Raw genomic sequence first — 144,179 nt, forward strand, 5'->3', positions numbered from 1 at the left:
ATGCCATTGCCACAGTAGGTTTGGTACTCAAATAAAATATCTTGAAATTTCTTATAATTTAAGAAGCATTTAAAATATTTATTTGGTCCTAGTTTTAATTATTTTAGAGCGCTTAAACACTTTATAATTTATTGGTTGCCGTCTATTAAATAGCTAGTGCATAATTGTAACCTTTTGAACATTGTTAATTCTTTGATTTACAAAAACTATAATTTGACTTGTTATTTGAATTTGTATTTGGACTAAGTTTGAAGCAAATGAGTTTAGCAAAATTTTAACTATGATGACCTGGCATCATTAACAGAGGTTTACGGTAACTTAACTATCAGGGTGTCACAAATCTCCTCTACGACAAGAAATCTCGCCCCGAAATTTAAGACGAAGAGTTAAGGGGAAGGAATTGGTTACAAAATTCTAATGAATCTTCTTGTTCTTGTTACTCTCATCTAAGAGATTGATCCATTACGTTGATGTTTTCAATTCTCTGCATCAGGGCATCATGATGAAGTCGTCATCCTTTTGTCGGGGTCTTCATCATACTTACGAAAGGATAAGAGGGGAAAACTCTATAAGGACGGATCTTAACAAGATTGAGCATCAGACGGTTAACTCAGGGGAAGAAGCATAAGTATCTCTCCAATTGAAACTTAAGAAGATATCAAGAGCAAAGTAAGAAGGTACCATGAGATGTTTCAAAAGGATAGGCAATCGTTTGATGTCTGAAACAAGGTGCAAAAGGGGTCGAGAGCAACGGGATTAAGTATTGCGTTTGTTACCAGAATAGATCACTAGGAAGGTGGCCCGTGATTAACACACGAGGCCACGTACAAGGAATAACTTTGGAAACCGGGTGTGCAAGGGAGAGTCTGGTTTCGATACTATGGAGTTGTGGGTTATGGTCCACCATGTGGGTTAAAAGTAGAAGGAGCGATGACAACTTGCACGGTCATGATAGCAAGGCAGGTCAGAGGGTAGCATGTTAGTTATGTCGGCAACAACGCCGGTACCAAGGGCGAGGGACGAAGAGAACCATTTTCCTGCTTGTTGAACGAGGTAGACCAATAGGAAAAGTTCTCGTCCATCGGTGGCTATCGGAATGTCATCAACAATAGTAACAGGGTCTTGCTGACAGAGTTGTACAACCGAGGTGTTTGCATATGTAGGGAACTATTTCTGCTTAGATCATATAGATCACAAGAAAGGTTAAACCAAACAATAAGAAAATATGATTATCAGATTTAAACAGAACAATGGAGAGGAAAATGTGTTAAAACACACATTCCAGGGGTATATCCTTCCCACGGACAAATAGGGCATGATATCCATGACATGATATAAAGTAGAAAACCATTTTGGTAAGGGGAGAGTAATTTTATGACATTACCCAAACAACGGTGTTAGGATAATTGATGAAGAAAATGCAGCATTGTGCTTCAAATGTTCCTTTTGAAGTTCGCAGTACCACATACATGCTTCGAGATAGCATTGACAAGGTCTTCAAGCAAAGGTCAGACCTTGGATACACAAAGGATCCATCATGAAAAATTTATAGAATAAGTCTTATAATTTACTCATGCGAAAATGGTTAATCTCACCAAAAGGGATACTATAACAATAGGCCTTCGGCCAGGTGTGCTCGGCACGGCATCACCTTACTAGGTCACATAAAGACCAATGTATAACTCTTGGAAATATGTCCCATCCATCATATCTAACCGAGATTCAGATCTGATTGGTGTCAGGATACCTCAGGCTCGAGATGTCTGAGAAGAAAAGGTGCAACAGAAATTGTTGAGATGATATCGTAAGATTCTCGGGTAATGAACTTTGAAAGCGAGTTCCGAATCAAGACGTCATCGTTAAACCAAGAAGAGGATGAGGGGGTGGATGATGGACTCAGCGACAATTCATCGAGATTCCCAAAAAGATGTTTTTCGACAATTATGAGAACAAGGAGATAACATTTGTCAGATCAAATGATATATTTGTGTATGCTCGAGGAAAACATACACAATTAAACATTGGTTGCAAGGTGCACGCGAGATATGGGCTTAGGTAGCATGATCAATGCTAGAATGGTGATTCAATAACTTATAGTCAAAGAATGAACTATCAATCATTAACTTCGAAGCAATAGGGTTGCTAGAAGTTTTGGATTCGCACATCATAGTTCAATTGTTGGTTTTCTGATTAGAAACAACACGAGGACCAAGGAATGCTCCAACTCGGAATGAAGCTTGTGTTCGAGGTGAAACGATATGACGAGGAAGAGCGACGTAAGCTTAGCTCATCATCAAAAATTGTGCTCCGAAAAGAAGGATCAGGTAGCATAGTTAAAATTAGCATGATAATGATATAGTTGATCAGGCTAGGAATGACTTGAAGGATTATTAAACTCATAAGCAACGAAGATTACTTAGAGTTATCAAATTGGAGTGTAATACTCGACAGTAGATCAAAGTAAAGGCTTGACAGGTGTATTGATCCACAGAAGACAAGTGCTTAAACTTGCCCGAGAAATGGGATCAAAGAAGAACATATGGTCAGAACCACGATTGCAAAGGATCAATTCACCGATACCAAAGGATATTATATCAAGGAAATAGTTATTATTACAAGAAGCTTCCATGATAGGATCTACATCGTGTCCATGGGCATGAACACAAAGGTTCAAGGTCGACTCCCACTTCCTCAATGCATAACCTTCCATTCACCTCTCTTATTTCATAAATGACATTAGTTGTTGAAAGTTTTTACCTGGTGCAATACCAGATAAGTATGACCCGTGAAATCTTTCGGGTTCACACGGATTAGGGAAGGCGTACGTAGGTTCAACCCATCAGGGCATCTTAGGAACATATACCACAAACTTCGGAGTAAATAACACAAGCTCAATAGTAGAGCATGTTTGAGAAAGTAGAGGATACAATTTACCAAAGGCATTATGTATCCAAGGAAAGGCTCACAAGCTTATTGAATATGAAGGACGTTGATGGATAAAATCCGACAAAGGGTTTGGTGGTCCATAAGGGATCCAATGTGAGCATCGGTACTCAACCAGAGGAAGAAAGAATGCAAGGAGATTAGATTATAGAAACAACTGACAAACTCAAAGCTCAAATGCAAAAGGAATTATGAATTCCAAGATAAGGGATCAGAAGCAATGCTCTGATTAGGGATGGATAAGTTGAATAGCCTTATGGGTACAATCGATGGCAATTTGATTGGTCGAGATCCAGCTCATGTTTAAAATGACGTCTGAGCCGGAAGGACGAAATGAAGGATCTGATTAAGGATTGCGAGCATTCGCAACATATTGATTCAACAGACTCCAACTGATAATGACTAAGGATGCCAATAAGATTATCAGACTTATGAGGTTAATCATAATGCAAGCAAGCAAGAATTTCAAAAGCAATAGTTTGTTGAGGATTTTTGAAGATCGAATGGTATTTTGAATACATGAATCAACTGGGGATGAGCGGATACTCGATAAGTGCGAGAAATTATCCGTAGGGGTATTGAGGCGGCAAAGAACTGCAACGCAGTAGGCACAAAGTATTCTCAAAACAATAGACAGAATTTCCAAGATATCTTGTAATAAGAGGATCAATGGGATTGAAAATGGCAAGTGTAGGTAGTTATCCATAATGATATACTAGTGGTAGGGAAGCAAAGGCGGTGGGCACAAGTGTCTCAAGAGAACATCGAAGATTATCTTCGGAATCTTCTGGTGCAGCAGGCGATCAACTGTAATAAGGGGAACTCCAGGTGGATGTGATCATGAGATCCTAATGTTAGAGTTAGTAAAACCATTTAAACCCGAATAGAAGAGAGTGTCGGGGGTTGGGTGCGACATATGCCAAAGGATGGCTTATCATGGTGGGGGCGAGTAGAACGTCGCCGGTGCCTGGAAACGGGATGAGGCGAAGACATGCACGCCGGCAAATCTTACCCAGCTTCAGGGCTCTCCGGGGAGATAATACCCCTACTGCTGCTCTGTGGGGTCTCCGCATGATCACTATGGCCAAGTGTTTACACAATTGCTCCTTGAGCTGTTTTCTGGAGGTAGGAGAGGGCAGGGCTAGCTCTCTCCCTCCTATATGATCTGGTCTAGAGCTAATGGATTCCAACCCTTTGCATGGGTGCCCTGGGGAGTTTATATAGGCCTACCCCCCAGGGGTACAATGGCAATCCGGCTGGACGCGGGCCCAGCCGTCAGTGCCTCTGGCCTCCGTCTTCTCTGCCGATTGCTGGGGCCCGCCGATTGGTGGGCCCCGCCGACTGGTCTGGTACGGGGCCGACATGCCGCGTCCGCCGCGGGCGGGTCTTGCCGGCTGCTGATTACTGTAGCGGTGCTTCTAATGACGCGGGCTTGATCATGGAGTCATGGCAATAGCCCCGCCGCCTGGCGGGCGATCACTATTGCCACTCTCCATCACATCTGATTAATGGCGCGTGGGCCCCCGGGGGAGTGCTCGGCCGACTCTGGGGGCCGACTGGCGGCACACATGCTGTCTCCTGGGGTCTCACTGACTGGTGGGACCCGCTGCCTCCGGGCCGTATAGACAAGCCGTCGTGGGCGCTGGATTCGGTCCGGCGGTGCTGATGCCTGGGCCGGCACGATAACAGTGTCACGCCGCACGAAGATCTCCCTGGGTACGGCGTACTGTGCCCATGCCTGCCCTTGGTAAGGGACGGGAGCGGGTTTTACTGTAGCCACTCCCCGGTCCTGTCCCTCCCGATGAGGACATGGGGTTTGTTGGAGTCGCAGGCCGACTCCCCAAAGCCGGCTTCTCTAGAAGTCGCCAGTCAGGAGTTGGCTTACCCTGAAGTCGTCCCTCGGACTCGGCCTTGAGTGGGCAATCGACCGTCTTGCCGTCGACTCCTTAGAAGGCGGCTCTTCGCCCTGGGGTCTTGAGGGGCGCAGCCTGCCCCGATGTCTTGAAAGGTTCTGGGGCTCGGGTTGGCCTACCCATGGCCCATTACTCTGACAGTAGTCCCCGAAACAGGTGAGGCTCCGCGGACGATCGGCCGAGAAGCCTCAGCAGTTTCTCTTTCCAGGTGCTCAACACATGGTTCTTGGTTGACTTCTAGTGGGCCGGCTAGAAGGGGTCGGACTCGCCCAACTCTGACTCGCACAATATTTCGAACGTCGTGGCGAGATCCATGTAGCGTGCTAGCTAAGCCTCCAGGCCGCCGCCTGTTCTAGGCCTGTCATGCGATGACACGTGGCTGGGCCATTCTGGCAGCCTACGCGCGCGACGGGACAGGCCCATAGGTGGGGCCCGCCACTACCGCGCCTCGGCGCCCGAGCGGATCCGTTGCGGCCCCGGCGGATGGTTGGGATTCCCGTGGAGTTACTGCGCGCAGTAACTTTGTCGTGGAACATGGGGGTCGTGGGGCCGTGGGCGTAGTAAATCCCACGACCGCCCCCTCGGCTTCGCAGCCCACGAGGCTGTACGTAGGGGAAAGAGGGGGGCACGTGCGCCCCTCCTTCCCACTACTCCTCGCTCTCCTCCTTCTCACTGCTCCTCACTCTCCTCCTTCTTCTTCTTTGCTCCGCCACGCGCCCAAGCTTCGACGAACGCCGCAGCGATCAGCTCGCGATGAGTTCTTCCTTTGCCGCCGCGCCTCCCCCGGTGCGCTCCGGTACTTGGGACGGCTCCGAAGTTCACGATGACCACATTGAGTTCCTCCGCAAGACTCGTCGGCTCCCCGGCGAGGATCATGTGCGGGTGCGTCTTGCACCGAAGGGGGCGATTTCCCCCGTGCCACAGGAGGGCGAGCGAGTCATCTTCCGCTCGCACTGCTTGCGCGGGTTGGGGCTGCCGGCGAGCAGTTTCTTCCACTCCTTCCTGGAGTTCTACGGCCTCCAGCCGCACCACCTCACCCCCAACACGGTGGTGCTGCTGTCCGTCTTCGTGGCCTTGTGCGAAGGCTTCCTCGGAGTCCTCCCCACCCTCGAGCTCTGGGGGGAGTTCTTCTTCTCCAAGCTCGGCACCCAGGCTGCAGGCGTGCCGGCTCAATGTGGCGCTTTCATAGCTGTGTGAAGGTTGGGGGCGACAACCCCTTCCCCACCATCTTGCTGATTAAGTCGGTGAAGATGTGGTAGAGATCGTACTTCTACGTCAGGAGCGTCTCCGCGAGGGGCGACTGGGTCAACCTGCCGGCTTCCGAAGCCGGCCCGCCGGCTGGGAGGCTACCCAACTGGTCGTACCGGGCCAAGTCGCTGACTCCTGCGGGAGCCGGCGCCGTCGCGCGACTCTGAGTGCTGACGCAGTCGGAGGGCTTGACTGGTCTAGACCTGCTGGCCGCCTTCGTGGCGCGCCGAGTTCTCCCGCTCCAAGGTCGCCCCCACATGATATGCCAAATGAGTGGGCGCCACGACCCAAGTTGGATGTGCACCAAGGACATGCCTCACGAGGAGGTGGCCTACATGGTGAACTACCTCTCGGACAGCAAGCTCCTGGAGGATTGGCGGTTCGGCAAGGAGCCGTACTCCCACGCCAACCCCCCGCCCATGGTGAGTTGCCTTTTCTTTCTTTCTTTGGATTGTCTTCTTTCTTGCCGAGTTTGTTTTGACCAGTCGGCTTTGGTCAGAATCCCCTCCTCCATCCACCAGCCGGCACCTCGGGGCCGGCCCGCGAGTTCCTTGCCGACCGGGCGGAGAGCGACGTCGACGACCCCGATCTGGGGGCGGCGGCTCTGGAGGACGACGCCAGGGGAGGAGGAGGAGCAGCAGGCGGCTCCAGGCCTTCGGCCACTTTCGCCAACTGGCCTGACAACGATGCCGAGGGAGAAGTCGCCCCCCGCCATCGGCCAGGAGCCAGCCAGCCTGGCGCGGGCTCTTCTGCCGCGCCGGGCGCTCCGAGCGGTGGGAAGAAGCGTAGGGCCGTGCCGACTTTGTTCGGCAGTCGGCCGAAGAAACCCAAGGCTTCGGCCACGGCGACCTGGCGGGACGAGGCGGCTGCGAAGGCCATCCGCTTCCGTAAGGAAGTGAAGAAGCCGCCGTTGGTCTCTGTGTGAGTATTCTGTCTCAACGCTTTATTCTTTCTTTGTGGCTTTGTCTGAGTCTTTTGCTTGCTTCCCTTGCTTCAGGGCTCCCCTCACTCTTGAAAGGGTCACCGCCGCCTCCGTCATGGGGTCAGCGGAGATGTCCGCCACCACACGGCGGATTGACCCTGCTGCTGACCTTTGGGAGGCAACAGAGCGAAATGTGCAGAAGAAGCGCAACGAAGAAGAGGCCGCTCGCCTGGAGAAGGCGGAGAACGATAGGGAGGAGGCCTCCACCAAGAAGAAACTAGCGGAGGCCGAAGCCGTCGCCGTGACGAAGCGGCAGGCTGAGGAGGCCGCGCGCCGCCAATCGGCGGTGTTCGTCACCCCGCTGAACTCTGCGCTGCTGCCTCCGGAGTTCACGGGGCAGACTGGGGAAGCCGGCGGCGAGAACCCCGTCATGGAGAGGGAAGGCGACGACTCCTCTACGCCAGACGTGATCGTTCCGCCGCCGCCTCCGCCGCCGTCTGGGAGCCCGCAAGGCAAACAGCCAGCGGACCCTCTGGTGCCGTCGACCGAAGACGAGGCCGTGGCGAGGCTACTCCTCCAAGTCGGCTCACCAACGTGCCACCATCTGGAGAAGGCGACTTCGGCACCCCGCCCCCTGGAGGCCGGCACCGCTCGCTCGGCGATCCCAGACGCCGAAGCGACGAGCGCCGCACCCATTGGGTGGGTGCGAGGAGGCAGCATAGGGCCGCTGAACCAGGCGCTTCTGGACGTCCCGGCGAAGCTTCATGCTGAGGGCAACACTCTCCAGAATTGCACCAAGGCGTACCTGGTATCGCGAGCAGCCGTCCGGGTATGTTTTTCCTTTGGTCCTAGTTTCTTGTTCCTCTCTGTGGGGGCGCCAGCGCACCCACTGGGTGTAGTCCCTGAGTTTTGGGCTGGCTGCTGGGCAGGCGGCCCGGAACTCCAATTGATGAACTCTGGGTATTAACTTTTTGTCTAAAACGCTTGTCGCAGGATTACCACAACCTCCGCGTCACTGCCTTCAACCGTAACGTTGAAGAGCTAGGCAAGCGGACCGCCGATTTGTCAGAGAGTCGGAGTAAGTCCTTTTTCTTCTTTGCGGGGGCGCGCTGGCACACCCGCGGGCTGTAGTCCCCGAGATTCGGGCCGACTGCTGAGCAGTCAGGACGGATCTCCCCGGCGACCTTCTTTATTGATGACTTAACGCCTTCTTTCTTCCTTATTTTCAGGAGCCAACACTGCTCTTCAACAGCAGCTGAGCGAAGCCAACTCCGCATTGTGCGCCAAAGGGGAGGAGTGCAGCAAGCTCGCCACAGTGTGTGATCTGCTGGCCACTCAATTGGCAGAGCAGAGTGGGCTGCTTGCGAAGACGTAGAGGGAGGCGGAAGAGACAGAAACCGCCCTCCTGGCCGAGTTTGCGAGTGAGCGCTCCTCCTGGTCTGACAAGGAGGCGATGCTGGCCTCTGGCTTCCATGAGATTGAAGACATCGTTGATGGTGAGTTTCTTTACTTTCTTTCTTCGAGCTGCCGATTATAAGTTGTGCCGACTCCTGGTTTTTGACTTGCTTCTTCGTTTCTTCCGTCTTGGTAGACTTCTTTCCTGGGCACTCGCAGGACGCCATCCAAGCCATCGAGGCTGACCATGAAGGTCGGAGGGCGGAGGGCGCAGAGATCGCTACCGACTCCCCCCGAACCCTTGACGAGCACATCCTGAGCATCGAGGCTCACCTTCGGACGACTCACCGGATGCTGCGCCGGCTTCAGCGTGTCGGTGCCCAGGTGATTGCCGCCCTGTGGCCGGACATGCAGGCTCCATGCACCCCCAGCCTGACGGCCGACTGGCTAGAGGTCGCGACTGGTCGTCTTGAGGCTTGGAAGGGCTCTTCGGCCCGAGCTGGAGCGCGCCGGGCCTTGGAGATCGTCAAGGCGTGGTATCCGGGGCTGGATCTAGACCGGCTGGCCACACTTCGGTCGGAGGCCCAGCCGGAGCTGTCGTGGTACTAACTCTGACAGTGATGTAGGGGGGTAAGTATGGAGAGGCTAGATCTCAGCTATTGGGAAGTTGTAAACACACCAAGATGTACGAGTTCAGGCCCTTCACGGAGGAAGTAACAGCCCTACGTCTCGGTGCCCGGAGGCGGTCGATTGGATTACTGGCGTGTGAATAACAGGGTGTGCGGACCCTTCATACTGAGGAGGGGGTGGCTTATATAGAGTTTGCCGGCTCCCTCCTGCCCTCAGTAACGCAGGGTTTAAGGTACATTTAAGGTTGGGCGTTACTGGTAACGCCCCTAATAAAGTGCTATGATGACCATGAAGACTACTTAACAGCTGACCTTTTCCTGCGAAGTGATTGTAGGTCTCCTGGCGGTTGAGTGATAGCTTTCTGGTCGAGTGTCTTGAGTCCGTCGAGTGGGATACCTCTAAGTCGATTGAAAGGTGACTTCTCCTAGGGATGTCCTAGGGTAGGACTCTTTGTTCAGGTCCGTGTCCCTACCACAGGTACATGTATTCATCATTAGCCCCCGAATGGATCGAGGTTAGAGTGGGGAAAGAGTTGGAGATATTTCCGACTGGTTCTTCGGGCTACGTGAGCGCCTCGTTTTGGGTCAATCGTCATGGATGACGTTGCCAACCTTTTTCAGTCGCCTTGATCCATTCCAGGCCTTTCGTCGAGTGAATTTCTTTGTTTGTGACATACCGAGCGCTGGCGCGATCGGGGTCTTCTATTTTGACAAGTTGTTTTGTGGCCCGTGGATGTCGCGGGATTCGGATTTTGGGAAGCGCGCAGGACGGGAGCGGCCACAGTAATCGGAAGTGATAAAGCGGAAGTTCCTCGATCTCCGCGTCGCCTTTTTCGCCACGTACTGCGTGCGTGTCTGCTGCGGGATTTGACTGGATAGCCTGGGCCTACCAGTCAGCCACTCGGAAGTGGTCCCTTATAAATTGCCGGCTCGGGGTTTCCAAGCAGTGCGCTCTCTTCTCCTCCTTTCTTCCGCCTCTCCCCCTTCGCAAGTCCTTCCGCCACCTCTGTTCCCGCCCTAGCGCAGCAGGCCCATGCGAGACTTCACCGGCGATGATGGCGAAGAGCAAGACCTCCGTCCTGGAGCGTGCGAAGAAGGCGGCAGCGGCGGGGAAAGGGAAGAGGTCAGCCCAGGGCGGATCTTCCTCTAGGACCGCTCTGCCCAAAGGTTGGATCCAGGGCGACTGGATGCCGTCGGTGCTCCGGCAAGAGGATCTCGACGACATGGTCGAGGGGGGAGTCATTCCTCACCAAGCTGCGTGTCTTCCGGGGGGAGAGATCGAGCCACAGCCCCGCGATGGTGAGTGCGTGCTCCTAGCCACCCACATCGACCGAGTGTTTTCTCTGCCGCCCCATCCTTTTTTTCGGAGCTTCTTGAACTTCTTCGGAGCGCAGCTCCACCACTTCACCCCCAACTCCATTGTCTACCTTGCCGCTTTCATTTCCATGTGTGAGGCTTTCTTGGGTTGCCGCCCCCATTGGGGACTTTTCAAACACATATTTACTTGCCGTTCTCAATCGGTCAAGAAGGCTAAGTCGAGTGATGAGAGGACGCAGGTGATCCAGTTGTGCGGGGGCTTGGCGATCCAGGCGAGGGGGAAGAACTGTTTTCCATCCATTACTTTCCCGGAGTCGGTCCGTGGTTGGCAGTCGACCTGGTTCTACTGTCAGGACCAGGCGACCCCAGGACAGTGGACTGGTCTTCCTCCTTTCTCCCTCGACCGAGCTGAAAACCCCGCTTCTCTGAAAGTGACGCCGGAAGAAAGGGCCCAAGTCAAAGTGCTAGCCGGTCGAGTGGTCGAGCTTGTCCATGAGGGTGTGACTAGGGTGGACCTACTGGAGGTCTTCCTCCAGAGGCGCATCCAACCGCTCCAGGCCCGTGACCACCTGATGTGGTTGTATTCTGGTCTTGATGACACCACTCGGATCCACCCGGAGGAGGTCACCGACGAGATGCTGGAGGGGTGGCTGTCAAGCATCACGGGGAACAAAGACAACCCCCGAGGAGCCAGGAGGGTTACTCCACTCGACAACTCGTATGAAGTGGACCAGGTACGTCTTGTTCTTTGCATTCTGACTGAAAATGCTCCCGACTGAAATCTTGTTTTCTGCATTGGTCTTCTTTGAGTTAGTCGATTGACTTTCGTCTTGTCTATTGTTTTCCAGGCGACCACCGAGATGTACTCGACGCCCAACGGGGCTCAGGGGCCAACTGAGGAAGGGGAGGCGAGCGGAGGTGAGAGCGGGGACGACCAAGGCGAGTGGGAGTCCGACGGTGAAGGAGAGGGAGACGACAATGTCGACTCCAGCGAAGAGGAGGAGGAGGAGGAGGCCGAACCCCCTCGCCCAGAGGGGCGGTCCAAGCACACACACGACCCAACGCGAGAACGTGGCAAGGCGACTGCTTCTGTTGGGCAGTCATCGAAACGCCCTCGGACCTCTTCTCCTACGCCGACTAGGAAAGTCCCCAAGCTCCCACGCATGACGCTGTCCAAGCCGCCCAAGGCTCTACCCAAGATGAAGATAGCTGTCCCTACCATTTCTAGGTAATAATAAGACTTGTTTTCCTTCGTCGACCATGGACAGATCCTTGGTCGATTCATTGAGCCAACCAACTGACTTTCGAGTTTTGCAGTGCTGCTACTTCTGAGGTCTCCGCCAAGGGTGACGACCAGGAGATGGAGGATGCTGCTACCTCCAACCCTAGTACGATTACTGACGTTCTGTATTGAGTCGACTAATCATTTACTGCAACTCTGGTCGATTGAACTTTTCCTTTGCAGCCCCTCCTCATGTTATCGACCTCCCGGATGACGACGACAACGGTCCGTTGAGAGTGAGGAGGCACAAGAGGGCATCGGCTGACAAGACCTCCCAATCCGCTCCGGCGTCCGAGGCCGTGGCTCGGGATGGTGGTGACACCGCTCGGGCTTCTGTGACCTTCGCTGTTCCCCTGGCGAGTGCGCGGCCCTCGTCGTCGACTGCGGACCCGTCTTCACTTTTTGCCGCATACTCCGTCCCTGAGGACCAAGCGGCTACTGCAAAGGAGGCTATACGCCAGGCGGGGATCATGATGGAGCAAGTGAAGATGGCTCGGGAGGCTAGCCAAGCAGCCTATGACGCGAGTTCGGCTCTTCAGAGCAACGTCCAGGTCAGTCGACTCAACACTTGGTCTGTTATGATATGCTGTTTGAAGAGTCTCTTTTCCGAAGATCTTTTGTACCTGTACACCCACTGGGTGTGTCTGCCAATCCTTGGACGAGTGGGGGCACGCTAAGTGCACCCACTGGGTGTAGTCCCCGAGACTATGGTGGACTGCTGGCAGTCGACTGTAGTCTTTTCATTGCGTTTGCTGTAGCTGTATTTCTTCACTTGGTCTGGTCGGGCCAGGTCGAGTGGAACTGTATCCGGTCGACTGCGGGCAGTCAACTTTTTCTCTCTTTTTTTGGTCGAACCAGTGGGGGCACGCTGAGTGCACCCACTGGGTGTAGTCCCCGAGACTACTATCGAATGTTTTTGATTCGGCTGTGGTCTTAGAAACGTCGTCATTGTCTCTTAGTTACTCGGAAGCAACTTATCTTGGACGTCTATCGACTGATTTGCTTTTACAGAAATCCTGCGAACTCGTAGCTCGCTATACTGAGTTGGAGAAGCAGAAGATTCAACTGAACCTTGATCTGGAGCTGGCCAGAACAGAGCTGCAGAAGGTCAGAGACGGCGCCGCAGGTAAGACGGCTTTTTCGATTGGTTAGTCTTTGGGCTTGAGTACCCTTTTGTTATTTCCGATTCAATCATCATTTCTTCGCAGAAAAACTGAACAAAGCTCTGGCGAAGAAGGATCAGGACTTGGCTGTTGCCCGTAAGGAGGCTAATGACAAGACCGCTCTGGCCGCACAGAAGCTGGCTTTGGTCGACCACTTAGAAGAAGAGAATACCAAGCTGAAGACTGCTCTGAATGAAGCCAACAGGGAGTGTTCACGTTGGAAGAAGGAGAACCTCACCCTGAGCGAGAAGCTGGAAGGCATCGCTCGCAGGAGGGACGACCTGGAGAGCTACTTGGGGAGCCTCGCCAAGAAGTTGCACCTTAAGGTTGAAGGTGCACATTCAGTTCTGACTGGTTTTTGTGTCGACTCAGTCTATGAAAATTGACTTATCCTTGGATAGTGTATGCAGAACTTTGCCAGAATTTTGAAGAGGAGACTAGTCGAGTGGAGCCAAGCTTGGACCCTGTTAACTCTCTTGTGAAGGACGAGGCTGCAATGAACGTGCTCCGTCTGGAGTCTTGTACTGCCAGCGTCGTTGACTATCTGGCTCGGCTGAAAGTGGCGATGTCGCGGATCGACACATCACTCTGGCCTGGGACGACGCTTCAGAACGACCTCGAGTCTCTAATGGCTCGACTTAACGAAGTCCCAGGTCGAGTGGCGGAATGGAAGAAATCTTCTGCTAGATGTGGTGCTGACATCGCTCTGTCTTTGGTCCGCGTCCATTGCAAGGAGGCGCGAGAAGAAAAGCTGGCGGCCATCCAAGTTGCCAATACTAGGAAGCTCAACTTTCAAGAATTCATGGAGACTTTCATCGCCGCTGCGACCCGTATTGCCGACGGGATCGACTTGGATGAGTTCGTCGCCCCTTCCAATCCTCCTCCTGAGGAGTAAAAAACTTTGAATTTACCTCGGAATGCCGAGCGAATTTGTAACCGTTTAAACTCTGCCGAGCCGAGGGCTCGAGTACTTTGAGGTCTGGGACCTTTTAGGCTTTTTCTGAACTAGATTTCTCGTTGGATATCTTCATAGTTTGATTCGTCGAGTGGAACTGGATCTTCACTCGGAATAATCTTGTATTTGCGATGCAGCTCCGAGGGAGAAGGTAGCGGTCGATTCGCGAATTGGGCTGTGTCCTGTACTTAGGCGAGCGTCGTGCTGCAGCTAAGCCCCCGAGTGGGAGGTTTGCTCTCCACTCGGTAGGATTTTTAAACACTTAGGCGAGCACTGACTACAGCTAAGTCTCTTAGTGGGAGAACTTAGGCGAGTCCTGGACTGCAGCTAAGCCCCCGAGTGGGAGGTTTGCTCCCCACTCGGTAGGATTTTTAAACACTTAGGCGAGCACTGACTGCAGCTAAGTCTCTTAGTGGGAGAACTTAAGAGAGTCCTGGGCTGCAGCTAAACCCCCGAGTGGGAGGTTTGCTCCCCACTCGGTAGGATTTTTAAACACTTAGGCGAGCACTGACTGCAGCTAAGTCTCTTAGTGGGAGAACTTAGGCGAGTCCTGGGCTGCAGCTAAGCCCCCGAGTGGGAGGTTTTCTCTCCACTCGGAGGGATTTTTTGAACAATTAGGCGAGCGCTGGGCTACAGCTAAGTCCCCAAGTGAGAAGTTTACTCTCCACTCGGTGGGATTTTTAAACACTTAGGCGAGCGCTGGGCTGCAGCTAAGTCCCCGAGTGAGAAGTTTGCACTCCACTCGGTGGGATGTTTAAACACTTAGGCGAGCGCTGGGCTGCAGCTAAGTCCCCGAGTGAGAAGTTTGCTCTCCACTCGGTGGGATTTTTAAACACTTAGGCGAGCACTGACTGCAGCTAAGTCTCTTAGTGGGAGAACTTAGGCGAGTCCTGGACTGCAGCTAAGCCCCCGAGTGGGAGGTTTGCTCTCCACTCGGTAGGATTTTTTTAAATACTTAGGCGAGCACTGACTACAGCTAAGTCTCTTAGTGGGAGAACTTAGGCGAGTCCTGGACTGCAGCTAAGCCCCCGAGTGGGAGGTTTGCTCTCCACTCGGTAGGATTTTTTTTTCAAACTTAGGCGAAATGGATTCGCAGCTAAGTCACCCACTGGGGGATTTCGTATGTAAAAAGTGACAACAATTATTGGAACACTCTTGCCTTTGATAAAAATGATCTGCAGAAATTTTTCTTATTACATCTCTGCCAAGGGAGAACTCAAGTGTAAAAGGGGCAGAGTAGTTCCGCATTCCAAGCTCGTGGCTCGTGGGTCATGTAAATCCCATATACAAGCTTCTGGTAGTGAGGGTATCTTTGTTTTGAAGGGGTCAAAACTTCAGACAGATAATAGAATGGGCACTGAACTCTGAAGGCCTTTCCTTCTTCTTCTCGCTCGACTGTGAGTACTGTACTGACAACTTGTCCCGTGGCCGCAATGTACAACAGCAGAGGCTCTTTGCTGATTGGGGCAGCAAGCACCGGCTGGGTGGAGAGCAGAGCTTTGAGCTCTGCAAACGCTGCGTCAGCTTCTGGAGTCCGCTCGAACTTGTCAGACTTCTTCATCAGTCGGTAAAGAGGCAACACTTTCTCACCGAGTCGAGAAATGAATCGACTTAGAGCGGCCAAGCAACCTGTAAGCTTCTGGACATCGTGTATACGCACGGGGCGCTTCATCCGGAGTATGGTGCCAACTTTCTCGGGGTTAGCATCGATTCCTCGTTCGGAAACGAGAAAACCGAGTAACTTTCCACCTGGAACTCCGAATGTGCACTTTGATGGATTGAGCTTGATATCATATCTCCTAAGGTTAGTAAAGGTTTCAGCAAGGTCAGTCAGTAGGTCGGAACCTTTCCGTGACTTAACCACAATATCATCCATGTATGCTTCTATGTTCCGACTGATCTGAGTGAGCAAACACTTCTGAATCATCCTCATGAACATGGCTCCAGCATTCTTGAGGCCGAAGGGCATGGTGACATAACAGAAGCACCCAAATGGGGTGATGAAAGCCGTTTTGATCTCGTCAGGTCCATATAGACGGATCTGATGGTACCCTAAATAAGCATCTAGAAAAGACAAACGCTCTCATCCCGCGGTCGAGTCCACTATCTGGTCGATGCGGGGGAGAGGGAAATGATCTTTCGGGCAGGCCCGATTGATATGTTTGAAATCAATGCACATGCGAAGTGTCTTGTCCTTCTTGGGGACCATGACGACATTGGCGAGCCACTCGGAGTGGTAAATCTCTCGGATGAACTCCGCTGCTAAGAGCCGAGCCACCTCCTCGCCAATGGCTTTCCTCTTCTGGACGGCGGACCGTCGAAGATGTTCTTTCACAGGCTTGAACTTCGGGTCGACTCGCAGACGGTGCTCAGCCAGCGCCCTGGGAACTCCAGGCATGTTAGAAGGCTTCCATGCGAAGACGTCCCAGTTCTCACGGAGGAACTGGATGAGCGCTTCTCCCTATTTGGAGTCGAGCGTCGTCAAGATGTGAGTCGGAGCAGCGTCGGGGTCGGTCGGGTGAATGTGAGCTGTCTTTGTTTCACCGGACGACTGAAAAGCTGACTCTGAAGCAGGCTTCTTGGCCCGTAGCAATTCACTTGGATCGGCAGTCTTTTGGTACTCTTGCAGCTCGACCACTGCCATCTGAGCATCTGCAATCTTTGAGCCTTTCTGAAAGCACTCTTCTGCCTTCTTCCGATTGCCTGTAACAGTGATTACCCCTTTAGGGCCAGGCATCTTCAGCTTGAGGTATACGTAACATGGTCGAGCCATGAAGCGTGCGTAAGCTGGCCTACCCAAAATGGCATGATAAGCACTTTGGAAGTCCACAACATCGAATGTCAACTTTTCCTTGCGGTAATTCTTTGAATCACCGAAAACCACATCAAGAGCAATCTGGCCGAGTGATTCGGCTTTCTTGCCAGGAATGACTCCATGGAAGCTCATGTTACTGGTACTCAGTCTGGACATCGGAATGCCCATTCCTTTCAAAGTTTCAGCATACAGTATGTTCAGGCCACTGCCACCATCCATCAAGACTTTGGTCAGTCAAGTGCCTTCGACAATTGGATCGACCACCAACGCTTGCCTCCCAGGGGTGGCAATGTGCGTAGGGTGATCAGACTAGTCGAACGTGATGGCAGTCTGAGACCAGTTTAGATAACTGGGTGTTGCCGGAGCAACCATATTCACCTCACGGTTGATGACTTTCAGTTGACTTTTGCTTTCGACATCAGCAAAAATCATCAGGGTGGAATTGATTTGGGGGTATCCGTCATCGCTATCTTCCTTGTCCTCGACTCTGTCTGACTCTTTTTCCTTATCCTTGGACTGTTTGCCTTGAAACTGCTGGATTAGGAGCCGACACTGTCGAGTGGTATGCTTTGGGTAAATAAAATTACCCTCTTCATCTTTCTTGGTGTGGATGTGACACGGCAGGTCCAAAACATCGTTTCCATCCTGATCCTTGACTTTCTTGGGCTTCCAGGTGCCCTTGGGTTTTCCCTTGAAGTTTCCCTGGGCTACAGCCAGGGCCTCCCCAGGAGCGGCTGGCTCGGCCTTCCGCTTTTGTTTTCGACTGGAATTTCCTCCGGTTTCTTGGGCGACTACCTTGTGCTTGCCACTCCGGAGTCGGTCCTCGTCTTCACCATTAGCGTACTTGGTGGCAATCTCCATCATCTGATTCAGAGACATCTCTCCAGTTCGACCGAACTTTAGATTCAACTCTCTGTATTTAACGCCTTCCTTGAAGGCACAGACTGCTTGATGGTCTGGCACATTCTCAACCGAGTGATGCAGTGTGATCCACCTCTGGATGTATTCCCTCAGGGTTTAATTCGGCTTCTACACGCAAGACCGCAACTCTGTAAGGCCTGCAGGTCACTTGCATGTTCCTTCAAAAGTTGTGATAAACACTCGGGAGAGATCCTCCCAAGTGTAAATGCTGCTGGGTGCCAACTGATTTAGCCACGCTCTGGCTGAGCCCTCTAACATGAGAGGTAAATGCTTCATGGCCACCTCATCATTGCCACCGCCAATCGGTACAGCCACTCGGTAATCTTCGAGCCAAGTGTCAGGCTTAGATTCACCAGTGAACTTGATGATTCCAGTCGCCAGCCTGAAATTGGGAGGAATCGCTGCGGCTCTGATGGCTCGACTGAAACACTCTGGCCCTGAAGCATGTACTCTGCTGCTGGCGGGCGCATCTCTGTTCGGGACTTCCCGATGAGCCCTGTTCCTGTCAACCAAGCCTTGAACGAGGACAGATCTCGCGTCAAAGCCTGGGTCCCTGGGGTCGACGAACCCTCTGCCCAATGCTATGAGGGCGCCTGTCATCTCGAGGTCGAGGCGCATATGACCCGCTCCTCGGTGGAGGGGTTGGCACTCGACATCGATCATCACGATCGTATCGGTGATCATACTGCTCGTTCCTTCTGTACTAATCATGTCGGTCGCCACATCCTTCACGCCTCGGGGGCGACCGCGGGCTATGAGCCGACTGGATTGTATCGGATGCAACGGATCGACTGTGGATCCTGTTCCGCGACTGAGAAACAGCGGAATTCTGGTTTCCCGCCGCCCGGAGCAACGCTCTGATCTGTAACAAGCCCCTGCCAGCCTCCGACTGGGAGGGCTGAATTGATTCTGCTATACAGGCCGCAACGCCAAATTCTGAACTGGGTTTCGATATACCTGCGTCGGCGGGAAGAGCTGGCTTCGACTAGACTCGGGAGCCCGCTGACGCGCTCGCTCGTCGAGTGCTCGCTGGAGATTCTCCAGTCGAGTGTGCTCGGCCAAATTAGCCAAACGCGCGTCCTCTAAGGCCCGGGCCTCGGGGGACTCTCCGACGATAGGGGTGCGGAGGGCGTCCGTGTTCCGGCGGCGAAGCTCCTCTCGCTGTGATGACGTGAGAGGTTCGGGGAGATACTCATCGTGGGGATGCGACGGGACGCCCCCACCCGCACCTCCATCAGCGCGAGGGAAACTGGGAGGACTGTGCGTTCCATCGACCGCCAGGATCTCAGCCGCTGGGTCGCTGCTGTCGCACTCGGATGCGGTCTTCGTGGAGCCAGTTGACAGGTCGAACAGGCCGCAGAGGGATTCGTCGGGCTCGATTGCCGCGACTTGCGGGGTGGCCGACTGGCGAGCCACGGCATGCCTCACCGATCTCTGAAGTCTCAACCGACCGGAGCGCTTGCGCCGGTGGGAGACAGAGCGGGGAGACAATATGAGGGCCGACCGATACTGGGTCGACGGCTGCCGCAGGAGGACGCCACGAACGAACGTGTGGAAATGCGTCGCACCGCGGACGGGGAGCACGTCGACATCGAGTGGCGCCTCTTGAAGCCAGGCGGAGTCATCGGCGATGAACGTGAGCGCGCCGAGACGGATCTCGCGGCCCTCCGCCAAAACTCTGCACGAAACCATGATCAAAGGGATAGGAAAAACCGCAACTTCCCCAATCAGGCGCTAAGATTCCTGCCCCACGGTGGGCGCCAACTGTCGTGGTACTAACTCTGACAGTGATGTAGGGGGGTAAGTATGGAGAGGATAGATCTCAGCTATTGGGAAGTTGTAAGCACACCAAGATGTACGAGTTCAGGCCCTTCGCGGAGGGAGTAACAGCCATACGTCTCGATGCCCAGAGGCGGTCGATTGGATTACTGGCGTGTGAATAACAGGGGGTGCGGACCCTTCATATTGAGGAGGGGGGTGGCTTATATAGAGTTCGCCGGCCCCCTCCTGCCCTCAGTAACGCAGGGTTTAAGGTACATTTAAGGTTGGGCGTTACTGGTAACGCCCCTAATAAAGTGCTATGATGACCATGAAGACTACTTAACAGCTGACCGTTTGCCTGCGAAGTGATTGTAGGTCTCCTGGCGGTCGAGTGGTTGGCTTCATGGTCGAGTGATAGCTTTCTGGTCAAGTGTCTTGAGTCCGTCGAGTGGGATACCTCTAAGTCGATTGACAGGTCACTTCTCCTAGGGATGTCCTAGGGTAGGACTCTTTGGTCAGGTCCGTGTCCCTACCCCAGGTACATGTCTTCATCAGGAGCTGGCAGCTACGGAAGACGCCCTAGTCAAGCATGTTGCGGCGATCACCGAGTACACCGAGACCAGCATCTTCGTCCCCGAGCGGTCTGAAGACGGCGATGAGGTACCGCCGGACTGGTTTGGGATGAACCCAGACTACGGCGAGGACTCGGCGGAGGTGATTGGCTCCAGCGTCGAGGAGGAAGGCGAGGCGGAGGACGAAGGAGAGACAGAGGCACCAGAAGACGGAGCAGACGGCCAGCCTCAGCTCGACCGCGCCTCCAGCAACGAGCCGCGTGCGACCGAGCCGACTGCCGCCGGAGGCGATCAAGCCGAGACTACCCAGTCGGCCGCCCCGACGCCTGATGCCGCCGCCTCCTCCGATCCTCCGAATCCGTCTGCTGCTTCCTAAGCTGCCGCCTTATCTTTATTTTATGTGCTTTAGTAGTCTTTGAAGAACTTGTTAATTCGCACAATTCGACCTGCAGGGTGTATTTTGAACTTCTGCTCGAAGATTCGACCAAGGACCTACGTTATGTCAATATATTTATCTGAGTTCTATCTTTTCTTGCTCATTGCTCTTTTGGCTTTTTTCCTTTGCTGCTTTTTCTTAGTTGCCTGCCTTGCCAATCGGACAGCCGCTCTGCGGACTGCCGCTGGATTAAATGCTTGGCTACTTTGGGAAGGCAAGTACTTAGCCGTTTTTAAGAGTTTTGAGCAAGTTGAATAGAAGGCGGCAATCTGACTATTCGAGGGTCGGTTTGCGAAAAAAGGCTGGAAGCCGTCTTGAGCTATGTTTTATGCTTTGAGTCCTTAGCCATTTTTCATGTGAACGCCCATTCTACCTTACTTCTGCCCACTGTACAGTCGCTCTGCGAGCTGCGGCTTCTGACAGGAGATGGTTTAGGTGTTACACACTACTTGTCCGGCTGTAGGAAGCATTTCACAGTGCAAGGCGGCAAGTCCCCGGGCCGACTTGTCGAGCCCAGTGCCAAGCGGCATAACAAAGAGTAACATACTTGTAGGCATAATTTTTATCATACAGACAAAAGAGGGCAGTCCCCGAGCTCATCTTGGGGGCCCGAAGTCTTGGTATTTTAATACAAAAGGTAGCATGGTACATACTGCATCAACTGTAAAATCTTCGGAGGAGATTTGCATTCCATGGCCGCTCTGTCTCCTTGCCGGAGTCATCCCTCTTGCATGCTCGGGGCTTCTGAGCGTCAATCAGGTAGTAGGAGTCATTGCCCAGTACTTTGCTGATGATGAAAGGGCCTTCCCAAGGCGCCGATAGCTTGTGTTGGCCGGCTGTTCACTGGATCAGCCGGAGCACAAGGTCGCCTTCTTGGAAAGATCTTGGCTTGACCTTCCTGTTGTGGTATCGGCACAGGCTCTGCTGGTAGATGCTGGACCGGCTGTTTGCCAACAGCCGGCCCTCTTCCAGCAGATCGACGCCGTCTTGTCGTGCTTCTTCTGCTTCCTCCTTGGTGTACATGGTGACTCGTGGGTAGTCGAACTCTATGTCCGTTGGGATGACGGCTTCGGAACCATAGACGAGGAAGAAAGGCATGAAGCCGGTTGACTTGTTTGGAGTCGTGCGCAGACTCCAGAGGATGGCTGGTAGCTCGTCGAGCCAGCAGCTAGCCGAGCGCTCCAGAGGCTCGATCAGCCGGGGTTTGATGCCGGATAGGATGAGGCCGTTTGAATGTGGGTGGGCGACGGACGCTAGGTCCAGTCGGATGCCCTGTGTTGCGCAGAAACGGGCCAAGGCGCCTTTGGCAAAATTTGTGCCGTTGTCGGTGATGATGGTGTGTGGTATGCCGTACCGAATTGTGATATCGGAGATGAAAGTTATGGCAGTCGGACCATTCAGCATCTTGATTGGCTTTGCTTCTATCCACTTGGTGAACTTGTCCACTGCGACGAGTAAGTGAGTAAACCACCTCGTGCTGTCTTGAATGGTCCCACCATGTCTAGACCCCAAACTGCGAAAGGCCAGGCAATGGGGATGGTCTTGAGTGCAGAAGCCGGCTGGTGCGTCTTGGAGCTGAACTTCTGGCACCCTTTGCATTTTTGGACCAATTCCTTGGCCTCTTCTCAGGCAGTCGGCCAAAAGAAACCGTGTCGAAAGGCTTTTGCGACGAGTGCTCTTAAAGCCGCATGGTGACCGCACTCGCCTTGATGGATGTCTTTGAGAATTGCTTGGCCTTGCTCTGGCTCTACGCAGCGCTGGTAGACACCAGTGACGCTGCGCCTGAACAGCTCTCTGTTGACTATGGTGTAGGCTGCCGCCCGGTGTTGTACTTGTCGAGCTGAGGTCTCATCAGTCGGCAGCTCTTTGCTCACCAGGAATTTGAGGATGGGCTGGGCCCATGAGGGTGCTGCTATTTCTTCGACTGCCAGAACTGCGACTTGGACGAAGGCGGTTGGGCTGGGAGGCGGCGGGTTGGAGTCAACAACCGCTTGCTGGGCTAATGAAGTCCCCAGGTCGACTGGCGCGGCCCTTGGTTCGAGTTCTGGAGTCTTCGAGTCCGCCGCCGCAGTCCCCGGGCCGGGTTCGACTGTGGCGGCTTTGGAGCCATCTGCCAAAATCCCCGTATGGTCTGCCGGGGCTCGGGAGTCGGATCTGACGTCTTCGGGAGGAGCCGGCACAAAGATGGAGTCTGACTCTGGTGAAGGCTTGACAGACGGCTTGAGGAGGCGTTGAAGGGCGACGCCGGATGGTATTGCTTGGCGGGTAGAGCCAATTCGTGCCAAGGCATCTGCTTGGTCGTTGTCATTTCTTGGCACATGGAGGAACTCGCACCCTTTGAAATACCAGCTGAATTGCTGTACGAGGAAACGGTAAATCGCCATGTTTGCATCTTTCGCGTCCCAGACGCCAGATGACTGCTGGACCACTAAGTCCGAGTCGCCATAACACAAGATCCGGTGGATGCCAAGTTCTTTGGCAAGCCGGAGCCCGTGAATGAGCGCCTCGTACTCGGCAACGTTGTTGGAGGCGGCAAAATGGATTTGCAGTGCATATTTGAGCTTGTCGCCTTTAGGAGAGGTGAGGACGACGCCGGCTCCCAAGCCGGTGCGCATCTTGGAGCCGTCGAAATGCATCCGCCAATGGGTGGAGTCAGGCGCTGGAGGTAGGTACTGGGTCTTGGCCCAGTCGATGAGGAAGTCGGCCAGTGCTTGTGACTTGATAGCGGTGCGGGGCTGGTAGTGGATGGTGTAGGGAGCCAGCTCTATGGCCCACTTGGCCAATCGGCCAGAAGCATCTCGGCTTCCGATGATCTCGGCAAGTGGGGCCGTGCAGACCACAGTGATAGGATGCTCTTGAAAGTAAGGCTTCAATTTCTTGGTAGTAAAGTGTACGCCATAGCACATCTTCTGGTAGTGGGGGTAGTTCTGCTTGGAGCTCGACAGTACTTCGCTCAAGTAATATACCGGTCTCTGGACAGGTAGTGCCTTGCCTTCCTCCTTGCGTTCCACTACAATGACCGTGCTGACTACCCGGCTGGTGGCGGCGATGTACATGAGCATGGGTTCCTTGGGAGTCGGAGCCGCCAGGACGGGTGGAGTAGTCAGCATCTTCTTCAACTAGAGAAAAGCTTCTTCCGCCTTATGGTTCCACTCGAAAAAAGTGGTCTTCTTCATGAGTTGGTATAAGGGGAGAGCTTTCTCGCCCAGCCGACTGATGAATCGGCTGATGGACGCCAAGCAGCCGGTGAACTTTTGCACATCTAGCAGTCGGCTGGGTACCTTCATTCTCTCAATGGCCTTGATATTTACAGGGTTGCACTCTATGTCGCGTTCAGAGACCAGGAAGCCAAGGAGCTGGCCGGCTGGTACCCCGAAGACACACTTCTCGGGATTGAGCTTGATCTGGAATCGGTGCAGGTTCTCAAAGGTCTCCTTGAGGTCTTCCAGCAGTGTTCCACATTTTTCCGTCTTCACCACCACGTCGTCCACGTAGACGTGGGTGTTCCTGCCGAGCTGCTTGAGGAGGCACTTCTGCATGCAACGCTGAAAGGTGGCGCCGGCATTCCTTAAGCCGAATGTCATGGTGAGGTAGCAGAAGGCTCCAAACGGCGTGATGAAGGCGGTCTTTAGTCTGTCAGCCGGGTTCAGCTTGATCTGGTGATATCCTGGGTATGCATCCAAAAAACTCAACAGCTCGCATCTGGCTGTGGAGTCTATCACCTGATCAATTCTTGGTATAGCAAACAGGTCCTTAGGGCAGGCCTTGTTGAGGCTCGTGTAGTCAATACACATTCGCCACTACTTGTTCTTCTTCAGTACCAGGACCGGATTTGCTTGCCATTCTGGAAAGAATACTTCCATAATGAACCCGGCTGCTAGGAGTCGGGCTACCTCTTCTCCAACAACTCTTCTCTTCTCTTCTGATAGGCGGCGCAGGGGCTGCCTGACCGGCTTTGCATCAGATCGGACATGTAACTTGTGCTGGGCGAATTCCGTCGGTACACCTGGCATGTCTTTGGGGGACCATGCGAAGATGTCCCGATTCTCACGGAGGAAATCGACGAGCTCGCCTTCCTATTTGCTGTCGAGGTTTGCGCCTACGACAACGTACCTCTCTGGGTGCTCCGGATCCAAGGGTATCTTCTTTGTCTCTTTGGCCGGCTTGAACAAACCCTCAGCCTCCGACTCCTTTGGGTTGGGCGATACCTCTGGCTGCTTGCCGGCCATTGCCACAACTCGCTCAAGGAGCCACTTCTCGGCCGCGATCACCAGGGACTCGACTAGCTGATTGCTCTCAGCCGCGCAGGCAGATGACTTCCGGTAGTCGCCGCTTACAGTCAGAATTCCCCTGGAACTGGGCATCTTCATTTTGAGGTAGGCGTAGTGGGGGACCGCCATGAACTTGGCCAAGGCGGGTCGGCCGAGTAGCGCATGGTATGGGCTCTCAAGGTCCACCACCTCAAACCAAACCGACTCTCGGCGGAAGTGATCTTTGTCTCCGAAGAGGACGTCCATCAAAATCTTGCCGATTGGTGAGCAGGAAAGCCCGGGAACAATGTTGTGGAACACAGTCCGGCTGTTCTGAAGCTGTCTTTGCATGATTCCTAACTTCTCCATGGTGTCCTTGTACAGGATATTGATGCTGCTGCCTCCATCTACCAGAACTCGCGAAAAACGCGTGGCTCGTCTATCCGTAGCAAAGGTGGCATCCAAGACCAAGGCATAGGAGCCCGGACTTGGCATCACCTCTGGGTGGTCAGCCCTGCTCCAGCTGATGGGCTTCTCGAACCAGTGCATGAACTCTGGCGTCTCTGATGCTACTGCATTCACCTCTTGTCGCTGCAGCCGCCTACTGCGTGGATCATCGGCCATACTAGTAAACACCACGTAGGCTCTGTGTTCTTCAGGGTATTCCTCTTGTACTGCGCCGACTGGCCTAACAGCCGGCTGCTGGGGCGGAGGCGGAGGTGGCTGCCCAGCAGGCGGGGAAGGCAGGAGGCCATCTCCCTTGGCGATCCTGGTGAGCCAGTGGCACTTCCGGGTGGTGTGATTCGACGGCTTTGCGCCGCTATGGAACTTGCAAGGTCCATCCAGAGTCTGCTTGTAGGAGAAGGCCGGCAACCAGTTGGGCTTGCCGCCTTTCTGTCGCTTGGGCGGAGGCTGCCCATCTGGCTGTTGGGCTTCAACGGTCGCGACCTGCCGGCTGCTGGAAGCCGGCAGCGGGGCCTTGCGCTTGTGGTCGCCCTGCTGTTGTCACTGATTGGTGTCTCCCACCGGAGTTCTTGGAGCTTGAGGGGCCACTTTGCCAGTTGTGTTGACTTGAATCTCCGCCTTCATGGAGGAGTCGGCCGTGGCGTACTTGTCCGCTATGATCAGCAGCTCGTCGAGGGTTTCTGGCTCGTCGTAGAGGAGCTTGTGCTTGAGGAGGGTGCCTTCTCTTCACTCGGCCGTGAAGTACTCGATGGTCTGCACCTCGTGCACGCCCTCGCAGGAGTTCCGAAGCTCGGCCCAACACGTGAGGTAGTCGCGAGTCGACTCGTCGGGACCTTGCACACACAAGGAGAGCTGACGAGGCTTGGCAGGACGCTTGTACGTGCTGGTGAAGTTGCGGACGAACGCTTCGGTGAAGTCGACCCAGCTGTTGATGCTGCGGGGCTTCAGGCTGTTCAGCCATGTCCGTGTCGTGCCCTGGAGCATGAGCGGAACGTATTTTACGGCGACACGCTTGTTGCCGTTTGTTATGTTGACAACCGTGGAGTAGTCGACCAGCCAGTCTTCCGGCTTAACGGAGCCGGTATACTTGGGCGTGTCCCTTGGGAGCGTGAACCCTCTAGGAAAGGGCTCGTCTCGAATGCCGGGTCTGAAACAAGGCGGACCCAACTCACCTTCTTCTTCCAGCGCTAGGGATCGGTGAAGTCGGTCGATCCGGTGGCGGGTGTCATTTTCTCCGACTCCCTCTCGGCGGCCAAGGTGATCGCCGAGAGTCGGATGGTCAACAGGCGGCAGGGAGACTCGCCTCTCCTTGCGAGGAGGAGGAGGCGGGCAGTCGTCCCGTCGTTCCACTGCTCTCAGGCAGCTGTCTCGGTCGCGCTCTATGGTAATGTGAGTCTGACTGTGGCTGACAGCCAGATCCTTGTCACTTCTTCCTCGGGCCCCGCTAGTCGGTGTTCAAGACATCGCGCCTTGATCTCGGCGAAGGTCGTCATTTTGCCGCTGCGGCGCCTCCGTGCGGCAGCCGGCCTCGTTCTGCGCGGCAGCCGCGTCGAGGAGCCGCTGGACTCGCTCCATCATCAGGCGGCGTTCTTTGCCCTCGAAATTGTCTAGCTCGTCTGCTGCTGCCTAGGCGGCTCGGATGTTCTCTGCTGGTGTAGCGTACACAGGGCGGCTGGCCCCAAACAGGTTGGCGATGGCTACGCCGCGCTGCTGGACCGCGCCAAGGCGGCTGGGCCCTGCCGGGGCCGGCGAGCCGCCAACGGCGTGATCCATCTCCCGCTGGTAGGCTTCTGACAAGCGTCTCATGCTGGCCAGCTTCTTCGCGCCTTCGACGAGCTGAAGGTGGCGCGCCTCCAACGTCTCTGCGTCAGCATCCTCCGGAATGGGCGCAGTTAGGTCTTGTAGCACCGCGCCAAGTGAGTCGTGCGCTCCTCCGCCAGGGAGCTCGTCATGACTGATGACGAGCGCCTCGGTGACGGTGCTTCTGTCGCTCTCCGCGCGAGGGAGAGGTTCGTCGTAGACCACCACATTAGTGGGGAATGCGTCGAGCGACGCGGTGTCGGAGTTGACCAGCATCGGGTCATTGGAGCCTACAGACTCCAAGTCTACGGCAGGCTCCCCGGAAACGTGGAGTTGATCGAGGAGGCCCGCGAGGAGGCTCTTGGAGCTGCCCGTGCCTGCGTTGGATGCAGGTTCGTCGGAGAGGCGAACCTCTTCGACAAGTTCGGCGAGGCAACTGGCTGCGCAGGCGATCTCAACGCCGCGCAGCGCGTCGGCGCAAACTCCGTCTGGCATGCCTGGCTGGCTGCGCTCGCCAGGGAGGAAAAGGGTTCCTGTCCAGAACAGGTCTCCGGACGGCGGTGCACCAAGCCCCACGGTGGGCGCCAAATGTCGGGGGTTGGGTGCGACATATGCCAAAGGATGGCTTATCATGGTGGGGGCGAGTAGAACGTTGCCGGTGCCTGGAAACGGGATGAGGCAAAGACATGCACGCCGACGAATCTTACCCAGCTTCAGGGCTCTTCGGGGAGATAATACCCCTACTGCTGCTCTGCGGGGTCTCTGCATGATCACTATGGCCAAGTGTTTACACGATTGCTCCTTGAGCTGTTTTCTGGAGGTAGGAGAGGGCAGGGCTAGCTCTCTCCCTCCTATATGATCTGGTCTAGAGCTAATGGATTCCAACCCTTTGCATGGGTGCCCTGGGGAGTTTATATAGGCCTACCCCCCAGGGGTACAATGGTAATCTGGCTGGACGCAGGCCCAGCCATCAGTGCCTCTGGCCTCCTCTTCTCCGCCGATTGCTGGGGCCCGCCGACTGGTCTGGTACGGAGCCGACAGGCCGCGTCCGCCGCGGGTGGGTCTTGCCGGCTGCTGATTACTGTAGCCGTGCTTCTAATGACGTGGGCTTGATCATGGAGTCGTGGCAATAGCCCCGCCGCCTGGCGGGCGATCACTATTGCCACTCTCCATCACATCTAATTAATGGCGCGTGGGCCCCCGGGGGAGTGCCTGGCCGACTCCGGGGGCTGACTGGCGGCACACTTGCCGTCTCCTGGGGTCTCACTGACTGGTGGGACCCGCTGCCTCCGGGCCGTACAGACAAGCCGTCGTGCGCGCTGGATTCAGTCCTGTGGTGCTGATGCCAGGGCCGGCACGGCAACAGTGTCACGCCGCACGGAGATCTCCCTGGGTACGGCGTACTGTGCCCATGCCTGCCCTTGGTAAGGGGCGGGAGCGGGTTTTACTGTAGCCACTCCCCGGTCGTGTCCCTCCCGATGAGGACATGGGGTTTGTTGGAGTCGTAGGCCGACTCCCCAAAGCTGGCTTCTCTGGAAGTCACCAGTCAGGAGTCGGCTTACCCTGAAGTCGTCCCTGGGACTCGGCCGTGAGTGGGCAGTCGGCCGTCTTGCCGTCGACTCCTTAGAAGGCGTCTCTTCGCCCTGGGGTCTTGAGGGGCGCAGCCTGCCCTGATGTCTTGAAAGGTTCTGGGGCTCGGGTTGGCTTACCCGTGGCCCATTACTCCGACAGAGAGATCAGAGTCCCAGAGTATAGACGAGGAATAAAAGATCCTAATACCACCCAAATGGCAACGTGGGCCCATAAGGCACACATCCATGTTAGTAAAAGTTTTTCAGTGACTAGACTCGACTTCTGCCAAGGAGTGTGGAAGGGGGATTCCTACAGGCAGTCATCTCTGATACCAACTTGTGACACCCCCGATTTGACCATACACTAATCATGCATGCAAATGTGTACGACCAAGAGCAGGAACTCACGGGAAGATATCACAACACAACTCTAGACACAAAATAAAATAATACAAGCTTTATATTACAAGCCAGGGGCCTCGAAGGCTCGAATAAAAATGCTCAAAGGCACAAGAGTCGGTGAAAGCAACAATATTAGAGTACAGACATAAGTTAAACAAGGTTGCCTTAAGAAGGCTAGCACAAATGTAGCAACGATCAAAAAGGAAAGGCCTCCTGCCTGGGACCTCCTAACTACTCCTCGAAGTCGAACTCCACGTAGAATCATCCTCGAGATCCACTGGCTCCTGGACTCCATTATATGATTGCAATAACCGGGAAAAGAGGAAAAAGAAGTAGGAAAGCAACCGTGAGTACTCATCCAAAGTACTCGCAAGCAAGGATCTACACTACATATGCATTGGTATCAATGAAATGGGGCCATATCGGTGCACTGAATTGTAGAATGCCAGAATAAGAGGGGGATAGCTAGTCCTATCGAAGACTACGCTTCTGGCAGCCTCCACCTTGCAACATGTAGAAGGGAGTAGATGGTAAGTTCACCAAGTAGCATTGTGTACCATAATCCTACCCGGTGATCCTCCCCTCGTCGCCCTATGAGAGAGCGATCACCGGGTTGTATCTGGCACTTGGAAGGTGTATTTTATTAAGTATCTGGTTCTAGTTGTCATAAGGTCAAGGTACAACTCCGGGTCATCCTTTTACCAAGGGACACGGCTATTCGAATAGATAAACTTCCCAACAGGGGTGCACCACATTTCCCAACACGCTCGATCCCCTTTGGCCGGACACACTTTCCTGGGTCATGCCCGTCCTCAAAAGATCAACACGTCGCAGCCCCACCTAGGCGCAACAGAGAGGTCAGCACGCTGGTCTAAATCCTATGCGCGCAGGGGTCTGGGCCCATCGCCCATTGCACACCTGCATGTTGCGTACACGACCGGTGAGCAGACCTAGCAACCTCCATCACAAAGGAAGTTGTGTTACGCAGTCCAACCTGGCACGCACCGCTCAGTCGCTGACGTCACGAAGGATTCGGCTGATACCACGACGTCGAATGCCCATAACTGTTCCCGCGTAGTTGGTTAGTGCGTATAGGCCAGTGGCTAGACTCAGATCAAATACCAAGATCTCGTTAAGCATGTTATCTTGAAGTAACCATGAACGCCGACCATGACTAGGCCCACCTCTCTCCTAGGTGGTCTCAACCTGGACTGTCGCTCCGCCACAAAGATCCACCCAGAGGGCCGTCGAGACAAAGGTCCTTTCAACCCCCAATCTGTGAACTTACGGGTACTCTACGAGCCGACCCGTGTTGGGTGCGACATATGCCAACGGATGGCTTATCATGGTGGGGGCGAGTAGAACGTCGCCGGTGCCTGGAAATGGGATGAGGCGAAGACATGCACGCCGGCGAATCTTACCCAGCTTCGGGGCTCTCCGGGGAGATAGCACCCCTACTGCTGCTCTGCGGGGTCTCTGCATGATCACTATGGTCAAATGTTTACACGGTTGCCCCTTGAGCTGGGTCTGGTGGTGGGAGAGGGCAAGGCTAGCTCTCTCCCTCTATCTGGTGTGGTATAGAACTACTGGGATCGAACCCTTTGCATGGGTGCCCTGGGGGTTTATATAGGCCTACCCCTAGGGGTACAATGGTAATTCAACTAGGCGCGGCCCCAGCCGTCAGTGCCTCCGACCTACGGCTTCTCCGCCGACTGCTGGGGCCCGCCGACTAGTGGGCCCCACCGACTGGTCTGGTATGGAGCCGACAGGCCGCGTCCGCCACGGGCGGGTCTTGCCGGCTGCTAGTTACTGTAGCCGTGCTCCTGATGATGCAAGCTCGGTCATGGGGTCGTGGCAACAGCCCCGCCGCCTGGTGGGCGATCACTGTGGCCACTCCCCATCTCTTCTTGATTAATGGCACGGGGGCCCCGGGGGAGGGCTCGGCCGACTCCCCCGGGCCGACTCCCGATGGGTCCGACTGGCGGTGCTCCCACCGTCTCCCGAGGTCTCACAGACTGGTGGGCCCCGCTACCTCCAGGCCGTATAGACAAGCCGTCGTGGGTGCAGGACCAGGTATAGTGATGTTGATGTCAGGACCGGCTCGGCAACAATGCCACGCCAAAAGGAGATCTTCCCTAGTACGGCACGATGTAGCCATGCCTGCTCTTGGTAAGCGGCGGGTAGTGGGCTTCATTGTAGCTACGCCCCTGCCCCGTCCCCCTCGATGAGGTCACGGTTTGTTGGAGTCGCCGGCCGACTCCCCAAAGCCGGCTTCTCTGGAAGTCGCCCCTGGGACTCGGCCGTGAGCGGGCAGTCGGCCGTCTTGCCGTAGACTCCCCAGGAGGCGGCTCTTCGCCCTGTGGCCTTAAGGGGCACAGCCTGCCCCGATGTCTTGAAAGGTCATGGGCTTCGGGTTGGCCTACCCGTGGCCCATTACTCCGACAGTAGTCCCCGAAGCTGGTGAGGTGCCATGGACGATCGGCCGAGAAGCCTCAGCAGTTTCTCTTTCTGGGTGCTCAACACACGGTCTTGATTGACTTCTGCCAGGCTGACTAGAAGGAGTCGGACTCGCCCAACTCAGACTCACTCAATTCCGACTTGCTCAGTAGTTTGAACGTCTCGGCGGGATTTCAAGTGGCATGCTAGCTAAGCTTCCAGGCCGCCGCCCGTTCTGGGCCTGTCACGCGAGGGCACGTGGCCAGGCCATCCTGTCAGCCCACGCGCGTGACGGGACAGGCCCATAGGCGGGGCCCACCACTACCGCACCTCATCGCCCGAGCGGATCCGCTGCGGCCCGGTGGACGGTTGGGATTCCCGTGAAGTTACTGCGCGTAGTAACTTTACATGGATCATGGGGGGCGTGGGGTTGCGGGCACAGTAAATCCCCATGTCCGCCCCCTCGGCTTCGTAGCCCATGGGGCTATAATAGGGGGAAGAGGGGGGCACGCGCGCCCCTCCTTCCCACTACCCCTTGCTTTCTTCCTCCTTGCAGCTCCTCGCTCTCCTGCTTCCTCTCCTCTTCTTCGCCCTACCGCACGCCCAAGCTCTGGCGATCACCGCAGCGACAGCCCGCGATGAGCTCTTCCTCTGTGGCCGCGCCTCCCTCGGTGCGCTCCGGCACCTGGGACGGTTCCGAAGTCCATGAAGACCACATTGAGTTCCTCCGCCGGACCCGTCGGCTTCCCGGCGAGGACCGCGTGCAGGTGCATCTCGCGCCGGAGGGGGAGATTTCCCCCGCCCCGCAGGAGGGCGAGCGGGTCATCTTCCGCTCACACTGCCTGCGCGGGCTGGGGCTACCTGCGAGCAGCTTCTTCTGGTCGTTCATGGAGTTCTACGGCCTCCAACCGCACCACCTCACCCCCAACACAGTGGTGCTGCTATCCGCCTTCGTGGCTCTGTGTGAAGGCTTCCTTGGAGTCCTCCCCACCCTCGAGCTCTGGGGGGAGTTCTTCTTCTCCAAGCTCGGCACCCAGGCCGTGGGCGTGCCGGCTCAGTGCAGCGCCTTCATCGCCATGCGAAGGACAGGAGCCGACAACCACTTCCCCTCCATCGCGCTGCTGAAGTCGGTGAAGATGTGGCAGCGGTCCTACTTCTACGTCAGGAACGTCGCCGCGAGGGGCGACTGGGTTAATCTGCCGGCTTTCGAAGCCGGCCCGCCGGCTGGCAGACTGTACAACTAGTCGTACCGGGCCAGGTCGCTGACGCCTGCGGGAGCCGGCGCCATCACGCGACTCCGGCTGCTGACGCAGTCAAAGGTTCTGACTGGTCCGGACCTGCTGGCCGCCTTCGTCTCGCGCCGAGTTGTCCCACTCCAAGGCCGCCCTCACCTGATATGCCAGATGAGCGGGGGCCGCGACCCGAGTCGGATGTGCACCAAGGACATGCCTCATGGAAAGGTGGCCCTTATGGTGAACTACCTCTCGGACAGCAGGCTCCCGGGGGACTGGCGATTCGGCAAGGAGCCATACTCCCGCGCCAACCCCCCGCCCGTGGTGAGTCGCCTTTCTTTTCTTTCTTTGGATTGTCTTCTTCTCACCGAGTTTTGTTCTGATCAGTCTACTTTTGATTAGAATCCCCTTCTTCACCCACCAGCCGGCACCTCGGGGCCGGCCCGTGACTTCGTCGCCGATCGGGCGGAGAGCGACGTCGACGACCCCGATCTGGGGGCGGCGGCTCTGGAAGACGACGCTGAGGGAGGAGGCGACCTCAGGCCCTCGGCTACCTTCGCCGACTGGCCTGAAGATGACGCCGAGGGAGGAGTCGCCTCTCGCCATTGGCCAGGAGCCAGCGAGCCGGGCACGGGCTCTTCTGCCACGTCGGTCGCTCCAGGTGGCGGGAAGAAGCGCCAGGCTGCGCCGACTTTGTTCGGCAGCCGGCCAAAGATGCCCAAGGGCTCGACTGCGGCGACCTGGCGGGACGTGGCAGCCGCGAAGGCCATCCGCTTCCGTAAGGAAGTGAAGAAGCCGTCGTTGGTCTCTGCGTAAGTATTCTGACTTCAAAGTTTATTCTTTCTTCGTGTTTTGTCTGAGTCTCTGCTCGCCCCTCTTTCTTCAGGGCTCCCCTCTCTCTTGAGCGGGTCGCCGCCGCCTCCGTCATGGGGTCAGCGGAGACGCCCGCCACCACTCGGCGGATAGACACCGCAGCCGACCTCCGGGAGGCGACGAAGCGGAATGCATTGGAGAAGTGCAACGAAGACGAAGCCCTCCGCCTGGAGAAAGCGGAGGCCGACAGGGCGGAGGCCTCGGGTAAGAAAAAACTGGCGGAGGCCGAGGCCGCTGCCGCGGCGAAGCAGCGGGCTGAGGAAGCCGCACGCCACCAGTAGGCCTTGCTTGTGACCCCGCTGAACTCTGCGCTGCCGCCCCCGGATTTCACGGGGCAGACTGGAGAAGCCGGCAGGGAGAACCTCGTCGAGGAGAGGGAAGGCGGTGAGCCCTCTACTCCTGGCGCGAACGTTCTGCCGTCGCCTCTGCCGTCGTCTGAAGGCGTGCAAGGCGAGCAGCCAGCGGACCCTCCGGTGCCGCCGACCAAAGACGAGGCTGTGGCGAGGCTACTCCTCCAGGTCAGCTCACCAGCGCGCCGTTATCTAGAGAAGGCGACTTCGGCACCCCGCCCCCTGGAAGCCGGCACCGCCAGCTCGGCGGCTCCAGACGCCGAAGCGACGAGCACCACACCTGTTGGGTGGGTGCGGGGAGGCGGCACAGGGCCACTGAACCGGGCGCTCCTGGACGTCCAGGCGAAGCTCCGCGCTGAGGGCGACGCCCTCCAGAGCTAGAACAAGGCGTTCCTAGCGTCGCGGGCAGCCGTCCGAGTATGTCTTTTCTTTGGGCCTTTGTTTTTCTTGTTCCTCTCTGTGGGGGCGTGCCAGCGCACCCACTGGGTGTAGTCCCCAAGTTTCGAGCAGGCTGCTGAGCAGGCGGCCCGAAACTCCAATTGATGAACTTTTGGGTACTAACTTTGTCTGAAATGCTTGTTGCAGGATTACCACAACCTCCGCGTCACTGCCTTCAACCGTAATGTTGAAGAGCTGGGCAAGCAGACCGCCGACTTGGCGGAGGGCCGGAGTAAGTCCTTCCCTCTTTTTCTTCTCTATGGGGGCGCGCTAGCGCACCCGCGGGCTGTAGTCCCCGAGATTCGGGCCGACTGCTGAGCAGTCGGGCCGGATCTCCCCGGCGACCTTCTTTATTGACGACTATTGTCTTTCTTTCTTTCCTTCAGGAGCCAATGCTGCTCTTCAACAATAGTTGAGCGAAGCCAACTCCGCCCTGCTCGCCAAAGGGGAGGAGTGCAGCAGGCTTGCCAGAGAGCGCGATCTGCTGGCCACTCAATTGGCGGAGCAGAAGGAGCTGCTTGCGAAGTCGCAGCGGGAGACGGAGGAGACGGAAACCGCCCTCTTGGCTGAGTTCGTGAGCGAGCGCTCCTCCTGGTTTGACAAGGAGGCGCTGCTGTCCTTTGGCTTCCACGAGATTGAAGACATCGTTGATGGTGAGTCTCTTTATTTTCTTTCTTCGAGCTGCCGACTTAGATCGTGCCGATTCCTGGTTTTTGAGTTGCTTTGTTCGTTTCTTCATGTCTTTTGCAGACTTCTTCCCTAGGCAGTCGCAGGCCGCTATCCAGGCCATCGAGTCCGATCGCGAAAGTCGGAGGGTGGAGGGCGCGGAGATCGCCGCCGATGCCCCCCGGACTCTTGATGAGCACATCTTGAGCATCGAGGCTCGCCTTCGGCCGGCTCACCGGATGCTGCGCCAGCTTCAGTGCGTCGGTGCCTAGGCGATTTCCGCCCTTTGGCCGGATATGCAGCCCCAGCCTGACGGCCAACTGGTTGGAAGTCGCGGCTGGTTGCCTCGAGGCCTGGAAGGGCTCTTCGACCCGGGCTGGAGCGCGCCGGGCCTTGGAGTTCGTCAAGGCATGGTACCCGGGGCTGGATCTAGACCGGTTGGCCATGCTTCGGTCGGAGGCCCAGCCGGAGCTGGCGGCTATGGAAGACGCCCTCGTCAAGCATGCTGCGGCGATCGCCAAGCACACCGACACGAGCATCTTCGTCCCCGAGCGGTCTGAAGACGGCGAGGAGGTACCGCCGGAGTGGTTTGGGATGAACCCAGACTACGGCAAAGACTCGGCGGAGGTGATTGGCTCCAGCGTTGAGGAGGAGGACGAGGCGGAGGATGATGGCAAGGCGGAGGCACCAGAAGACGGAGCAGACGGCCCGCCTCAGCCCGACCGCGCTTCCAGCAACGAGCCGCGTGCTACCGACCCAACTGCTGCCAGAGGCGATCAAGCCGAGACTAGCCGGCCGACCGCCCCGACGCCTGACGCTGGCGCCTCCTCCGATCCCCCGAATCCATCTGTCGCCTCCTAAGATGCCGCTGTGTCTTTTGTTTTATCTGCTTCAGTAGTCTTTTGAAGAACTTGTTAATTCGCACAATTCCACCCGCGGGGTGTATTTTGAACCTCTACTCGACAATTCGGCCAAGGGCCTATGTTATATATATATATATATATATATATATATATATATATATATATCTTTTCTTACTCATTGTTCTTTTGGCTGTTTTCCTTTGCCGCTTTCTCTTAGTTGCCTGTCTTGCCAATCGGACAGCTGCTTCTGCGGACTGTTGCTGGGTCAAGTGCTAGGCTACTTTGGGAAAGCAAGTACTTGCCGATTTCAAGATTGTTTGAGCAAATTGGATAGAAAACGACAATCCGACTGTCCGAGAGTCAGTTTGCGAGAAAGGCTGGAAGCCGTCTTGAGCTATGTTTTATGCTTTGAGTCCTTAGCCATTTTTCATGCGAGCACCCATTCTACCTTACCTCTGCCCACCGTACAGTCGCTCTGCGAGCTGTGGCTTCTAACAGAAGACGGCTTAGGTGTTACACACTACTTGTCCGGCTGCAGGAAGCATTTCATAGTGCAAGGCGGCAAGTCCCCGGGCCGACTTGTCGAGCCCGGTGCCAAGTGGCATGACAAAGATTAACATACTTGTAGGCATAATTTTTATCATACAGACAAAAGAGGGCAGTCCCCGAGCTCGTCTCGGGGGGCCCGAAGTCTTGGTACTTTAATACAAAAGGTAGCGTGGTACATACTGCATCAACTGTAAAATCTTCGGAGAAGATTTGCATTCCATGCCCACTCTGTCTCCTTGCCGGAGTCGTCCCTCTTGCGTGCTCGGGGCTTCTGAGTGTCGATCAGGTAGTAGGAGTCGTTGCCTAGTACTTTGCTGATGATGAAAGGGCCTTCCCAAGGTGGCGACAGCTTGTGCTGGCCGGCTGTTCACTGGATCAGCCAGAGTACAAGGTCGCCTTCTTGGAAAGATCTTGGCCTGACCTTCCTGTTGTGGTATCGGCGCAGGCTCTGCTGGTAGATGCTGGACCGGCTGAGTGGCAACAGCCGGCCCTCTTCCAGCAAATCGACGCCGTCTTGTCGTGCTTCTTCTACTTCCTCCTCGGTGTACATGGTGACTCGTGGGGAGTCGAACTCTATGTCCGTTGGGATGACGGCTTCAGCACCGTAGACGAGGAAGAAGGGCGTGAAGCCGGTTGACTTGTTTGGAGTCGTGCGCAGACTCCAGAGGACGGCTGGCAGCTCGTCGAGCCAGCAGCCAGCCGAGCGCTCCAGAGGCTCGATCAACCGAGGCTTGATGCCAGACAGGATGAGGCCGTTTGCTTGCTCCACTTGGCCGTTTGACTGCGGGTGGGCGATGGACGCTAGGTCCAGTCAGATGCCCTGTGTTGCGGAGAAACAGGCCAAGGCGCCTTTGGCAAAATTTGTGCCGTTGTCGGTGATGATGCTGTGTGGTATGCCGTACAGAATTATGATATCGGTGATGAAGGTCACGGCAGTCGGACCGTTCAGTTTCTTAATTGGCTTCACTTCCACCCACTTGGTGAACTTGTCCACTGCGACAAGTAGGTGAGTTAGACCACGTCGTGCTGTTTTGAATGGTCCCACCATGTCTAGACCCCAAACGGCGAAAGGCCAAGCAATGGGGATGGTCTTGAGCACGGAATCCGACTGGTGCGGCTTGGAGCTAAACTTCTGGCACCCTTTGCATTTTTGGACCAACTCCTTGGCCTCTTCCAAGGCAGTCAGCCAAAAGAAACCGTGCCGAAAAGCTTTGGCGACGAGTGCTCTTGAAGCCGCATGGTGGCCACATTCGCCTTGATGGATGTCTTTGAGGATCGCCTGGCCTAGCTCTGGCTCTACGCAGCGCTGGTAGACACCAGTGATGCTGCGCCTGACCAGCTCTCTATTGATTATGGTATAGGCTGCTGCCCGGTGTTGTACATGCCGAGCTGAGGTCTCATCAGTTGGTAGCTCTTTGTTCACTAGGAATTTGAGGATCGGCTGGGCCCATGAGGGTGCTGCTATTTCTTCGACTACCAGAACTGCGACTTGGATGAGGGCGGCTGGGCTGGGAGGCGGCGGGCTGGAGTCAACAGCCGCTTGCTGGGCTGATGAAGTCCCCAGGACGACTGGCTGGGTCCTTGGGCCGAGTTCTAGAATCTTCGAGTCCGTCACCGCAGTCCCCGGGCCGGGCTCGACTGTGGCAGCTTTGGAGTCGGATCCGCCGTCTTCGGGAGGAGCTGGCACAAAAATGGAGTCTGATTCTGGTGAAGCCTTGACAGACGGCTTGAGGAGGCATTGAAGGGCGACGCCAGATGGTATTGCTTGGCAGGTAGAGCCAATTCGTGCCAAGGCGTCTGCTTGGTCATTGTCGTTTCTTAGCACATGGAGGAACTCGCACCCTTCGAAATATCCGCTGAGTTGCTGTACGAGGAAACGGTAGCTCGCCATGTTTGCGTCTTTCGCGTCCCAGTCGCGAGATGACTGCTGGACCACTAAGTCTGAGTAGCCATAACACAAGATCCGGCGGATGCCAAGTTCTTTGGCAAGCCGGAGCCCGTGAATGAGTGCCTCGTACTCGGCCACGTTGTTGGAGGCGGCAAAATGGATTTGCAGTGCATATTTGAGCTTGTCTCCTTTGGGAGAGGTGAGGACGACGCCGGCTCCCAAGCCAGTGCGCATCTTGGAGCCGTCGAAGTGCATCCGCCAATGGGTGGAGTCAGGCGCTGGAGGCAGGTACTGGGTCTCGGCCCAGTCGACGAGGAAGTCGGCCAATGCTTGTGATTTGATGGCGGTGCGGGGCTGGTAGTAGATGGTGTAAGGAGCCAGCTCTATGGCCCACTTGGCCACTCGACTAGAGGCATCTCGGCTACCGATGATCTCGGCAAGTGGAGCCGTGCAGACCACCGTGATTGGATGCTCTTGAAAGTAAGGCTTCAATTTCTTGGCGTCAAAGTGCACGCCATAGCACATCTTATGGTAGTGGGGGTAGTTCTGCTTGGAGGTCGACAGTACCTCGCTCAGGTAATATACTGGTCTTTGGACAGGTAGCGCCTTGCCTTCCTCCTTGCGCTCTACTACAATGACTGTGCTGACCACTCGGCTGGTGGCGGCGATGTACAGGAGCATAGGTTCCTTGGGAGTCAGAGTCGCCAGGACGGGCAGGGTAGTCAGCATCTTCTTCAACTGGTGGAAAGCTTCGTCCGCCTTATGGTTCCACTCGAAAAAAGTGGTCTTCTTCATGAGTTGGTATAAGGGGAGAGCTTTCTCGCCCAGCCGACTGATGAATCGGCTGATGGACGCCAAGCAGCCGGTGAACTTCTGCATATCCAGCAGTCGGCTAGGTACCTCCATTCCCTCGATGGCCTTGATTTTTACTGGGTTGCATTCTATGCCGCGTTCAGAGACCAGGAAACCTAGCAGCTGGCCGGCTGGTACTCCGAAGACACACTTCTTGGGGTTGAGCATGATCTAGAACCGCCGCAGGTTCTCAAAGGTCTCCTTGAGGTCTTCCAGCAATGTTCCTCGCTTTTCCATCTTCACCACCACGTCATCCACGTAAATGTGGGCGTTCCTGCCGAGCTGCTTGAGGAGGCACTTCTGCATGCAATGCTGAAAGGTGGCGCCGGCATTCCTCAAGCCGAACGTCATGGTGAGGTAGCAGAATGCTCCAAACGGTGTGACGAAGGCGGTCTTCAATCTGTCAGCCGGGTTCAGCTTGATCTGGTGATATCCCGAGTACGCATCCAAGAAACTCAACAGCTTGCATCCGGCTATGGAGTCTATCACCTGATCAATTCTCGGCAGAGCAAACGGGTCCTTGGGGCAGGCCTTGTTGAGGCTCGTGTAGTCAATACACATTCGCCATTGCTTGTTCTTCTTTAGCACCATGACCGGATTTGCTAGCCACTCCGGGAAGAAAACTTCCATAATGAAGCCGGCTGCTAGGAGTCGGGCTATCTCTTCTCTGACAACTCTTCTCTTCTCTTCTGATAAGCGGCGCAGGGGCTGCCTGACCGACTTTGCATCAGATCAGACGTGTAACTTGTGCTCGGCGAAATCCGTCGGCACACCTGGCATGTCCTTGGGAGACCATGCGAAGATGTCCCGATTCTCACGGAGGAAATCGACGAGCTCGCCTTCCTATTTGCTGTTGAGGTTTGCACCTACGACGGCATACCTCTCTGGGTGCTCCGGATCCAAGGGTATCTTCTTTGTCTCTTTGGCCGGCTTGAACGAACCTTCGGCTTCCGACTCCTTTGGGTCGGGCGATATCTCCGGCTGCTTGCCGGCCATCGCCACAACTCGCTCAAGGAGTCGCTTCTCGACTGCAATCACCAGGGACTCGGCCAAGCGACTACTCTCGGCCGTGCAAGCGGACGACTTCCGGTAGTCGCCGGCCATAGTTAGAATTCCCCTGGAACTGGGCATCTTCATCTTGAGGTAGGCGTAGTGGGGGAACGCCATGAACTTGGCCAAGGCGGGCCGGCCAAGTAGCGCATGGTATGGGCTCTCAAGGTCCACTACCTCAAACCAAACAGACTCTCTTCGGAAGTGATCTTTGTCCCCAAAAAGGATGTCAATCAGGATCTTGCCGATTGGTGAGCAGGAAAGCCCAGGAACAATGCCGTGGAACACAGTCCGGCTATTCTGAAGCTGTCTCTGCTTGATTCCTAACTTCTCCATGGTGTCCTTGTACAGGATGTTGATGCTGCTGCCCCCATCTATCAGAACTCGTGAGAAACATGCGGCCCGTTTGTCCGTGGCAAAGGTAGCGTCCAGGACCAAGGCGTAGGAGCCCGGACTCAGCATCACTTCTAGGTGGTCAGCCCTGCTCCAGCTGATGGGCCTCTCAGACCAGTGCATGAACTCTGGCATCTCTGAGGCTACTGCGTTCACCTCTTGTCGCTGCAGCCGCCTACTGCATTGATCATTAGCCACACTAGTGAACACCACGTAGGCTCCGTGCTCTTCAGGGTATTCTTCTTGTACTGCACCGACTGGCCTGACTGCCGGCTGCTGGGGCGGAGGCGGGGGCGGCTGCCCAGCAGGCGGGGGTGGCAGAAGGCCGTCTCCCTTGGCGATCCTGGTGAGCCAGTGGCACTTCCAGGTGGTGTGATTCGATGGCTTCGTGCCGCTGTGGAACTTGCAAGGTCCATCCAAGATCTGCTTGTAGGAGAAGGCCGGCAACCAGTTCGGCTTGCCGCCTTTCTGTCGCTTGGGCGGAGGCTGCTCTTCTGGCTGCTGGGCTTCAACGGTCGCGACCTGCCGGCTGCTGGAAGCCGGCTGCGGGGCCTTGCGCTTGTTGTCGCCCTGCTGTTGTCGCCGTCCGGTGTCCGCCGCCGGAGTTCTTGGAGCCGGAGGAGCTACTTTGCCAGTCGTGCTGATTTGAATTTCCGTCTTCATGGAGGAGTCGGTCGTAGCGTACTTGTCCGCTATGATCAGCAGCTCTTCGAGGGTCTCTGGCTCGTCGCAGAGGAGCTTGTGCTTGAGGAGGGTGCCTTCTCGGCATCCGGCTGTGAAGCACTCCATGGCCTGCACCTCGTGCACGCCCTCACAGGAGTTCCGGAGCTCAGCCCAACGCGTGAGGTAGTCGCGAGTCGACTCGTCAGGAACTTGCACGCACAAGGAGAGCTGACGAGGCTTGGGAGGACGCTTGTACGTGCTGGTTAAGTTGCGGACGAATGCTTCAGCGAAGTCGACCCAGCTATTGATGCTGCGGGGATTTAGGCTGTTCAGCCATGTCCGGGCTGTGCCCTGGAGCATGAGCGGAACGTACTTTATGGCGACACACTTTGTTGCCGTTTGCTATGCTGACGGCCGTGGAGTAGTCGACTAGCCAGTCTTCCGGCTTCACGGAGCCGGTATACTTAGGCGTGTCTCTTGGGAGCGTGAACCCTCTGGGAAAGGGCTCGTCCCGAATGCGGGGACTGAAACAAGGCGTACCCAGCTCATCTTCTTCTTCCAGCGCCAGGGACCGGTGAAGTCGGTCGATCCGGTGGCGGGCGTCGTTCTCTCCAACTCCCTCTCGGCGGCCAAGGCGGTCACCAAGAGTCGGATGGTCAACAGGCAGCGGGGAGAATCGCCTCTCCTTGCGGGGAGGAGGAGGCAGACAGTCGTCCCGTCGTTCCACTACTCTCGGGCGGCCGTCTCGGTCGCGCTCTATGGTAATCTGAGTTCGACTGTGGCTGACAGCCGGCTCCTTGTCCTTTCTTCCTCGGGCACCGCCAGTCGGTGTCCGAGACGTCACACCTTGATCTCGGTGCGGGTCGTTGTTTGGCCACTGCGGCGCCTCCGTGCGGTAGCCGGCCTCGTTCTGCGCGGCGGCCACGTCGAGGAGCCGCTGGACTCGCTCCATCTTGAGGCGGTGCTCTCCGCCCTTGTAATTGTCCAGCTCATCCGCCGCTGCCTGGGCGGCTCGGATGTTCTCCGCTGGCATGGCATGCACGGGGCGGCTAGCCCCAAACAGGCTGGCGATGGCTACACCGCGCTGCTGAACCGTGCCAAGGCGACTGGGCCCTGCCGGGGCTGGCGAGCCGCCAACAGCGCGATCCATCTCCCACTGGTAAGCTTCTGACAAGCGTCTCATGTTGGCCAGCTTCTTCGCGCCTTCAACAAGCTGAAGGCGGCGCGCTTCCAACGTCTCTGCGTCAGCATCTTCCGGATTGGGCGCAGCTAGGTCTTGCAGTGCCGCGCCGAGCGAGTCGAGCGCCCCTCCGCCAGGGAACTCGTCATGACTAATGACCAGCACCTCAGTGACAGTGCTTCCGTCGCTCTCCGCGTGGGGGAGGGGTTCGTCGTAGACCACCACATTGGTGGCAAACGTGTCGACCGACGCGGCGTCGGAGTCGACTAGCATCGGGTCGGTGGAGCCTACGGACTCCAAGTCTACGGCAGGCTCGCCGGAAACGTGGAGTTGATCGAGGAGGCCCGCGAGGAGGTTTTCGGGGCCGCCCGCGCCTGCGTCGGTCGCAGGTTCGTCGGAGAGGCGGACCTCGCCGACAAGTTCGGCCAAGGAGCTGGCAGCGCAGGCGATCTCAACGCCGCGTAGCGCATCGTGGCAAACTTCGTCTGGCGTGCCTGGCTGGCTGCGCTCGCCAGGGAGGAAAAGGGTTCCCATCCAGAACAGATCTCCGGACGGTGGTGCACCTAGCCCCACGGTGGGCGCCAAATGTCGGGGGTTGGGTGCGACATATGCCAACAGATGGCTTATCATGGTGGGGGCAAGTAGAACATCGTCGGTGCCTGGAAACGGGATGAGGCGAAGACATGCACGCCGACGAATCTTACCCAGCTTCGGGGCTCTCCGGGGAGATAACACCGCTACTGCTGCTCTGTGGGGTCTCCGCATGATCACTATGGTTAAATGTTTACACGGTTGCCCCTTGAGCTGGGTCTGGTGCTGGGAGAGGGCAAGGCTAGCTCTCTCCCTCTATCTGGTGTGGTATAGAACTACTGGGATCCAACCCTTTGCATGGGTGCCCTAGGGGGTTTATATAGGCCTACCCCCTAGGGGTACAATGGTAATTCGACTAGGCGCGGCCCCAGCCGTCAGTGCCTTCGACCTCCGGATTTTCTGCCGACTGCTGGGGCCCGCCGACTGGTGGGCCCCGCCGACTGGTCTGGTACGGAGCCGACAGGCCGCATCCGCCATGGGCGGGTCTTGCCGGCTGCTAGTTACTGTAGCCGTGCTCCTGATGACGCAAGCTCGGTCATGGGGTCGTGGCAACAGCCCCGCCGCCTGGCGGGTGATCACTGTGGCCACTCCCCATCTCTTCTTGATTAATGGCGTGGGGGCCCGGGGGGAGGGCTCGGCCGACTCCCCCGGGCCGACTCCCGACGGGTCCGACTGGCGGTGCTCCCGCTGTCTCCCGAGGTCTCACTGACTGGTGGGCCCCGCTACCTCCAGGCCGTACAGACAAGCCGTCGTGGGCGCAGGACCAGGTACAGTGATGCTGATGTCAGGGCCGGCTGGGCAACAGTGCCACGCCGCAGGGACATCTTCCCTAGTACGGCGCGATGTAGCCATGCCTGCCCTTGGTAAGGGGCGGGGAGTGGGCTTCATTGTAGCTACGCCCCTGCCCTGTCCCCCTCGATGAGGTCACGGTTTGTTGGAGTCGCCGGCCGACTCCCCAAAGCCGGCTTCTCTGGAAGTCGCCCCTGGGACTCGGCCGTGAGCGGGCAGTCGGCCGTCTTGCCGTAGACTCCCCAAGAGGCGGCTCTTCGCCCTGTGGCCTTGAGGGGCGCAGCCTGCCTCGATGTCTTGGAAGGTCATGGGCTTCGGGTTGGCCTACCCGTGGCCTATTACTCCAACAATGTATATAAGTATATACCCGTGATCATCTCCCTAGTGATCAAGGCCCGATAGTATAGCATGGCAGACAAACAAGAATGTAGGGCCACTGATGATAAACTAGCATCCTATACTAAGCATTTAGGATTGCACGTAAGGTATCAATCAATATTAGCAAGGACATTTTGGAGAACGTAGCAGAAATTCAAAAAATTTCCTACGTGTCACCAAGACCAATCTATGGAGAGACTAGAAACGAGAGAGAGGAGTGCATCTTCATACCCTTGAAGATCGCAATGTGTAAGTGTTACAAGAATGCGGTTGGTGGAGTCATACACGCAGCGATTCAGATCTCGGTCGATTCCGATCTAAGCACCGAACAACGTCGCCTCCGCGTTCAACACATGTACAGCCCAGTGACGTCTCCCACGTCTTGATCCAGCAAGGAGAGAGGGAGAGGTTGGGAAGACTCCGTCCAGCAGCAGCACAACGGCGTGGTGATGGTGGAGGAGCGCGGTACTCCAGCAGGTCTTCGCCAAGCACTACGAGAGACGAGGAGGGAGAGGGGTAGGGCTGCTCCAAGAGAGAGAGAGCAAATCACATGTGTTGGGCAACCCCATACCTCAAGTATATATAGGGGAAGGGGAGGGGCTGCGCCCCCTCTAGGGTTCCCTCCCCAAGTGGGGGCGGCAGCCCTAGATCCCATTTAGGGTGGCGGCCAGAGGGGAGAGGGAGAGAGGGGGGCGCCCTAGGGTGGGCTTTAAGGCCCATCTAGACCTAGGGTTTGCCCCATCCCACTCTCCCTGCGCCTTGGGCCTTGGTGGGGTGGCGCACCAGCCTACCTGGGGCTGGTCCCCTCCCACACTTGGCCCATGCAGCCTTCTGCGGCTGGTGGCCCCACCTGGTGGACCCCCGGGACCCTCCCGGTGGTCCCAGTACGTTACCGATAGCACCCGAAACTTTTCCGGTGACCAAAACGGGACTTCCCATATATAAATCTTTACCTCCGGACCATTCCGGAATTCCTTGTGACGTCCGGGATCTCATCCGGGACTCCGGACAACATTCGGTAATCACATACATACTTTCCCTATAACCCTAGCGTCATCGAACCTTAAGTGTGTAGACCCTACGGGTTCGGGAACCATGTAGACATGACCGAGAAAACTCTCCGGCCAATAACCAACAGCGGGATCTGGATACCCATGTTGGCTCCCACATGTCCCATGATGATCTCATCGGATGAACCACGATGTCAAGGATTCAATCGATCCCGTATACAATTCCCTTTGTCTATCGGTATGATACTTGCCCGAGATTCGATCGTTGGTATCCCGAAACCTCGTTCAATCTCGTTATCGGCAAGTCTCTTTACTCGTTCCGTAATACATCATCCCATGATCAACTCCTTGGTCACATTGTGCACATTATGATGATGTCCTACCGAGTGGGCCCAGAGATACCTCTCCGTTACACGGAGTGACAAATCCCAGTCTTGATTCGTGCCAACCCAACAGACACTTTCGGAGATACCCGCAGTGCACCTTTATAGCCACCCAGTTACGTTGTGACGTTTGGTACATCCAAAGCATTCCTATGGTATCCGGGAGTTGCACAATCTCATGGTCTAAGGAAATGATACTTGACATTAGAAAAGCTTTAGCATAGGAACTATACGATCTTGTGCTAGGCTTAGGATTGGGTCTTGTCCATCACATCATTCTCCTAATGATGTGATCCTGTTATCAATGACATCCAATGTCCATGATCAGGAAACCATGACCATCTATTGATCATCGAGCTAGTCAACTAGAGGCTTACTAGGGACATGTTGTGGTCTATGTATTCACACATGTATTACGGTTTCCGGTTAATACAATTATATCATGAACAATAGACAATTATCATGAACAAGGAAATATAATAATAACTATTTTATTATTGCCTCTAGGGAATATTTCCAACAGTCTCCCACTTGCACTAGAGTCAATAATCTAGTTCACATCACTATGTGATTGTAATGAATCCAACACCCATGGGGTATGTTCATATCTTGCTTGTGAGAGAGGTTTATCAGTCAATGGGTCTGAACCTTTCAGATCCATGTGTGCTTTACAAATCTCTATGTCATCTTGTAGATGCAGCTACCACGCGCTACTTGGAGCTATTCCAAATAACTGCTCTACTATACGAATCCGGTTTACTCCTCAGAGTCATCCAGATTAGTGTCAAAGTTTGCATCGACGTAACTCTTTATGACGAACTCTTTTACCACCTCCATAATCGAGAAAATTCCTTAGTCCACTAATTACTAAGGATAAATTCGACCGCTGTCATGTGATCCATTCCTGGATCACTCTTGTACCCCTTGACTGACTCATGGCAAGGCACACTTCAGGTGCGGTACACAGCATAGCATACTGCAGAGCCTACATCTAAAGCATAGGGGAATACCTTCGTCCTTTCTCTCTCTTCTGCCGTGGTCAGGTCTTGAGTCTTACTCAATGCTCACACCTTGTAACACAGTCAAGAACTCCTTCTTTGCTGATCTATTTTGAACTCCTTCAAAATCTTGTCACGGTATGTATTCATTTGAAAGTACTATTAAGCGTTTTGATCTATCCTTATAGATCTTGATGCTCAATGTTCAAGTAGCTTAATCTAGGTTTTCCATTGAAAAACACTTTTCAAATAACCCTGTATGCTTTCTAGAAATTCTACATCATTTTTGATCAACAATATGTTAACAACATATACTCATCAAAAATTCTATAGTGCTCCCACTCACTTCTTTGGAAATACAAGTTTCTTATAAACTTTGTATATACCCAAAATCTTTGATCATCTCATCAAAGCGTACATTCCAACTCCGAGATGCTTACTCCAGTCCTTAGAAGGATTGATGGAGCTTTGCATACTTGTTAGCATCTTTCAGGATTGACAAAACCTTATGGTTGTATCACATACAACCTTTCCTCAATAAAAACGTCGAGGAGACAATGTTTTGACATCCTTTCTGCAAGATTTCATAAATAATGCAGTAACTGCTAACATCATTCCAACAGACTCTTAGCATCGCTACGAGTGAGAAAGTCTCATCATAGTCAACTCCTTGAACTTGTCGGGAAACATTTTAACGACACGTCGAGCTTTCTTAATGGTGACACTTACCATCATTGTCTGTCTTCCTTTAAAAATCCATCTTCACCTAACAGCCTTACGACCATCAAGTAGTTCTTTCAAAGTATATACTTTGTTTTATACATGGATCCTCTCTCGGATTTCATGGCCTCGAGCCATTCGTCAGAATCCAGGCCCACCACCGCTTCTCCATATCTCGTAGGTTCATTGTTGTCTAGCAACATGACTTCCAAGACAGGATTACGTACCACTCTGAAGTAGTATGCATCCTTGTTGACCTATGAGGTTTGGTAGTGACTTGATCCGAAGTTTCATGATCACTATCATAAGCTTCCACTTCAATTGGTGTAGGTGCCACATGAACAACTTCATGTGCCCTGCTACACACTAGTTGAAGTGACGGTTCAATAACCTCATCAAGTCTCCACCATCCTCCCACTCAATTCTTTCGAGAGAAACTTTTCCTCGAGAAAGGACCCGTTTCTAGAAACAATCACTTTTGCTTCCAGATCTGAAATAGGAGGTATACTATGAAGATCCGCATTGGGTTCGAGCTTATCAGCCTGAAACGTTTTCATATAAGCATCGCTGCCCCAAACTTTTAAGAAACGACAGCTTAGGTTTCTCTAAACCATAGTTCATACGGTGTCGTCTCAACGGAATTGTGTGGTGCCCTATTTAAAGTGAGTGCGGTTGTCTCTAATGCCTAACCCATAAACGATAGTGGTAATTCGATAAGAGACATCATGGTATGCACCATATCCAATAGGGTGCAGTTGTGATGTTCGAACACACCATCACACTATGGTGGTCCAGGCGGTATTAGTTGTGAAACAATTTCCACAATGTCTTAATTGTGTGCGAAACTCCTAACTCTGATATTCATCTATATGATCATATCATAGACCTTTTGTCATCTTGTCACGACGATCTTCAACTTCACTCTGAAATTACTTAAACCTTTCAATAATTCAGACTTGTGTTTCATCAAGTAAATATACTCAGTATCTACTCAAATCATCTGTGAAGTAAGAACATAACGATATCCACTACGTGCCTCAGCACTTATTGGACTGCACACATCAAAATGTATTACTTCCAACAAGTTGCTTTATTGTTCCATCTTACTGAAAATGAGGCCTTTCAGTCATCTTGCCCATGTGGTATGATTTGCATGTCTCATGTGATTCAAAATCAAGTGAGTCCAAATGATCCATCTGCATGGAGTTTCTTCATGCATATCTACCAATGGACATGGTTCGCATGTCTCAATCTTTTCAAAAACGAGTGAGTCCAAAGATCCATCAACATGGAGCTTCTTCATGCGTTTTATACCAACATGACTCAAACGGCAGTGCCACAAGTATGTGGTACTATCGTTACTATCTTATATCTTTTGGCATGAACATGTGTATTACTACGATCGAGATTCAATAAACCATTCATTTTAGGTGCAAGACCATTGAAGGTATTATTCAAATAAACAGAGTAACCATTATTCTCCTTAAATGAATAACCGTATTGCGATAAACATAATCCAATCATGTCTATGCTCAACGCAAACACCAAATAACAATTATTTAGGTTGAACACCAATCTCGATGGTAGAGGGAGCATGCGATGCTTGATCACATCGACCTTGGAAACACTTCCAACACATATCGTCATCTCACCTTCAGCTAGCCTCCGTTTATTCCGTAGCCTTTTATTTCGAGTTACTAACACTTAGCAACTGAACCAGTATTTCAATACCCTGGTGCTACTAGGAGTACTAGTAAAGTACACATTATAATGTATATCCAATATACTTTTGTCGACCTTGCCAGCCTTCTCATCTATCGGGTATCTAGGGTAGTTCTGCTTCATTGACCGTTCCCCTCATTACAGAAGCACTTAGTCTCGGGTTTGTGTTCAACCTTGGGTTTCTTCACTAGAGCAGCAACTGATTTGCCGTTTCATGAAGTATCCCTTCTTTCCCTCGCCCTTCTTGAAACTAGTGGTTTTACTAACCATCAACAATTGATGCTCCTACTTGATTTCTACTTCCACGGTGTCAAACATCGCGAATTGCTCAAGGATCATCATGTCTATCCCTGATATGTTATAGTTCATCACTAAGCTCTAATAGCTTGGTGGTAGTGACTATGGAGAACTATAACTATCTCATCTGGAGGATTAACTCCCACTCGATTCAAGTGGTTGTAGTACTCAGACAATCTGAGCACATGCTCAACGATTGAGCTTTTCTCCCTTAGTTTGCAGGCTTAAGAAACTTGTCAGAGGTCTCATACCTCTTGACGTGGGCACTAGTCTAAAATTCCAATTTCAGTCTTTAGAACATCTCATATGCTCTGCGACGTTTCAAAAACGTATTTGGTGCCTCCATTCTAAACCGTTAGTATTACGTACTAAACTATCACGTAGTCATCAAAACGTGTATGTCAGATGTTTCCCAACATCTACAGACGACGCTCGAGGTTCAACATACTGAGCGGTGCATTAAGGACATAGCCCTTCTGTGCAGCAATGAGGACAATCCTCAGTTCACGGACTCAGTCCGCATAATTGCTACTGTCAACTCTCAACTAAATTTTCTCTAGGAACATATCTAAAACAGTAGAACCAAAGCATGAGCTACGACATAAATTGCAAAGACCTTTTGACTATGTTCATGATAATTAAGTTCATCTAATCAAATTATTCAATGAACTCCCACTTAGATAGACATCCCTCTAGTCATCTAAGTGATACATGATCTGAGTCAACTAGGCCGTGTCTGATCATCACGTGAGACGGACTAGTCATCATCGGTGAACATCTTCATGTTGATCGTATCCACTATATGACTCATGTTCGACCTTTCGGTCTTCCGTGTTCCGAGGCCATGTCTGTACATGCTAGGCTCGTCAAGTCAACCTAAGTGTTTCGCATGAGTAAATCTGGCTTACACATATTGTATGCGAACGTTAGAATCTACCACACCCGATCATCACGTGGTGCTTCGAAACAATGAGCCTTCGCAACGGTGCACAGTTAGGGGGAACACTTTTCTTGAAATTTCAGCGAGGGATCATCTTATTTATGCTACCGTCGTTCTAAGCAAATAGATGTAAACATGACAAACATCACATGCAAATCATAAAGTGACATGATATGGCCAATATCATCTTGCGCCTTTTGATCTCCATCTTCAAGGCGCGACATGATCACCTTCGTCACCGGCATGACACCATGATCTCCATCATCGTGTCTTCATGAAGTTGCCTCGCCAACTATTACTTCTACTACTATGGCTAACGGTTAGCAATAAAGTAAAGTAATTACATGGCGTTTTAATTGACACGAAGGTCATAAATAAATTAAGACAACTCCTATGGCTCCTGCCGGTTGTCATACTCATCGACATGCAAGTCGTGATTCCTATTACAAGAACATGATCAATCTCATACATCACATATATCATTCATCACATCCTTTTGGCCATATCACATCACATAGCATACCCTGCAAAAACAAGTTAGACGTCCTCTAATTGTTGTTGCATGTTTTACGTGGCTGCTATGGGTTTCTAGCAAGAACGTTTCTTACCTACGCAAAACCACAACGGTGATATGCCAATTGCTATTTACCCTTCATAAGGACCCTTTTCATCGAATCCGATCCGACTAAAGTGGGAGAGACAGACACCCGCCAGCCACCTTATGCATCAAGTGCATGTCAGTCGGTGGAACCAGTCTCACATAAGTGTATGTGTAAGGTCGGTCCGGGCTGCTTCATCCCACGATGCCGCCAAATCAAGATAAGACTAGTAACGGTAAGCAAATTGAACAAATCATCGCTCACAACTACTTTGTGTTCTACTCGTGCACAGAATCTACGCATAGACCTAGCTCATGATGCCACTGTTGGAGAACGTAGCAGAAATTCAAAAAATTTCCTGCGTGTCACCAAGATCAATCTATGGAGAGACTAGTAACGAGAGAGAGGAGTGCATCTTCGTACCCTTGAAGATCGCAAACAACGGCGCCTCCGCGTTCAACACAGGTACAGCCCGGTGACGTCTCCTACGCCTTGATCCAGCAAGGAGAGAGGGAGAGGTTGGGGAAGACTCCGTCCAGCAGCAGCACAACGGCGTGGTGATGGTGGAGGAGCGCGATACTCCAGCAGGGCAGCACTACGAGAGACGAGGAGGGAGAGGGGTAGGGCTGCACCAAGAGAGAGAGAGAGCAATTCACATGTGTTGGGCAGCCCCATACCTCAAGTATATATAGGGGAAGGGGAAGGGTTGCGCCCCCTCTAGGGTTCCCTCCCCAAGGGGGGGGGCAGCAGCCCTAGATCCCATCCAGGGTGGCGGCCAGAGGGGAGAGGGAGAGAGGGGGCGCCCTAGGGTGGGCCTTAAGGCCCATCTGGACCTAGGGTTTGCCCCCTCCCACTCTCCCTGCACCTTGGGCCTTGGTGGGGGGGGTGCACCAGCCTACTTGGGGCTGGTCCCCTCCCACACTTGGCCCACGCAGCCTTCTGGGGCTGGCGGCCCCACCTGGTGGACCCCCGAGACCCTCCCGGTGGTCCCGGTACGTTATCGATAGCACCCGAAACTTTTCCGATGACCAAAATGGGACTTCCCATATATAAATCTTTACCTTGGGACCATTCCGGAATTCCTCGTGACGTCCGGGATCTCATCTGGGACTCCGAACAACATTCGGTAACCACGTACATACTTTCACTATAACCCTAGCGTCATCAAACCTTAAGTGTGTAGACCCTACGGGTTCAGGAACCATGTAGACACGACCGAGACAACTCTCCGGCCAATAACCAACAGTGGGATTTGGATACCCATGTTGGCTCCCACATGTTCCACGATGATCTCATCGGATGAACCACGATGTCAAGGATTCAATCAATCCCGTATACAATTCCCTTTGTCTATCGGTATGATACTTGCTCGAGATTCGATCGTTGGTATCCCGATACCTCGTTCAATCTCGTTACCGGCAAGTCTCTTTACTCGTTCTGTAATACATCATCCCGTGATCAACTCCTTGGTCACATAGTGCACATTATGATGATGTCCTACCGAGTGGGCCTAGAGATACCTCTCCGTTACACGGAGTGACAAATCCCAGTCTTGATTCGTGCCAACCCAACAGACACTTTCGGAGATACCCGCAGTGCACCTTTATAGCCACCCAGTTACGTTGTGACGTTCGGTACACCCAAAGCATTCCTACGGTATCCGGGAGTTGCATAATCTCATGGTCTAAGGAAATGATACTTGACATTAGAAAAGCTTTAGCATACAAACTATACGATCTTGTGCTAGGCTTAGGATTGGGTCTTGTCCATCACATCATTCTCCTAATGATGTGATCCCGTTATCAATGACATCCAATGTCCATGGTCAGGAAACCATGACCATCTATTGATCAACGAGCTAGTCAACTAGAGGCATACTAGGGACATGTTGTGGTCTATGTATTCACACATGTATTACGGTTTCCGGTTAATACAATTATAGCATGAACAATAGACAATTGTGATGAACAAGGAAATATAATAATAACTATTTTATTATTGCCTCTAGGGCATATTTCCAACAGGACAGGCTATGCACCAGAATAGGATTAACGAAAAGCAGTAACATGGTACACTACTCTAATGCAAGCAGTAGAGAGGAGAATAGGCGATATCTGGTGATCAAGGGGGGGCTTGCCTGGTTGCCCTGGCAAGAAGGAGGGGTCTTAGGTGATCACAGGGGTATCAGCGTTGGTCTCAGGGTCTACCGGAAAAAAGTAACGGAGGGGGAACACAATAAATAACAAAGCAATCAAAGTATCACAAAGCATAACATGGCAATACGCGGTGCTAGAGGTGACCTAACGCAGTACTAGGTGACACCGGCAAAGGGGGGAAACATCCGGGAAAGTGTTCCCGGTGTTTCGCGTTTTTGGACAAATGGACCAGAGAGGGAAAATTGCGTGTTTTCTATGCTAGGGATGTGTGGCGAACGAACGGGCTGCATATCCAGAATCGTCTTCTCGTTCTGAGCAACTTTCATGTACAAAGTTTTTTCATCCGAGTTACGGTTTATTTTATATGATTTTTCAAAGTTTTACTCAGTTTTTAAATTTCGAAAATTAAATGTTAAATTGCTATGGGTACCCAATGGTGTACCTAGCAAAGAAGCTTACAGGTGGGTCTAGTGGACCCAGTCAATTTCTGAGTCAGCTTTGACTATTGACCTAGTCAAAATGTGAATAGTGCATGTGGGTCCCGTATGTCAGTGGGACATAATTTTTAACAATGGATTTACTTGTTTAGTTTAGACTAATTAGTAAGTGGGACCTACTGTCAGCCAACCATTAGTGGAGGGGGTTATTTACTAAACTAATTAGGGGGGTTAGTGCCTAAACTAATACGGGGGTTATCCCCCACTAACGCAACAGGGGCTGGCTGGGCTCGCACGGCGGTGGTAGCGAGCGGCGGCGAGGGCAACAACGGGGCGGGGCAGGGGCGGTAGGCAAGCAGGGGGAGGCGCTTGGCGGCCGGCTCGGTGTAGCAGCGGCAACGGCGGCCGGAGACGGGTGCAGCCGGGCGCGGAGGGCCAAGCAGCAGCGGCACGGGTGAGCCGCGCGCAGGGAGGACGGCCGGCCGACCGGAGCAGCAAGCGCGCGGCCGGGCCGGAAGCCGAGGGCGGGCGCAGGGAGCGGTGGGCTCGCCGGCCGGCCATGTCCGGCATCGAGGGGGCGCGCGGGAGGCACCATTGGGTCGGGCTCGACGGGGCGCATCCAGGGGACATCGGGATAGTCGGAGAGGGGCCGTAGCGGCGGTGGCGTGGAGCGGGGCAGCGGTGGCGCTCGGCCCTGAAGCGGGCGAGGCGGGGCGCGTGGGTACTGGAGGCTGCGGGGGAAGGCGGCCATGCGGGCGAGCGGCGGATAGGTCCGCGGCTGTCGCAAGCGGATGCGGACGGGCGAAGGCGGGCCGCAGGCGTGGCTGCAGACAAAGCGGGCGAGGGAGGAGGCGTGCGGGGCGGCACGGTCGCAGTAGTAGCAGCACCAGGGGGTGGCCGGGCTCGAGCAGAAGGCAGCGAGCGAGCAACGGCAACGCACGCGTGGGTAGTGCGGGAGGCGGGCGGCAGCAATGGGTCAAGGCCGCGGGAATGAGTGGCGTGGCGCGAGGCGGCGAGGGTGCAACAACGCGAGGACGAGCGCGGGGCGGGCGCGGCCACGGGGAACGACGAACTACGGCACGACAGCAAGGGAAAACAATGGGGAGAGAGGGTTTTGGTAGAGGAGCTCACAACGGTGTCGCCGGTGAGCTCGGGGAGGCCGAAGACTGGACAGAGCTAGGCGAATCGACGGCGAGATGGTGACGTCCGTGACGGAGAAGAGCTCGATGGTGAGGCTTGGAGCGGTCCTAGCTCGAACGGGTGCACGGGATGGACGAAGACGATAGATGCGGATCTCCTGAACGTCCTCCCACGCGAAGACGACGACGGTGAGCGCGGGGACGGGGAGGTTCGTGGCGGCGGCGGCTCTGTTGCACGCGGGAGAGAGGAGGGGGAGCAAGGGGAGAGGAGAGGGGCAGCTAGGGTTCACAGGGGGGGGGGGGGGGGGGGTTTGAGGGCACCATGTAGATGCAGGGGACGAGGGGGGCACAGGAGGAACAACAGGCGCCATGGCACGGCCATGGCCGGTTGGATGCCCTCCACGATCCCTTGTCTCTTGTAGGAGGAAGGAGAGGTGGAGGTGGGTTGGGCCTGGTGCTGTGCACTTGGGCCTCAAGTGCATAGTGCTAGGTTTTGCCTCTTTTTTTATATTACTCTTGTTTCTTTTTATTTATTTAGTTATGTTTTCTAATTCTTTTCAAATGATTTTAGCTTTATGAAATACAAAACTTGCACCACAATTTGTCATATATATTAGGCCACTGCCATAGTAGGTTTGGTACTCAAATAAAATATCTTGAAATTTCTTATAATTTAAAAAGCATTTAAAATATTGATTTGGTCCTAGTTTCAATTATTTTTGAGCGCTTAAACACTTTATAAATTTTTTGGTTGCCGTCTGTTAAATAGTTAGTGCATAATTGTAACCTTTTGAACATTTTTAATTCTTTGATTTACGAAAACTATAATTTGACTTGTTATTTGAATTTGTATTTGGACTAAGTTTGAAGCAAATGAGTTTAGCAAAATTTTAACTATGATGACTTGGCATCATTAACATAGGTTTACTGTAACTTAACTATCGGGTGTCACACCTGTTGTTTCTGTTAAAATAGGAGATCATTCTATCATGGCTTATGTGACATGGGTGCTAGTGTGTGTGCAATACCTCATTCCTTATACAAAGAAATTATGCATGATATTGTACCTACTTAGATAGAAGGTATTGATGTTATAATTAAATTTGCCAATAGAGATACTATTTCACCAGTTGGGATTGTTAGAGATATTGAAGTATTGTGTGGGAAAGTTAAATATCCTACTGATTTTCTTGTTCTTGGTTCCCCACAAGATGACGTTTGTCCCATTATATTTGGTAGACCCTTCTTGAATACTGTTAATGCTAAGATAGACTGCAAAAGGATATTGTTACTTTTGGTTTAGGGGATATGTCTCATGATTTTAATTTTGCTAAATTTCATAGACAACCCCATGATAAAGAATTGCCTAGTAAAGATGAAATTATTGGTCTTGCTTCTATTGTCGCGCCTCCTAATGATCCTTTAGAACAATATTTGCTAGACCATGAAAATGATATGTTTATGAATGAAAGAAGGGAAATAGATGAAGTATTCTTTAACCAGGGGCCTATTTTGAAACACAACATGCCTGCTGAAATTCTAGGGGATCCTCCTCCACCCAAGGGTGATCCCATGTTTGAGCTTAAACCATTACCTGATACTCTTAAATATGCTTATCTTGATGAAAAGAAGATATATCCTGTTATTATTAGTGCTAACCTTTCAGAGCAGGAAGAAGATAAATTATTGAAAACTCTGAAGAAGCACAGTGCTGCTATTGGATATACTCTTGATGATCTTAAGGGCATTAGTCCCACTCTATGCTAGCACAAAATAAAATTGGAGAAAGACGCTAAACCGGATGTTGATCACCAACGATGGTTAAATCCTAAGGTGAAAGAAGTGGTAAGAAATGAAATACTAAAGCTTCTAGAGGCAGGTATAATTTATCCTATTGCTGATAGTCAGTGGGTAAGTCATGTCCATTGGGTCCCTAAGAAGGGAGGTATTACTATTGTTCCTAATGATAAAGACAAATTGATCCCACATAGAATTGTTACAGGTTATAGAATGGTAATTGATTTCTGCAAATTAAATAAAGCTACAAGAAAGGATCATTACCCTTTAACTTTTATTGATCAAATGCTAGAAATATTATCCAAACCTACACATTTTTGCTTTCTAGGCGGTTATTCTGGTTTCTCTCAAATACCTGTGTCGAAAGAGGATCAGGAAAAGACCACTTTTACTTGCCCTTTCGGTACCTTTGCTTATAGACGTATGCCTTTTGGTTTATGTAATGCACCTGCCACCTTTCAAAGATGTATGACTACTATATTCTCCGACTTTTGTGAAAAGATTGTTGAGGTTTTCATGGATGATTTCTCCGTGTATGGAACTTCTTTTGATGATTGCTTAAGCAACCTTGATCGAGTTTTGCAGAGATGTGAAGAAACTAATCTTGTCTTGAATGGGGAGAAGTGCACTTTATGGTTAATGAAGGTATTGTATTGGGGCATAAAATTTCTGAAAGAGGTATTGAAGTTGATAAAGCTAAAGTTGATGCTATTGAAAAGATGCCATGTCCTAAGGAAATTAAAGGTATAAGAAGTTTCCTTGGTCATGCTGGTTTTTATAGGAGGTTCATTAAAGACTTCTCAAAAATTTCTAGGCCTCTGACTAATCTCTTACAAAAAGATGTTCATTTTGTCTTTGATGATGATTGTGTAGAAGCATTTGAAATACTTAAGAAAGCCTTGATTTCTGCACCTATTGTTTAGCTACCTGACTGGAATTTACCCTTTTAAATTATGTGTGATGCTAGTGATTATGCTGTGTTCTAGGACAAAGAGTTGATGAGAAATTAAATTCTATCCAATATGCTAGTAAAACTCTAGATAGTGCCCAGAGAAATTATGCTACTACTGAAAAATATTTTTTAGCGGTTGTATTTTCTTGTGATAAGTTCAGACCTTATATTGTTGATTCTAAAGTAACTGTTCACACTGATCATGCTGCTATTAAATACCTTATGGAAAATAAAGATGTTAAACCTAGACTTATTATATGGGTTCTCTTTCTACAAGAATTTGATTTGCATATTATTGATAGAAAGGGAGCTGAGAACCCCATTGCAGACAACTTGTCTAGGTTAGAAAATGTTCTTGATGACCCACTCCCTATTGATGATAGTTTTCCTAATGAACAATTAGCTGTCATAAATGCTTCTCGTACTGCTCCATGGTATGCTGATTATGATAATTACATTGTTGCTAAATTTATACCACCTAGTTTCACATACGAGCAAAAGAAAAAGTTTTTCTATGATTTAAGACATTACTTCTGGGATGACCCACACCTTTATAAAAAAGGAGTAGATGGTGTTATTAGACGTTGTGTACCTGAGCATGAACAGGAACATATCCTATGCAAGTGTCACTCTGAGGCTTATGGAGGACACCACGCTGGAGATAGAACTGCACATAAGTTACTGCAACCCGGTTTTTATTGGCCTACTCTTTTCAAAGATGCCCGTAAGTTTGTCTTGTCTTGTGATGAATGTCAAAGAATTGGTAATATTAGTAGACGTCAAGAAATGCCTATGAACTATTCACTTGTTATTGAACCATTTGATGTTTGGGGCTTTGGCTATATGGGACAGTTTCCTTCCTCTAATGGGTATACACATATTTTAGTTGCTGTTGATTACATTACTAAGTGGGTAGAAGCTATTCAAACTTGTAGTGCTGATCATAACACCTCTATTAACATGCTTAAAGAAGTTATTTTCCGAGGTTTGGAGTCCCTAGATACTTAATGACTGATGGTGGTTCACATTTTATTCATGGTGCTTTTTGTAAAATGCTTGCTAAGTATGATGTTAATCATAGAATTGCATCTCCATACAACCCACGGTCTATTGGTCAAGTAGAACTGAGTAATAGAGAGATTAAATTAATTTTGCCAAAGACTGTTAATATATCTAGAAAGAATTGGTCCAAGAAACTTGATGATGCATTACGGGCCTATATAACTGCATATAAAAATCCTATGGGCATGTCTTCGTATAAAATGGTTTATGGAAAAGCATGTCACTTACCTCTCGAACTAGAACATAAGGCATATTGGGCCATTAAAGAGCTCAATTATGATTTCAAACTTGTCGGTGAGAAGAGACTATTTGACATTAGCTCACTTGATGAGTGGAGAACCCAGGCCTATGAAAATGCCAAACTGTTTAAAGAAAAAGTTAAAAGATGGCATGACAAAGGGATACCAAAGCGTGAGTTTAATGTAGGTGATTATGTTTTGTTATACAACTCTCATTTAAGATTTTTTGCGGGAAAACTCCTCTCTAAATGGGAAGGTCCTTATGTTATCGAGGAGGTCTATCATTTCGGTGCCAAAAAAATCAACAACTTCGAAGGCACAAATCCGAAGGTGGTGAACGGTCAAAGAATCAAACATTATATCTCAGGTAATCCCATAAATGTTGAAACCAATGTTATTGATACTGTAACCCCGAAGGAGTACATAAGGGACACTTTCCAGAATGTTTCAGACTCCAAAAAGGAATAGGTATGTGGTGCGGTAAGTAAACCGACTCCAAAACAGTTATAATAACAATTTTCTCCGTTTTGGAATATTTAAGAAAATAGGAAAAAAAGAAGTAGTCCGAAAGGGACACGAGGCATCCATGAGGGTCGAGGGCGCGCCCTACCCCCTGGGCACGCCCCCTACCTCGTGGGCACCTCGTGTGCCCTCTGGACTCCGTTTCTTGCACGATACTTCTTTTGGTTGGCAAAAATTCATTATATAATCTCTCGAAGGTTTTGACCACCGTACCATGCAAATATCTCCTGCTTTTGTTTTGAGCTATTTTTCTGACAGATCTAGATCACCATGACGTCTTCAAGCGCCCCCAAGGACAAGTTTTTTGAGAAGGTCATCAACCCCTACCTCGCGGAGGTGCTACAACACCCTCAAACCATTGCGATGTGTGAGGGGGTGCTGCACATCCGCGATGTTGAGGGACCAAGGAGGACCGGAAGCGTGGAGACAAGACTCGAAGCAATGGAGCAACAAGTTTTCAAGTGCAAGGGGATGGTGGAACGCGGACTCAACGCCAACCACATGGTGATCGCGGAGTTCACCAACAACCACAAGCTGGATTCCAAGAACATTGGGGAGACCATCTGTAACACCCATGATGCGGCTATATCTCCCACGTGTCAGAGCACGACTTAGAGGCATAACCGCATAGTAGGCATGTTGCAAGAGGGGTAATCTTTACACATCCCATGTACTGAATAAGAAAGGGATAAAGAGTTGGCTTACAATCGCCACTTCACACAATACATAAATAAAGCATTACATCATCCAGAATACAATCAAGGTCCGACTACGGAACCAAAATAAAGAAAGACAACCCCTAATGCATAGATCCCCGATCGGCCCGACTGGGCTCCACTACTGATCAACTGGAAACGAAAACAACACAACGACCACGATCTTCATCGAGCTCCCACTTGAGCTCAGCTGCGTCACCTGCACTGGAATCATCGGCACCTGCAACTGTTTGGAAGTATCTGTGAGCCATGAGGACTCTGCAATCTCACACCCGCGAGATCAAGACTATTTAAGCTTATGGGTAGGAAAGGGTAGTGAGGTGGAGCTGCAGCAAGCACTAAGCATATAAGGTGGCTAACTTACGCAAATAAGAGCAAGAAGAGAAGCAATGCACGGTCGTGAACTAGAAGTGATCAAGAAGTAATCCTGAAACTACTTACGTTCAAGCATAACACAAGAACCGTGTTCACTTCCTGGACTCCGCCGGAAAGAGACCATCACGGCTACACACGCGGTTGATGCATTTTAATTAAGTTAAGTGTCAAGTTATCTACAACTGGACATTAACAAATTCCCATCTGCACATAAGCGCGGTCACGACTTTCGAAAGTTCAAAACCCTGCAGGGGTGTCCCAACTTAGCCCATCACAAGCTCTCACGTTCAACGAAGGATATTCCTTCTCCCAGGAAGACCTAATCAGGCTCGGAATCCCGGTTACAAGACATTTCGACAATGGTAAAACAAGACCAGCAAAGCCACCCGATGTGCCGACAATCCCAATAGGAGTCACACGTATCTCGTTCTCAGGGCAACACCAGATGAGACAGGCTATGAGTAAAACCACCCCTCGAGTTTCCTCGAGGTGGCCCCGCAGGCGGCTTGGTTCAGACCAACACTTAGACAAGCACTGGCCCGGGGTGGGGGCTAAAATAAAGATGACCCTCGGGCTGGCCGACCCGAGGGAAGGGTAGGTGGTGGTCAGGCAAATGGTAAAACCAAGGTTGGGCCTTCCTCGAGGAGTTTTATTCAAAGCAAACTGTCAAGGGGTCCCCATAACACCCAACCGTGTAAGGAATGCAAAATCAAGGAACATAACACCGGTATGACGGAAACTAGGGAGGCAAGAGTGGAACAAAACACCAGGCATAAGGCCGAGCCTTCCACCCTTTACCAAGTATATAGGTGCATTAAAGTAAACAAGATATAATAATGATATCCCAACAATAATCATGTTCCAACAAGGAACAAACTCCATCTTCACCTCCAACTAGGAACGCTATAAGAGGGGCTGAGCAAAGCGGTAACATAGCCAAACAACGGTTTGCTAGGAAAGGTGGGTTAGAGGCTTGACATGGAAATATGGGAGGCATGATAAAGCAAGTGATAGGTATCGCGGCATAGCAATAGAGCGAGCAACTAGCAATCAAAGATAGAAGTGATTTCGAGGGTATGATCATCTTGCCTGAGATCCTGCAAGGAAGAAGAATGAGTCCATGAAGAAGACAAATGGACGTAGTCGAACGGATCCTCACAAACGCGGCGTTATCAGAGAGAGAGTTTAGAGAGGGAGGCTGAATGAGGAGGAGAAGTAAAGAGGCGGGGCGGCGGGGCTAGCCTGATGCAGGGGTGGCGGTCGCCGGCACAGCTCCCGGTGGCCATCGGGGTTCGGTGAGGTGGCGGCAGGTCGGCGTAGAGGGAGCTCAGGCTCCTGACCGCGAGGAGTAAGACAGGGCACCGGGGGCTGAGGCAGACGGGCCCAGATCCGGCTCGGGCAGGCCGGTTGCGGGCTCGGGCGGGCCACGGCGAAGTGGGGCGCGGGGAGGGGGGACGCGTGGCGCCTTCCCGTTGGCTGCGGGCATCCTGCGTGGTGGCCGCTGGCCACTAGGACGGCGCCAAGTGGCAGGGACGAGGTGGCCAGCGGCGGAATTTGAGGAGAGGAGGTGGGAGGCGGCTGGTTGATGATTGGGGGTTGGATTTCGAGGAGGAGGAAGGAGAAGGCCAAAAATGGCATGTGGGTGTGCTTAAATAGGGTAGGGGCTAGGGTTTGGTGGGTTTGAGGCCGTTTCGAGCCGTTTGATCTCGATCGGACGGCTCCGGCGAGAGGGGAGCTAGATGGTCTGTGTAGAGGGGCTTGGGCTGAGAGGAGAGGAAAGAAGGCAACCCGGCAACCGTTTCCGGAGACCGAAAACGTCCGACGTTTGACCAACTATAATGCCGCTATAGTTATCCGTTGGGGCGTCAAACGGACTCCGAATGCGATGAAACTTGGCAGGTGGTCTACCGACAACATAACAACACCGCATGCCAACTTTCAACCCATTCCGAGAACCTTTTCTAGCCACTTATAAAATACTATTTCAGACGTGCCACGGGCGTGTGCATGTGTGTCTGGGCTCAGAACGGAAAACAGACGGAACTGGGGGAACCCGGACGGATGCATGTTTTGAAAACATGATGATGCAATGCACATGATGACATGACAAGATGCAACACGCAAGCGAAAGACACGGCAACACAGCGAATAACTGGGAGACAGCTGGCGCAACGGTCTCGGGGCGTCACAACACTCCACCACTACGAGAGGATCTCGTCCCGAGATCTAGGATGGCACCGGAGAGAAGGAAGAGGAAGAGAAGAGGTAAAACTAAGTTGCTCCTTTAACCAAATGAGTGAAACCAAAGAACCTTGCGAGGTTGAAACAAATTGAAAGAAAGAATGTAACGAAGGTGAACAAAGTTGAAAACAGTTCGTTAGAAAAGAGAAACACGGAACATTACTAGAACCTTTGTAGGTAGAAAGACATAAGAAAAGGGTTGCAATGGACAAAAGTACATGCAAGCACTCTGGTTGAAACGAGATGTACAAGGAATGATAAGGATCAATTACGACAACATGCCAGTTGGAAAAGGAAGGCATAGCAATATGAACTTGGCAAAATGAAGGAACTTGGATGAGAGTTCGGTTAGAAGAGGAATGATAGACATAACACTCCTGTTAAAACAAGATAAAGAAGGAATAAGAATGACAACACTCCGACTGTAAATGGAAGGAATTGAACATGATCTTGACAAGATGAGAGGATACTTGATGAAATCAACAACACACGGCCTCTGGAACTATTGAAAGAATGGCACAAGGGGTAAGAAAGATTTCAGACAGCACTCCGGTTGAGAAGGGAGGCAAAAACTTGACAAAATGGGAAGAACTTGAAAAGAGAGCACGACACTCCGGTTAAATGGATAAGCAAAAAGAAAGAACATGATCTTGGCACAACAAGATGATTGGACGAAAAGAGCAACGTCACCATGCCTCCGGAACAAAAGTAAGAATGGAATCAAAAGAACGGAGGAGAAAACAACATCTTCTACCTCAAATGAGCTTGAAAAGCATCTTTAGGAGAAGGGTCGAACGGAGTTGTTGGAAAACCAACAACGGAAAAAAACAAGGTTGTAGTGGGCTTATGGAGAACATCTCAAAACTATGAGGTGAAATTCTGCCAGTAATGGAAACAATAGATTGGATTGATATCAACGAGACGAGAAGCTTATTTCACCGGGATAGGAAGGATAAGATTGGATCATTGGTAAGCATCACAATAGCAACATTCCCAATGGAAGGCTTTCGGTGAAATCTAAACCAAGATACTCCAACAAAGAGATTGATGGATTGAGAAGAGCTCATGCTCGAAGAAATTGATGGGTTTAACTATCTCATTCTTGACAAATTGAGAATCATGAAACACGAAAGAAATTGTCAAGAATGACATAACACCACCGCAAGCGACAAGATATAAAGAATTGCGCTTTGGAATGCAAGATGAAGAATGCTTGAACTCCTCAAAACAAGACATGTGTTGAACACCATGTTTAGTTTTGAGTATAGCTTGGCAGATCTTCACTCCAAGAGAAATCTTGAAAAACAATTGAAGAATGAAATGAATCCTTGATGAACCACCACGTAGAAGCTCCATGAAGAACTCCGGTAACAAAATGATGATAAAAAGAAAGAGAAGTTGAAAACACAAGGTGAAGCCTTGTAATGATTTAGATGGATCTTCGCGACGATATAATTGAGAGAGCTTGGAACTCCGGAAAAAGAAAAGATGAAACAATTGAAACTGAGAATTGACTCATCGTGAACAAACTCCGGAAGAATGAATCAATCACTTGGATGAAGCAAGAATAAGAATTATGTTATGCGTATCCTTCACCAATTAAATTGATGACGAACAATGGATTTGGCATACTACTTATTCTCGTTGAAAGGAAATAAGATAGATATAGCGCAAAAATGGGAAGGTCTTCGACGAACCACCGGAAGGATTGAAACAACGAATGAATTGATATGATAACGAAGGAAGATAAATCTTGAACGAACCACCGTAAGAATTAAAAATGAACATAGCAAAGGCACAATTCACTGGGAAGGATTGGAGAACGAATGAAGACACTTGAGGGAATATAAATATATGAGAACAAAGAGATCACGAGCTGATTAGAGAATACTTGAATGATGCACCGGTATGATTTCGAGAATGAGAGCTGAAAGCTGGAATGAATAATTTTGAGAAGATGGGCTCCAGAGAATCAAACTGAAAATACTCTTAAATTGCTCCGGAAGGGTGAAAAGCATTCTCACAATCGAAAACAATTATGTGAGGATGGCATCAAGCTTGAACTACGCATCTCTGAGAGAACGGATAAGATTTGGAGGAAAAACTTCTTTGGTCTTCAAATGTTGAGAATGACGAGAAGAAAACAGCACCAAATTGTTGAGACACTCCAAAACAATGAAGAATAGAAAGGTTGAACCAACGATGAAAAGAATTTGAAAGATCTTGAAGAAATACATTTGACTGATGACCAATCATTCTTACATCAAACTTTGAAATGAATTTGAGAATAACTCCGAATTAGAAGAGTTAGGTAAGATCCTGGAAAAGACCTGTGGGTTAGGGCCCACTCAATAGAAACACCATTGAAAAGGTTTTGAAGAGAGATTGCACCGGTTGAATTAAATGGCTTGAATGAGATAACAACCTCAAAATAACTTGAACAGATCGGGAATGGAAACGTGAATCTTCTGAGATATCCTCAGCACTCTGGAACAATTGAATAGCGAGAGGTGAATTATTAAGAGGTGCATCGGCATGAGAAAACATTTGAACCGAGGAAAAGGATGTGATCAACACCAAAGCTTGAATTGAATCCATCGGAGAAGAAAAGAGAACGAAGAATGATGAACTTGTGGAGCATCTTCATGAGAACCACTAGGTAAGAACATTGACTAAAAATAACGAAGAGACTTCACATGAATAAAATGGATATTTGATGAAGAAATCTGAGTTCTTGAAGAAAAAGGGTGGGTGGGTGGGTAAAACAAAAGGCAACTTGGGACGGATGAAACAAACAATGCTGAGAAGACTTTGAGTTGATCTTGCGGATGTTGAAAATGATCGGATCCACTTGAAGAGAAACACGCCGGTTGAAAAGGATTGACATGACAATCTTGATTATCATGAAGGATTAGTATTCACATAGAAATATGAGAACACCGCTTAGGCAAGGTATGGAATCAACATTTGACTTCGAAGCAACTCGAATACCACAACTGAAAAAAACAAAGGACTGGCTTGCAAAATAAGCTGGAACAAACATATGATAGAGATTTCGTCCGAAGCTTTCGTGCTGGGGCCCACACGGCTCGACCGTACAACACCATCATGTACAAGGCAGTGCACATGACATACGAAGCGTCCCTGAGTTAGCATAGCCAAGGACTCTTTAAGACACAACGAGACCACTGTAAAACCAACCGTGGATAGGCGGACCACTAGACGTCGAACCCCAATTTCATATCATGCATCTGTCGGAAAGATATCCTAAGAGCTACTTGAATTCCCACTTATAAACTCCCGAAACTTTCTGGTTATGCAATCAGGTGTTGCGGATACAGGGGAAGCATAATATCTCACCCAAAACTAACAAATCCTACATCCAGTTGTATCCATCCTTCAACACATAACCAAGAAACCTTCGGAAATCATTTACCTCACCTTCGAAAAGCATCCGTTATACGAGTTATGGCAATACTCCTGAACTCCCGCCCCAGTACTGGGTGGCGTCGAGGTTATCTCACCAACAATTGCACAAAAGAGATTTTCGATATCGGCGAAACTCAGGTATTCTAGAACTGCAAAGATAAAATTGTGACGACAACACCTCGGAGCTCAACTCCCTGGGACACTGCCACAACCCCTAAATGCGAGGAGGCACCAAGAACAATGTTCTCGTCACAAAACCATCGGAACGATACCAAGATACCCGCGTGATCCTAATTTTTTTTTCATGAAATTTGAGGAGAGAAGAGTCAAAAATTCTACGCCAGGAGGCCTCACCAGAGCGACGAAGGGACTGAGGAGTAAAAAGAATCCTACTCTCCGATATATATAATCCTAAGACTCAAAACATTTTGTTCTAGACTCAACAACGTCAGCGATTCGATCAAGCAGGGGGCTCCTAAGTCGGGGAAGCCTCTGATTACCAACTTGTAACACCCACGATGCGGCTATATCTCCCACGTGTCAGAGCATGACTTAGAGGCATAACCGCATAGTAGGCATGTCGCAAGAGGGGTAATCTTTACACATCCCATGTACTGAATAAGAAAGGGATAAAGAGTTGGCTTACAATCGCCACTTCACACAATACATAAATAAAGCATTACATCATCCAGAATACAATCAAGGTCCGACTATGGAACCAAAATAAAGAAAGACAACCCCTAATGCATAGATCCCCGATCGGCCCGACTGGGCTCCACTACTGATCAACTGGAAACGAAAACAACACAACGACCATGATCTTCATCGAGCTCCCACTTGAGCTCAGCTGCTTCACCTGCACTGGAATCATCGACACCTGCAACTGTTTGGAAGTATCTATGAGCCACGAGGACTCTGCAATCTCACACCCGCAAGATCAAGACTATTTAAGCTTATGGGTAGGAAAGGGTAGTGAGGTGGAGCTGCAGCAACCACTAAGCATATAAGGTGGCTAACTTACGCAAATAAGAGCGAGAAGAGAAGCAATGCACGGTCGTGAACTAGAAGTGATCAAGAAGTGATCCTGAAACTACTTACGTTCAAGCATAACACAAGAACCGTGTTCACTTCCCGGACTCCGCCGGAAAGAGACCATCACGGCTACACACGTGGTTGATGCATTTTAATTAAGTTAAGTGTCAAGTTATCTACAACTGGACATTAACAAATTCCCATCTGCACATAAGCGCGGGCACGGCTTTCGAAAGTTCAAAACCCTGCAGGGGTGTCCCAACTTAGCCCATCACAAGCTCTCACGTTCAACAAAGGATATTCCTTCTCCCAGGAAGACCCGATCAGGCTCGGAATCCCGGTTACAAGACATTTCGACAATGGTAAAACAAGACCAGCAAAGCCACCCGATGTGCCGACAATCCCAATAGGAGTCACACGTATCTCATTCTTAGGGAAACACCAGATGAGACAGGCTATGAGTAAAACCACCCCTCGAGTTTCCCCGAGGTGGCCCCGCAGGCGGCTCGGTTCAGACCAACACTTAGACAAGCACTGGCCCGGGGGGGCTAAAATAAAGATGACCCTCGGGCTGGCCGACCCGAGGGAAGGGTAGGTGGTGGTCAGGCAAATGGTAAAACCAAGGTTGTGCCTTCCTAGAGGAGTTTTATTCAAAGCGAACTGTCAAGGGGTCCCCATAACACCCAACCGTGTAAGGAACGCAAAATCAAGGAACATAACACCGGTATGACGGAAACTAGGGAGGCAAGAGTGGAACAAAACACCAGGCATAAGGCCGAGCCTTCCACCCTTTACCAAGTACTAGCAAATATGCCCGTGCGTTGCAACGGAAGAAAAGAATCCTCACATGTCCTTTAACCACTGAGCTTGGCGAAAAACATCACCCTCATGCCCATAACATAATAAACATGACTAATACCTCATTCTCGGGTCTACATCCCCATTTCAATATAACACCAGACACATGTTTCCGCTTGTCGTCTTTGTCGTCCTCGTCGCCGGTGGTCTCAGTACTAGTTGTCACTAACCAAGGTTGGCCGGTCCAATAGTTGGATTGTTGAGCCGCCTTCGTGTTCGTCGAAGATCAAGAGCGTTGAACAAAGTTTTTTATCATTGGGCTAATATAATAGGGAAAAGCACTGCACATTATATATGTCCGTGTCATCATGTAAATTGAGTAGTTTGCGTCAGATAGACCATGAAATCTTAGTTGGACTCCTCATGCATTTCGACGGGAGTCACTGGGCCGAGTGAGACTGGTCGTACGTGAAGGCGTGACAGAGAAAAAGATTCCTTCCATATCCCTAGTTTAATAAATTGAACTAAGACAATGCATCAGGTGGGCATATTTCAAAAATTCGCCAAGTTTTATTAATAGATATAGATTAGAACAATTTAGCTACAGTACCTCCTAGTTTTTATATATAAAAATCATGTTTTGAAAAATGTTTGCCTTTTCAAATTTAAAGTTAAAAATATATTTGTGTTTTTCAAATGTTTACAAATTCGAAAAATATTCACAACTGTACTTCCTGGTTTTAAAAAAATTGTTTGTGTTTAAAAAAATACTCAGGGAAAAAATAAAAAGAGAAATATTGTTATTTTGAAAATGTTCCAGTTTAAATTTTTAATTAAAAAATTTCCAAAAAATTTGCGTTGTAAAATATATTCACTTAAAAAAACAAATGTTTTCCTCTCGGTATCTCGCACGACTGTGATCTTAATTTAAAACTTTGCGCTGCCAAGTAAACACCAACAATTGTTAGTCTAATGGCTGGCATTCCTAGAACTCCAGCGTGAGCAACTGGGTTCGAACCCTGACAGTGCAGTATTTTTTTCTTGGTATTATTTTATTGGCGCAGCATGTTGGTATATGCTAATGGGCCGGCGCATTATGGCTCTGTTCGTCCTGTGATTTTTTTCGACAGAAAAGATCAAGAGAACGATAAAACTACCGCACGAAGAAACACCTGGGACGTACAAAAATTATCTAGATCCCACCATAAACCAAAAAATCTAGAGAAACAATCCTCCCTTTAATATTAGGGAAAGATATAGGTGCATTAAAATAAACAAGATATAATAATGATATCCCAACAATAATCATGTTCCAACAAGGAACAAATTCCATCTTCATCTGCAACTAGCAACGCTATAAGAGGAGCTGAGCAAAGTGGTAACATAGCCAAACAACGGTTTGCTAGGAAAGGTGGGTTAGAGGCTTGACATGGCAATATGGGAGGCATGATAAAGCAAGTGATAGGTATCGCGGCATAGCAATAGAGCGAGCCACTAGCAAGCAAAGATAGAAGTGATTTCGAGGGTATGGTCATCTTGCCTGAAATCCCGCAAGAAAGAAGAATGAGTCCATGAAGAAGACAAACAGACGTAGTCGAACGGATCCTCACAAACGCGACATTATCGGAACTAACCCGAAGAAGCAACACCGGAAAGAAGCAAACAATATAGTAAAACTACCATCACATGAACATGGCATGACGCACAAGCAAGTATGATGCATGTCCGGTTTAATGAAGCATGGCATGGCAAAGTGCAATAAACAATACTACAAATTAAGTGGAGCTCAATATGCAACTCCGTTGCATATTGACGAAACACCATGGCAATTATTTAGTTCCTCTCGTTTATGTACCCAACAATATTAAATGTTTATTAACAAGTCAATAGGTGAAGCATAATAAAACTACTTAACTAGGCAAGTTTAAATGAGGCCGGAAACAACAAGCAACAAGTCCGGAAAACTCCTCATGTGCATATTCTTAGGTTTGGTACTGTTCTGCCCTAAACCATATTTTGGAGTTGTTAAGCATGCAAAGTAATGCCACCATGTTAAACTAGGCATTTTTCTACACCATTTACATATAAAGTTTGTTAGGTTTGGAGCTACAGTTATTTAGTTATGAATTAAATCATTTTAACATGGCATAAAGCAAACCAAGTGCAAACAACAATTTAACCATCTCAAACATGCATGAAAGTTGGATATTATGAAAATGGACAAAATTCTAATCATATTACATGTATAGCTTATTTAGATCCGATGCACGGTTGTGGAGTTATTATATGCATGAAGCTCAAGGGGTTTTCTGAAAAACTGCAGTCTCTGGATAAATCTAAAACGGAGATCTGGAAAAAAACAAGGCACGGGCCGAAACTGCAGGGCGCTGGGGCGCTCACCATGGGCCTGGCCCGGTTAGTGCAGTAGCTGGCTTGGGCTGGCGGAGGCTTGGTGCGCTGGGCCTCGGTCAACAGGCGAAGGGGAAGGCCGCCCGGGCACGCACGGTCGATGAGGGCGCGGTCAACGGAGAACCACGGCGGCAGCGGCCGAACTCCGACGAGAGCGGAGCACGGGGAAACAACGACGGGCGCGGTCGGCAAGGTCGAGAACAAGCAGATCCTGGCGAGGGGGTCCAGGATCTGACGATGTTTCAGGGCGAGGAGGCGGCAACGCCCTCGACGACGGTGGAATGGGCGACTCCGGCGACGGTGATCTCCCCTGCGCGCGTGAGAGAGAGAGAGTTTAGAGAGGAAGGCTGAAGGAGGAGGAGAAGGAAACAGAGAGGCGGGGCGGCGGGGCTAGTCTAATGCAGGGGTGGCGGTCGCCGGCACAGCTCCCGGTGGCCATCAGGGTTCGGCGAGGTGGCGGCAGGTCGGTGCAGAGGGAGCTCGGGCTCCTGACCATGAGGAGGAAGACAGGGCACCGTGGGCTGAGGCAGATGGGCCCAGATCCGGCTCGGGCGGGCCGGTTGCGGGCTCGGGCGGGCCACAACGAAGTGGGGCGCGGGGGGGGGGGGCGGCGTGGCGCCTTCCCGTTGGCTGCGGGCGCCCTGCGTGGTGGCGGCTGGCCACTAGGACAGCGCCAAGTGGCAGGGACGAGGTGGCCGGCGGCGGAATTTGAGGAGAGGAGGTGGGAGGCGGCTGGTTGATGATTGGGGCGCGGATTTCGAGGAGGAGGAAGGAGAAGGCCAAAAATGGCATGTGGGTGTGCTTAAATAGGGTAGGGGCTAGGGTTTGGTGGGTTTGAGGCCGTTTCGAGCCGTTTGATCTCGATCGGACGGCTCCAACGAAAGGGGAGCTAGATGGTCTGTGTAGAGGGGCTTGGGTTGAGAGGAGAGGAAAGAAGGCAGCCCGGCAACCGTTTCCGGAGACCGAAAACGGCCGACGTTTGACCGACTATAATGCCACTATAGTTATCCATTGGGGTGTCAAACGGACTCCGAATGCGATGAAACTTGGCAGGTGGTCTACCGACAACATAACAACACCGCATGCCAACTTTCAACCCATTCCGAGAACATTTTCCAGCCACTTATAAAATACTATTTCGGACATGCCGCGGGCGCGTGCAGGTGTGTCTGGGCTCAGCACGGAAAATGGACGGAATTGGGGGAACCCGGACGGATGCAAGTTTTGAAAACATGATGATGCAATGCACATGATGACATGACAAGATGCAACACGCAAGCGAAAGACATGGCAACGCAGCGAATAACTGGGAGACAGCTGGCGCAATGGTCTTGGGGCGTCACACCATCTTCAAGCTTCACGAGAAAATCGAGCACCTCCAAGCCCAAATCTATGACCTGCAAAACCAAAACTGTGAGTATGACTATAGATTCAAGAGGATGAGTTTGGCTAGAGATTTGAGGATCCCGGAGACTCGATCATCCTTCTATGATGGTGAGCCTATGCCTTGGAAGATGGACGACAAGCCTAGAGCATCAACAACTCCATCATCACCACCTCCGAAGAAAGAGACATAAATACATGTGTATGGGCACTCCCCTTGGCAACTGCCAAGCTTGGGGAAGGTGCCCCGGTATTGTATCACCATCACACTTCTATCTTTACTGTCTTTCTGAGTTTGATCCTTTTGGTTTTATCTTGATCTAGTAGAATAAAGTTTAGTATGATCTAGCTCTGAGTTTTTGTGTTGATCCTTATCTATGTAATCGAGTCCGTGAGCTATATATAATAAAGATTAGTCTTCAGTCGAGGGCTTGGTTATCTTGCTATGATCTTGAGGGAAAAAGAAAAAAAGAAAGAAAAAAAGAAAAAAAAGAGATCATATTGATCTTAGGGAGAGTAATGACTTCACATATAAAGAGTGTGATGAATAAAAGTTGTTGAGAGCTGACCAACATAGTTTTGGTCATTGTTGCAATTAATAGGAAGTAATAAAGAAAGAGAGGTTTTCACATATAAATATACTCCCTCCGTTTGGAATTACTTGTCACCAAAATGGATGTATCTAGAATTAAAATACATCTAGATACATCCATTTCAATGACGAGTATTTCCGAACAGAGGGAGTACTATCTTGGACATCTTTTATGATTGTGAGCACTCATTAAAATATGACATGCTAAAAAGTTGATGTTGGACAAGGAAGACAACGTAATGGTTATGTTTTCTTATATCCGAAATAAATTATATTGGCATGGATCATCCAACATGTTGAGCTTGCCTTTCCCCCTCATGCTAGCCAAATTATTTGCACCAAGTAGAGATACTACTTGTGCTTCCAAATATCCTTAAACCCAGTTTTTCCATGAGAGACCACCATATCTACCTATGGATTGAATAAGATCCTTCAAGTAAGTCGTCATTGTTGCAAGCAATAAAAAATGATCTTTAAATATGTATGATCTATTAGTGTGGAGAAAATAAGCTTAATACGAGCTTGTGATATGGAAGAAATAAAAGTGACGGACTGCATAATAAAGGTCCCTATTACAAGTGGCAATATAAAGTGACGTTCTTTTGCATTAAGATTTTGTGCAACCAACCATAAAAGCACATGACAACCTCTCCTTCCCTCTGCGAAGGGCCTATCTTTTTTTTGTGTCTTATACCTTATACAAAAGTCATGGTGATATTCACCTTTCCTTTTTTACACTTTATCCTTTGGCAAGCACTATGTGTTGGAAAGATCCTGATATATATATCTAATTGGATGTGGGTTTTCATAAAGCATTATTTATGACATTACCCTTGAGGTAAAAGGTTGGGAGGCAAAACTATAAGCCCCTATCTTTCTCTGTGTCCGATTAAAACTTCATACCCATAAGTATTACGTGAGTGTTAGAAATTGTGAAAGACTAAATGATAGTTGAGTATGTGGACTTGCTGAAAAGCTCTTATATTGACTCTTTCCGATGTTATGATAAATTGCAATTGCTTCAATGACTGAGATTATAGTTTGCTAGTCTTTCAATGATGTTTATGATTCATACTTTACATTGTGAATAGATTGTTACTTCATCATAATAAATCGTATGAAAAAAAATATATATATATATATATGTATGTTGCTATTCTAAGAATTATCATGATGTCCTCATGTCCGTATTTTATTTTATTGACACCTCTATCTCTAAACATGTGGACATATTTTTCGATATCGACTTCTGCTTGAGGACAAGCGAGGTCTATGCTTGGGGGAGTTGATACGTCCATTTTGCATCATGCTTTTATATCGATTTTCATTGCATTATGGGCTATTATTACACATTATGTCACAATACTTATGCATTTTCTCTCTTATTTTACAAGGTTTACATGAAGAGGGAGAATGCCGGCAGCTGGAATTCTGGGCTGGAAAAGGAGCAAATATTAGAGACCTATTCTGCACAACTCCAAAAGTCCTGAAACTCCAGAAAGTCAGTTTTGGAATATATATAAAATATTGGGTGGAGGAAGCACCAGAGGGGGGCCACCCACCATCCACGATGGTGGAGGGCGTGCCCTACCCCCTGGGCGCCCCCTGCCTCATGGGCCACCTGGAAGCCCCCCAATGCCCATCTTCTGGTATAAGGTGTATTTTGCCCTAAAAAATTAGAAGGAACCTTTTGGGACGAAGTGCCGCCGTCTTGAGGCAAAACCTTGGCGGAACCAATGTAGGGCTCCGGCGGAGCTGTTCTGCCGGGGAAACATCCCTCCGGGAGGGGGAAATCGTCATCACCACCGATCCTCTCATCGGGAGGGGGTCAATCTCCATCAACATCTTCACCGGCACCATCTCCTCTCAAACCCTAGTTCATATCTTGTATCCGATCATTGACTCGAAACCTCAGATTGGTACCTGTGGGTTGCTAGTAGTGTTGATTACTCCTTGTAGTTGATGCTAGTTGGTTTAATCGGTGGAAGATTATATGTTCAGATCCTTTATGCATATTAATACCCCTCTGATTATGAACATGAATATGATTTGTGAGTAGTTAAGTTTGTTCCCGAGGACATGGGAGAAGTCTGGTTATAAGTAATCATGTGAATTTGGTATTCGTTCAATATTTTGATGAGATGTATGTTGTCTTTCCTCTAGTTGTGTTATGTGAACGTCGACTACATGAAACTTCACCATTGTTTGGGCCTAGGGGAAGGCATTGGGAAGTAATAAGTAGATGATGGGTTGCTAGAGTGACAGAAGCTTAAACCCTAGTTTATACGTTGCTTCGTAAGGGGATGATTTGGATCCATATGTTTCATGCTATGGTTAGGTTTACCTTAATTCTTCTTTCGTAGTTGCGGATGCTTGCGAGGGAGGTTAATCATAAGTGGGATGCTTCTCCAAGGAAGGGCAGAACCCAAGGACCGGTCCACCCACATATCAAATTATCAAAGTAAAGAACGCAAATCATATGAGCATGATGAAAACTAGCTTGACGATAATTCCCATGTGTCCTCGGGAGGGCTTTCCTTTATATAAGAGTTTGTCCAGGCGTGTCCTTTGCTACAAAAAGGATTGGGCCACCTTGCTGCACCTTGTTTACTTTTGTTACTTGTTACCTGTTACGAATTACCTTATCACAAAACTATCTGTTACCGATAATTTTTGTGCTTGTAGAGAATAGCTTACTAAAAACCGCTTGTCATTTCCTTCTGCTCCTTGTTGGGTTCGACACTCTTACTTATCAAAAGGACTACGATAGATCCCCTATACTTGTGGGTCATCAGTCGTCTAGGTCATCCTGCCGACCGAGCTTAGCTTCTCGCTCTTTGTACATGCGCACTCGAGGTGAGTCCTGAATAATGTCGCAGGGTAGCTAGGACAGCTTCTGCGTTGTACACCGTAAAGAAAGGTGTGTGTCCGATTGTTCGGTTAGGTGTAGTCCGCAGCCCCCAGAGCACAAAATCGATTTCCTCAACCCAGTGCTTATCTGACTCCCATAGGGAGCACACTAGTCGGGGTTTAATGCCGCTCATTATCAGGCCATTGGCCTGTTCAACCTGGCCGTTTGTTTGAGGGTGGTAGACGGATGCATAGTCGAGTTTAATACCCAATTTAGCACACCATTTTTCACCTCATCGGCCGTATAATTGGAGCCATTATCAGTGATGATGCTATGCGGGACACTGCAGCGGTGTACCATGCCGGATATAAAGTCAATCACTGGTCCTGCTTCAGCCATTTTTACTTGTTTGGCCTCTATCCACTTAGTGAATTTATCCACCATAACCAGTAAATATTTCTTTTTGTGGCTTCCCCCTTTAAGGGGCCCGACCATATTTAGCCCCCAGACCGCGAAGGGCCAAGTGATGGGGATTGTTCTTAAGGTAGTGGGAGGCATATGACCTTGATTGGCGAAAGGCTGACATCCCACACAACGTTGGACAAGGGCTAGTGCATGTGCTAGGGCCGTTGGCCAAAAAAAACATGTCCAGAAGGCTTTGCTTATGAGGGCCCGAGCTGCGGTGTGGTGGCCGCCTAGACCAGAATGTATTTCAGCCAAGAGTTGTCGTCCCTCCTCTTCGAAGATGCACCTTTGGAGGACTCCGATAGTGCTTTTCTTGTACAGCTCACCGTCATGAACTTTGTAGGCTTTAGAACGCCAAACTACATGACATGCCTCATTTGATCATCGGGAAGCTCTTGCCTATTAAGATAGGCCAGGAAGGGTTTGGTCCAAGGAGAAATAACGGCCATGATCTCATGAGCAGAGGGTGTTATTTCAGTATCCGAACCCCCGATGATATCTGTATTGTATTCGGCTGCTGGGGGCGTGGTCAGGTCCGAACTGGCTTCTCTACTCTCATCCTGCCATACCACCAATGGCTTAAAGAGCCTTTCCACAAAGGTGTTAGGCGGTACGGGGTCGCCCTTGGTGCCCATGCGAGCGAGTATGTCCGCTTCCTAGTTACTGTCTCGAGCGATGTGATGAAATTCAAGCCCCTCAAGTCAAGCCGATATTTTTAATACGGCGTTTTGATATGCCGCCATTTCTGGATATTTTGCATCGAACTCTTTGTTTATCTGAGGTATTGTGAGGTTTGAGTCTCCACGCACCTCTAGGCATTGTATGTCCATGGAGACAGCCATGCGGAGACCATGTAGTAGTGCCTCATATTCGGCCACATTGTTGGAGTCCGTATACATGATTTGCAGCATGTTGCAGACTGTGTATCCCTTGTAGGGGATGTCAAGATGATGCTAGCCCCCAGTCCAGCTAGCATCTTAGAGTCGTCAAAGTACATGATCCAGTTGGAGTATGATTGTACTCTTTAGGGAGCTTGACTTCCGTCCACTCCGCAACGAAGTCGGCCAGCACCTGTGATTTAATAGCTCGACGTGGCTTGTATATTATTTCGAACGGTAAAATCTCAATGGCCCATTTAGCTATGCGGCCCGTGGCATCCCTGTTGCTTATAATGTCATTAAGTGGTACTTTGGATGCCACAGTGATAGAACACTCTTGAAAATAGTGTCGAAGTTTTTGGGATGCCATAAAGACCATGTAAGCTATCTTTTGGTAGTGAGGGTATTAGGATTTGCATGGTGTAAGGACCTCTGATACGTAATACACTGGCTTTTGGATGGGGAATTTATGTCCCCCTCCCTCTCGTTTGACGATGAGTACAACGCTCACTACCTGGTGCGTTGCTAAGATGTAAAGCAACATAGGCTCGCCAACACTTGGGGCAGCTAGAATTGGGCTGCCTTCTAATAAGGTTTTTATTTCTTCCAATCTGGTTGTGTCCGCTTTCGTCTATATTCGATGGCGGTCGAGGGCATTCAGAATTCCCTCATCGGTACAATTGCGATGAAATACCGGAATTGCATCGTCGTCGCAACAATCTTTAATCTTGTTTTTGACAAGTAGGAACCTGGCCCAAAAGTGATGGACCGTTTCCTGAGGTTGCTGCCGTACATACATAAGGTCATATATGTCTGGAGGGCCTGAATTACTAGGAGAGTATTGATTGTGGTGGGTGGGTGGGCTAAAACTCGAATCCCGACCCAAGATTGTATCCGGAGTTTGCTAAATCTCCGAATTCACTAGTTCATGTCCGGAAAGATCCAAGTGCTCCCCGGACTCAATGTCCGACCCTGAGTTTGGGGGGTGTGGAGTCCCACCCAAAGGAAGGGTATCCGGCTCAAGGGATTCAGAGGTCCGAACATAGCTGGTCTTTAGTTTAGGAGAAGAAGTGTTTTCGGCTCATTCCTCGACTACCGTTACCAGGTGAGTGATCGGCGGGAGATTGATTTCCCTCTGGTCAGGTTTAAGCCTGATCTGATCATTGGCCGTTGAAAGCCCCATGGCGGCAATGCGATCTAGCAGCTCGTTTAAGGATGAGGTGTCCGCCAGATCCATCTTTTCAGAGTATTCGAGACTGATGCAGGGGTGGTGCTTGGCGATTGCGGGGAACACTGTCGGCTTGATGGCCGTGCAGGCACCCACGGTGAAACCGCTGAGCTGGGGGACCTATCCAGAATTTCGGCTCCTTCCATAAGTGATATCATCATTGATGACTAGGTGAGCCATAGATCACTTTTCGTGACTACACAGCGGAGCTCTTAATGAAAGCACCATTGTCGGTGTCAAAACCGACAGATCTCGGGTAGGGGGACCTGAGCTGCGAGTCCAGGGATCGGTGGTAACGAGGGACAACAGGGACACGGTGTTTACCTAGGTTCGGGCCCTTTGAAAGGAGGTAAAACCCTACATCCCGCTTGATTGTATTCTATGAGTATAAGGGTTACAAGAGTTGATGTACCTCGAGATCATAATGGCTAAACCCTAGCCGTCTAGCCTATGATTATTCTGATGCCTCTACGGTCTAAACCCTCCAGTTTATATACACACCGGAGGGGCCTAGGGTTTTACAGAGTCGGTTCATAGAGGAAGGAAGTATTACACCCAGACACTAAACTTGTTTATGTCTGCTAGAGCTACGTCGGTATTTCCCCAAAGAGGAAGGGATGATGCAACAAAGCAATGGTAGGTATTTCCCTCAGTGATGAGACCAAGGTTATCGAACCAGTAGGAGAACCAAGCAACACTACGTAAACAACACCTGCACACAAATAACAAATACTCGCAATCCGACATGTAAAAGGGGTTGTCAATCCCTTTCGAGTATGTCGGGGGACTGATCCACGAACACCTATGGGACCAGCAGGCCGAGTCCCTTTTGGTTCGGCGGGGGCGGAGGTTGCACAAAGAGCGGATCGAGGCGAAGCACACGAGCAGTTTACCCAGGTTCGGGCCGCACGGATGCGTAAAACCCTACTCCTGCTTTGTGGTTTGTATTGAGTTCTTGCTCGGGAGCGTGGAGTGCTACAGTACACACCAGCATCTAACGAGACCGAGCGTGAGTGTTCTGTTTTTCCGAACCCCCCCTCTACGTTGCGCACGGGCCTCCTTTTATATGCTCAAGGGGTCACCGACAGGTGGCAACGGAGACAAAGGGTAAAAATGGAAAGGTGCTGCGGTAGGTACAGCTACCTGCTACAGTGTATCATACCTAACCCTGACGGCAGGGGACAAGGGCATTAAATGCCCGTCTGCGTCGCCTAAAAAGTGCAAAAGGGACCGTCAGGGGCGCCACCATTCGCCATGATGGCAATCTTGTCAGCGCCGCTTGCCACCGCGCACCGCAGGCTGCACAGCCTCCCGCCACGTACGCCTGGAAGGGTCCCAGAGCGACATGTTGGTGGATGTGCTGGAGCGCGTGCACAGGGTGGTGGCTTGCCGCGGCAAGCGCCTTGCCGCGGTCGCTGTCTTGTTGCGTCCGGGAACTTGTCGCTCGCCGGGCCTTGCCGGGACGCGTGGCGCGCCACGGCAAGTTCCTTGAAGTGCCTTGGTTGGCCTTCCCGGCAAGCTCCTCTTGCCGGGGTCTTGAGATGCTTTTGTTGGTCTTCCCGGCAAACTCCTCCTGCCGGGGTCTTGTCTCCTTGGCTTGGATACTTTGTCCTTGAATGGCTCCAAAGGAACCACGGAGGACCTTGGCGGTCACCTGGCAAGTCTTGCCGCGGGGTGCTGCGACTGCCCGTGCACAAATTCGGGATACTAGGGTACCCCTACTCTAGTACACCGACAGGAGCCCCCGGGCATGGGCCATACACAATGCCGAGCGCTGTTGGGCCAGGCCCAAAACAGGGCACGGGCACGCGCGGCCTAGGTTACGCCGTATCTCTCTCCGCATCCACCGCGCCCTCCCCGAACGGCACGCGTTGAATGCGGCGTCGTGGGAGAGATCGTGGGTGGTTTCTTTATTCGGAAATGCGGAACGTCCGCCCCCTCCCTCTTTATAAGAAGAGGAAACAGGGGTAGTTCGCCCATTCGCCAGTTGCTACTTCAATCTCGGTAATCTCCACCGCTCCCTTGTCTTCCCAAAGTCGAAAGAGAGCAGCGCTTCGCCCCCCATCGCCACCAGCACCACCAACGTCGTCGACCTTCTCCACCACTTCCGCCATGGCTCCAAAAGCCGACAAGGGGAAGGTTGTGAAGTCGACCGAGGCGCAGTGGCTTGCGGCGCTGCGAAAGGAGCGGGCAGTCTTCCCCCCCAAGCTCGCCGTGAGGGAGCTGAGGGAGAACTACTACCTCTTCTGGTCGACGGAGACGCGAGCGCATCCGCACACGAAGGTACTTCCCGCCGCCGCTTGGAAGACGGCTCCAAACGGATACCCTTTCTTCGCCTTGTTCTTCTACTGCGGGCTCTGCCCGCCCTTCTCTGAGTTCTTCTACGATATCATGAACACCTACGGGTTCCACCTCCTTGACTTCACCCCCAATGCCGTTCTGACCATGGCAGTTTTCGCACATCTCTGCGAAAACTTTGTCGGAGTCCATCCCAATGTAGCCCTCTTTCGCCATTTCTTTATACCCCGAGTAGAGAGAGGAGACCCTTTATCCGGCGGAATCGCCTGGATCTCAAGGGCCGGCAAGAAGGACACTTATCTGGAAGGAGAGTTCCGCGACAAGTGGGAGGAATGAAGAGCAGATTGGTGCTGGATTGACGAGGAGAACCCGCAGCTATTCACCGCCCGACGCCAAGCCCCAGTAGCACGCGACAACGACTGGAGTGACGTGGCCCCGGAAGACGACAGGCTGATTGCTGTCACCCGGATCCTACGCCTCAGGCTTGCCGGGCTCACTGTAGGCGTTGTTGGCGCAGATTTTCTTCGCTGCCGCATCGCCCCCTGCAGGAACGAGGGAGACCCGCCTGGGAGTTCAAGAATGCGGCAGATATCATGAGGCTGCGGCCGGGCCTCAACTTCAGCTTCACTGTTCTGGAGCTCAACGCGATGCTCCAGGAGCTGTTCAAGTATGACCCCCAACATCCCGAAGTGTTCAGGTTGCCGGGGGGTGTCGTTCCGCTGTGCAACAACTCCGCGCTCGACCGCATCCGTGCAATGATGCCGCTGTGCGACTCGCATGGAATTGTCCCAACTTGGCAAGAGCCTGCAGACGACGTCGTGCAGCAATTCTTCGATGGCTTGCTAGAAGTGCCGATCTGCTCCGACGAGAAGGATAGCCTCACCCGCGACACCACCGATGCGGAGATGGCACTCATCGCCACTAGGCTGGAAGAGGCGGCGGCAGCCGCAGCCACGGGCGAGTTTGGATTCACCGTGGAGGAGGCAGAGGCAGCAGAGGCGGCAAGCCGTGCCGAGCAAGGGGAGCCCGCCGGCGAGAAAGAGCTTGCCGGTCATGGCGTTGAGTCGAGCGAGCCCGCCAAGGATACGAGCGGCTCGCTGGAAATCAACTCCTCCTCCTCCTCATCTTCGGGCAGCTCGCCGCAAACAGAGCCTCCATCCCCACCAAGAAGGCGTCTCCGCAAGGCCGGTGACGTAGCGGAGTGGCAGGCGGGTCAACAGTCGCCGCGCCGCGTGACACGCTCCACCGCGGCAAACACCGTTGCCGCGGGAGCACCTCATGCTGCGACGGCAACTGGAGCGGGGTCTAGCCGGACCACCGCTTCTGCTCCTGCCGCTTCTCACGCCGTGACGGCAACCAGAGCGGGGTCGTCTCAGACCACCGCCACCGTTCCCGCCAAGCGGCCAAGGGAAACTACTCCTCCGCCCCATCGCGTCGGGCGTGAGCCGGATTTCGACTTCTCCGCGTTCAGCTCCGACGAGGAAGAAGAAGAGTAAGATCTTCTTGTTTTACTTGTAGTTCTTCAATTCTTGCTGTTTTGTCTTGTATCTCATTTGCTTTACTCTGAACTTGTTCCTTTTTAGGACTCTGGCCCAGAGAGCAGCGAAGAGAGCCAAGGTCCCGGTGATCGTCATCGAGGACGAACCCACTGCGACAGCAGGGGGTGCGCCCGAGACAACCTTGCCGGACCCGGCAACTTTTCTCCAGAGCAGCCCCCAGCGTAAGTATATGGTTTGCTTTCCGCTGTGAGGTGCGCATGGATACTCTGTCTTTGCTGATATCTGACTGTTGGTTTGTGTAGGAGCAGAGCAGCCCCACCAGGAGCCAAGGGAGAGTCCTCCGGCAAGGGAGAGCTTTCCGATAAGGGAGAAGTCTCCGGCAAGGGACAGCACCAGCGACCCCCCGACGGCGGAGACCACGACTGCAGAACCCGGTACAGGTAATCCTTTCGCTGCAAGACTTCCCTTGGGTCCTTCTTCTTTTGATCTTCTTGGATTTTTGCTTGACTCTTCTCCCTTTGCCGGCTGTCAGACCCATCTGCTACAGAGCCGATGGAGACCGAGGTTGCTGCCGACGACGTCGCTACCACCGAAGAAGCAGCCGGTGCTGACGATCCCGCCGGCGCAGAGGCCGCCAAGGCTGCCGCAGCAGCAACTGGCGAGGGGTCTGGCGATCGCACTGATGGCCCTAAGGCCGCAGGAGCGCCAGGCGCTAGTTGACCGCCGATCCGTCCGCCGCTGCCGCAGCGCCAGGCTCCGAAGAGCCCCAGCCAGGCGTCTACTTGAAGGCCGGCGATGGCGTCTTCATCAACCTCCCCTGGGCGTCAAGCTCCAGGGCGCCGGTCGAGGGAGAGATCTTCGACGGGGAGGTGCTCGCCTCCGCTGGGCTGACGTTGGTTGACGCGCCGAGCAGCAGCAGCAACGAGCCTGAGGAAGAGCGGCTGCTGCGGAAGTTGTTGTCACTCTACCGCGCGCGGCAAGCCAAGCTGGAATCCCGCGAGGCGCTTGTCGCGAAGGCGGGAGGAGACATCGAGAAGCGCGCGGAGGAGCTCCGGGGTCTCCACCAGGAAGCTCTCCGGTCCCTGGCGGAGGAGCGGGAGCAACTCGCCGAAGAGCAGAAGGCCTTCCTCCTCGAGAAGGCTGAAGTCAGAGAGCAACAGCGGCTTGCCGCTGAGAAGCTGTCTGTGCAGGAGGGCGAGCTGGCGCAGCGGAAGGTCAACCTTGACACCCACGAGGAGGAGCTTGCCGCGCGCGAGCGAACATTCGGCGGAGCCCTCAAGCAAGCATAGGATGCTGCCGTAGCCGCCGAGGCCGCCAAGAAGGAGCTGGAGGCGAGGGTGGCGCAGCTGGAGGCCGATCTCGCCGAGAAGGGCAAAGAGCTCAGCGCCGCCAAGGACTCCAACGCGGATCTTGAGTTGAAGCTGACCACTTTGACCAAGACGTTGGACGGTGCCAAGGAGCAGGAGGTGGCCTTGAAGGAGGAGATCAAGGCCGACAAGGCGCTGCTGGAGAGTGCTGCCGCAGCCCAGAATGCTTTCAGGGAGAATGTGGAGCACTGGACGGAGAGCCTCGTGAGTGCTGCCGCAGATATTGATAGGGAGCTGGCACAGGTGGGGGTGGAGGATCTTGGGTATCCCTCTGATGAGAACCTCCAAGCCAGCGCCAAGCTCACCTTGTTCTTTAAAGGCGTGGCGACAGCCCTTCAGCGGCTCCGGGAGAAGATCCCAAAGCAGCTGGCCGACGAGTCGCGCAAGATCTGCGCGGGAGCTCTTCAGAAAGTGTTGATGAAGGTGGCCTTCCGCAATCCGGGCCTCAACCTCACCAACGTCCTCAAGACCCTACCGCCGGATGCTGATCTGGAGGCGCTCAAGACCCTTGTCGCACCCACTGTGGACAAGGTGAGCGGGATCAAGAGGATCGAGGGCGATCGCGTAGACTAGGCCGCCCGTTTCTTCTTTTCTTGTCGCTGTTTGTCATGTTATGAAAACAATTTGTTAGAGCCGTGACAAGCTATCTTTGTAATATAACTCTATTCCGGGTAATGATTGCAATGTTATTCCCTTTACTTGATTCCTCCCTTTGTATGTTTTTTTACCCTACGCTTTTAGGGAACTTGCCGGTGCAGGCACCTGAGCCGCGAGCACTGAGTGCGGGACGTCAGCAGCCTGCTGGCGGTGCCGCTACCGACAAGAAACCTTGTCGCAACTAGTTGCAGCTCACTTAAGTTGTTGAGCGGACTCGAAACAAAATAAGGGCGCAACTAGCTACGAGTTGGTTCCTCCGTGCACAGGTTTTCCATACAAAGTGCGGTCGTTCAAGGGAGATAACTTAAAAATTAAAAAAATCTGATTGCTCAAATTTTGGCAACTTAGCTTTTCTGTTGTTTGCTTCCCGGCAAGGCGAAACTTTCTTGAACGACGCCTGGTCCGTACCATTATCTTCTCCTTTCCCCCCCGGCGAACTTGTGGGCGAGGGAACCTTCCTTTCCTTGAGAAAAAAGAAAGAAGAGAAAATAAAGATATGGAGCCTTACGGCTTGTTATTGCTTACCGGGGAGTAGGTGCTGCACAAAGTGTCAGATACACATGCAAAAAATAGAAAGCATGAAATTGACAAGATGTGCGGAGCACATGAGCTTTACTTATGCACGGGGTCTGCGCCCGGCTTTGTACAAAGGATTACATGCAACAGCGGCAAGACTTGTACAAAAGGTGGTTGCCGGAACAGGTTCCGGCAACCGCGCCTTACGGGTAAAACTTACAAAGATGCTCAATATTCCAGGAGTTGCTCACCGGAATGGAATCTTCGGTCTCAAGGCGGACAGCGCCAGGCCTAGTGACTCGTTTCACGCGGTAAGGGCCTTCCCACTTCGGCGTCAACTTGTTGGAATTCTTGGCGGACTGAACACGCCGAAGAACAAGGTCGCCTTCCTCGAAACTTCTGGCATTAACTTTGCGGCTATGGTAGCGGCGCAAAGCTTGCTGGTAGCGAGCAGCTCGTACAGCAGCCTGAAGACGGTCTTCCTCAAGGAGCAGCACATCATCTTGTCGCAACTGCTCTTGCTCAAGCTCATCATTGGCGAGCACTCGAGGTGACCCGTATACGAGTTGCATGGGGAGAACTGCCTCTGCTCCATATACTAGAGCGAAAGGTGTCTGGCCAGTGGCTCGATTTGGCGTCGTCCTGCTCGACCAAAGAACCACCGGCAGCTCCTCGATCCAGTTTCTTCCGCACTTGTGCAGCCTGTCGAAAGTTCTGGTCTTGAGCCCACGCAGCACTTCAGCATTTGCCCTCTCCGCTTGACCGTTGCTTCTCGGGTGAGCAACAGAAGCGAAGCAGACCTTGGCGCCAAGATCTTGGACGTACTGCATGAAGGTGCGGCTCGTGAATTGCGTACCGTTGTCGGTGATTATCCTGTTAGGGATCCCGAAGCGGCAAACAATCGACCTGAAGAACTTGACTGCTGACTGTGCTGTCACCTTCCTCACTGGTTCCACTTCCGGCCACTTTGTGAACTTGTCGATTGCAACGTACAAGTACTCAAAGCCCCCGACTGCTCGGGGAAAGGGGCCGAGGATGTCGAGCCCCCAGACCGAAAATGGCCAGGATAAAGGGATCGTCTGGAGAGCTTGAGCTGGTTGGTGTATCTGCTTGGAATGGAACTGGCACGCTTCACACTTGGTTACTTGTGCAGTTGCATCCTGGAGGGCTGTCGGCCAAAAGAAACCTTGCCGGAATGCTTTGCCGACAAGTGCTCTTGCGCCAATGTGGTGACCACATATGCCTCCATGTATCTCTGCCAATAACTTTTGTCCGTCTTCCCGGTGAATACACTTCAATTTCACACCGTTGAGTCTTCTTCTGTACAGTGTCTTGTCGACAAACTGGTACATACTTGACTGCCGGGCTACTCTTTCCGCTTCTTCTTGCTCTTCGGGAAGTTCTCCTGTCTGAAGGAAACGGACAATCTGCTGCGCCCATGCTGGAGCTTGTGGCTCGACAACAAGGACTAAAGGCAAATCTGCTGCTGCGGGAACATCCGCTTCTACGGCGAGAACCTGCGGCTCTGCCGGAGCTTGACGTTCCCCGGCAAGCTTGCCGGAGCAAGACTTGTCGGGAGCTTCTGCTTCAACGGAACAAACCCTAGGGCTTGCCAGAGCAGACTGCTCCTCAGCGCCTTTGGCGTTGATCTTGGGGACCTTCTTGGCGGCGGCTTCGGGAAGCTCTGCCGGAAAATAGTCACCAGAAATCAACTTCCTCTTCTTGCTCTGTCCAGTTGATGGTGTTACAGACGGTTGAGTCAGCTTGAGCACAAAGATCCCTGGTTCCACAGGTAACTTAAGTGCGGCGCACTTTGACAGGCCATCGGCAACGGCATTTTGAGCTCTTGGAACATGCTCCATCTGTAGGCTATCAAAGTACTCTTCTAGCTTTCTCACTTCGTCGACGTAGGCTTCCATCAACGGACTCTGATAGCTCTTGTTCACTTGGCGGACGACAAGCTGCGAGTCACCCCTGACAATGAGCTTCTTGATCCCAAGGTCTGCCGCGATCCTGAGACCGGCAAGCAAGCCTTCATACTCTGCAGTATTGTTTGTTGCTTGCTCCTTGGGAAAGTGCATCTGGACTACGTACTTGAGGTGCTCTCCGGTGGGTGCGACAAGCAGCACGCCAGTGCCGGCGCCTTGCAGCGAAAAGGCACCATCAAAGTACATCAGCCACTCTTTGCTTGCTTCCTTGACGGGGATGCTCGTTTCTGGAATTTCTTCATCTGGTGTTGGCGTCCATTCTGCTATGAATTCTGCCAATGCTCTGCTTTGGATAGTTGAAGTACTCTCAAACTTGAGGCCAAAGCTTGACAGTTCCAGTGCCCACTCAACAATCCTGCCTGTCGCTTCTGGATTCTGTAGTATCCTCTTCAGCGGAAAGCGAGTGACAACTGTGATCTCATGTGCTTGGAAGTAATGGCGCAGCTTTCTCGAGGCCATGAGAAGGCCGAAAAGCAATTTCTGCACGCCAGAGTACCTTGACCTAGCCCCCTGCAGAAGGGAACTGACAAAGTAAACTGGGCGTTGTACCATTTTCTTCTGTATCTCCTCGCGCGTCTGCGCAGATCCATCCTTGTCGGGACCAGAGCTTGTCGGGGAAGCCCCCTGCTTGTCGCTGGATGCGCCTGCCGTGGTTGCTGGCTCGTCATCTGCCTCCCTCTCTGCTACTAACGCAGCACTAACCACTTGATTGGTTGCCGCTATATACAGCAGCAACTTCTCTTGTGGCTTAGGTGCGACAAGTATTGGAGGGGAGGACAGGTATCTCTTCAAGTCTTGCAGCGCAGCCTCCGCTTCCGGAGTCCATTTCATTGGACCTGCCTTTTTCAATAATTTGAAAAATGGCAGGGCGCGCTCAGCAGACCTAGAGATAAACCTGCTGAGAGCAGCCACGCAACCGGCAAGTCTTTGTACATCCTTGACGCGTTTTGGTGCTTCAATCTGCTCAATGGCCTTGATCTTGTCGGGATTGGCTTCGATTCCCCGCTGAGACACGAAGAACCCGAGAAGCTTGCCGGAGGGGACTCCAAACACACACTTCTCGGGGTTGAGCTTGAGGCTGATCTTGCGCAGATTTGCAAAGGTCTCGTCTAAATCTTGGATCAGAGTTGCCTTGTCCTTGCTCTTGACCACTATGTCATCCATGTAGGCTTCCACATTTCAGTGTATTTGTGGCTCAAGAGCGACATGGACTACTCTTGCAAATGTTGAACCAGCATTTTTTAATCCGAAAGGCATCCGTATGAAACAGTACGTGCCACATGGAGTAATGAATGCGGTCTTCTCCTCATCCTCTTCTGCCATGAAGATCTGATGGTATCCTGAGTATGCGTCAAGAAATGAAAGCAAATCACATCCGGCTGTGGAGTCAACAATCTGGTCAATGCGCGGCAAAGGAAATGGGTCTTTGGGACAAGCTTTGTTAACATCGGTAAAGTCGATACAAAGTCTCCATTTCCCGTTCGCCTTGCGCACGACTACAGGATTGGCCAACCACGTAGGATGGAGCACTCCTCTGACAAGGCCTGCTGCTTCCAACTTCTTGATCTCTTCTGCAATGAATTCTTGGCGCTCCACTGCTTGCTTCCTGACCTTCTGCTTGACGGGCCGCGCATGAGGACAAACGGCAAGATGGTGCTCAATTACTTTCCTGGGAACACCGGGGATGTCAGACGGTTGCCACGCAAACACGTCGACATTCGCCCGCAGGAAAGCAATGAGCGCGCTTTCCTATTTAGGGTCGAGAGTGGCACTGATGGTGAAGGTACCACCAGTGCCGTCCTCCTTGGCGGACACCTTCTTGGTCTCTGGCGGAGCTGCCATTGTCTTCTTACACTTGCCGGTGGAGCTCGATGGTGCGTCCTCGACGGCAGCGCAGCACTCCGAAGAGGTGCGCTTGCCGGAGTGGGCATCAGAACTCTTGCGATCTGTTGTGGCTGCCGCTTCCCGGTAGATCTTGTCAGCGCAGATAAGAGCATCCTTCTTGTCGCCAGGGACAGAGATGACGCTTATCGGGCCTGGCATCTTCAGCATGTTGTATGCGTAGTGAGAGGCTGCCATGAACTTGGCGAGTGCTGGATGACCAAGTATCCCATTGTAAGGCAATGGAATATCGGCAACGTCAAAAGTGACCCTCTCAGTCCTGAAGTTCAGCTCGCTGCCAAATGTTACTGGCAACGTGACCTTCCCCTTCGGCTTGCTCCTTCCCGGGTTGATTCCTTGGAATGTGCCGGTCTCTTCAAGCTCGCTGTCAGGGATCTAGAGTTTCTAGAGTACAGCGGAGGAGATCAGGTTCAAGCCGGCCCCGCCATCAACTAGCATCTTAGTGACCTTGAGGTTGCGGATAGTTGGTGAAACCAACATCGGCAAGCACCCGACCGTAGTTGTGCGATCAGGGTGGTCCTCAATGTCAAAGATGATAGGCGTGCTGGACATTTCAGAAGCTTGCGTGACTCGACAGGTGGTTCCGCCGCATTGACTTCCCGCACCCACTGCTTGAGTTGGCGGTGTGAAGTATGCAGAGAAGCACCGCCATCAACGCACAAGACCTCTGTGGCTTTCTGGAACTCCTGCTCGCTGGTCTCGACATCATCCATGTCTTCGTCGTCGTCGCCATCTTCATCCTTATCGCGGCCGCGGGGAGGTCTGTCTCCTTGCCGCTGCTTGGCCTTGCCGCGGCGTCCTCCCCGGCCAGCACGCTTCTTGCCAGATTCTCCAGCGCCTCCTTGGGCCCTCTCCTTGTCTCGTCGCTCGTACTCAGCCTTTTGTTGTTGGACAAGCTTCTCGACCTTCTTGCAGCTCTGGAGGTCATGGCCCTTGGTGCGGTGGATCTTGCAGTACTGCTTGTCGGCGACCGCCACAGCCTGGCAGTTGGTGCACGCGGCGATCTCCTTGCCGGAGCTACCAACTTTGGCTTTCTTGGCGCCACCTTCGCTGCCGGACTGCTCAATGACTAGCACATCTTTGCCTTTCTTCTTCCTGTTCCGCTGCCGGTTTTTCTTTGCCGGGGCAGCATCCTCGCTGTCAGATCCTCCTGCTCTTGCATTCTCTCCGGGGAGTTTCCTCCCTTCCTCAGCACGTGCACACTTGTCGGCCAGGGCATACAGCTCACTGACGTTTCTGATCTTGCACATCGCCATCTCCTCCCGCATCCTGCGGTTACGCACGTTCTGATGGAATGCGCTGATGACCGCGGCAGGGTGGACATCTGGGATGTTGTGTTGTACACGGTTGAATCTCTGAATGTACTTGTGCAGGGGCTCTCCTTCCTTCTGGGCGAGCAGATGAAGGTCACTCTCTTGGCCATGATGTTTGTGGCCGCCTGTAAAGGTGCCGACAAACTGATGGCGTAGGTCTGCCCAGGAGGATATGGAGTTGTCCGGCAAGTGCATGAGCCAGGACCTGACGTTGGGCTTGAGCACCAGCGGGAAGTAGTTGGCAAGGATCTTGTCGTCCCGCCCCCCGGCAGCCTGCACCGCGATGGTGTAGATGCTGAGGAACTCCGATGGATGTGACTTGCCGTCGTACTTCTCTGGTATGTCTGGCTTGAAATTCTTCATGCTGGGCCACTGGACTTGCCGCAGCTCACGAGTGAACACAGGGCAACCTACCGCGTACGGCAAGTCGCCTGGTTCCCCTGGCGCATGCATGTCGACAGAGGGCCCAGCGCGTTGGTCTGACTGACGTCGCGCTTCTCTTCGGCGCTCGATGCGAGTACGAGCGTCTTCTTGCTGTCGTTCGTGAAGAACTTGGCGCTGATCGCGACGAGCTCGTGGATCTGATGACGCGGTGGAGTCGCTGTCGAGGTGGATCCGGCGAGTCGGCGATCTTGGCCTTCGGGGCGGAGAGTGCACAGTAGTTGCACCCCCACCGGTCTTGTCGCCACCGGCTCGTGCCTGGCTGACTTGCCGCGGCTGCGACGTGCTCGGCTGCCGTTGAGTGTCGCCGTTGGCGAAGCCGATGAGACTCTGAATGGTGGCCCTCCAGTCGTCGATCTTGTCTGCCGTTGGAGGGTAGTCCAGGAGCAGTTGAGCTCGCGCCAAAGCTTCTGCTGCAGTGGCGGGTGGTGGTGGCGAACGGTGCGAGGAGCGGGATATGCTCGGACTTCTAACTATGTTAGAAGGAGCAGTATCCCGTCCAGGCGACCGTGCCTCGCTCGTGCCAGCATGTTGGCGTGCATGCTGGTCTTGAGCACTCCGAGATCCACCAGCTCGATCTTGGTCCAGCAAACGCATGGTACCGTGAGTACCATGACGCTGCCGGTCCCGCGCCTCCTGAGATGGGCGCGGTGCATGTACGGACGCCGAGGTCTTGGAGTGCGCCCGGTCGTTGTGGGAGCCGGCTACGCCGCCAATGGGCAGCGCAGCCTTGTCCTTGGACCTGGCAGCACCGTGAGCTCCCTCGTCGACGCCCGTTCTTCCGCCGGCGTTCGCCCCATCAGCTGTTTGCTCCGGTGGTAGCGGGGCGGATGGAGCAGCTGCCTTCGATGCCTTCTTCTTCGGCGGCATGTCGATTAAGATAATGAAGATCTAGCTCGTGTGAACGCCGGATCTGATTCACACAACCTCGACACCCCCTACCTGGCGCGCCAAATATGTCGGGGGACAAATCCACGAACACCTATGGGACCGGCGGGCCGAGTCCCTTTCGGTTCGGCGGGGACGGAGGTCGCACGAAGAGCGGATCGAGGCGAAGCACACGAGCAGTTTACCCAGGTTCAGGCTGCACGGATGCGTAAAACCCTACTCCTGCTTTGTGGTTTGTATTGAGTTCTTGCTCGGGAGCGTGGAGTGCTACAGTACACACCAGCAGCTAACGAGACCGAGCGTGAGTGTTCTATTTTTCCGAACCCCCCCTCTACGTTGCGCACGGGCCTCCTTTTATATGCTCAAGGGGTCACCGACAGGTGGCAACGGAGACAAAGGGTAAAAATGGAAAGGTGCTGCGGTAGGTACAGCTACCTGCTACAGTGTATCATACCTAACCCTGACGGCAGGGGACAAGGGCATTAAATGCCCGTCTGCGTCGCCTAAAAAGTGCAAAAGGGACTGTCAGGGGCGCCACTGTTCGCCACGATGGCAATCTTGTCAGTGCCGCTTGCCACCGTGCACCGCAGGCTGCACAGCCTCCCGCCACGTACGCCTGGAAGGGTCCCAGAGCGACACGTTGGTGGATGTGCTGGAGCGCGTGCACAGAGTGGTGGCTTGCCGCGGCAAGCGCCTTGCCGCAGTCGCTGTCTTGTCGCGTCCGGAAACTTGTCGCTCGCCGGGCCTTGCCGGGACACGTGGCGCGCCGCGGCAAGTTCCTTGAAGTGCCTTGGTTGGCCTTCCCGGCAAGCTCCTCTTGCCGGGGTCTTGAGATGCTTTTGTTGGTCTTCCCGGCAAACTCCTCCTGCCGGGGTCTTGTCTCCTTGGCTTGGATACTTTGTCCTTGAATGGCTCCAAAGGAACCATGGAGGACCTTGGCGGTCACCTGGCAAGTCTTGCCGCGGGGTGCTGCGACTGCCCGTGCACAAATTCGGGATACTAGGGTACCCCTACTCTAGTACACCGACAGGGTAATGGCGCCAGAAATTGGCAAACAGACGTGAAAGAGTTGTAAATATTGATAGATCGAATGACAAATAAAATAAATTGCAGCAAGGTATTCTTGTATTTTTGGGTTTAATAGATCTGAAAATAAAAGGCAAATAAAACAGATCGCAAAGGCAAATAATATGAGAAAGAGGCCCGGGGGCCGTAGGTTTCACTAGTGGCTTCTCTCGAAAAAATAGCAAACGGTGGGTAAACGAATTACTGTTGGGCAATTGATAGAACTTCAAATAATCATGACGATATCCAGGCAATGATGATTATATAGGCATCACGACCAAGATTAGTAGACCAACTCCTGCCTGCATCTACTACTATTACTCCACACATCGACCGCTATCCAACATGCATCTAGTGTATTAAGTTCATGGAGAAATGGACTAATGCAATAAGAACGATGACATGATGTAGACAAGATCTATTTATGTAGAAATAGAGCCCATCGTTTCCCCTTCTGTCACTGGGATCAAGCATCATAAGATCGAACCCACTACAAAGCACCAGTTCCCATTGCAAGATAAATAGATCAAATTGACCAAACAAAACCCAAATATCGGAGAACAAATACGACGCTATAAGTAGTCATGCATATAAGAGATCAAAGAAACAGAAATAACTTCCATGGATAAAAAGAGATAGATCTGATCATAAACTCAAAGTTCATCGGATCCCAACAAACACACCGCAAAAAGAGTTACATCATATGGATCTCCAAGAGACCATTGTATTGAGAATCAAACAAGAAAGAGGAAGCCATCTAGCTACTAACTACAGACCCGAAGGTCTACAAAGAACTACTCACGCATCATCGGAGAGGCACCAATGGAAGTGGTGAACCCCTCCGTGATGGTGTCTAGCTTGGATCTGGTGGTTTTGGACTTGCGGCAGATGGAATTGATTTTCGTCGACTCCCCTAGGGTTTCTGGAATATTGAGATATTTATAGAGCAAAGAGGCGGTCCGGGGGCACTCGAGGTGGGCACAACCCACCAGGGCACTTCTCCGACCCATTAGATGTCTGCTGGTCCAAAAAAATCCAGAAAAAGTTTCGCTGCGTTTGGACTCCTTTTGATATTGATTACCTGTGATGTAAAAACATGCAAAAAACAACAACTTGCACTTGTCAATTGGTTAGTACCAAAAAATGATATAAAATGACTATAAAATGATTATAAAATATCCAGGAATGATAATATAACAACATGGAACAATCAAAAATTATAGATACGTTGGAGACGTATCAGCATCCCCAAGCTAAATTCCTGCTCGTCCTCGAGTAGGTAAATGATTAAAACAGAATTTTTGATGTGGAATGCTGCCTAACATGTCATCTCAGATTGTTTTCTTTATAGCATGGACATTTGGAATTTTATATTGTTCAAAGCAATAGTCTAGTTTTGACATGATAATTTAGATACTCAAGCATACCAACAAGCAACCATGTCTTTCAGAATATCAACGCTAAAATAAGTTATCCCTAGCAGATTAACTACACCCAATGCTCAAGTACGATCATAGTGCCCCCTAGTTGGTTCTTTATAAGAGAAGATGGAGACTCAAATTAAAAATAAAAATTGCATAAAGTAAAAGAAAGGCCCTTCACAGAGGGAAGTAGGGATTTGTAGAGGTGCCAGAGCTCAAAGCAAAAATTGAGAGATAAAACCATTTTGAGAGGCATACTTTTCCCACCAACGAAAACGAATTAGAGTTCCCAACACTTTCCATGCTAGATATATCATAGGCGGTTCCCAAACAGAAAATAAATTTTACTCCTTTTTCTACCATAGTTTCACTTTCTATGGCTAACCGTATCCACGGGTGCCTTCCATACCAACACTTTCCAAGGAATTTATTGTTTGACAACATAAAGTGAATTCATTTTTCATTTTGGGACTGGGCATCCCTAATACCTTTGCCTTACTCTCGTGCAATGACAAGTGAATAAACACTCATCGTGAGAATAACACATCTAGCATGGAAAATGTTAGCCACCCCTCACCGCCTCGCGAGCAGTACGAGCACACAAAAGAGAAATTTATTTTAAATATTAGAGATGGCACATACAAATTTGCTTAGAACGGCAAAATAATACCGCATATAGGTAGGTATAGTGGACTCATGTGGCAAAACTGGCTTAAAGGATTTTGGATGCAGAAGTAGTGACCATACTTAGTGCAAAATGAAGGCTAGCAAAAGATTGGGAAGCGACCAACCAAGAAACGAATAATCTCATAAGCGAGCATTAAGCATAATTAACACCGAATAATGCACCACAAGTAGGATGTAATTTCATTGTATGACTATTGATTTTCGTGCTTGCATAGGGAATCATAAACCTTAACACCAATATTCTTACTAAAGCATAATTACTCATCAACATGCCTCACATATCACATTATCATATCTCAAAACTATTACAAGGAATCAAGTTTATTTGTCCAATGATCTTCATGAAAGTTTTTATTGTATCTTTCTTGGATATCTATCACTTTGGGACTAATTTTCATGTGTTGCTTTTGATAAGCTCAAACAAATATAAGTGAAGATCATGAGCATAATATTTATTTCTCTCAAATTAATTTAAGTGAAGCAAGAGAGAATTTCTTGAAAATTTTACTAACTCTCAAATAAATCTAAGTGAAGTAAGAGAGAATTTCTTCAAAAGTACTAAAGCACACCGTTCTCAAAAAGTTATAAGTGAAGCACTAGAGCAAATCCACAGCTCATAAAAATTTAAGTGAAGCATAGAGAGCAATTCTAACAACTCATGGCATAATTTTGGTTCTCTCAAATAGGTGTGTCCATAAAGGTATCAAGACTAAAAACACAAAGCAAAAAAAGCAAAGACTCATATCATACAAGACGCTCCAAGCAAAACACATAGTATGTGACGAATAAAAATATAGCTTTGAGTAAAATACTGATGGTCGTAAGAAGAAAGAGGGGATGCCACTCGGGGCATCCCCAAGATTAGTTGCTTGCTTCTATTTTGATAATATCTTGGGGTGACATGTTCATCCCCAAGATTAGCCTCTTATTACTCCTTATTCCTTCATCCATCGTAAGATAACCCAAAACTTGAAAACTTCAATCACACAAAACCGAACAAACCTTCGTGAGATCCGTTAGTATAAGAAAACAAGTCACTACTATAAGTGCTGTTGAAAACCAATTCATATTTTATTCTTGCATTCTATTTACTGTATTCCAACTTTTCTATGGCAAAAACTCATCAAAGAAAACCATAGAATCATCAAAACAAGCACACAACGCAAAGAAAACAGAATCTGTCAAAAATAGAACAGTCTGTAGCAATATGGATATTTCGAATACTTCTGTAACTCCAAAAACTCTGAAAAACTAGGACCACCTGAGAAATTTGTATATTAATTTTCTGCAAAAAGAATTGGTATTTTATCGCTTTGTGGTTAGAAATGACAATTGTTTTCGTGAGCGTGAAAGTTTCTGTTTTCCAGGAAGATCAAACAACTATCACCCAAGAAGATCCTAAAGGCTTTAGTTGGAACAGACACTAATTAAAACACAAAAAATACAATCATAACAGTAGCATAATTATTTATTTAGTGGGTTGCCTCCCAACAAGCGCTATTGTTTCACGCCCCTAGCTAGGCATAAAGCAAGGATCTAAGTTTTGTCATCTTTGTTCCTAGATCCATAAGATGCCCTCATGATTGATTTATATAGTGGCCTAATTCTTGTTCTAGGAAAGTGTTCCATACCCTTAGTGGGAATTGGACCTTAATATTGCCTTCTTTCATATCAATCATGGCACCGATAGTGCACAAAAACGGTCTACCAAGAATAATTGGACAAGAAGGATTGCAATCAATATCAAGAACAATAAAACCTATGGGCACATAATTCCTATTTTCAATAATAAGAACATCATTAATTCTTCCTATAGGCTTTTTAATAGTAGAATCCGCCAAGTGTAAATTTAAAGAACATTCTTCAATATCGGTAAGACCAAGCACATCACATAAAGATTTTGGAATTGTAGAAACACTAGCACCCATCACACAAAGAAAATAACTAATAATTTTTAATCTTGACTTTGATAGTAGGTTCCCATTCATCATGCAATTTTCTAGGTATTAAAACTTCTAATTCCAACTTTTGTTCTAAAGCTTTCATCATAGGATCAACAATATGTTTCGTAAAAGCTCTATTTTGTTCATGAGCATGGGGTGAATTTATCATAGATTGCAACAAAGAAATACAATCAATCAAACAGGAACTATCATAATTAAAGTCTTTGTAATCCAAAAGAGTGGGTACATCACTAGTTAAAGTTTTGACCTCTTCAAACCCACTTTTATCAATTTTCTCAACAACATTTTCACCCTCCAAATTATCGGGAAACCTTCTAGCTAAAGCTGACTCTTCTCCATTCCCTTTTTCATCAATCTTAACTTTAATAAACAAGGAGTCAATATAAGAAACACCAATCAGTTTAAGATCTTCATCACTTTTATCTTTTAGCGAGATTGGTTTAGCGGCCATTTGATTTACTAAGGTAGCTTGTGCATCGGATATTTTTCCTAGCAAACTTTCAGCAAAAGCATACTTAGATTAGAGATTGCAAACTTCTCTACTAATATCATCAAGTTGTTTTGTCATAGCATCTAGCACAACGGAGTGCTCCTTAAGTTCTTCGGTAAAATACTTATTATGCTCAAATTGTGTAGTCATATATTCCTTAGTACATTTCTCAATTTCAAGCAAAATATTGGGCGTAAGGAACATCAAAATATTTTCTTTGGGGCATCATGACTACGCAAACAAGATTGCACTCAAAAACAGATGCATCAAGAAAACGGCGAACAAAAAAGAGGGCGAATAAAACAGCAAATTTTTGTGAAGTGGCTTTCGGTGTCAAAACCGGCGGATCTCGGGTAGGGGGTCCTGAACTGTGCGTCTAAGGTTGATGGTAACAGGAGACAGAGGACACAATGTTTACCTAGGTTCGGGCCCTCTCTATGGAGGTAATACCCTACTTCATGTTTGATTGATCTAGATGAATATGAGTGTTACAAGAGTTGATCTACCACGAGATCGTAATGGCCAAACCCTAAAAGTGTAGCCTGTCTGACTATGATTATCTATCTATGGACCTAGCCCTCCAGTTTATATAGACACAGGAGGGATCTAGGGTTACATAAGGTCGGTTACAGAGAAAGGAGTCTTCATATTTGGTCGCCAAGCTTGCCTTCCACGCCAAGGAGAGTCCCATCCGGACATGGGTAGAGTCTTCGGTCTTGGTATATTCATAGCCCATCAGTCCGGCCCATGTCTAATAGGTCGAACGCCCGAGGACCCCTTAGTCTAGGACTCCCTTAGTAGCCCCTGAACTAGGCTTCCATGACGAGGTGTCCGACGCGCAAATTGTCTTCGGCATTGCAAGGCGGGTTCCCCTTTCCGAATACTCCGAGATAGTCTTCGGACGAACGTGTCCGGATCTGCAACACAAGTACCACGCACAACCGTAGAGAACATAATACTGCACGAATCCAATCTGCAGACAATTTTTTGTAATCTGATGTCACATTTGCCTGGTCATTATTTTGAACCGTTTCTTGTCCTGCCGTTCCAAGTTTCAAGGGCGGTTTTATCGGCACGTCTTGTTGAAGCAGTCGTGTCCCCTTATTGTGGGATTCTCATCAATACGAGCATGGGTAACCCAACTACTCCATTGGCATGATTCCATAGGAATAGGCAGTTTTTCGGGTTAAGGAGGAGGCGTTCGACATGTGTTGCCATTATAAAGGAACCAAGGGCCGCCTTGTTTTGCACCAACCTTTTCCTTAGCCCTCCCAACTTCAAGTTCTAGCACCCAAGTGTAACATCCCAAATTTTCAATTGGGAATGTTATACATAGGTCATTCATGCATATCATATTTTATTACATCTCGTTTCGCGATCCTCGAAAATCCTAAGCAACTCAAGGACCCATGGAGAGAGTTGGCATTTCACGTTCTTCATATTTGAATTTTATCAAATATTGAGGCAAGGATCATTTTGGTTTTAATAATTTTCTCTCCAAAAATATTTCATATTAAAATATATGAGAGGAGATAATATGACTTCTCCAAAAAAATAAGTGAAATATTTTAGGAAAAATATTAAAATCAAATGATAAATTTTTATTTGGATTCTATTGCAATTTTATTTGAATTAGGAAAAATATGCATTTTTCAAAATTGCGTTAGAGGCCCAAATAAATATTCACTTTGTCCGGAATATTATTATAGGACCGTGAAAATTTATTTCGAATTTTTGGAGTCCGTTTAGTATTTCTATTATTTGTTTTTCCGCGTCAGGTTTAAAAGAAAGAGCACCGACCTAACGGGCCGTGCCCGACTAGGACACCGCTCGACTGGCTTTTTAAGGCGAGGCCCGAGGCCCGCGACGCCGCCATCCCCGCCCGAACCCTAGCGCCACCCACCGCCTCCCGCCGCGAAGCCGCCGCCCGCCGCCACCCGCCGCCGCCGTCGACCCCGCCCACGGCCGCCGGAGACCCCGCCGCCAGAGCCGCCGTCCGCCGCCACCGATCCCGCCGACGCCGAGGTAGCCGCCGCCACCGTCCGGTTTTCTCGGGAAAACCGTTTTTTTAGAAAACCCTAGATATAGTTTTTTTAAATAGATCGGTTCGTTCGGTTTTCCGTCGGTTTATCTATTTAGAGAACGTTCGTCCGTACATTCGTTTTAACAAATGTTGTTCGTCGGTTAGTCGCAGACAGCGAACATTCGTTCATTAGCCTGTTGTAGGATCGAAAATATGTCTAGAGGGGGGTGATTAGACTACTTGACCAAATAAAACTTATCCTTTTCCCAATTTTAGTTCTTGGCAGATTTTAGCAACTTTGGACAAGTCAAGCAATCTTAACACAATTCAAGCAAGCATGCAAAGAGTATATAAGCAGCGGAAAGTAAAGCATGCAACTTGCAAGAATGTAAAGGGAAGGGTTTGGAGGATTCAAACGCAATAGGAGACACAGATGTTTTTGTCGTAGTTTCGATAGGTGGTGCTATCGTACATCCATGTTGATGGAGACTTCAACCCAAGAAGGGTAACGGTTGCGCGAGTCCACAGAGGGCTCCACCCACGAAGGGTCCACGAAGAAGCAACCTTGTCTATCCCACCATGGCCGTCGCCCATGAAGGACTTGCCTAACTAGCGGTAGATCTTCACGAAGTAGGCGATCTCCTTGCCCTTACAAACTCCTTGGTTCAACTCCACAATCTTGTCGGAGGTCCCAAGTGACACCTAGCCAATCTAGGAGACACCACTCTCCAAGAAGTAACAAATGGTGTGTTGATGATGAACTCCTTGCTCTTGTGCTTCAAATGATAGTCTCCCCAACACTCAACTCTCTCTCATAGGATATGGATTTGGTGGAAAGAAGATTTGAGTGGAAAGCAACTTGGGGAAGGCTAGAGATCAAGATTCATATGGTAGGAATGGAATATATTGGCCTCAACACAAGTGTAGGTGGTTCTCTCTCAGAAAAGGTAAGTTGGAAGTGTAGGTTCATTCAGATGGCTCTCTCCAAGAATGAAGAGGAGGTGGAGGGGTATATATAGCCTCCACACAAAATCTAACCATTACACATCTTGGTGGGACTGAATTGGTAAACTCGGTCGGACCGATTCAACAAATCTAGTGACCGTTAGGATTTTTGGTGGGACCAACATGCAACTCGGTAGGACCGATGTGGTTAGGGTTAGGGCATAACGTAATCTCGGTGAGACCGATTACACAAACTCGGTGAGATCGATTTTGGTAATAAGCTAACCAGAGAGCTGGTCAGGTAAACTCGGTGGGACCGATTAGCTCATTTTGGTGAGACCGAAATGTTACGAAAGGGAAACAGAGAGTTTACATTGCAATCTCGGTGGGACTGATCGCTCATCTCGGTGGGACCGAAACGTTACGAAGGGAAACAAAGAGATTACAATCCCATCTTGGTGAGACCGAGATACCTATCAGTGAGACCGATTTGCCTAGGGTTTGTGGCAGTGGCTATGACATCTGAACTCGGTGGCGCCAGATAGAAAGAATCGGTGGGGCCGAGTTTGACTTTTGGTTTAGGTCATATGTGGATGTGAGAAAGTAGTTGAGGGCTTTGGAGCATATCACTAAGCATTTTGAGCAAGAGCCTCATTAAGCAACACCTCATCCCTCCTTGATAGTATTGGCTTTTCCTATAGACACAATGTGATCTTGGATCACTAAAATAGAAAATGTAGAGTCTTGAGCTTTGAGCTTGAGCCAATCCTTTTGTCCTTAGCATTTTGAGGGGTCCACTTTTCTCATCCATGCCATGCCAATCATTGAGCTTTCCTGAAATATTAATCTTGAAATAGCATTAGCTTAATTAGCTATATGTTGTTAGGAATTACCAAAACCACCTAAGGATTGTTGCACTTTCAATCTTCCCCTTTTTGGTAATTGATGACAACATATAGATCAAAGCTTCGACAAATGATAATAAGAGTGAAAAACATTGTCGCTTTGAAAAGTATGTGAAAAGCAAGAGCTCCCCCTAAATTTGTGCATAATTTAAGATTTGCTTTGGACTACAAATGCACAATGAGTTAGGATCATGGGTTACTCTTCCATGTCACATACATCTTGGTGGAGCGCTCAAAATGATAATAATTAAATACATGCACTCATCACCAAGCAAAGTGAATGATCATATGGGGATATAAAAGGATAATGTCATCCAACAAGCATTAAGGTAGCATATGATCAAACACATGATCATCCAAGTATCACACAAAAGTATAAAGTATCTGAAACAAGCAAAAAACAAAGTTCAACCACCAAAAAACAAGAGATAACAAAGAGGAACACTCTCTCTCAAAGCCTATGATCTATACATTTTCTCCCCCTTTGGCAACAAGTTACCAAAAAGTTCATAAAAAATGCATAGTGCTAGATCGACTCTTAGGCTTGGTCTTCAAGTGGTGGTGTAGATAAAGCTCCAAGGATGAAGGCATCGGTTGATATAGATGGAGCTGGTGGAGTGGGTGCTGGAGCTAGTGGCACTGAAGCTGTAGCTGGTGCAGATGAAGTTGCTCTGGTGTCTGTAACTGGCACTGCAGCAGATCTCTGTCCTCTGGGCATTCTAGCAAAAGCATCAATGGTAGACTTGCCCTTCTTCTCATGCACTTCATCCTGAAGTTGCTCAACAACTGACTAGATCTCAGTGACCTTCACATCTAAATCATAGAACTTCTGCTCCATGATCCTCTCCAAGCTCTCCTGGTTTTGAGTCAGGGTGGCCAATCCCTTCTCAATCCTTAGAGTGGAGGCAATCAAGTAGCCAAGCTGATCTTGCTTGCTCTTCAGAAGATACTGAGATGCCTCATCAATGGTTGGCATCTTTGCAGCCTTTTCAGTCCTTGCCTTCTCCCTCTTTGCTTGTGCTTGCACAGAAGATGGTTCATTCTCATCCATCACCACAGTGTTGTCCTCAAAGTCTGGGTAGATGGGCATATGTTCCTTGTCCAAGAGATATGTGCCAGTGCCCATCTTGGAGTTGATTAGCTCTAGGATCTGAGGGGCATACCCACAACTTCTCTTCTGATCTGCAGTTGTTCTCTTTATAGTTTCCACAATTAGGCTCATGACTTTGAACTTTTGAGGCACATAAAATATGTGAAGAAGGTTAATTGCATGGCCTCTGATCTTCTTGTGATCACCTGACTTTGGCAATAGAGTGTGCCTGAGGATGCAGTTGATTGTTGGCAAACCTGACAGAAGGTAATGTATTGATCCAAATTTGTGTGTCTCAAGAGCAGCATATGGGATCTCTCTGTACATATGTGCCATGGTGTTGTGATCCTTCTTCTTAGCATAGACATCCAAGTCATCTTCATTCTCCTTAGGAGCATTGATCAATTTTTCCAATTCTTCAACTGTTGATTGGTACCTAGTACCTTCAGACATCCAGACAATCATTCCATCTGGGTAGAAATGAGCTGTGGAGTAGAACTGCATAATAAGCTCATCATTCCACTTTGTGAGCTTCTGCCCAATAAAGTCCTCAATTCCACAAGACTTGAAACTATCATAGACTCCAGGATAGTGTTCTTCATTTTCCTGATGTACTTCCAGTCCACCCATCTCATATCATAGACTGTAGGCTTCTTGTCAAGCAACACTGTCTCATAGAAGTCCCGCTGTTCCTTTGTATGGAACCCATAGTACACAACAGTTCTTCTCCTGACTGCATAGGGATCAGTCAATCTCCACTGTCTGAGTCCTGCATCCTTCCTGAGCTTCATGTCCTCAGCTACTGGATGAGCATCATTGTGATCTGGAATTTTGCGCTTCAATTTCCTCAAGACATGTGACTCATCATCTTCTTCTTCTATAGCTGCTTCAGGCACTGGGGCCTTGTTCTTCTCTGCAGCTAGAATATTCCTTGTACTCCTCTTGGGTGCAGTTTTGGGTTTTGGAGCAGCTGCCTTGGGAGCTTCTTTGGGCTTAGATGGAGCAGCCCTTGATCTTATAGCATCTCCCATGAGCTTTTGAGCTTTAGGTGCTGGTGCAGCAACCTCTTCCTCTTCATCTTCCGTCATTGAGGGCTTCCCAATTACTCTAGCCATGGTCTTCTTGACCCTTTCTTTCCTTTTCTTCTCTGCCAAAACCTGTTCTTTGGGTGCAGATCCCAAAGTTTCTTGAGTGGATGTTCTGGCCTTTGACATAGGAACTCTCTTGGCAGGAACCTTTGTCTTCATTCCTGGCTTAGTGCCAGCAGCTGTGCCATATTCCTTTTTCAGAAGTTTCTTCTTTGAGGTGGCCTCTTCCTCAACAGCCACATAGTCCTCATCCTCAGAATCTGAGATTCTCTTCTTTCTGGCCCTGGTGGTTGCCTTAGGCAAGTTGCTGGGTGTACTCCTGCTTCCCTCATCATAGCTGCTAGAGGGACTAGTGCCCTCACTCATGTGAACTTGCTCCTCAGACTTGTTCTGACTGTCACTCTGATCTAACATGATGCAAACACTGACAGCAGACCCTGTGAAAGATATAGATGAGATAGATTGGATGAGCATCACAAAGTACATAGGTTTTTGCCAAAGAATGAGTTAAAAACATAGTTTTAGTTTTCCACAGAAAGCATTTCGGATCTACCGATTTGAAAACTCAGTGATACTGAAGCAACTTTTGGAACCAAAACTATTGAACTCGGTCAGACCGAGTCACAGTTCGGTGGCACCGAGACTTCTAGGGTTTCACAAAGAATTGAACTCGGTCACACCGATTTGCAATTCTCGGTCAGACCGAGAATCACATGTGCAATAGCCTTAGCCAAATCGGTGGAACCAATTTCAACAACTCGGTTGGTCCAAGATGATTTTGGCGGAAACCTAACCCTAAATTTTCAATCCACAACTAAACTACAGAGTGATTTCGCTGGATAGAGTGATCTCAATCGTGGCAAGATACATGGCAAAACAATGTGCTAGGAATCGGAGTGAGATTAGCACAAGGATCAAGTCCATACCCTAATTGCAGCGATTGACCTGCTACGGCGGCAACGACGGACATGATTTCCATTGACGGCGGCGGAGACCAGCGACGGGAGGTAGCTGGCGATGAGGAGGATGATCCGGAGACCCAGGGAGGCTGAGCAGGCTGAGCGCGGGCGAAGGGGTTCGGAGAATTTTTCCAAATTTTGGCCCGGGGATATATATATATAACCTGACCCTGTCGGTGTGACCGAGTGGAACAACTCGGTGGCACCGAGATGCATAACTGTAAGCAGTTACTGCAACTCGATGTGACCGAAAAGTTCAAATCGGTTGCACCGAGATTGAAAACCTAGATCGACTTAGTGATCTCGGTATGACCGAAATGGATGAATCGGTCAGACCGAAATGCACAAAGAAGCTTTGGAAGTTTAAGTCTATGACGAATCGGGGACTCCGAGTGCTCCTCACACAGAGTGGTTCGAATCTGACTTGATCAAACTTTGTGATGTAGCATGAATAGAGTTTGAGACAAGAAAAACATAGATAGCTAGAGAAGGTTCTCAGGCATTCTTGTCCATCCACTTGGCAAAAGAAAAAGGAACAAGCAATCAAAACAACAAGTGGATGTCTTCCAATGAGTAAATTATGCAACCAACATGCTCACACGATAAAATGGCAAATGAAATATGTGGCAAAGCATGCACAACCAATTCTATCATCTATCAAGCAATTGGCGATGACTAGGTCATCTATATATGAGTATATTGACTTAGGAGTAAAGTGAGAACATTTCATCATAGGTCATACTCATTGTTTAAGCACAAGTGGGGTTACCACTTTTACATAAAGAGTTGTTGTGTTCACACCATTAGAGTTGCTTTAGCTCAATTCTTAGAGTAAAGCTCCCCTAGATGTGAGATCCGCCCTAAGAGGGATGAACTAACCTTGGGTTTTGTCGATGATGACTTCATGTAGGTGTTGAAGATGTGGATGCTCAATGTTGATGTAGATCATTTGGAGCAATCCTTTGGAGTGAGTTGCACTTTCAATACCTACACGGGTTAGTCCCACAAGGAACAAACATGGATATCCATAGACATAGAGTGATGCACACACAAGATGATGTCTATGATAGCATTAGGTTACCTTGTCCCTTGTCTTACCAACAAGAGGGTTTGTGACTCCTTGAACTAGTGCAAGATGTGGAAGTTGATTGCACTTGTTCTTGCCAAAATGATAAGAGTGAAGTATGTTGTCGGAGTCACCCTCAAGAACTCTTTAGTTCTTCTTTTTCTAGATCCACATCATCTTAATGGGAATACTTGGAGTTGTAGTCGTACTTGATGAAGTAGAACTTGATGTAGTCTTGGGAACCCACTTGACCAAGGCCTTGGGTGCTTCTTCAAATGCATCAATTTCCTCTTGAAGCTTATCCTTGCCTTTTTGCTCGTGGTCTTGTGGTGGAAGATCATCTTGAGCTTGTGTCCCTTTGAAGGAAGTAGGATCATACTTCTTTTGTTGAGGAACAAACTTAATCTTGGGGTATTGATCTTCTCCCCACTCAACTCCATTGACATTGAACTTTCGTTCAAAACCAACACCTTTGTTCTTCCGGTGCCTTCCTTGCTTGCGTACAATTTCCTTGAATTGCTTACTCCCGACAAGGCTCTTGTAAACACCTTTCTCTATAATTCCCTTCAATAAGCTATTTCTTTCTCAAGTGTAACTTGGCTAAGAGAATAATTAGTGGAATCAACAGAACTACTAGAAGCACCAACATTAGATTTAGCATGATTATTGTTACTACTAGAGGAAGAATCGTTCTTGTTACTAGACTTGACTTGAGGCATGTAACTGGATAAGAGTAAACGCTTGGCAATGTAAGAAGAACTTTTCATGTGAAGATCATCATTGGTTGCCTTTAAGAACTCATGCTCTTGCTCAAGGTTGAGCTTTTCAAAACGTAATTTCTCATGAGTCCTTAAAAGTTCTCGATGATCTCCTAAGATAGTTTCATGAGCTAACTTAAGAGTGTTTAGATCTTTAGTTAGAAACTCAATCTTCTCCTTATCATTGTCATTCGTTTTATCTTGATTATCATGATTAATTGATGCTTCATCATAGTATTCATCACTAGAGTTGTCAACAAGTAAATAATCATCACCTAACAAGTCATCTTCATCATTATTGAAATCAGCATACTCGGGGTGTGATACCTTTGGGCCTTTAGCCATGAAGCATCTTCCAAGTCCTTCATTTGGTGAATCAAATATGTCGTAGGAGTTGGTTGACACAAGTGCTAGACCGGCAACACCTTCATCTTGAGTATATTCGGAGTCGGAGTGATAGCTTCTCTCGGAGTGATTGTCGGAGTCGGAGTCGGATACCCATTCACCAACATGAGCTTGATGTCTTTGTTTTCCTTCCTTTCTTTCCGAATCCTTGCTTCTCCGGGATGTTCTTCGTTCATAACGATCATCTCTACTCCTTCTCTCTCTTGATGGTGATTCTTCTCTTCTACTTCTTCTTTTTGGAGAATCTTCTCTTCTCTTGTAGGGTGTCGTACACTCATTGGAATAGTGTTCGGGTCTTCCACAATTGTAGCAATTTTGCTCTCGACTAGAAGATCTTTTGTCATTGTAGGACCTTTACTTGGAACTTCTCTCTTTGCTTCTAATCTTGTAGAACTTGTTGAAGTTCTTCACCATTAGGCTCAATTCTTCATTGAAGGTTTGTTTCTCACTTGATGATGTGGGAGCTTCACATGAGGCTTTGTAAGCACCACTTGACTTGTTATGGAGCTCCTCCTTATCCTTGAGTGACATCTCATGAGCAACAATTATTCCAATGACTTCCGTTGGCTTGAGATCTTTGTAATTGGGCATTATTTGGATAAATGTGCATACGATATCATATTTTCCATCCAAAGCTCTTAGGATCTTCTTGATGATGAATTTGTCGGTCATCTCTTCACTTCCTAAGCCGGGGATCTCATTTGTGATAAGAGCAAGCCTAGAGTACATTTCAGCGACACCTTCACTATCCTTCATTTTGAACTTGTCAAGCTGACTTTGAAGCACATCCAACTTGGATTCCTTGACGGAGTCGGTACCTTCGTCCATATCAATCAAAGTATCCCAAATTTCCTTTGCATTCTCAAGATGGCTGATTTTGTTGAATTCTCCAGGGCACAATCCGTTGAAGAGGATATCACAAGCTTGAGCATTGTATTGCATCATCTTCAACTCTTTCGCGGTAGCTTCATGGTTCGGTTCTCTCCTAGATGGGGTTATGTCCAAGCCAATACACACAATAGCCCATACGGTGGGGTTATGTCCAAGAATATGCATTTTCATCTTATGCTTCCAACTAGCAAAATTAGTACCATCAAAGTAAGGACCTCTATGGTGGTAATTTCCCTCGCTAGATGCCATACTCTCCTAGGTTGTGAAACCAAGGCTATGACTACCAAAAGCTATGGAAATCAAAGCAAATGGAGAACAAAGCTCTGATACCACTTGTAGGATCGAAAGTATGTCTAGAGGGGGGTGATTAGACTACTTGACCAAATAAAACTCATCCTTTTCCCAATTTTAGTTCTTGGCAGATTTTAGCAACTTTGGACAAGTCAAGCAATCTTAACAAAATTCAAGCAAGCATGCAAAGAGTATATGAGCAGCGGAAAGTGAAGCATGCAACTTGCAAGAATGTAAAGGGAAGGGTTTGGAGGGTTCAAACGCAATAGGAGACACAGATGTTTTTGTCGTGGTTCCGATAGGTGGTGCTATCGTACATCCACGTTAATGGAGACTTCAACCCACGAAGGGTAACGAGTAAGTGAGTCCACGAAGGGCTCCACCCACGAAGGGTCCACGAAGAAGCAACCTTGTCTATCCCACTATGGCCATCGCCCACGAAGGACTTGCCTCACTAGCGGTAGATCTTCATGAAGTAGGCGATCTCCTTGCCCTTACAAACTCCTTGGGTCAACTCCACAATCTTGTCAGAGGCTCCCAAGTGACACCTAGCCAATCTAGGAGACACCACTCTCCAAGAAGTAACAAATGGTGTGTTGATGATGAACTCCTTGCTCTTGTGCTTAAATGATAGTCTCCCCAACACTCAACTCTCTCTCATAGGATATGGATTTGGTGGAAAGAAGATTTGAGTGGAATGCAACTTGGGGAAGGCTAGAGATCAAGATTCATATGGTAGGAATGGAATATCTTGGCCTCAACACAAGTGTAGGTGGTTTTCTCTCAGAAAAGGTAAGTTGGAAGTGTAGGTTCATTCTGATGGCTCTATCCATGAATGAAGAGGATGTGGAGGGGTATATATAGCCTCCACACAAAATCTAACCGTTACACACAACTTGCCAATCTCGGTGGGACCGAATTGGTAAAATCGGTCGGACCGATTCAGCAAATCTAGTGACCGTTAGGATTTTCGGTGGAACCGACATGCAACTCGGTAGGACAGATATGGTTAGTGTCAGGGCATAACGTAATCTTGGTGAGACCTATTACACAAACTCGGCGAGACCGATTTTGGTAATAATATAACCAAAGAGTTGGTCAGGTAAACTCGGTGGGACTGACACCAAAATGTTATGAAAGGGAAACAAAGAGTTTACATTGCAATCTCGGTGGGACCGATCGCTCATCTCGGTGGGACCAAAACATTACGAACGGAAATGGAGAGATTACAATCCCATCTCGGTGAGACCGAGATCCCTACCGGTGAGACCGATTTGCCTAGGGTTTGTGGCAGTGGCTATGACATCTGAACTCGGTGGCGCCGGATAGAAAGAATCGGTGGGGCCGAGTTTGACTTTTGGTTTAGGTCATATGTGGATGTGAGAAAGTAGTTGAGGGCTTTGGAGCATATCACTAAGCATTTTTAGCAAGAGCCTCATTAAGCAACACCTCATCCCTCCTTAGATAGTACTAGCTTTTCCTATAGACTGAATGTGATCTTGGATCACTAAAATAGAAAATGTAGAGTCTTGAGCTTTGATCTTGAGCCAATCCTTTTATCCTTAGCATTTTGAGGGGTCCACTTTTCTCATCCATGCCATGCCAATCATTGAGCTTTCCTAAAATATTAATCTTGAAATAGCATTAGCTCAATGAGCTATATGTTGTTAGGAATTACCAAAACCACCTAGGGTAGTTGCACTTTCACCTGTTCGTCAGTTTTTCTTTTTCCAGGGTCTTTCCACGATTATTTCTGATCGCGATTTCTGCCCTAATCTTCGATCTAGTATATCTTTTCGCTCGTTTATCCAAATCAGGTGAAACAAGCGCCTAGATCTTCATCTCGAAGCCCTCTTTCTTTTTAACCAACTTGAACAAGATTTTGGTACTGTAAAATTTGGCTTTTTTCCAGATTAGTAATTGGATCTTGTTTCTTTCGTAGTTTGTGTTTCGTTGCTCCGTTTGATTTGATTTTTTGCAAACCAGAGTTCTTCAGTTGAACTTTCTGGTTAGATCTTCTTATTTGAGTTTTCCCCATGCATCTTTGCTTGATTGCTTATGTATGCTATTGTTTGTTTGCGATAGAACACCCGGAGTGCGAAGTGTGCTACTACGTGTCACTATGTTTTGCAGATCGTCAGCAAGGCAAGTAACACATTGATCATACTCTTTCATACCCAGTTTTTATGCATTAGTTACAATCCTCAAACACTGCATGATTAGGATGTGATTAACATGTGGGTATTGGGAAGTAGTTGATGAGGTAGAACCTATTACCTATTTCATTATCAAACCCTTGGGTGTTACTTCTACGTTATGCTTATATTGTTATGCTATGCTAGTAGACGTGGATTGGGTTTGAGTGTATCCATGACATATGTGAGTTTGTTAATTAATGGTTCAATTCTAATGTGGCAACTTTAATACACCTCTGGGTGGATTGTTGGTTTTGGGCACCTGGGGTTATACCAGTGTTTTCCTAGGAGATCCCGGGGTTATACCGTGTGATCCTCCTATGGTCCGCCACCCAGGCTCAAAGGGATCATAAGATTATTCATGCTAGAAACTTCCATGTGCAGCCACGAGCTATTATGGGCTCTAGCATAGTTGAGTAGGTTGCATGACCTCTTCCAGTGGTAGGCTAGCAGATGTAGGGGATGTAGGTTGGTAATGTCTACCCGGGGTTAGAGTTAATGCTTCTGAAAGACTGTGTCTCGGTCATCCGTTTCTCAAACACCATGTAGTGCGAGAAATCCAACGGAGGAGACCGAGTCTTGTGGGGAAAAGTGCACAAACCTCTGCAGAGTGTACAAACTAATCATGGTTAGCCATGTCCCCGGTTATGGACAACTTGAGTATCTGGTTCTTGGATTATCATACGGATATCATCACTCTAAATTAATTGTTGGGTTGATAATTACTTTTAATTGGGATTGAGATGGGGGTACCATTCTCAATGTTTCAACCATCATGATAGTTGTCGGTGTTAAAATCGGCGGATCTCGGGTAGGGGGTCCCGAACTGTACGTCTAAGGCGGATGGTAACAGGAGGCAGGGGACACGATGTTTTACCCAGGTTCGGGCCCTCTTGATGGAGGTAAAACCCTATGTCCTGCTTGATTATTCTTGATAATATATGTAGTACAAGAGTTGATCTACCACGAGATCGAAGAGGCTAAACCCTAGAAGCTAGCCTATGGTATGGTTATATGTTGTCCTACGGACTAAAACCCTCGGGTTTACATAGACACTAGAGGGGGCTCGGGTTACACAAGGTCGGTTACAAAGGAGGAGATATACATATCCGTATTACCTGGCTTGCCTTCCACGCCAAGTAAAGTCCCATCCGGATACGGGACGAAGTCTTCAATCTTGTATCTTCATAGTCCAACAGTCCGGCCAAAGGATATAGTCCGGCTGTCCGAAGACCCCCTAATCCAGGACTCCCTTAGTAGCCCCCGAACCAGGCTTCAATGACGATGAGTCCGGCGCGCAGTGTTGTCTCCGGCATTGCAAGGCAGGTTCTTCTCCAAATTTTGAACGTTTGCTAAGCAGTGTCCGGTCCCATAAATGTTGAACCTCTTGGCTTCTGCGCCCAATAAGGGCTATCTTCCATGCGTCGAATGAATGCGAGGCACCAGGGCATTTTTACATTTGCCCCCCTAGCCAGATAAATAAATTGTCTATTAAAGGGATGGGGATCCTTAGATCCAATCCATACCATGCATCCTCCCCCAGCGAGAATCCATCGGAGCGTGCTTCGGAAAGATCCACTCCAGCATGGCCGACCTCCGCAGCTCCTCCTCCTGCCCCCATAGCCCTAAGACCGGTGATTGGGAGAGGTGTTCAGTCCCACACAGTCGATTAGTCGAACTACATACTAAGGGATTTCTCCCTCCGGCGTATATGGTGCCCTTCCGAGCCAGGCTCGCCACCTACAATGGTGGGGAGCAAGCGGAGAGCTTCCCCAGCCCTTCTACGGGGGAGCGGGTATGCCTTGTCCCTTACTTATTTAGGGGACTCGGATTTCCGATTCATCCATTCCTCCGCGGGCTCTGATACGTCTCCAACGTATCTATAATTTTTGATTGCTCCATGCTATATTATCTACTGTTTTGGACTATATTGGGCTTTATTTTCCACTTTTATATTATTTTTGGGACTAACCTATTAACCAGAGGCCCAACCCAAAATTGCTGTTTTTTGCCTATTTCAGTGTTTCGAAGAAACGAAATATCAAATGGAGTCCAAACGGAATGAAACCTTCGGGAACGTGATTTTCTCACCGAATGTGACCCAGGAGACTTGGACCATATGCCAAGGCATCAGAGAGGCGGTCACGAGGGTAGGGGCGCGCCCCCTGCCTCGTGGGCCCCTTGATGCTCCATCGACGTACTCCTTCCTCCTATATATATCTACGTACCCCAAACGAACAGATACGGAGCCAAAAACCTAATTCCACCACCGCAACTTTCTGTATCCACGAGATCCCATCTTGGGGCCTGTTTCGGAGCTCCGCCGGAGAGGGCCGTCATCACGGAGGGCTTCTACATCATCATAGCCTCTCCGATGAAGTGTGAGTATTTTACCTCAGACCTTCGGGTCCATAGTTAGTAGCTAGATGGCTTCTTCTCTCTTTTTGGATCTCAATACAAAGTTCTCCCCCTCTCTTGTGGAGATCTATTCGATGTAATCTTCTTTTTGCGGTGTGTTTGTTGAGATCGGTGAATTGTGGGTTTATGATCAAGTCTATCTATGAATAATATTTCAATATTCTCAGAATTCTTTTATGTCTGATTGGTTATCTTTGCAAGTCTCTTCGAATTATCCATTTGGTTTGGCCAACTAGATTGGTAGTTCTTGCCAAGGGAGAAGTGCTTAGCTTTGGGTTCGATCTTGCGGTGTCCTTTCCCAGTGACAGAAGGGGCAGCAAGGCACGTATTGTATCATTGCCATCGAGGATAACAAGATGGGGTTTATTTCATATTGCATGTATTTATCTCTCTACATCATGTCATCTTGCTTAAGGCGTTACTCTGTTTTTAACTTAATACTCTAGATGCATGCTGGATAGCGGTCGATGAGTGGAGTAATAGTAGTAGATGCAGAATCGTTTCGGTCTACTTGTCACGGACGTGATGCCTATATACATGATCATGCCTAGATATTCTCATAACTATGCTCAATTCTGTCAATTGCTCAACAGTAATTTGTTCACCCAGCGTAGAATACTTATGCTCTTGAGAGAAGCCACTAGTGAAACCTATGGCCCCCGGGTCTATTCTCATCATATCAATCTCCATCACTTTAATCTTGTTTTGCTTTTTTACTTTGCCCTTACCTTTTACTTTGCATCTTTATACCAAAAATACCAAAAATATTATATCTATCAGATCTCACTATCGTAAGTGACCGTGAAGGGATTGACAACCCCTAATCGCGTTGGTTGCGAGTAGATATCGTTTTGTGCAGGTACGAGGGAGTTGAGCATGGCCTCCTACTGGATTGATACCTTGGTTCTCAAAAACTGAGGGAAATAATTACACTACTTTGCTGCATCATCCTTTCCTCTTCGGGGAAAACCAATGCAAGCTCAAGAGGTAGCAGGCTCCTGGAGTTTTATGGCCTCCAACTGCATAATTTCACCCCTGCTTCCATTTTACACATCGCTGGCTATGTTGCCCTCCGCGTGTTATTCCTGGGCTACGAGGCTCATTTCGAGCTGTGGAAAAGGCTATTTTGCCTCTTCCCTCACATAGAAGGGGTCACTTTATCAAGTGGGCGGAGCCGAGATATGGTGCATCGCCGAAACTGGATACCTGTCCGGTACTCCGAAGAAGACGTCCGAAAACTGGCCTTCAGAATGGTTTTATATGGAGGATGTCCCCCTTCCGGACCCTGTTCGGCGGGGTCTTCCTGAGTTCAGCAATGCTCCTCTGAAGAAACACCGAAGTTGGCGCCCGCGGAGCCCCCAGGAGGAAGACAATGGAGAAGTCCTCTACCTGATGAACCGAATTAAAGCACTGGCTCAATCAGGATTGATAGTAATCGAGGTTATGTCAATATGCATAATGCGGGGAGTGCAACCGCTTCAATATCGAGGGCACCCCTTGTGGTGTTTTAACAGGGAAGATGACGCCACCCACTGCAGGCGTAATTGCTCGGACAACGCTGCCGCCTTAGCAAAAATTCTGTCCGAATTGTTCAAGGGAGAGGAAGAGGTGTTCATCCGCCTCAAGCCACGGGATGGATTCTCCATGTACAACCCTCCAAGTTGGGTGAGTTATATCTCCTTACTCCCATTCTTCCGCATTCTCTGTCATAGGTACTCACCTTGCCATTTTGCGGCAGGAACTGCATAAAGCCATAAGGGAGGTCAGCAACCCACCTCCTCAACCAGAGGAACCTGACCGGGCCCTCGGTCCTGGACTTGAAGAAGATCCGGACATATTCGTGGAGCTGATAAACCGGTAGTTCTATCAATTGAGCTGTGATAACGCCATGGTGGCCATTACGGCCTACTATCCCAGACTGCTTCCTGCGTCGCATGTAAGAAAAACCAAAAATCCCAACTCCAAAAACTAGGATCCCCTTTTAGACACTTCACCTACCATATACATATGGTGTTTTTACAGGGAAGGCATTCGGGACACCATGCCAAACCCGCAACAACTTGCCAACAAGAGGCACCGAGGCCGGGCAAGCCAAAAAGGAAGGCAGTCGGGACGGAGACGCCGACGCAGAGGTATGACAGAAACCCCGCTCCATGGTTGTCGTCTTTCTTGAAATGTAATGATGTCCATGTTTCTTTTACAGAAAAAATGCTCACCGGAATATGTCCGGTGAGGCTGCCGATCACGCTTCCACCAGTCGGGCTCCAGGACCGGACATAGAGGCAGAAGCCGACATGGGGCGGATGCCGGATACTCTCCCTACAGAGGATGTCGATAGGCTATCTGCTACAAATTCAGAAGTGGAGAGCGCCATGAATCATAGACGCCGCCGGGCCGTACTTCGCGACGCTTGCTTTTCACCAGAGGCATTTGATGCCTTCAATTCTGGAGAGGCATACCTCCGTGCTGCTCAAGATGGTCTAGCCAGAGCCACGGACTAGTATGTAAAGGATGTACGGGTAAGTAAATCTGACGATTATATGTATCAGTAGCCCCTGAGACTTGAAACAGTTAGCAGAACTGATTTAAGGATCATCGTATTGTGCAGGTTCTTACAGAGAAGAATAGTCGACTGTCACAGGAGCTGGAGGAATGCAAGACCCAACTTCGGGCCACTGTTGCCGCATTGAAGGAACCGAAAAAGTCCCCAGCTGGTAACATTTCTTTCAAAGAATAACAGGTACCGTATAGCATGCGGCATGGCTGCAGGTCTAACAATAGATGTTTGCAGATGAATCCGGAGAGAATCCGGAGGAGTAGCACGCCGTATGACAGCTAAAGGCTGGCGAAGGCGTGCTGACTGAGGTCAGGCGGGAGAAAAACAATCTCCAAGACGCCAATACCAAGCTGAGCATGGAACTGAAAGATGTTCGAGACCAGCTTGCGGACTCCGAGAAGGAGAATAAGCGGCTTCGACGTGGCATATTTAGTAAGTGCTTGAACGAACCCTTAATAAAGGGGACGGCGGAGAAGCCGGCTAACAGAGTTATGTCTGCAGGTATGCTGACGGGTCGTCCCGCAGAGGAGATGCCCGGGTCTGCGGGTGATCTTCTATCCAAGCTCTCACAACTACATGAACAAGTTCGGCAGGTGATGCAATGCATTGCCCAGGCCTTGTGGCCATCCGTCTCCCTGCTAGAAGGCGTTGGAGAGCTTGTGGAGAAGCTCAAGGGAGCGCGGCGGCGCTTCCGATTATGGAAGATATCTGCCTGCCGTCAAGGTGCCAGGGAAGCCTGGGCCATGGTGAAGACGCGGTATACCAAGGCTGACCCAAATCACATGGCTGAGGTTGGACCTCTGAGGCCCGACGGGAAAGAGATCCTCGTTAGCTTAGTTTATGGGCAAGTGAATTAGCCGCAAAATATTCCCAACAGGATTGTAGGCTAGACCGCCCGTTGGATGGTATAGAAGAGGAATTTAGTCAGTCTACATGACTATGTAATTAAATTGACATGTATAATGCCTTCTAGCCGGATTGTAGATCATTTTTCATGGCGGACCTTTTCGCTTCAACCTCGGGACCCAATAGTCCAGAGTGTATCCGAATACCCGCTCAGTTATATAAGAACCGGGGTATGCGTGGAGACCAGGCGTAGGGGTCATTAGTGCTTGAACAGACAAGTGCCAAACTAGTTATGTTATATTACATGGGTAGTAAGAAACATCTTCCAGGGAGAACAGTTCCGTTAAGGGTTCCTTTCCCTGGGTATGCATGCCCTAAAGTGCATGTCCTGACTGCGAGGGGAAACGCAGGAAAAAACATCTGGGGGCATATATGGAAAATAAATAAATAAAAATCATCTTTTGCTCGCCAACCGAATATTCCCTTAAGAACACTAGCTTTCGGCTTCACCCAGTCTGAGGTACACATCCGGCTGACCCGGCAGTAACAATCGCAAAGGTGCTCCCCTTATGCCCTAGCCGAATTAACGGGAACGTAGGGCAAAAATACAAGAGCCAGGCAACCCAGCTTGGCCAAAACTTAAGTCATATCGATGCATATAGTGGCGAAGAAAGGGTACATGCGGAAGAATAACACATGTGCGGGGCGTGAAGCCCGGGTAGATAATTAAGCTTCTGTGTAAGAAGCCCCAGGTATAATGAGAGCGGTTAGCGCATCTATAATGTACAAGCGAGGCACAAGGTGGCCCTTGAAGGCCTAGAGAAAGAGAAAAAGAAAGAAAGAGGAAAAACACAGATAATGTATATGCAAAAAAATGGACAGAGGAAGGAGACGAACATAGAGTCCGACACTAGGCGTAGAATCTTCGAAGTTTGGCGGCGTTCCATGGGTTCGGCTCAAGTCTATTATTCGATGCATCCTGCAGACGATACGCCCCACCGGTCAGAACTTGGTCAATAATGAAGGGACCTTCCCATTTGGGCTCGAGCTTGGACCTTTTCTTCTCCGGCAGGCGTAGAACTAACTCGCCAATGTTATAAGTTTTGGCCCGTACTTCTCTGCTTTGGTATCTGCGAGCCTGTTACTGATAAAATGCGGAACGGGCTTTTGCCACATCACACTCCTCCTCCAGGGTGTCCAGACTGTCCTGCCGATCGAGCTCGGCTTCTCTTTCTTTGTACATGCGCACTCGAGGTGAGTCATAAATTATGTCGCAGGGCAAAACTTCCTCTGCGTCGTACACCATAAAGAAGGGTGTATATCTGGTAGTGCGATTCGGCGTGGTCCGCAGCCCCCAGAGTACGGAGTCGAGCTCCTCTACCCAGTGCGTGTTAGACTCCTTTAAGGACCACACTAATCTGGGTTTAATGCCGCTCATGATAAGATCATTTGCTCGCTCAACTTGGCAGTTGGTTTGTGGGTGATAGACGGAAGCATAATCGAGCTTGATGCCCATGTTGCTACACCAGAGTTTTACCTCATCGGCCATGAAGTTCGTGCCGTTGTTCGTGATGATGCTGTGGGGGACGCCATAACGGTGTACAACCCCGGATATGAAGTCTATCACAGGTCCGGATTCAGCTGTTTTAACAGGTTTGGCTTCTATCCATTTGGTGAATTTATCTACCATGACCAATAAGTATTTTTTCTTATGGGTTCCCCCTTTAAGGGGTCCAACCATGTCAAGCCCCCAGACCACGAAAGGCCAGGTAATGGGGATTGTTTGGAGGTCGGTGGGTGGCATATGGCTTTGGTTTGCAAACAGCTGGAAACCGGCGCAGCGTCGGACCAAGTCATGCGCGCCTGTCTGGGCCGTCGGCAAATAAAAACCTATGCGGAAGGCCTTGCTTACAAGGGCCCGGGCTGTGGCGTGGTGGCCACCGAGTCCGGCGTGAATTTCTGCCAACAGCTTCCGCCCTTCCTCTTCGGAGATGCACCTTTGAAGGACTCCGGTAGTGCTTTTCTTATACAGCTCTCCCTCGTGGACCCTGTAGGCTTTAGATCGCCGCACTATGCAGCGTGTCTCATTTTGGTCCTCGGGGAGTTCCTGCCTAGTTAGGTAGGCCAAGAATGGTTCTGTCCACGGGGCGATGACGACCATTATTACGTGGGCTAAAGGTGTTATTTCAGTGGCAGAGCCTCCGATTATGTCAGAGTGTTCGGTATCGGGCGTTTTCGCCGGGTCCGGACTGTTGTTATTGTTGTCCCCCTCCCATACCACCGATGGTTTAAACAACCTCTCCAAAAAGATGTTGGGGGGACCATGTCGCGTTTTGCGCCGATGCGGGCGAAGATATCCGCTGCCTGATTGTTTTCCCGAGCCACATGATGAAGTTCGAGCCCCTCGAACCGAGCTGACATCTTTAGGACGGTGTTTTGATAGGCCGCCATCTTTGGATCCTTGGCATCAAAGTCTCCATTTATTTGGGGTATTGCAAGGTTCGAATCCCCACGCACCTCCAGGCGTTGAATGCCCATGGAGAGTGCCATCCGAAGACCATGCAACAGGGCTTCGTATTCGGCTGCGTTGTTGGAGTCTGTATGCAGTATTTGCAGTACATACTGAACGGTATCTCCGGTTGGGGATGTCAGGACGACGCCAGCCCCCAGACCGGCTAGCATTTTGGAGCCGTCGAAGTGCATGATCAAATTGAAGTATGCGCCGTACTCTTTAGGGAGTTCGGATTCCGTCCATTCGGCGACAAAGTCGGCCAATACTTGCGATTTAATAGCTCGCCGAGGTTTGTATGTTATGTTGAACGGGAGGAGCTCAATGGCCCATTTGGCAATCTAGCCCGTGGCGTCGCGGTTGTTTATAATATCATTAAGTGGCACTTCCGAGGCTACTGTAATTGAACACCCTTGAAAGTAGTGTCGCAGCTTTCGGGATGCCATGAATACCGCATAGGATATCTTTTGATAATGTGGGTACCGTGATTTGCATGGAGTGAGGACAGTGGATACATAATATACCGGCTTTTGAAGAGGGAATTTATGTCCGTTAGCTTCTCGTTTGATGACGAGCACTACGCTTACAACTTCATGAGTTGCCGCAATGTAAAACAACATTGGTTCGCCGATGTTTGGCGCGGCCAGGATTGGGTTGGTTGCCAGTATGGCTTTTATTTCTTCCAATCCAGCTGTGGCAGCGTTCGTCCACTCGAAGTGTTTGGTGCGCCGAAGGAGGCGATAAAGGGGTAATGCCTTTTCTCCTAAGCGGGAGATAAAGCGGCTTAGAGCCGCTACACATCCAGTTAATTTCTGGATTTGTTTGAGGTCCATTGGGGTAGCCAACTGTGACAGAGCTCGGATTTTGGCCGGATTAGCTTCAATTCCTCTACTGGAGACAATGAAGCCCAGGAGCTTTCCGGCTGGTACGCCGAAAACACATTTTTTCTGGATTGAGCTTGATGTCGTATGTTCGGAGGTTGTCGAATGTGAGCCTCAAGTCGTCTATTAGAGAGTCGACATGTTTGGTTTTAACGACCACATCATCTACGTATGCCTCTACTGTTTTGCCGATCAGTTTCTCCAGACATGTCTGGATCATGCGCTGATATGTTGCGCCGGTGTGATAAATGCCGTTGCGGCTTGGTCGGACTCCGCCATCTTGATTTGGTGGTAGCCGGAGTATGCGTTGAGGAAACACAATGACTCGTGTCCTGCGGTAGCATCGATAATTTGATCGATGGGGGGGAGGGGGAAGGGATCCTTTGGAAGGGATCCTTTGGGAAGCCTTGTTGAGGTCCTTGAAATCAACACATAGGCGCCAGGATTTGTCCTTCTTTGGTACCATCACCAGGTTTGCTAGCCAGTCCGGGTGTTTTATTTCTCTAATGAATCCGGCCTCCAATAACTTGGCTAGTTCCTCTCCCATAGCCTGTCTCTTAGGTTCAGAGAAACGCTGAAGAGCCTGCTTGACCAGCTTGAATCCCTTCAGGATATTGAGACTGTGCTCGGCCAGCCTGCGTGGGATTCCTGGCATGTCTGAGGGGTGCCAGGCGAATATGTCCCAATTCTCGCGTAGGAACTCTTGTAGTGTAGCGTCCACGGTGGGGTTTAACTGTGCCCCGATGGAGGCTTTTTTTGTAGGGTTCGTTGGGTCGACTTGGAATTTGACTATTTCGTCCACTGGTTCAAAAGAGGTGGACTTGGATCTCTTGTCAAGTATTACATTGTCCCTGTCCACCGTGGAGCGTAGCGTAGTTAATTCCTCGGCCAAGAGGGCTTCGGATAATGCCTCGAGGGCCAATGCGGCTGTTTTGTTTTCGACGCGGAGTGCTGTGTCCGGATCACTAGCGAGAGTGATGATTCCGTTGGGCCCGGGCATTTTGAGCTTCATGTACCCATAATGGGGATGGCTTGGAAGATCGTGAACGCCTCCCGTCCTGAAAGGGCATGGTATCCACTATTGAATGGGGCCACTTGGAATGTAATTTCTTCGGACCTATAGTTCTCTGGTGTGCCGAATACCACATCTAGTGTGATTTTCCCAGCACAACGTGCTTCCCTACTGGGGATGATTCCTCTGAAGGTTGTTCTGCTTTGCTCAATGCGGTTCCAGTCTATTTCCATTTTTTTGAAGAGTTTCCTCATAGATGAGGTTTAATCCACTGCCGCCGTCCATGAGTACTTTGGTGAGTCGAAAGCCGTCCACAATTGGACTGAGGACCAGTGCAGCTGGTGCTTGGGCAGTTCGGAATTTAGGTTCGTCACTAGCATTGAAGGTAATAGCCGTGTCACTCCATGGATTCATTGCTGCTACGTGGCAGATTTCGGCGAGGCTGCGGAGTGTTCGCTTGCGCCTATTATTTGATGCGAAGGTTTCAAAAACTATTAATACTGTATTGTTATCCACGGGATGGTGCTCTGTGGCATTTGGGATAAGAAGACCCTCACCACTTTTGGCCACCTGCCGGAGTATCCAACATGCTCTAAGGCTGTGCGTTGGTATGGTATCCGCTGTGCTATGAATTTTGCAGGGTCCGTTAAGCCATCCCTCCAATACGGTTCCATGCCCTGTAGATGGTTTTTGTTTCTTTGTAACAAACTCGGGTGTCTTATGATAGTGCACCCTTTTACTTCGGACTGGGTGTATATTCTTAGCCGAATTATCCCAAAATTTAGTTTCGGTTTTCCAGGCGCTTTCCATCGCACAATACTTTCGTACTGTGGACGCCAAGTAAGTGAAGCGTGATATGTCACGGCGACTTAAGGCATTAAGGATTCCCTTGTCTGTGCAATTATTGCAGAAAAATGAGACTGCGTCTTCCTCGCGACAGTCCTTAACCTTGTTCATCACAAGGAGGAATCTGGCCCAATAATGATGTACTGTTTCATGGGGCTCTTGCCTGATGTGGGAAAGATCGTTTATGTCTGGGTGGGTGGGTGGAATTGAGTCCGAACCCCTGCCCAATCTGAGACAAGGGGCCGAGGTGTTTCCAATATTGGAATTTCGGGTTCCGGTATGTTGCCCGATAAGTCTGGCCCGCTGCCTGACTCTAGGTTCAGGGCCTGGGTGGTGTCCTCCCGTAAACGGGTATCCGGCTCGAAGAGTTCAGGAATTCGGATATAGTTAGTCCTCAAGATAGAAGAGGAATTGCCGCATTGTTCCTCCACCACCGCAACATGGTGGGTGATCGGTGGAGAGTTAATCTCCCTTTGATGGGGTTTAAGCCCAATCCGATCATAGTCTATAGCGACTCCCAAGGCGGCGATGCGATCCAAGAGCTCGTTTAGGGAAGAGAGCTCCATTGGATCATCTGCTCAGTGAATTCCGAGCCGACGTGGAGGTTGTTTTTGATGACCTGAGAAGTCATCATCAGGGCAGCAACCGAATGGGCGGTCATGATGAAACTGCCTAGCTGGAGAGTTTGGCCGATAGCCAGGGCTCCCCCGGCGGTGATGTTGTTCTTAACAACGAGATGTGGCATCCTTCCTTATGGTGATGGCATAGAGGAACTCTCAATGAAAGCACCAATGTCGGTGTCAAAACCGGCGGATCTCGGGTAGGGGGTCCCGAACTGTGCATCTAAGGTGGATGGTAACAGGAGGCACAGGACACGATGTTTTACCCAGGTTCAGGCCCTCTTGATGGAGGTAAAACCTTACGTCCTGCTTGATTATTCTTGATAATATATGTAGTACAAGAGTTGATCTACCACGAGATCGGAGAGGCTAAACCCTAGAAGCTAGCCTCTGGTATGATTGTATGTTGTCCTATGGACTAAAACCCTCCGGTTTATATAGACACCGGAGGGGGCTAGGGTTACACAAGGTCGGTTACAAAGGAGGAGATATACATATCTGTATTACCTAGCTTGCCTTCCATGCCAAGTAATGTCCCATCCGGATACGGGACAAAGTCTTCAATCATGTATCTTCATAGTCCAACAGTCTGGCCTTTCCTAGTAGAAGTAGGAGCCCTTCCAAGTAGTAGGAGAGGAAGGAAGGAGGAGAGAGGGAGGAAGGAAAGGGGGGCCGGCCCCACTCCCAATTAGAATTGGGCTTGGGGGCGTGCCTCCCTCTTTTCCTTCCCTCTCCTCTATTCCACTCAGGCCCAATAAGGCCCATATACAACCCGGGGGGTCCAGTAACCTCCCGGTACTCCGAAAAAATGCCCGAACCACTCGGAACCATTCCGATGTTCAAATATAGGCTTCCAATATATCGATATTTATGTCTCTACCATTTCGAGACTCCTTGTCATGTCCGTGATCAAATCTAGGACTATGAACTACCTTCGGTACGTCAAAACACATAAACTCGTAATACCGATCGTCACCGAACGTTAAGTGTGCGGACCCTACGGGTTCGAGAACCATGTAGACATGACCGAGACTCATCTCCGGTCAATAACCAATAGCGGAACCTGGATTCTCATATTGGTTCCTACATATTCTACGAAGATCTTTATCGGTCAAACCGCAAAACGGTATACGTTGTTCCCTTTGTCATCGGTATGTTACTTGCCCGAGATTCGATCGTCGGTATCTCAATACTTAGTTCAATCTCGTTACCGGCAAGTATCTTTACTCGTTCTGTAATGCAACATCCCGTAACTAACTCATTAGTCACATTGCTTGCAAGGGTTATAGTGATGTGCATTACCGAGAGTTCCCAAAGATACCTCTTTGACAATCAGAGTGACAAATCCTAATCTCGATCCATGCCAACTCAACAAACACCATTGGAGACATTTGTAGAGCACCTTTATAATCACCCAGTTACGTTGTGACATTTGGTAGCACACAAAGTGTTCCTCCGGTATTCGGGAGTTGCATGATCTCATAGTCATAGGAACATGTATAGTTATGGAGAAAGCAAAAGCAATAAACTAAACGATCATCGTGCTAAGCTAACGGATGGGTCAAGTCAATCACATCATTCTCTAATGATGTGATCCCATTAATCAATTGACAACTCATATGTATGGTTAGGAAACATAACCATCATTGATTCAATGGGCTAGTTAACTAGAGGCAAACTAGTGACACTTTGTTTGTCTATGTATTCACAGATGTACTAAGTTCCCGGTTAATACAATTCTAGCATGGATAATAAACATTTATCATGAAATAAGGAAATATAAATAACAACTTTATTATTGCCTCTAGGGCATATTTCCTTCAGTCTCCCACTTGCACTAGAGTCAATAATCTAGTTCACATCGTCATGTGATTTAACAACAATAGTTCACATCTTTATGTGATTAGTTCACATCTCCATGTGACTAACACCCAAAGGGTTTACTACAGTCAATAATCTAGTTCACATCACTATGTGATTAACACCCAAAGAGTGATCATGTTTTTCTTGTGAAAGAAATTTAGTCAACGGGTCTCCCACATTCAGAGCCATATATATTTTGCAATTTTTCTATGCCTACAATACTTTGCACGGAGCTACTCTAGCTAATTTCTCCCACTTTCAATATGTATCTAGATCGAGACTTAGAGTCATCCAGATCGGTGTCAAATCTTGCATCAACATAACTCTTTACGACGAACTCTTTGTCACCTCCATAATCGAGAAACATTTCCTTATTTCACTAAGGATATTTTTGACCGATGTCCAGTGATCCACTCCTGGATCACTATTGTACCTCCCTGCTAAACTAATAGCAAGGCACACATCAGGTCTGGTACACAACATTGCATACATGATGGAGCCTATGGATGAAGCATAGGGAACATCTTTCATTTTCTCTCTATCTTCTGCAGTGGTCGGGCATTGAGTCTGACTCGACTTCACACCTTGTAACACAGGCAAGAACCCTTTCTTTGCTTGATCCATTTTGAACTTCTTCAAAACTTTATCAAGGTATGGGCTTTGTGAAAGTCCAGTTAAGCGTCTTCATCTATCACTATAGATCTTGATGCAGCTTCGCTGTCGCGGAATTGCCACGGCAGATATCCTAGTGTGAGGACTTAGTCGTGAGGCCAACACATCTTTGTAGTAGCTTGAGAGCAGTTGAGCGGAATCGAGAGACGCAACACAAGACAAAGATTTAGACAGCTTCGGGCCCGGGAAACATCATCCGGTAATAGCCCTACATGCTGTTTGGGGCTAGATCTCATTATCATTACGAGGGAGTCGCCGTAAACCGGCTCTCCTCTAATTGTGTCTAGCCCTAGAGATTGTTTCTTGATCTGTCCTCCTTTGAGGAGCCCTGCCCCTCCTTATATATGTTCAAGGGGCGGGTTACATGTGGAGTCCAACTCGGACTTTAACTTAAACTATTTTGACTTCCCTTCCTGGGCGTCTTAACGTCTGCTGGTTTAACATTGTCTGCCGGTTTAACACCAGCCGGTTTACCGTCTGTCTTAGCCATCTGTCTTGACTCTCTGTCTTAACTCTCCACTGGTTTACCATCCGCCGGTTTACCAAGTCCCAGCCAGTTTACAACTCCAGCCGGGTCATACCGCGGGGTATATCCCCGACATTAGCCCCCAGTTTAATTTGGATTTATCCATGTTAAACTGATCCTGAGCATCTTTAAATCCTTGTCATTTCCTTGTAGAAAATCCGAGTCAATAGACCAGCTTCATAATCAACTTGCTGACATTTGTTTGTCATAGATAAATATTGTGAAGAATAACTCCTTTGACTTCAGCTCCCAATGCTTAACAAAAATATTGGCCTTTGAAATACTCATCTGATCTGCAGACAGTTTAAGAATGTAGAACTTGCCGGTTTGAGAATGTAAAACTGTGCCGGTTTAAGACTTGAACTTGCCGGTTTGAGAATGTAAATTGTGCCGGTTTAAGACTTGAACTTGCCGGTTTATCATTACCGGTTTATAAATATTGATGGCACCAGGTCATAATTGTAGTTAACATCAAGCTTGAAAATATACCTCTTATATGCCTATCACTTCTAGCCCCCAAGTCTTAAGAAGGTAACATAGCAACACCTTAAGACTTGCTTCAATATGAATGTCACAATCTTGAAGAAATCCAGGTTGTTCATTTCAATCACCAGTCAGAACTGAGTATTCCACATATGTAGCCCCCAAGTGCCGGGTTGTCATGCTTGCAGCAACCTGGGACTTGAAATTGCTAACCTCCAAGGGTTGGGTTATTATGCAATAATGAGCAGAGACTTTGTAAATATGATCATGTAAACTTGAGCAGCAATATGCAGCCCCCAAGAGCCGGCTCAATAAGATAGTATTGAGCTGGGACTTGATATATTCTTCAATGAAAATAACATCATATGATGTAACCCCCATCATGGGGCTTGAACCCACGTCCACAAGGTTAAGAGCCTTGTGCTTTACCAACTGAGCAGTGGATCCTTCAATAATAGATGAAAATCCGTGTACCTTGAATTGTTGACAGGAGCAATTGGTAGCCCCCAAGGGCCGGCTCATTACGATGTGATGAGTCGGGTCTTCAATAAGGTGAGCAAACAATGACTTTGCATTAGCCCCCAAGTGTCATGGTCCATGCTTGCAGTGACATGAGACTTGTATATTTGATGTAATCTCAACTGAAATAATGTAGCCCCCAAGTGCCGGGTCGTAAGCCTGCAGCGACTTGGGACTATTCCTTTGTAGAATAAATCATACCTATTGATAAAATAGTATCCAGTGCGCTGAAGCGACTTTGAAAACCTCAATCATAATATTGGTTATTGATAACCATAAAAATCCAGCCATGTTGGCTATTTGAATATTTGAATAATATAATCCAATGATTTATGAGCGCATGATTCCAATGGTGCAATCCAAATATATACTGGCTACTTATAGTCGAAAGCCAGGCCGGGTCAATAAACACCGGATTATAAGTGATTATGCACTAACAACTTGTAGTTGAAAGTCGAGCCGGGTTAAAGAACACCGGGTTAACTTGATGACTACTAGTCATGCCGGGTCGAGAGACGCCGGTTCAACATAAAATTTATCAAAAGAGAAAAAATCTTGACAAAGGCAAATAAAACCGTGTAGTCGAGGCTTTTCAAGGGCTGCGAGGCCCAAATTCGAGGCTTTTCATGGGCTGCCAGGCCGCTGAGTTAAACCATTTGACAAAGCCTTTTAAGATGGGCCTCCAACTAACCAATCGTCATTTTAACTTTGACAAGTTCAGGGTCTCAATGAGAGTAACTGTCAAACATTCGGCGGGTCATGCCAGGATTACCTGGATAGGAGTGGCTTACTTAATGAAGGCAGGTTAACCCAGGGTTTTGGGTGAATACACCAGGCTTCCAAGCCATGGGTCGATACCCAGTTACAAGGGTCCTTTCAAACTCTTTGGTATTTTACGCAAAGAGCCCCCAAGTAACTTTGTGACCTGTGCTCAATCGGTGCCTATGTTTGAGTTGTGCTTTAGCAACAATACTCTCTTTGGCCCCTTGGGTGTGAAGCTCCCAAGCTTTGTTGTGGCGTGATAGCCAGATTAATGGACAGAACTCCGCTTTGTAAGATGAAGCCCCCATGTAACCAATAATATGATAAGCCAATAAGGCGGGATACCCATGTTTGAACTGTGCATCATGGCAACAGGTCCTCTTCGGCAACCTTTAACATTTTGCAAGAGATAAATTCTTCTTGAACCGGAAATTCTTAAACCGGATACTGAGAGCTTCAAAGCTTTGTGGGAGACATCTTCCCCTTGAACCGGCTATTAAACCGGATCCTTCGTTTAAAGCCGGAAATTTTCTGACGGTCTTTAAATTTGCACCAATATGGCGGTTTAGGGTCCTGCATTAGACAACATGGTGAAGCTGAAATTAATCACGGCCGAGTCGGCTACGACATTGTAAACCAGTGCGGATGAGCGAGTCAATCGCAGGCCCAGTCCCGGCTAGTTGATGTAGACCAGGTCGCGATAGAAGGACGACGAAAGACGTCCGCGACTTCAGAGGCGGCATAAACAGATGAGTCGGCCGCGGCGTTGTAAGCCGGTGCAGGAGCAAGAGTCGGCCGCAGCATTAGAAATGGCGCAAACTCAGGTGAGTTATCCGTGGTGTTGTAATCCGGTTCAGTTGCGAGATACAGCCGTGGCATTATAAACCGGTGTAGGAGCCCATCGAGTAACGCAACACGGACAACCATTTGTGCTGAATGATGTTGGCGCGCCTCCATCTCTGCAATACAACAACACCTTTGTAATGAATAATTTACCTGTGTATAAAGACATCATAGGGCAATGTAAAGGTGCCAACAGGATGTAAAAATATACTGATAAAAATATAAAGGAGGGACAACACCTGATTTTGTTTAAGTGACAACTCCAAATACAGACTCGGCGCCTCATAATATTTAACCAGATTTATTAAGCGGCCTTGTTTTTGTCTTTTATCTGCAATTGCTGGAATTTGGTCTGTGTATCTGCCGTTTAAACCAATGATTTTCTGCATGGCAGTTTTTGCGTAAGTACTAACGGCGCTTCGCTTTGCTCCTCATGCAATCTTGTCATCTCATGGAACCACGGGTTGAACCGTACAAAACAGTGGAACATGAGTCTGCAGAAGTGCCTGCTTCTGGGGTTGCACCCGCGGTCGTGAACCGGCGAGGCGGAGGGCAACCCGGAGTAGTGAGACGTGCGAGATGGTTTAGGATTCAAGCGGACCAACACTGCTGCGGTTCAAGCAGAGGCACCGGCGGGTCACGCCCTTGGCGGTTTTCCAGGAAAAGGCACCGGTAGAGCAAAAGCGGTCACTGGGCGGCGCAAGGCGGCTCGTACGGCGGCGGTTTGGCCGCAAAGGCCGGGCAAGGCAGGGGCGAGTCATGGCAGCAGCTTGCGGCGTATGTAGCAGCAGTAGCAGGAGGTTGGGCGCAATCGAACCGGCGGCCGGTTGGTGAGGCGACCCAGAGGAGGCAAAGCGTGGCCGAACCGGCGGCGGTTTGGAGGAGTGAAATGAAGGCGCGCCCCTCCAAAGCGGGCCGCAGCAGCAGCTTGGTGCGTCGGCGATGGCGGCTCAGCAGCACAAGGCCGGCGAACGTCCAGTCCTTGCAGGATGGCCAGGAGGAGGTTAGGCCCGTGAAGACAACGGGTACGACCCGGCGGCCGCTTACTTCAGCTCATGGAGAAGGGCGCGACGGCTGATAAGTTCACGGGGCGTGGCGGTTTGGAACAGAGTAAGTCCGTGGGGTGAACCGGCGAGGTGAATCGTAGCGGCAACGTCAGGACCCAGGTCGGCAATCGAAAGTACGGCGACTCAGATGCAACCTTGTGTGTGACGGCAGTGATCCGACGGAGGTGAGGCGGAGGCAATCCAAGAATGGCCGCTTCAGGGCGCTGAAGGCCGAGCACTGGGTAATCGATGAATCGGCGGGAGGTGGCCGGGTCATCTTAGCGCTGTCGAGGAGGCATCCGGCATTGCGAGACAACAGCTTTAAGGTCCCCGGCGACGGATCAAGTCATTGCGGCGGAGGACGCAGGAATCGGCAGGCAAGCGCGCGGGACGGAGGAGGAGCCACCGAGGCGGAGGTGACTTAGCAGCGCGGGACGGAGTGGCTCTGCTACGGCGGCGGGATGGAAAAGCATGGTCGTGACCATGTTAGTGCGGCCACGCAGAGGAGGCAAGACGCGCCGGCGGCTGTGCCGCAAGAGGCCAGTAAGCGAGGTGAGACAGCGATGAGGCGGATGTGGAGCGGCTCAGTGCTGCGCTAGCCCCACGCGTAGTGTGCTGGCCCGGTTCGAGGCGAAGCGAGGCCGAGGCGGGCTGCAGCAGTAGCTCGGTGCGCTGGCGAGGCTGGTTCAAGCGCGACTAGTTTGGCGAGGCGGCGGCATAAAGCGGCAGCTCGAGGCCACTGTGACTCGGATGCAAAATGCGATGCGGGCAGGTCCGAGGAGGAACGGAGGTACGCGGAGGAGCCGTAGACTTGGTGGAAACAGACCCGCGGCGGCAGCTTCGACGAGGCGTAAAGCGGCGGCGTCGACGGAACCCAGCCGGTTCAAGGCATGGCGGCGGTTTGAGGCGGCAGAGGACCGCGGCGGGCCGATGTGGCGGCAGGCCAGCGAAGGCGATCCGTCGGCCGGGCCATGGCCTCCCTCTGTTCATCGCCGTTTTAATCCGTCTACAGCATGCCCGGCCGGGTCAGCGGTGGAGCGGGAGAACCGGAGGTAGATCTCAGACGGCCACACCATCGACCCGCCGCAGGATAACTAAAAGAATGAGTCGGGTCCGCCCGCGCCAGGACGGTTTGAGGCGAGGATGTTGGTCTTGGACGAAGCGGACGGCGGGTCGAACCACACTCCAGCCGTGCAGTATCAATCCGGCGAGGTGAGCCGGGTCATACCGGCGCTGGGCCCGTCTGAAGCTGCCGACTCACCACGTGGCCCGTGTGAGGGCGGCTCACACCAACAGTATAGCAGCAGCGCGGGCTTTAACATGTGGGTTACATGTGGAGTCCAACTCGGACTTTAACTTAAACTATTTTGACTTCACTTCCTGGGCCTCTTAATGTCTGCTGGTTTAACATTGTCTCCCGGTTTAACATTGTCTGCCGGTTTAACATTGTCTGCCGGTTTAACACCAGCCGGTTTACCGTCTATCTTAGCCATCTGTCTTGACTCTCTGTCTTAACTCTCCGCCGGTTTACCATCCGCCGGTTTACCAAGTCCCAGCTAGTTTACAACTCCAGACGGGTCATACCGCGGGGTATATCCCCGACATTCGCCGAGGTCTTTCATTGAAAAACTCTTATTCAAGTATCCTTTTATGCTATCCAGAAATTCTATATCATTTCCAATCAACAATAGGTCATCCACATATAATATTAGAAATGCTACAGAGCTCCCACTCACTTTCTTGTAAATATAGGCTTGTCCAAAAGTCTGTATAAAACCATATGCTTTGATCACACTATCAAAATGTTTATTCCAACTCCGAGATGCTTGCACCAGTCCATAGATGGATCACTGGAGCTTGCACACTTTGTTAGCTCGCTTTGGATCGACAAAACCTCCGGGTTGCATCATATACAACTCTTCTTGCAGAAATCCATTCAGGAATGCAGTCTTTACATCCATTTGCCAAATTTCATAATCATAAAATGCGATAATTTCTAACATGATTCGGATGAACTTAAGCATCGCTACGGGTGAGAAGGTCTCATCGTAGTTAACTCCTTGAACTTGTCGAAAACCTTTCGCAACAAGTCGAGCTTTGTAGACAGTAACATTACCGTCAGCATCAGTCTTCTTCTTGAAGATCCATTTATTCTCAATGGCCCGCCGATCATCGGGCAAGTCATCCAAAGTCCATATTTTGTTCTCATACATGGATCCCATCTCAAATTTCATGGCCTCAAGCAATTTTCTGGAATCTGGGCTCATCATCGCTTCCTCATAGTTCATAGGTTCGTCATGGTCAAGTAACATGCCTTCCAGAATAGGATTACCGTACCACTCTGGTGCGGATCTTACTCTGGTTGACCTACGAGGTTCAGAAGTAACTTGATCAGAAGTTTCATGATCCTCATCATTAGCTTCCTCACTTACTGGTGTAGGAATCACTGGAACTGATTTCAGTGATGTACTACTTTCCAATAAGGGAGAAGGTACAATTACCTCGTCAAGTTATAATTTCCTCCCACTCACTTCTTTCGAGAGAAACTCCTTCTCTAGAAAGGATACATTATTAGCAACGAATGTCTTGCCTTCGGATCTGTGATAGAAGGTGTACCCAACAGTCTCCTTTGGGTATCCTATGAAGACGCACTACTCCGATTTGGGTTCGAGCTTATTAGTTTGAAACTTTTTCACATAAGCATCGCAATCTCAAACTTTAAGAAATGACAGCTTTGGTTTCTTGCCAAACCATAGTTCATACGGTGTCATCTCAATGGATTTAGATGGTGCCCTATTTAACGTGAATGCATATGTCTCTAATGCCTAACCCCAAAATGATTGCGGTAAATTAGTAAGAGACATCATAGATCGCACCATATCTAGTAAAGTGCGATTATGACGTTTGGACACACCATTACACTGTGGTTTTCCAAGTGGCGTGAGTTGCAAAACTATTTCGCATTATGTCAAATGAATACAAAACTCGTAACTCAAATATTCTCTTCCACGATCATATCGCAGAAAATTTATTTTCTTGTTACAATGATTTTCCACTTCACTCTGAAATTCTTTGAACTTTTCAAATGTTTCAGACATATGTTTCATCAAGTAGATATACCCATATCTGCTCAAATCATCTGTGAAGGTCAGAAAATAATGATACCTGTCGCGAGCCTCAACACTTATCGGATCTCATACATCAGTATGTATTATTTCCAATAAGCCAGTTGCTCACTCCATTGTTCCAGAGAATAGAGTCCTATTCATCTTTCCCATGAGGCATGGTTCGCAAGCATCAAGTGATTCATAATCAAGTGATTTCAAAAGTCCATCAGCATGGAGTTTCTTCACGCGCTTTACACCAATACGACCTAAACAGCAGTGCCACAAATAGGTTGCACTATCATCATTAACTTTGCATCTTTTGGCTTCAATATTATGAATATGTGTATCACTACGATCGAGATTCAATAAACCATTCACCTTGGGTGTATGACCACATAAGGTTTTATTCATGTAAATAGAATAACAATTATTCTTTGACTCAAATGAATAACCGTATTGCAATAAACATGATCCAATCATATTATGCTCAATGCAAACACCAAATAACATTTATTTTAGGTTCAACACTAATCCCGAAGGTAAAGGCAGTGTGCGATGGTGATCTTATCAACCTTGGAATCATTTCCAACACACATCGTCACCACGTCCTCAACTAGTCTTTGTTTATTTTGCAACTCCTGTTTCGAGTTACTACTCTTAGCAACTGAACTAGTATCAAATACCGAGGGGTTTGCTATAAACACTAGTGAAGTAAACATCAATAACATGTATATCAAATATACCTTTGTTCACATTGCCATCCTTCTTACCCGCCAAGTATCTAGGGCAGTTCCACTTCCAGTGACCATTTCCTTTGCAATAGAAGCACTCAGTTTCAGGCTTGGGTCTAGCTTTGGGCTTCTTCATGGGAGTGGCAACTTGCTTGCCATTCTTCTTGAAGTTCCCTTTCTTTCCCTTGCCCTTTTACTTGAAACTGGTGGTCTTGTCAACCATCAACACTTGATGCTTTTTCTTGATTTCTACCTTCATCGATTTCAGCACCGCGAAGAGCTTTGGGAATCATTTTTGTTATCCCTTGCATATTATAGTTCATCACGAAGTTCTAGTAACTTGGTGATAGTAACTAGAAAACTTGTTCAGTCACTATCTTATAGGGAAGATTAACTCCCACTTGATTCAAGAGATTGTAGTACTCAGACATTGTGAGCAAATGCTCACACGTTGAGCTATTCTCCTCCATCTTGTAGGCAAAGTACTGTCAGAGATCTCATACCTCTTGACACAGGCATGAGTGATACGTCTCCGTCGTATCTACTTTCCCAAACACTTTTGCCCTTGTTTTGGACTCTAACTTGTATGATTTGAATGGAACTAACCTGGACTGACGCTGTTTTCAGCAGAATTGCCATGGTGTTATTTTATGTGCAGAAAACAAATATTCTCAGAATGACCTGAAACTCCACGGAATATCTTAGAAAAAAAATAAAAAATCCTCGCCAAAGATGAAGACCAGTCATGCTTGTTTTGGACTCTAACTTGTATCAACATAGCCTTCACGATATTTATGTTCATGGTGGATTATATCCTACTCATGCTTGAATCCAATGTTTATTAATTTTAATGCATGTACATGGCTGTTGTCGCTCTGTAGTTGGTCGCTTCCCAGTCTTTTGCTAGCCTTCACTTGTATTAAGTGGGAATACTGCTTGTGCATTCAATCCCTTACCCAAAGTTATTCCAGATGAGCCCACTATACCTTCCTATATGCGGTATCTACCTGCCGTTCCAAGTAAATTTGTATGTGCCAAACTCTAAACCTTCAAATAATCATTCTGTTTTGTATGCTCGAATAGCTCATGTATCAACCAAGGCTGTCCTTACCTTCCGTGTTAGGCGGGTTATTCTCAAGAGGAGTGGACTCCGCTCCTCACTCACGAGAAAATGGCTGGTCACCGGGATGCCCAGTCCCATGCTTTATGCAAACTAAATCAAAATTAATTGCAAACAAAACTCCCCCTGGGACCTGATGTATGTTGGAGGCACTCGTTGTTTTGAGAAAGCAATGGATTGATGCTTGTTGGTGGAGGGGGAGTATAAACTTTACCATTCTGTTTGGGAACCTCCTATAATGTGTTTAGCATGGAAGATGTCGTCATCTCTTAGTTGTTACGTTGACAATGAAAGTATATCGCTCAAAATACAATTTATCTCTATTTCAAAACCGAGCTTTGGCACCTCTACAAATCCCTGCTTCCCTCTGCGAAGGGCCTATCCATTTACTTTTATGTTGAGTCATCACCCTCTTATGAAAAAACACTAGCTGGAGAGCACAGTTTTCATTTGCATTCATCACTATTAGTTTATGTTCGGTATGACTATGATTGGATCTCTTTTACCATGAATTACAATGTCTAGTCAGTCCTTGATCTTTAAAGGTGCTCTGCATTTATATTTTGCGGTGTCAGAAAGGGATAGCGAGATACCATCTAGTTATATCATATTATCATTGTTTTGAGAAAGTGTTGTCATCCGAGATTTATTATTATGGCTTGCTAGTTGATTATGCTATTGATGTGAGTAATTGTGAGACCTAAGAATTATTGCAAATGTGGTTAGTTATGATCTATGCTGAAAACTTGAATGCTGGCTTGACATAGTTACAACAACAAGAGCAAACAGAGTTTGTAAAAGTTTTTCTTTCTTTCTTTCAGTTTGTCAACTGAATTGCTTGAGGACAAGCAAGGGTTTAAGCTTGGGGGAGTTGATACGTCTCCGTCGTATCTACTTTTCCAAACACTTTTGCCCTTGTTTTGGACTCTAACTTGTATGATTTGAATGGAACTAACCTGGACTAACGCTGTTTTCAGCAGAATTGCCATGGTGTTGTTTTATGTGCAGAAAACAAATATTCTCGGAATGACCTGAAACTCCACGGAACATCTTAGAAAAAACAATAAAAAATCCTCGCCAAAGATGAAGACCAGGGGGCCCACACCCTTCTCACGAGGGTGGGGGGCGTGCCCCCCCCAGGGCGCGCGCCCCTACCTCGTGGGCCCTTGGATGCCCTCCGACGCCAACTCCAACTCTATATATTTTCTTTCGGAGAGAAAAAAATCAGAGAGAAGAAATCATCGCGTTTTACGACACGGAGCCACCGCCAAGCCCTAAAACCTCTCGGGAGGGCTGATCTGGAGTCCGTTTGGGGCTCCGGAGAGGGGGATTCGTCGCCGTCGTCATCATCAACCATCCTCCATCACCAATTTCATGATGCTCACCGCCGTGCGTGAGTAATTCCATCGTAGGCTTGCTGGACGGTGATGGGTTGGATGAGATTTATCATGTAATTGAGTTAGTTTTGTTAGGGTTTGATCCCTTGTATCCATTATATTCTGAGATTGATGTTGCTATCACTTTGCTATGCTTAATGCTTGTCACTAGGGCCCGAGTGCCATGATTTCAGATCTGAACCTATTATGTTTTCATGAATATATGTGAGTTCTTGATCCTATCTTGCAAGTCTATAGTCACCTACTATGTGTTATGATCCGGCAACCTCGAAGTGACAATAATCGGGACCACTCCCGGTGATGACCATAGTTTGAGGAGTTCATGTATTCACTATGTGCTAATGCTTTGTTCCGGTTCTCTATTAAAAGGAGGCCTTAATATCCCTTAGTTTCCAATAGAACCCCGCTGCCACGGGAGGGTACGACAAAAGATGTCATGCAAGTTCTTTTCCATAAGCACGTATGACTATATACGAAATACATGCCTACATTACATTGATGAATTGGAGCTAGTTCTGTGTCACCCGATGTTATGACTGTTACATGATGAACCGCATCCGGCATAATTATCCATCACTGATCCGGTGCCTACGAGCTCTCCAATACTGGTTTACGTTTATTTACTTTCCCGCTGCTACTGTTACAATCACTACAAAATACCGAAAATATTACTTTTGCTATCTTTACTTTTGTTGCTGCTACCACCACTATCATATTACTTTGCTACTAAACACTTTGCTGCAGATACTAAGTTTCCAGGTGTGGTTGAATTGACAACTCAGCTGCTAATACTTGAGAATATTCTTTGGCTCCCCTTGTGTCAAATCAATAAATTTGGGTTGAATACTCTACCCTCAAAAGTTGTTGCGATCCCCTATACTTGTGGGTTATCAAGACAAATTTCTGGCGCCGTTGCCGGGGAGCATAGCTCTATTATTTGAGTCACTTGGGATTTATATCTACTGGACACTATGAAGAACTTGAGAGATCCAAAAACCAAGATCTATCCCTCAACTACGAGGGGAGGTAAGGAACTGCCATCTAGCTCTGCACTTGATTCACCTTCTGTTATGAGTAAGTTAGCGACACCTACACCTGCTTCTGCTATTCGTTCTGATATGTCGCATGTTATTGATGATGCCACTTCTGATATGCATGATACTTATGATGAAACTGCTTCTATGATTGATACTACTGTGCCCCTTGGTGAATTTCTTGATGAACAAATTGCTAGGGCTAGAGAAAAAGAAATTATTGAATCTGAATACGATGATGTTAGTGACGATGAAAATATGCGTGTTATTCCTGAGGGCTATCTTTTTGATATGGAATCTTCTGCCGCTATTTTAGCTTGCAAAGATAGATATGAGCTTAAGAGGTTATTAATTAAACGGAACAAACAATCACTTAGAGATAAAATGAAACCCGACCCTGCTTTTGCTACTTCACCTATATGTGTTCCTGATAAGGATTACGAATTCTCTCTTGATCCTGATATAATTACTTTGGTTGAATCTGATCCGTTTTATGGATATGAATCTGAAGCTGTTGTGGCACATCTTACTAAGTTAAATGATATAGCTGCCCTGTTTACTAATGATGAGAGATTGCGTTACTTTTATATACTCAAAATATTTCCGTTCTTATTAAAGGGTGATGCTAAGATATGGTTTAATTCTCTTGATCCTGGTTGTGTGCATAGTCCATAGGATATGATTTATTACTTCTCTGCTAAATATTCCCCTGCTCACAAGAAACAAGCTGCTTTGAGGGAAATATACAACTTCGTGCAAATTAAAGAAGAGAGTCTCCCACAAGCTTGGGGGAGGCTTCTCAAGTTACTTAATGCTTTGCCTGATCATCCTCTTAAGAAACCTGAAATACTTGATATCTTTTATAATGGACTACCGATGCTTCCACAGATTACCTGGATAGTTGTGCTGGTTCTCTTTTCAAGGAAAACACGCCGGATGAAGCTGAAATTCTATTGAATAATATGTTGACAAATGAAAATAATTGGGCACCTCCTGAGCCAGCTCCTGAGCCAACTCCTGCTCCAATTACTGAGCCTATTCCTAAACCAACTCCAAGAAGAGAGGTGTTCTATTTCTCAGTCCCGAAGATATGAAAGAGGCAAAGAAATCTATGAAAGAAAAATGTATTAAAGCTGAAGACATTAAGAATTTACCTCCTATTGAAGAAATACATGGTCTTAATTCACCGCGTGTTGAAGAAACATATGATCTTAATTCTTTATTTACTGAAGAACCTCCTGATCCCGATATCCCGACACAGGTAGTAAAGGTAAATTCTCTCTATAGATATGATAAAGCTGAAGTCCCTCCTACTAAAATTGCTAGTCAGTGCTTGGATGAGTTTGATAACTTTATGTTTAAGCAAGACGACTTCAATGCTTATTTTGGTAGACAATTAAAGGAAAATGCTTATATGATTAGACACTTGGGTGATTATATGGCTGATATTAAAGGTGAACTTAAACTTGTTAGCAAACATGCTTCTATGGTTACCACTCAAGTAGAACAAGTACTTAAGGCTCAAAAAGAAGTGCTTGATGAAATGAATAGTAAGGAAAATGATTATTCTGTTAGAGTGGCTACTAGAACAGGTAGAATGACTCAGGAACCTTTGTATCCTGAAGGCCACCCTAAGAGAATCGAGCAAGATTCTCAAAGAAATAATATTGATGTTCCTAGTTCTTCTAAAAAGAAGAAGAAGAAACATGATAGAACTGTGCAAACTTCTAGTGAATCTATTGCTAAACCACCTGATAATCCAAATGATATTTCTATGTCTGATGCTGAAACACAATCTGGTAATGAACATGAACCAAGTGAAAATATTAATGATAATGTTCATGATGATGCTCAACCTAGTAATGATACTGATGTAAAAATTGAACCTGCTGTTGATCTTGATAACCCACAATCAAAGAATCAACGTTATGATAAAAGAGACTTTGTTGCTAGGAAACGTGGTAAAGAAAGGGAACCTTGGGTTCAGAAACCCATGCCCCTTCCTCTGAAACCATCCAAGAAAAAAGTATGATGAGGATTTTGAGCGCTTTGCTGAAATGATTAGGCCTATCTTTTTGCATATGAGATTAATTGATGTGCTAAAAAACCCTTTTGCTAATTATATGAAGGATATCATTACTAATAAAAGAAAGATACCGGAAGCTGAAATTTCGACCATGCTTGCTAATTATACTTTTAAGGGTGGAATACCAAAGAAACTTGGAGACCCCGGAGTACCTACTATACCTTGCTCCATTAAAAGAAATTATATTAAAACTGCTTTATGTGATCTTGGAGCCGGTGTTAGTGTTATGCCTCTCTCTTTATATCGTAGACTTGACTTGAATAAGTTGACACCTACTGAAATATCTTTGCAAATGGCTGATAAATCAACTGCTATACCTGTCGGTATTTGTGAGGATGTGCCTGTTGTGGTTGCAAACGTTACTATTTTAACGGACTTTGTTATTCTTGATATTCCCGAGGATGATAGTATGCCTCTTATTCTTGGAAGACCTTTTCTTAATACTGCAGGGGCTGCTATTGATTGCAACAAAGGCAATGTCACTTTTCATGTTAATGGTAATGAGCATACGGTACACTTTCCGAGGAGACAACCTCAAGTTTATAGTATCAACTCTATTGGAAAAATTCCATCGATTATATTTGGAGGTTTTGAATTTCCTCTACCAACTGTCAAGAAGAAATATGATATTCTTATTATTGGGGATGTGCATATCCCCGTTGAGGTAACTTAGTGTTATTCGAAATTTCTCCGGTTTCATGATTATCGGAATCAGTCTGTTAACAAGACTTGATCAACCTTGTTAGTGGATTCTTTTTGATGAGCATGAGATGGATGAAACTAGACGCACAAACTTCTGTATCCCACTTTTACTTTCTATTATTTAGATTAAATAAAGTAAAAATAGTATTTTCAGTCTATTTCGTGGCTTATCCGTGCAATATAAAAATATCCCGAAAATAAAAGTCCTCAGAATGCCATGCGTATTTAATATGATTTTTTCGGGAATATTTGAGGATTTACTGTGCAAAAATTACCGCGGGAGGAGCTGCCACCTGGCCACGAGGGTGGTGGGCATGCCCCCCTGCCTCGTGGGCCCATGGTGGCCCTCCTACACTTATCCCAGCACCCATCTTCTTCCTCTATCTCACACAAACCCGAAAAACCAACTCAAGCACGAGTTCCAGCCACTTTTGCTGTGATTTTCGATCTCCTTGCTCAAAGCACCTCTCGCAAAACTACTTGGGGAGATTGTTCCTTGGTATGTGACTCCTCCATTGGTCCAATTAGTTTTTGTTCTAGTGCTTTATTCTTTGCAAATTTGTGCTGCATAGGTGACCATGTTCTTGAGCTTGCATGTCAAATTTATATGGTTCCAAGTAGTTCTAATGCTTGATATAAGCTCTAGGCACTTGTAGGAGTAGTTGCTATCAATATTATTGAAGTTGGTTCACTTTTGTTTGAAGTTACTAAAAATTTCAGATTGTTTTAGAAAAATAATGAGGGGATTTTTGAGGGAATCGTCGAGCTAAAGCTCGAAGGAAAAGGCACTAAAGCCTAAGTATAATTTGCCACGCACCGCGGAGATTCAGGCGTGTGAATGGCCTTCTGAAGATTTCTTGAGAGCAGCCGGTATCTATGAAGATTTTCATGAATTGGATCACAATGCAGGCCTCACCGCTTTCCTTCACGACCAATGCGATCAGTATCTCTTACTCACAAATACTTTTTTGCAAAACTTTCATTTTCATTCTAGGAACTCACCATCTATGGTGGAGTTTCATTTATATGATGAGCATAAGGAGATGTCACTTTATGATTTCTGTCGGATTTGTTTAATCCCTTTTGAGGGCAAGATAGAAGAACCACATCATGATGATGTGGCTGGGTTTATTGATACTATCACTATAGGAGAAACTAGAAAGGTTTTCGATGCACGAATCACTAGCATACGTTTTCCTGTTTTACGTTACTTTGCATTATTTGCTAGTCGTTGTTTAATTGGACGCGGAAACAGTGGAAACCTTAGTATCCCTGATATAATTATTCTGCACCACGGTTTATACAGTGATAACACTTTTAGTATGGGCGGTATTATTGCTAGACGGTTAAGTATGAACCATACCAAAGGTCCCATCTTTGGAGGCGTCTATGCCACACGCTTAGCTGCACATTTTAACATACCTATTAGGCATGCTGAGAAGGTAGAAAATGTGCTGCCCCGTGTTTATCTAGATCATAAAAGTATGGTGGCACATGATTTTATTGTTGAGAATAGGGCAGGAGAGCTTAAATATCAATTGTTCTTTAACAAACATCATCTTGAGACTATTATCCTGCCTGCTCCTTCTTTGTTTAATTTTGTAGGACCATACCTCGTTATGTGGGCTGCCGTCCAAGCTTACAAGAATCCTGCACCAGCCCCGGAACAGGAACCACAAGATGAGCCTCCATGACAATCTGTTTATTCTTGGGATCCAGAGATGACTGTCAGCCAGTGGCAGTCAGAGTCTTCTTCTTCGTCACAGTATGATCCCAACTATTCTTCCTCATCACAGTACGACCCCAACAACTATTATTATGGATATCCGCCAGGCCAGCCATGGCCATAGACCAACTTAGGCCAAAAGCCTAAGCTTGGGGGAGTATGTAATGCTCACCGACATTACATTTATGTTCACACACACTCATTGCTAGATGTCGGTGCTCATACTTTTTCACTGTAATATCCATGCTAGTTTATTTTCTTTTTCCTGCTTTCTTCTTGTGTGTTTTTTAAACCTTAAGAAAAACCAAAAAAATAGTAATAGTTTATTTTTCTGCTTAGTAATAATAATTAAAAAGAAAACCCAAAAATATTTTCCGTTCTTCTTTTGCTTGTTGGGAGCTTTCCCGTGTAAATAGTTTTATTTCTTTTCTTTTATTTGGGGGTCAGTAGGAGAAGACCATAATTAAATTGTTGAAGTGGCTCTTATATGCATTATTATTGATTTAACCCAGAGCCCATATTGCCTTGTCTTCTCCTGTTTATTGAATGCTCGCAGATTCCAGCTTAGTCCAATGCACATACACTCTTTATTATTCACACCGTTCGGTCGTGCAAGTGAAAGGCAATCATGATGATATATGATGGACTGACTGAGATGAGAAAAGCTGGTATGAACTCGACCTCTTTTGTTTTTGTAAATATGATGAGTCCCTCGTTCTTGATTCAGCTTATTATGAATAAACATGTTTGCAATGACAATTAGAGATCATAGCTGCTTGTGCCATGCTTGATTAGCTATGAGTTATAATGATTTACCTTGTGTTCCAACATGCTATTGAGATGATCATGTTGTGGTATGATGGGGTGGTATCCTCCTTTGAATGATTTAAATGACTTGACTTGGCACATGTTCACGCATGTAGTTCAAACAAAATCAACATAGCCTTCACGATATTTATGTTCACGGTGGATTATATCCTACTCATGCTTGCATCCAATGTTGACTAATTTTAATGCATGTACATGGCTGTTGTCGCTCTCTAGTTGGTCGCTTCCCAGTCTTTTGCTAGCCTTCACTTGTACTAAGTGGGAATACTGCTTGTGCATCCAATCCCTTAAACCCCAAAGTTATTCCAGATGAGTCCACTATACCTTCCTATATGCGGTATCTACCTGCCGTTCCAAGTAAATTTGTATGTGCCAAACTCTAAACCTTCAAATAATCATTCTGTTTTGTATGCTCGAATAGCTCATGTATCAACCAAGCATGTCCTTATCTTCTGTGTTAGGCGGGTTATTCTCAAGAGGAGTGGACTCCGCTCCTCACTCACGAGAAAATGGCTCGTCACCGGGATGCCCAGTCCCATGCTTTATGCAAACTAAATCAAAATTAATTGCAAACAAAACTCCCCCTGGGACCTGATGTATGTCGGAGGCACTCATTGTTTCGAGCAAGCCATGGATTGATGCTTGTTGGTGGAGGGGGAGTATAAACTTTACCATTCTGTTTGGCAACCGCCTATAATGTGTTTAGCATGGAAGATATCGCCATCTCTTAGTTGTTACGTTGACAATGAAAGTATATCGCTGAAAATACAATTTATCTCTATTTCAAAACCGAGCTCTGGCACCTCCGCAAATCCCTGCTCCCGTCTGCGAAGGGCCTATCCATTTACTTTTATGTTGAGTCATCACCCTTTTATTAAAAAAGCACTAGCTGGAGAGCACAGCTGTCATTTGCATTCATCACTGTTAGTTTATGTTCGGTATGACTATGATTGGATCTCTTTTACCATGAATTACAATGTCTAGTCAGTCCTTGATCTTTAAAGGTGCTCTACATTTATGTTTTGCGGTGTCAGAAAGGGCTAGCGAGAAAGTGTTGTCATCCGAGATTTATGATTATGGCTTGCTAGTTGATTATGCTATTGATGTGAGTAATTGTGAGACCTAAGAATTATTGAAAATGTGGTTAGTTATGATCTATGCTGAAAACTTGAATGCTGGCTTGACATAGTTACAACAACAAGAGCAAACAGAGTTTGTAAAAGTTTTTCTTTCTTTCTTTGAGTTTGTCAACTGAATTGCTTGAGGACAAGCAACGGTTTAAGCTTGGGGGAGTTGATACGTCTCCGTCGTATCTACTTTTCCAAACACTTTTGCCCTTGTTTTGGACTCTAACTTGTATGATTTGAATGGAACTAACCCGGACTGACACTGTTTTCAGCAGAATTGCCATGGTGTTGTTTTATGTGCAGAAAACAAATATTCTCGGAATGACCTGAAACTCCACGGAACATCTTAGAAAAAACAATAAAAAAATCCTCGCCAAAGATGAACACCAGGGGGCCCACACCCTTATCACGAGGGTGGGGGCGCCCCCCTAGGGCGCGCCCCCTACCTCGTGGGCCCCCTGGATGCCCTTCGACGCCAACTCCAACTCTATATATTTGCTTTCGGAGAGAAAAAAATCAGGGAGAAGAAATCATCACGTTTTACGATACGGAGTTGTCGCCAAGCCCTAAAACCTCTTGGGAGGGCTGATCTGGAGTCCGTTCGGGGCTCCAGAGAGGGGGACTCGTCGCCGTCATCATCATCAACCATCCTCCATGACCAATTTCATGATGCTCACTGCCGTGCGTGAGTAATTCCATCGTAGGCTTGCTGGACGGTGATGGGTTGGATGAGATTTATCATGTAATCGAGTTAGTTTTGTTAGGGTTTGATCCCTAGTATCCATTATATTCTGAGATTGATGTTGCTGTGACTTTGCTATGCTTAATGCTTGTCACTAGGGCCCGAGTGCCATGATTTCAGATCTGAACCTATTATGTTTTCATGAATATATGTGAGTTCTTGATCCTATCTTGCAAGTCTATAGTCACCTACTATGTGTTATGATCCGGCAACCCCGAAGTGACAATAATCGGGACCACTCCCGGTGATGACCATAGTTTGAGGAGTTCATGTATTCACTATGTGCTAATGCTTTGTTCCAGTTCTCTATTAAAAGGAGGCCTTAATATCCCTCAGTTTCCAATAGAACCCCGCTGCCACAGGAGGGTAGGACAAAAGATGTCATGCAAGTTCTTTTCCATAAGCACGTATGACTATATACGGAATACATGCCTACATTACATTGATGAATTGGAGCTAGTTCTGTGTCACCCTATGTTATGACTGTTACATGATGAACCGCATCTGGCATAATTATCCATCACTGATCCGGTGCCTACGAGTTTTCCATATACCGGTTTACATTTATTTACTTTCCCGCTTCTACTATTACAATCACTACAAAATACCAAAAACATTACTTTTGCTATCTTTACTTTTGTTGTTGCTACCACCACTATCATATTACTTTGCTACTAAACACTTTGCTGCAGATACTAAGTTTCCAGGTGTGGTTGAATTGACAACTCAGCTGCTAATACTTGAGAATATTCTTTGGCTCCACTTGTGTCGAATCAATAAATTTGGGTTGTATACTCTACCCTCGAAAGCTGTTTCGATCCCCTATACTTGTAGGTTATCAATGAGTATGAGAAACCAATGTCAACTCTTAGAACATCTTATATGCTCCGTGGCGTTCAAAACATTTTTGATGTCCCGGTTCTAAGCCGTAAAGCATGGTGCACTAAACTATCAAGTAGTCATCATACCGAGCTTGTCAAACATTCATAACATCTGCATCTGCTCCTGCAATAGGTCTGTCACCTAGTGGTGCATCAAGGACATAATTCTTCTGTATAGCTATGAGGATAATCCTGAGATCACAGAGCTAGTCCGCATCATTGCTACTAACATCTTTCAACATAATTTTATCTAGGAACATATCAAAAATAAACAGGGATATGCAAATACTATCAGGACTAAGTTTATGATAAATTAAAGTTCAATTAATCATATAACTTAAGAACTCCCACTTAGATAGACATCCCTCTAATCATCTAAGTGATCACGTGATCCATATCAACTAAACCATGTCCGATCATCACGTGAGATGGAGTAGTTTTCAATGGTGAACATCACTATGTTGATCATATCTACTATATGATTCACGCTCGACCTTTCGGTCTCTAGTGTTCTGAGGCCATATCTGCATATGCTAGGCTCGTCAAGTTTAACCCGAGTATTCCGTGTGTGCAAAACTGGCTTGCACTCATTGTATGCGAACGTAGAGCTTATCACACCCGATCATCACGTGGTGTCTTAGCATGAAGAACTGTCGCAACGGTTCATACTCAGGGAGAACACTTATACCTTGAAATTTAGTGAGAGATCATATTATAATGCTACCGCTGAACTAAGCAAAATAAGATGCATAAAGGATAAACATCATATGCAATCAAAATATGTGACATGATATGGCCATCATCATCTTGTGCTTTTGATCTCCATCTCCAAAGTACCATCATGATCTCTATCGTCACCGGCATGACACCATGATCTCCATCATCTTGATCTCTATCAACGTGTAGTCATATGGTCGTCTCGCCAACTATTGCTTTTGCAACTATTGCTATCGCATAGCGATAAAGTAAAGCAATTGTATGACGCTTGCATCTTATGCAATAAAGAGACAACCATAAGGCTTCAGCCAGTTGCCAATAACTTTAACAAAACATGATCATCTCATACAAAAAATTATATCTCATCACGTCTTGACCATATCACATCACAACATGCCCTGCAAAAACAAGTTAGACGTCCTCTACTTTGTTGTTGCAAGTTTTACATGGCTGCTACGGGCTGAGCAAGAACCATTCTTACCTACGCACCAAAAACCACAACGTGGTATAGCGATTGCTTTTTGATCTTCAGAAAGAACCCTGTTCATTGAATCCGATTCAACTAAAGTTGGAGAAACAGACACCCACTAGCCACCTATGTGCGAAGCACGTCGGTAGAACCAGTCTCACGTAAGCGTACACATAATGTCGGTCTGAGCTGCTTCTTCCAACAATGCCGCTGAATCAAGAATCAACTAGTGACGACAAGAAATATGTATATACCCACGCCCACAACTCCTTTGTGTTTTACTCATGCATATAACATCTACGCATAAACCTGGCTCGGATGCCACTGTTGGGGAACGCAGTAATTTCAAAAAAAATAATCCTACGCACACGCAAGATCATGGTGATGCATAGCAACGAGAGGGTAAGAGTGTTGTCCATGTACCCTCGTAGATCGTAAGCGGAAGCGGTATGACAACGCGGTTGATGTAGTCGTACGTCTTCACGATCGACCGATCCTAGTACCGAACGTACGACACCTCCGCGATTTGCACACGTTCAGCTCGGTGATGTCCCGCGAACTCACGATCCAGTAGAGCTTCGTGGGAGAGTTTCGTCAGCATGACAGCGTGATGATGGTAATGATGTTTCTACCGGAACAGGGCTTCTCCTAAGCACTGCTATGATATAAACGAGGT

The sequence above is a fragment of the Triticum aestivum genome, chromosome 1A (assembly GCF_018294505.1).
Source record: "Triticum aestivum cultivar Chinese Spring chromosome 1A, IWGSC CS RefSeq v2.1, whole genome shotgun sequence".
In the NCBI taxonomy this organism is placed as follows: Eukaryota; Viridiplantae; Streptophyta; class Magnoliopsida; order Poales; family Poaceae; genus Triticum; species Triticum aestivum.